The following is a 141,355-nucleotide window of genomic DNA, read 5'->3' as shown; positions in this document are numbered from 1 at the left end:
TGAAGTAATGCATTTTGAAAGAAATAAAATGAAGAAAACAAATGATTTTTTTTTCAGGCGTGCAGTGTAATCACACCCATGGGAAGTTCAACGGGGACACTCAGAGGACACTGACATCACTGCGATTCTCAATGACATCACCTCGAAGCAGCTGACACAGCAAACTTCTCATTCATAAATCAACTTTTACTTGCTGCGCGTGGGAAGAAAAAAAAAAAAAATGTAAAATGCTTATAATGACAGAATAGCTGAGCTGGGGCTGTGTGACATCGCTCAGCGCAGAAGTGAGTCATTCATCAGCTGGAGCGCGGGCAGAGGTGTCACGGTGCTGGAGGACAACCGTATGAAGGAGAGGAGCGGCCAGCAGTCGCAGGCCATTAGCATCTCCGGCTTACGGGTTTTGGGAGAAACATGAAGCCCCAAATGACTCTCAGTGTCCCTATATATGATTAAGGGTGAAGAACGCTGTCGACATAATGGAGGAATACAGAGACTGAACAAGATGGAGGGCTCCTCTGATTTCCCCTTGATTAGCAGGGCCCCCGCTGGGAGGACGGCGACCGGAGGCGTGCAGGGCCTCCTCCCCAAGCCGAGGAAGGAGCAAATTACTCTCAACTTTCGTATCGCCGGCCTTTGCCTGGACTCCTTTGATCTTCATCAACGTCCATTCATTGCCTGTCAGGGCTCTGAATGAGAACACGTGTGACTTAAGCGTAAATCTGCTTTAGCGTCTTGCTAACATCAGGGGTCGGAGGGGGAGGTCACCCCATCTGCGGCCGTAAACCTGGTATGAATCAGGCAACACGAAAGTGCCAATGGCTGACAGACCCTCACTCTTAAAATGGACCTTAATGACTGCCCCCTATAATCTGTAAATGCTGGACAGCTGACACCCCGTCAAGCGTGGGGGGCCTTGGCTGGGCGGCGGGAACGAGCACGGCACTCACTTTTCGGGGTTGTACCCCTCCAGCTCCTCCAGAAAGATGTTGCTGGTGCCCGCTGCATTGTCCCGGCTGGGGACAACCAGGAATTTGAGGACGGTGCCTTTGTTAGAGCCCAGGAAGAGGACGGTGCGGTTCCGGTGAGGCCCCGCCTCTGTGTCCACCGCCATCTTGGTCAGCTGGTACCTGACAGCGGGATGCAGCATGAGGAGAGTCTGGCCAAGGCCGACATTCACAGGCAGCCTGCAGTTTGTCAGCAACATTCATTCAGGTCTGATTATCCCGCTGATCCCTCAGCGAAAAAAGCTTCACATCGTCAAGGTTACTGGGGGGCTAAATGAAAGCAAAAAATACCATGCTGTCCCTGAGAAAAACTAAAAAAGAAATAATTTTACATAGATAGATAGATAGATGGTGCATGGATGCATGATTGATTGATTGATTAATTGATGGACACAGACAGACTGACTGACTGATTGATGGATGGATGGATGGATGGATGGATGGAGCTGAGGCCTGGCTTACCTGACCATGGTCCTCACGATCCAGGGCCTCTGGCCCAGTGAAGGAACAGCTTCATCCATCAGAGGATGAGTCTTGACAAAATTCAGCATCTCGTCAGGGAAGGAGTTGGAGGAGTTGAACCTGGAGCCCTGCATGGCGCAGCCGCCCGGCCTGCGGAGGACAGGAACCCCAGTCAGCCACAGTGTCTCGCCAGCTGCCAAGAGCGTCAGGGATAATGTGAACGGCCGAGGCGTCTCTACCTGGGTCTGGGGACGAGCTCATCCGGAACCGGAGTCCAGATGGACTCGGGGGACTTCTGCTCCTTGAATCTCCCCTCGAACACTCTTGCCATCTGCTGCATGTCGAAGGCGCAGACTGCCGAACCGGGGATACTGTGAAGAGCCGTGCAAGTTAGAGACCAAAAACTCATCTGCTAACAGTTATTTAATGTAAAGCATAAATAGCCATATGTAACCTCAGCAGTGAGATTGAGCGCAAAATGATGTCATAAATATTAGGGCGACGCTGCTTTCCAAGTCCAAGGAACAATGCAGGGGATTTAAATAGCTATTTGCGAGCATTATGGTAATTAGTTGATTTTCTGAATTGCCTGCACGTGATTGGTTGTGGGTCATATGCTAAAAGAAGCCATAAATGCCAAATCCCATCAGTCATTTCTGCTGATGCTACGCGCAGCGCGAATGCCGAGGTCAGGCGAGATTGCTGCTTCGATCCGCCCCCCCCCGACAGCCTCCCCTTCTCAGGTGTCCCCCACATGCCATCAACAGCACGCAGAGAAAATGACTAGCAATCTCAAAGGGGTCGACCGCAGCTCGACCGCACCCATGGCATGCACCGCCGAGTGTTCTGGAACAGGGCCCATGGTAAACGTGGTATCTGAACGCATATTAGCGCATATTATGTACAGGGAGGATCCAGACTGATTCAAAGCTACCAGCATCATGCTTTATGTCCCCAAGTGTCCAGGTTTCAGCAAGTCTCGGGGACCGCGTTCCTGTCCCTGCTCACGTCCCTACGCGGCCCGCATGAACCGACAGCCTTAACCTTGGAAAAGTCAGAACTTCTACATCTAGGGCTTCGAAGGTCTGTGCCGCCATTATGCTGTAGCCTTTACCTTCAGCCGGAAAGTTCCAGAATGCCCTCAGCAAAAGAGTTACATAAGAGAAGGAGCGGACAGACCAATCCCCAGAAAAATATAACAAATGCCTTGAGGAAAGTAGGTTACAACTCTAACAGTGGCAGATTTTTAAAGTACGTGTGCCTGTACGTTGAACCTCCCAAAATCATTTAAAGTTTCTTACTTTGACAGACAACCAAAGACTTTAATTTGGGCTGATATACTCCCATCCATCTTCCAGCCGCTTATCCAGTACAGGGTACAGGGTAAATATGGAGAATAAACCAGCCAGCACATAGCACAAGGATGGGGAACAAGCGGGACGGAATAGCAGCCAATCACAGGGCGCTTATGTGCACAACACCGTTTAAATTTATAGAAGCCAATTTGCCAGACGGCAAGTGTTTGGACTTGGGGAGTAAACTAGAGAAACCAAAGATTACAGGGAGAGCATGCAAACACACACACACACACACACACACACACTTCCAACCCCAGAGGTGTGAAGCGCCAATTCTACCCACTGAACCAGTGCGCTGCCCATTACTGATGCATATTAACAAAATTTAGAGTGGCACTCAAATTCAGAATCCCTCATATCTAAAGCTTTTTGGCTTCCATTCTGAGGTTGTAAAGCAAAATTCAGATTTATTACAGAAATAAAAAAAAAACTGCTCTCTAGTTGCCTGGCATGAGTTCCGTTTTAACTATGATACCATCACTGTTTCTCTCTAAGGCTATTTTAGGCTCATTGATACTTCGTTCGAAAGATCAAAGCTGAGGTATGACTGAGCATTTGTGCTGTACACAAAATGTGGATTAACCATTGTGTGCTGAAGCTGCAGTTTTAATTACTGATACTTAGCAGATTAATATAGTAATGCGGTCTTAGATATCTACCTTCCGCTGGCCGTTTTCATCTGCACGCCAGTCAACATCAAAGCGCCCTTCATCACCGTCTTTTCCTCACTCCCAACCTCCATGGTTTCCCCCCGTTATTAGAAGCCAGACACATTCTTGAAGTAGGGAGAGGTCTCTCTTTAATCTCAATGCTGCAGCGGAGCAGGCCGCCACACGCTCCAGAAATCTGAGCCCCGACCAGTGCCTCTGCAGTGGAGCAGTGGGCAGATTTTAAAAACCACCCGAGAGTGTCTGAGTTGCAGATTTACAGCGTCGCCGATGAAGTTCCAACTCTATGTGAATAATGCAGGGAAATTAGCTTCGTTGACATTGTTTCGGATTGATGGCCATTCAGAGTTTAATTTACCCTGATAACAAATTTACGTCCATCAGTCTTACTAAGAGCCTTTTTACAGTGCTTGATTAGCAGTGCTTCTGACAATATGGTTTTTTGGTTTAGTTCCTTTACAGCTTCTGTTTTTGATATATTGGATTGTATTACTCTGTTCTTGGATATTGTTACTAAAGGCTTACGGGGGGGGGGGGGGGGGGGGGAATGTAGGCTTCCAGGTTTGTTTCAAATCTGTATTTTTTTTTCCCGGACAAAAATAGATACATTTATCGATTGGTTTGAAATGTAAAAAGAACTGCATGTGGTGTTGTGATAGCATCAGTGTAGCCGCTGGGGAGGACTGCTGTGAGCTCACAGGCCGGGAGGACTGCTGTGAGCTCACAGGCCACTAGGCGTGGCGTTAAATGGAGCTGAGTGCATCACAGCCCTCTGCTTTCTGTCATTTTCTGCTTGCCTTCCATTCATTGGCAGGTGTGTAAGTTACCTGTCTCACCTTTCACCTCCGTGCCCCCAGTCCCCTACCCCCCCCCCCCCCCCCCGCCACCCCGCCACAGTCAACACTAGCCCCTCAAAGACCCAGACCAATCAGGAATTTATGCTGTGCTATCAGACTCCCCCCTCCCACCTTACAGAAACCCACTGGTATGTGGGCCAAGCAGAGCGCTGATTTAAATCAAAGACACCCACCCCCCCCGCCCCCCCCACAGCTCCAGAGCCACATAGCACCTGGAGCAATTTATGGCCAATAATACGGAAGCACTGGGTTACCAGCTACTGGCATCCAGGGGAACCGCATTTATTCGCTTAAGAAACATATTCAAAAGATGGGAATGCAGAACAGAAGATCCATTCCCCGGCCCGGCCGCACACCCCAGAGGAGTGTGATTCCCCGGGCTCTTCGGGGAGCGATTCGTCTGGCAGGCACTTAGAGCCCAAAGCGGCAGACCGCGCTGCACTCCCGCGTTTATGGCCTGCGATAGTCTCCAGCCGCTTATTAAAGCCCAGCAGCGTGCAGATGGCATTGCGCCTGGCCGCGTTTCCGTACCCCAGTCACGCTGCTTTCAGGCAGCCGCTCCTGCCTCTGTAAAGCATCCATCTTGCCGCAGACCCACTGGCCTCAGGCCCTCAGGCCCCCAGGGCGTGTCGATAAGAACGCTGATTCTTTGTGGAGGGCGAACTTGGTCTTCACGAATCCCTCGGCCTTGATTTGCTGCTAGTGTTGGCAGAAATGCCACTGTTTTGCTGGTCAGATTGCACCCCAACTCTGCCTTTAGGATCCTTTCTGTGCCACGCTCTCTCCCATCCAGGCCACACCCTCTCCCATCCAAGCCACACCCTCTCCCATCCATGCCACACCCTCTCCCATCCAGGCCACACCCTCTCCCATCCAGGCCACACCCTCTCCCATCCATGCCACACCCTCTCCCATCCAGGCCACACCCTCTCCCATCCAAGACACACCCTCTCCCATCCATGCCACACCCTCTCCCATCCAGGCCACACCCTCTCCCATCCAAGACACACCCTCTCCCATCCAGGCCACACCCTCTCCCATCCAGGCCACACCCTCTCCTATCCATGACACCTGTCGATGCCACGTCCTCACCCCTCCATGAAACACTGTTTCACATCCGTACCATGATCTCCCCTATCTGTGCCACGCCCTCACTTGTTTGCTGAACAGAGCCCCGGGTCCTCTCTCCTTTCTCCTACCTTTCTCTCTCCCTCACCTCTAGCTGTCAGCTGTCAAAGGCTTTGTTAGGCTTCACCGGTCTCATTTTTTCCCATGACCTCCTCTTGTGTGATCTTTCTCTTACTCCATCAGTTCCTCATCGCTTCTCTGCCTCCTCTCTAACTTTTCCCCATCATCTTGAGAGAACTCCCCACCCTTTAGATACCAAATCACATATATTTCACGCCTAACCCCCTCCTCCCCTCCCTGTCTCCGCCCCGTACCTGTTGGCCGGAGTGGAGAAGACGGCCAGGATGACGTCCCGTCCCTGCATGCGCAGCACGGGGCTGGTGGACTGCAGCAGGTTGAAGTAGAAGTGCGAGTCCCCTGGGATGGAGCAGTTGAGGCGAGTCTTTAGGAAGGAGGTCCACTGCTTCTCCAGGACCCGCTGGGAACCGCCCAGGTCCCCCTTGCAAACCCGGGCCACTCGAGACACCATGACCTGGGGATCCGGAACCGGGACACAGTCAGGCACGAGCCATAAACACGCCAGCAGCAGTTCCATCACAAAAATGCAAAACCTCCTTATTCTTCAAAGAATTCGGAGAATTTCGCCGATACCCTGGGGGACGGCAGGGATGCAAATGCTGCCACTGAGGCTAGTTTCATAACTCATTATTTCAGAGCAGTAAATTGTTATTGTTAATTCATGAAAATGTCAGCGCATCTCAAAGCTGGGGCCGCTGAGCGATGTGACCTTCGGTGTAGGGATGCCAGAATAAACGTCTGCTTACTCTGAGTCACAGAGACACCGGCAGTAATATGCATGCGGCCGTATATCCTGGATATATGAAATGTGCTTTAGGGGGATGGAAAGAGATCGTGTCATACTGTCGTATTTTTGCATCTCCTGATGCATTCCGCTCTTGCAATGACTCACTTCATTTGAACGTCGTTAAAAACGTCTTCCGTGTTTAATTTAACCGCAGGATATCTTCTTGGTAATTAGAGATGCACCAACCGGCACCCACACGGGGCGAAAATACCCAGTCAAAGGAGGATCAGAACGCCGTGTGGGTGTTGAAGTTCTTCATGACACAGGAGGCAGACAGGCAGTTGGTGGCTCCCTACCTTCTCCAGGTAGTTGTATTCCATGGCCATTTCTCTGAAGAAGAAGTAGATGTGTGACCCCCAGTCTACTGCGCTGACGAAGTAGGGCTCTGGAAGATGAAGAGGAGCCGTCATTGGTGGAAGCATCTCGGAGGAACCCCGGACTTCAGGCTCAGGACCCATATTATTCCTTGGCCATTAAGTACCATCCAAATTTTTTTAACTGTTGGTGGAAATATTTGCTGATGGGGGAGGGTGAAAAATTTGCACAACCCACCTATTGAGAGTTCTTTAAGTATAAGATCTAAGGACTGTGTGCTAGTGACCGGAAGGTTGATGTGAAAGTGATGTCATCACCCTTGAGATGCTTCTGGGGCATAAGGCCGCCAGCTGACATAGCTCTCTGACCCCCAAATCGCTCTCACCTGTATATATATCTCTGTGCCTCAGGGGAGAATAAGATGGGATATGTGAGAACTGCTCAATGTCCCTCACTGGGCTGAAAGAAGTATCACTATTCTGCTCTGTATTTGAGGTCATTCTAGCCGGTCCTCTGTACGTACCCCGGAACCACTTGGAGTCGTGTTTGACTGTGCGCAGGGCTGGGCTTTCCCCGAGGCTGCGGTATATCACCGCGTCGATGGCCAGGAAGTCCGTCACCGTGGCTGTAAACAGGCTTCCATCTACAGGGACACGGAAGAGTTGGATGGAGACGGGGATAACGAAGGCTAAGGAACTGGCGAGATTTCCGGTTTACTGAGGATTCCAAGTAGTACACCTACAGGAATCTCGCTAAACTATTTTCGTATAGTGGTGGCAATGAATTCATGTTTATGCAACAATGAATGTCTAAAAGCTCTTTTTTTTCTGTGGTGCAATCACAAATTTTGTACAGTAAGCAGGAGCACTGGTTTTAGAAAGCAAGGTACTTCATGCCTCATGGAGCACAGATACACGTGGGTGTCACTTACCGGCAAAAAGAGCCACGTTGGCGTGCTTTGGGTCGTAGGGACATCGTGCCATCCCGCTGATCGTCTCCCCCACCATCTCCAAGGTGTCCCCCTGTCACACAAGCATGCCACACAGTCACACAAAACGTAAACACGTACACACGCTTGTAATGACGATTCCCTTACAGAGGCTACTACGAGATGAACTAAGGGTTAGCCGCAATGTGTTAGACGTACTGTACATGTAAAGGAATCCACTCAGCTCCTGTGTCTCTGGGGACTCGCAATGCACACAAGGATCCTGTCAGAGCTCCGCTTTCATCAATAACAAGCTAAGCATTCAGACGCGCCTCTCAGATGTTCGAGAAATTGATTGCATCCCGCCAACGTAATCGAAAAATATTTTCACTGGCATATTCTAACAGGAACTCGGTTGGTGCGCTGAGAAATCGTTCAGGCCAGGAATTTACATTTATGCAGCCATTTCCTAATTCTCGAAGGCTTCGGGTTACTTGGCTGATTTACGGCGCTGGTCACTTACGATTCAGAATCAGCCGAAGACAAAACTGAGTCGAATCAGACACAAATCGAGGCCTCCCAGGCTGGGGAGAAGAACGCTCTTGCAGCAGAGACGACCGCAGCTTGGGGTCGCCACGCCATCTCAGTCTCTCTGCCCAGAGGCTATAAACGAGCTAACCAGCTAAATCAGCCGTAGCCTCACGTAGCCATTAGCATGCTGCGGCTCCCCACTCGTTCTGAGCTCCTCTTCCTTGTTATGACAGTCCCTGTTCGTAAACATGACCTCCTTGCGATGGGGTCAGTGCTCCCTACTGGTGAGAACGGCCGTGGGACCGTTGCAGACAACTGTGGCATGGAGAGCCAATGAAGGCGCTGCATTTCCATAGAATAAAGACATTCAACCACCTACACCCACCTCATTGGTATTCCGGATGGCACCGTGCACTAAAACATTGTATCCTGATCGCTGGGACTGTCGTAGGAGAATGGAGAGTGCTGAGAATTTCTGTGGCTCTCTGGAAACACCATTCTGTGCCTGTGTATGTGTGTGTGTATATATTATATCCCTACGATGCGATAAAAACCTATTATTTTGACATCGTGGGGACCATTTATTCGGTCCCCACAAGGGGAAACTAAATTTTATTTAAAAAAAAAAAATCTGCGACTAATGGAAAAACTAAAAATGCCTAAAGTCTTGTATTTTGTTTGGTTATTTATGGTTAAAGTTAGCGCTGGGTAGGGATTAAGGTCATCATGTTTAGATTACAGTTTTCCCCATGGAAAAGAATGAAGAGTCCCCACAACAATATAGATACTTAATCTCTGTGTGTGTGTGGGTGTGTGTGTATCTGTGTGGGTACTCACGACTGTGGAAAAGATACTCACGGTGTAATTGGCGCACAGGGGGTTGAAGGCGTTCGTCCCACAGACGAAGAGGCCACCATGCCGGCTCAACAGCACCTTCACGAAGTTGCGGCACTCATCCTGAGAATCACAGGGCCAGAAAGTGGGGATTATGGCGACGGAAGAGGGGGGAACGAATGGAGAGAACAGGAAGGCTGTGCCCTGGTACGTCATCATCGTCGTCGGTGCTGGTATCCTTATCTTCGTGCCATTTGCACGGCTGCTCGGAACCGGACTGCTATCAACCCAGTAAGATGAATCCATTAAAGTCAGTCCTAATTGGAAATGTATGCTGCAGAGATAGGACCATATCCATCCAGATATGACAGGCGCTCACCGGCCCGCTTTGTTAATATCCCTCATCCTGATTGCCCCCAACTCTGAAAACAGCTCTATTTCATTGCCCCCCCCCCCCCCCACCACCTTTTGGCGCCAGTTCTTAAAGCTGGAGGTATGTGACACATACAGTTGGCATGCTGATGTCATCGCAGGGCAGGGGTGCTGCCGAGGGCCCCCTCCCTTCCCAGCCGTCCCAGGAGGGGTGTAGGTTTTCTCTGGGTGAGCGGGGGCACGGGGCAAGGGGGGAGGGGGGCTGGAGCTCATGTAAAAGCAAAGCAGGGGGGTGATTCTGCACGGCAGGGGAAACTGAGATAAAGGGGGAGAGCAATAGCGAGAGGCGGAGGGGGGGTGGGGCGTGGAGGGGGCTCCTGCACAGTCTGCGTGCTCAAGGGCGTGAGCTGCTGCGTTTTTTCCGCGCGTAAGCATAACACCCTGCTCTGTTTTCCATAGCAGCAGCGCTGCATGTGACTGGAGACCATTTTGCCAGAAGGGAAGTCAAAGCTGCAGAGAACGGCGGCACCGGGAGCCTCTGCGAAGGCTCCGAGCGTCATGTTCACACCAAATCTGGAGCGACTTCAGTTTGGCTACTAGTTCAGCAGCCCAGAAGCAGTGGTGTCGTCTCCCAGCAGGCCCTGAATCCGCGCCGCATGTTCCTTTACGGGCTTGTTTTGGGCCAGCGTCACCACGTCCGGGTTTCACTGCTGATCCCCCTTCCCTCTCGAATCACGAAGACATTTTATAGACCATATATCATGCGGCTCATAATTTTATCTACCGTGCAATTTTCATAGACCGTTTTTCTCCCCAGGATGCAATCCAGCACGTACCGCAGGCTCCACACCCCCGACGCCCCGCCTCCCCTCACGGGGCCCCGCTGGGGCCTCCCTGTGTTGGCCGAAGGCGGCCCCCCAGGGTCTGGGGCGATCCGTACCACCTCTCCCTGTTTACATGCTGCTCCATGGAGGTATTAATCTGGGGGGGACACATGAGCTACTGCAAGCAAGCTGTTCAAAGGAAAACATGTTTATCTTCACAAATGACCCAAAATAAGTGGAGCGGTGAAGATGGAGGGGGCAGGGTGGGGGGGCACAGAGTACGTGTTCGCAGCCGGGCCTCTCAGCCAGATGTTCCTCAGACTGAGTGCGACCTCAACGAGTGCACACCTAATCCAGCTGGCTGCCACCCGTCACCTACTCCAACCTGCCGGGGGCTGGGGGGGGTCAATTCCTTCAGCTAACCCCCCCCCCCCCCCGAATCCACTCCCCGATTCTCCGGATGCTCTTTGGAGAGCCTACTACCGTGGCTCGGGAATTCCCAGCTGGCGGGGCTGGGATCTGCGGCAAACGGCAGCCCTGCAGCATGAAACGCGAAGTGGGCTGAGACAGGGGGGTAGGCGTGGGGGGGGGGGGCGGATGAAAGCCTCAGCCTCCCAGACAGCTTGGCCGAGCTCATCCCGCAAGCCAAACCCCCCCCCATCCCCCCCCCTCCCCAGCTCGTGGGTCATCGCTCCCTTTGATGCGGTTTGTCCCTGGGGCTGCAGGCGGGATCTCGGATCAGCACATGCCCGTCTCCTCCAATGGCTTCTGCACATGGCGCCCCCCCCCCCTCCCATTCCATCGGTCAGAGCCCCCTTTGCACTTCGCGTTGTACCTGTGCACTGGAGACCAGGCGCGACTCCAGGATCTTGCTACTCGCAATCTGGAGAAATACAGGAGCCTCCCACCCGGAGAAATTGCTAAATTGATTTAGAAAAATATTTTTTCAGAGGGACACAAAAATTGGGTGGCTGAGCGCCCCCCCCCCACCCCCAAATAGGATATAGAATCACTTATGCACTTATCACTCGACTGGACTCAAAAGACTGAATAACCCATCCATCCCTCCATCCATCCATCCCTCCATCCATCCATCCTCCGACCATGCCTGAAGCTCGTTAAAGAACCCTCTTCTCCACTTTTGTCATTAATTAAATTTAAAGACCACAGAGGATCAAAACCAATACAGACGCCTCCGAGTTGCATCTCATTCCCCACATTTAAGAAGGAAGTGAGCGGCGAACACTGAACCAGCTGGACAGATGATCTGAAATCCAGGCAGCTGAAGAAATGGAGAATATAAGGGACTGAAATACCAAAACAGCACCTGGCCAACACAAACGAGAGATGGGCAGGGCTAGTGCATATCATCTGGGATTGCCTCTCTAGTACGGGGTAATGAGGGCATTTTCAATTAGCGGCATAACAAGCTGCCACATTCGCAGCCCATGGCGAGGAATAGAGGAAGGGAATGGAAGTCGGGTATTACTATTCCTGCCGGATCACGCAAATATGTCCGAGTGATCAACCAGCTGGAAACATTTCATTACAAAACCAATTACCCTGGTGGCTAATATATCACACCTGACGAAAAGGTATTGAAACGGACTTTCAGGGCGAAAAAGGAGGCTGCAGGAAGAAGGGCAACCGTGTAAGAGCTGGGATCCGGGGGCCGCCCGTGTGCCAGCCAGTCCTCAGATCCACACACCCACTCTCCACGCCTTCGACCACCAAACCTCCCCACACCCTGCCGATCCAGGGCCTACCCCCCTCCCTTTGTGTCTTTGTCACTAACTGTCTCACAAGGATTGAATGTCAGGTGTTATTTTCACTGATAAATAAGTCAGTTTTTTTTGCTGGGGGGTGGATTAACCGACTGGTCTTTGCGTCGCTTCACAGACAGCTTTCAATAACCCGTCCTTCTGTCAACCTCAGAGAAGGTGTTTGAGGGCACATGAGTCAGGTGGACGATCTGGGCTGCCGGCAGGAGCAGGTTAGCGGGTGGGTGGGGGGTAATGACTGAGCTGTCACTCCGTGGGTGGCTGGAGAGACGTCAAAGCACTTCGCGGCTCAGCACGCCGGACGCGCCGGCGCCCGCGGATCGCCAGATTCGGTCACAAAGCTCGCTGGAAACTGTTTCCGGGCCTTAGGCCGTCGTGCGACTTGGGCGGTCAAACAGAACTTCATTAAAATGCCACCAGACCACGTTCCTCCTTGTGTAGCTTCACAGACAGACCATCAAGCTAGCAGTGAAGCGAGGCCGGGTTCGAGCCCCCGTGTGTCCGCCTGGCGCCTCACCTCATGCTTCCCCTTCATCCTGCAGATTCTGATGTCATTCTTGTTGGACTCCCAAGTCCTCTTCTGCGGACAGAAATGCAAGGACATGGTGACGTAGCTGAAATTCCAACCCACCGTTGCATACATTCACACACTCCATGTCACCTCCACAAGCAGAGTAAGGTGTCTTTAGAAGGCCTCACCTTGCTGTAGAACATCTCATCTCCAGCCACATTGTCCAGTTCCACTCGATAAAGATCATCTCTGACGGAGCAAGAAAGAGACACCAAAATCTGTCAACAGTCTATCATCCATCCAGGGACCTATTTTCCATACCCGCTTGTCCTATGTAGGATCACAGGGGCCTGGAGCTCATCCAAGAAGCTACAGTTGCAAGGCAGGGAATAACCCAGGACTGGGCACCAACCCATCACAAGGCACACATACCATTCACACACATTCTCACCTACGGACGGCTTGGCAATCCCAGTTCACCTTAGCATGTTTTTCAAATGTGTGGGGGGCGGGGGGTGGGAGGAGGGAACCAGAGAACACAGAGGACACCCCATGATGGGAGGGCGAGAACATGCAAACTCCACACAAGTAGAGCTGGGGTAGAGACTCGAACCCTGGTCCCAGAGGTGCGAATGCTATATCATATAGAAGCCAATTTTAAATCAGATTGCAGGTTTTTTGCACCTCAAAGTTACAGTCGACTCTGATGCACAGAGTGGAGCCAGGACTCAGCAGAGGAGAGAGCATTTGTTGGTGAGCAGGCCTGCTGGATTGCGTATAGCCTGGAGGATGTAGGCCTTTCACCTTTGCAGAGCTATTCGCGTTCCATTAGCCTAATTTCCCTGTTACTTAACTAAAGTTATAACTGAGACAGGAGCTCACAGCCTCAGCCAGGATTTCAGACGCAAGTGAGACATAAGCAAGGGCTGCCCCTAGGTGCCCTGTATCCAGCCTTCTTAACTCGTGGCCCAGTAAAGATAGTGAGAAAGAGGACTTTAGTAACTGAGTGACCTTGATACTTATGGACACTGGCATCACAGTGAATTCCAGAATGCCTCATAGTTATTACGGATAAAATAAAAATCGGCAGGGCAGCACTTTAGTTCACACCTCCAGAGCTGGGGTCAGAATCTCACCCCCTCTCTGGGTCAGTGTGTGCAGTTTGCACGCTGGGGTCAGAATCTCACCCCCTCTCTGGGTCAGTGTGTGCAGTTTGCACGCTGGGGTCAGAATCCCACCCCCTCTCTGGGTCAGTGTGTGCAGTTTGCACGCTCTCCACATGTTGTGCGTATTTCTTCCTACTAAGTGGATAACTGGCATCCTTTAATTGCTGGTTAAGAGTGTGTGTGCATGTGCCCCGAGATGGACTGGCATCCCAATCAGGGTGCACCCACGCCTTGTGCCCTATGCTGCCTGGGATTGGCTCCGCCCCCCCCTACCCTGACTAGAATAAGCAGTTGGGAGATGGATAAAAATTTGCATCAAGCTGTACTCTAACTGGATGAGGAGCAGATGGTAATGTATTGATTAAGGACTGGAGCTCTGCGAACAGGCAGGGCTGGTTCTGGCCCGATGGAGGCCTTTTCAGACAAGGGGCCTTGAATGTTGTAATCTGTAAATCTGCCGTAGCCGTGCTATTGCGGCAGTATCGATCTTATCTCTGAGATTCAGCTCCATTCCCCATCTGTGGCACTTCTTTATGGGCCCAGGGCTCATCAACAGAAGGGAGGCTGTGTCTAGCACAAGGCGAGGCCTAACCGCAGATTCAATAAATTATTCACTCCCTACATTTCTTGGTTTGTTAAGAGGATAAACCCCAACGCAGGACAGTGCTTAAGTGGTGTGGCTACAACTGAGATGCCCCCTCGCTCTCGCTTTGGCGTCGGTGAGGTCGCCTTCTCAGAACAGACACAAATAATCAAGCAGAAATTGGATGTAGGGTAATCTCATCCTGGCTACTTTTCGCTGACCTGTGCTGACACAAGAAATATTAAAAGGCTTTCATGTCGGTATGGATGACAGCCAGGTCCCCAACCCTGAGTTATATCATCGCCACTGTAACTTGATTTCTGAAGACCACTAAGATTAAAAGATAGCGATAATGTAGCTGGACATCTGCGGATGCACCGGTTAGAGCTTCAGGAAGCCCTTACCTGTCTCGGGACTGCATCCCTGTGCCGCTGTTGACTGGTTAATGTTCCCTAAGTGACTCACCACTTTGCACGGCTGGTAGTCTCTTACTGACCATCCTACATCCTGTTCCCTCGGGCTGCCAGCTGAGGAACGTGTGCCGTCTTGACTTGTGCCTGACTATAATTCACGTCCGACTAACTGACGTAGGCTTTACTCCAACTGTATTTGCAAGATCGCCATGGGCTGCTGGGCCGCACTGCCTCTCTTTGACAGAACTACGTCTGTCACGACGCTCTGCAAACAGCCAGCAGTTCTTCACCAGTTCGCCATTGTGCAAACAAACTCTTCTAGCTTTGCTCCTTTGTCTGGATTACGCCCCACGTTTGGCTCTATTAACGAATGCTTCTTCATGCGCTCTGTGCCATTTTACCCAACACCTGCTCCGAACAGGCTGTCTCAGGACGCCGTCTGCCGTGGGCCCCGCGCCCCCCGGAATGTAATGCACCTACATGGGTTTTTGCACCACAGCATTAATAGATATTGCTCCATGAGCGGCGATGCTAATGCTAGCAGGATTTTTACACTTGCCAGTCCTCTTATCAGCCAGAGCACTTGGATACAGATTTGAGCAATCGACTCAGCCTCCCCCAAGGTACTTGGTGGCTTTTACATTTATGTTTCTCACCGCTGAATTTCAGCTCATCCATATAGCACCCAGCCCACCCACCCCCCAGCAAACGAGCTGTTCCTGGGGTGGGGGCAAGAGCTGCCTTTGCAATTAGATTCTCCTTGCAAGATAATGCCGTGAAATGTACTACTATATTTCTGTTCTGTGTGGCAGGGCAACCAAAGGTCGAAACCAAACTTTGACCTTGATTCCAGACCTCGATTGTTTCTGCTGTTCCGGCTTGTTTTCAAGCTCTGCACTCTAGCTACCATGTGACCATATTTGTGCTCATTCTAAAGTTCTATTTTGATCTACTTTGATGTATTTTGTTTCTAACTTTCAGGTTACAGCTGGGTCATTGTTAATGGCAGCCCTTCCATTCACTGGGATATATATAAAGACCTTGGACTGATTGCTGAGACTCACTGACTCACTGCACCACACTGGCACACGGATGAGTGACACTGCAGTCAGGCTTTACCTCGCTCCGACGTACAGGGTCCGGTTGACTTTGAGGACTCTGTGTATGTGCAGTGACTCCTGTCTCTGTGATGAACGATGCGCTCTGCCCAGAAACACAGGGTAAGGCCTGACCACTGTAAGAAGGAGACAGCAAGACTTATCACCTTGTTATATTCCAGAGACGGGGGTACAGAAGGCTACTGGGGATGGATATATCCCGAGAGCAAATCCCTGAATAGATTTCCAACTAATACCAAATCCCAGAGGGATTCAGAGACCGCTGTTTACATTTTGAAACCCTCAGACACCAGTGAAAGGGGGGCTGTAGTCATTTGGGAGACATTAATCAATATTACCCACTGCTGTTGCTTATCAGTCAGCCTCTGCTCTGCATGGCTGACTAACCTCATATGGAGGGTGGGGGCTTTGGTAGCAGCCTGCCAGGGCAAACCCCTACCCTCTCCATGACCTGACACCCCAGTGTTCAAAAAAAGAAAAAGACCTACCCTCTGTGGGAATAGAGTGCAGAGGTCCTGGTTCCTCAGGAAAAGTGCCGCTGGCCAATCGGATGAGTACAAAGAGCAACATGAAGGGAGGGGCCATGGTTGTCATGGCAGCAGGACACTGGCACTGTAGAGACATGAAATGAAGGAAGGTCATATATAGTAGGACTGAAGTACAGAGAATAATGGTTTTGTACACTGTAGGGCTGTTGTTATCAAATTAACTCAGGGCAAAGTAAGGAGATACACACCATCTATGTCACATATCTAAGCACACGTCACACAGATTGTGTAAAATAACACGAGAGCATAGCAGCCAAACACAGCAGGTTCTGGCTGTGCAGTTTAAACACACATCATTAATTAAACGCTCCAGTTTCTACAGGAGGACATCCCTGTCCCTGCAGCGGCCAGCCATTGGTCAGCACTGCAGAAAAACACGACACCTAAAATAATCCGGCCCCCTGATAACAAACGACAGAAACTGCAGACAGCTGGCGTATCTGCGGGGCCGGGGGCCACCACAGCCTCAGAGCCCTTATCGTTTATCAGGGTGAAGGAGCTGTACTTACAGAAGGAGAGAAAATGAAAACGACAGCGGGGGGGGGGGGGGGGGGGCGAAAAGACAGAAACCCAGACTGGCGTCTGTCCCTCAAACGAAACCCTCACTCAAATCATGTATTTGGTAGCTGAACAAACTCAAGGCAGATCCTATGCTGCTGCAGCACCATGACACAGACAGGAGAAGAGAACAGGATGGATGGAATGGAAATGCTGCCACCGTATGAATGAAGTTAACGTCCCTCGATTCATCCGCAGAATGACCTGGGGCCTTTTGCAGGACCGCGGCCTGGGGCGTTCCTACGGGCTGCTACTACACACATCACCTTTAAACTGAATATTACCAGCCTCAAGTTAATGTGTAAATATCAACACTTCCATTGGTACATTTGCAAAAGCTACATCCAACTTGGGGTAAGATCATTTCTTCGCCTATTTCTTCCAGCAACAAATGTTACAATGTTACAAGTTACAGTTGTATCATATAATAAGGTATAAAAGCTATCGATGGTTGAAAGTGAGTAACGTGTTAATGATGCAATTTTAATGATCGTGATTAAACTCTACAGAAAGCTGCTTTCGCATAATAATGGCAGAAGCTGGGAACGTCGGTTGTTATAAAGGTTGGGCACCAGCGCAAAAACGATCAAGAACGCCGATATATGAATGTCACCTTCATACACAATGTATGCAAATGGTTACTGAGTCTCCTCAGATGGCAATGGCTTCATTCAGCTGTGACCAAACATTTCAGATTCCACAGTGGTTAGAAACCAGCAAGCGATGTGATGCAAATGAAGGTGCAGTCTACCTCCACACGCCTTCACACACACACACGGGTTTGTAATTATATCTTCGTGGGGACTCTCCATTCATTTTTATGGAGAAAACTCTAATTCCAACATGACGACCTTAACCCCTACTCGGCCCTAACCTTAACCATAAGTAACCAAACTAAATACGAGACATTTGGCATTCTTAGTTTTTTGATTGCATTCGCAGATCTTTGTGGGGACCTGAAAAATGGTCCCCACAAGTTATAGTGGTTTTTATCACATTGTGGGGGATATTTGTCACCCCAATGTATATACATGAGACGCACACACACACACACACACACATTCATTCACTCCAGAAAGGCATTTCAAAAAATGAAAGCACTTGCAGCATCTTATCAGGATTTATTATCTTTGCTCAGGCATTTCTGAAATCCCCCACAGCCGGCGGCAGGACAAAGGGGGGCCCTGTCACGGCATCGGCCAAACACCCACACCGCAGAATTGGTGGGGCATGAGAGGGCCGGAGCGTAGGGCAAAGGAACAGAGCAAGAAGTGACGATGCGGGGGGGGGGGTTATGGAGGAGGAGGAGGGAGGGTGTCACCAGGCCGCCTCTCACGAGGAACTCCGCTGTGAGTGTTGTTAATAATTTATAACTTAATGTCAGGCCTCACGCATGCGATTAGCATAATTAGGGACTTCTGCGCGTGAGATTTCACAGTGCGGCCAGGTTAGGAAATGGCTGCCACAGCGCCGGCGCCCAATCACAGCGGTTACGCTGCTCTTCTCAGCGCGGTCGAGGAGCCCCGCGCGCTAATGAGGTCACATGACTCCTGGCCCGTGAACTTCACCCAGTGCACCCCCCCCCACACACACACATCCATCCACACACCCCGAGCCCCCACCAGGATTTATGCTCCTGCGTTCGTCTGTTCCGATAGACCTGAATCAATGCAATTACAGGCAGTTAAGCGGTTAATTTGCTAATTAAGGCGATTAAGCGATCGCTGTAGGAGGGGGCTGGCTGTCCAGGCGAGGTGTTACTAATGACTAAGTTAAAATGATTCAACTGTATCCCAAGACAATGCGGAATCACCTATTCGATTAGAGCGACGTCACTAACGGGGCTAACAAACTGCTGGTAAACATGCAAATTCAGCCCAGAAGAATGACTGAGATCACAGGAAGAGACAGAGCTGAAGACCCTGGGCCTTATTTCTGAGAGTCTCCCATTTATACACTCCTGTAATAACATCAAAACATCATACTTTTATGGTCACAGCAAAGAAAAGTTTAGGAGTGTAACAAGTGAGTGATTATTATTCAGCTGATGTTACCCTGGTCCAATGACGGCGGGACATAGAAGTTCCATCAAAAATAACGTGACTTCATGTCAGTATAGTAGGAAAATGAAGGCGACAGGAAAGCAAGAAGACTGGAAGGAAGCTGGTGTTAACAGGGGAACAAAGAGGCTGTTTGGGAGTGAGTGCAGGAAGTCAGACGTTGGGTATATGGGAGACGGAGCCGGAAAGAGTGCAGAACGTCCTCACGGGAAGAGGCAGGAAGAGGCGGAAGGACGGAGAAATGGAGCAGACAGCTCGCTTTTCCGAGCGAGGCCCAAGGACAGACGTCCCAGTGGCTGTTAAACCCCCCAATAACAGGGCGGCCAAAAATGTACAGCATACGCGGACACTCTCCCAAAAGGCTGCCAAATCAAATTAAGAAGAAATAGATTTGAGCTAAAAAAAAAAATATGCAGATTTAGCTTTGGGGTTATGGGGAGCCGGGAGCCTGTCCCAGGAACCGCAGGGTACAAGAGGGCACAAGGCAGGGTACGCCCTGGATGGGAGGCCAGCCCATCAGAGGGCACAAGGCAGGGTACGCCCTGGATGGGAGGCCAGCCCATCAGAGGGCACAAGGCAGGGTACGCCCTGGATGGGACGCCAACCCATCAGAGGGCACAAGGCAGGGTACACCCTGGATGGGACGCCAGCCTATCAGAGGGCACAAGGCAGGGTACGCCCTGGATGGGAGGTCAGCCCATCAGAGGGCACAAGGCAGGGTACACCCTGGATGGGACGCCAGCCTATCAGAGGGCACAAGGCAGGGTACGCCCTGGATGGGAGGCCAGCCCATCAGAGGGCACAAGGCAGGGTACGCCCTGGATGGGACGCCAGCCCATCAGAGGGCACAAGGCAGGGTACGCCCTGGATGGGACGCCAGCCCATCAGAGGGCACAAGGCAGGGTACGCCCTGGATGGGAGGCCAGCCCATCAGAGGGCACAAGGCAGGGTACGCCCTGAATGGGAGGCCAGCCTATCAGAGGGCACAAGGCAGGGTACGGCCCAGATGGGAGGCCAGCCCATCAGAGGGCACAAGGCAGGGTACGCCCTGGATGGGAGGCCAGCCTATCAGAGGGCACAAGGCAGGGTACGGCCCGGATGTGACACAGTGCATGTATTTATTATAGAGGAATTAGCAAAACAAAGCAGCAAAGCATGATGGGAGCCATGTGCGTGTGAAGCTGAGGTCTGGCTGCTCGAGTGACTCACTTCCCACCAACAGCAGGATGTGCTGTTTCCCATAGTACTTAAGAGCTTTAAAGCTGCCCCCCCCTCCCCAAAAAAAAAAAGAAGGCTTCTATCGGTGTCTCTGACGCCATCTTCTGAATGTGCCATTGTCTTACAAATTCTGGGGTTTGACCCGTGATGAAGAGGCTTTACGTGACTAGAGAGACAAGGCAGGAAGGCCCGTATCGCAGCGGGTGGGATTATCCCCAGCTAATCTGGGCTCTCGGCCTTCTGCTCAGTTTATCGGCATAATTATCAGTGCCGGGATCAAGAATACACACCTCAAATGGTATATAAGTCAGCAACTGTAAGCTGATTTATTTTTCAAGAAACAAACCCAAGGCGACTGTAAGCGCCCGTAGTCTGTACCATCTCATACGTCTAATAAAAACGACCACAAGAAAACGCGCGGGCGATAATCACAGCCAAGTTATAAATAACAGAAAACCCACCTAATGGCTCTTAAGGTTTACGACATCTCTGAACCCCTTAATGTAATTATTTCCCCCCAAAAAAAGACAATTCCCGCAGGCCCTGTATTATCTTACATAAACAGAAAAGGTAAATTGATATCTAAACTTGGTCTCGTCCCCCAGCCGCCTGCCCTTTTAGCCGTGAATCGGGGGGGAGATGGATTTATCATAATGGAAACAATGGTCTGGTGTTTTTTGCCTGCGAGCGTGGATTTTGGAGGAGGGGTCTCTGGGTTGTGAAGGTGAGCGATTCATTTTTTAATAGCTAAGCTGGGAGAAGCGGAAAGGGGGGGGGGCAAAAGTATGGCCGCTATTGGGGGGGCGGGGGGCGGCGAGGAGGGATTGGCACTGCACTGGGCAGGAAACTATGCAAGAAACATTTCCTATTTTCACTGTGCTATATTAGTGATATGAAATTAGATCAATTTCCCCTCCTCGCTCTGTCTGCACCCCCCACCCCCGGTCCTTCTCCCCCAGACTGGATTTGCTGAGGCACGGCCTTCCCTGACAAATTAGCGTCAGCAGAACAATTCGCAGGAATGCAGCCCACCCCCCCCACCAAACAAAAATAAACGTGAAACGGGCACGTCATGCGTGCCGCCCCCCCGCCCCCCCCCCTTTCCGCTCCATCAGGTTCACAATGGAAGATTTTATGAGCATCATGACACCGGCACGGCATTAACAATCAGCCATGTTTGGATTGACGATGGGAAACAAACAATGGACATCATGTTTGCAAACAAACTGCCTCGTAAACTGCCACTATTTTTTAATATAACTCCCATCTGGGGTGGAGTATCCAGAAAAGTCCTGCTTTCCAGTCAATCCTTGATATACAGGCTCCCCTGACAGAGATACCAAACCATACATATACATATATATACAGTACAGATCCACACACATAGCCCTGCTCCCCACCCCAGTGTGACTCTCCCTCTCCCTCTGTCTCCTTCACTCTCTCCTCCTGATCTCCACCCCAGTGTGTGACTCCTTCTCTCCCTCTGTCTCCTTCACTCTCTCCTCCTGATCTCCACCCCAGTGTGTGACTCCTTCTCTCCCTCTGTCTCCTTCACTCTCTCCTCCTGATCTCCACCCCAGTGTGTGATCCTCCCTCTGCCTCCTTCTCTTTCTTCTCCTGATCTCCACCCCAGTGTGTGACTCCCTCTCTCCCTCTGCCTCCTTCACTCTCTCCTCCTGATCTCCACCCCAGTGTGTGACTCCCTCTCTCCCTCTGCCTCCTTCACTCTCTCCTCCTGATCTCCACCCCAGTGTGTGACCCTCCCTCTGCCTCCTTCACTCTCTCCTCCTGATCTCCACCCCAGTGTGTGACTCCTTCTCTCTCAGGTCGCTAAAACCTGCACGTGCCCGGGGTGTGGGGGCAGGAATACAGGTGGTGATCTGCTCACGCTCCATCCCACACATGCGCCCCCCCCCCCCAACACGCCGGCACTGACTGTGGAGCCGCTTTCATTCCCTGCATCGTGGCTGAGAGGCATGTTAATCAGGGCAGGGGGGCTGCCAGCTCGGACCGACACATCCCCCCCCCCCCCACTCCCTCCCATTGCCGTGCTCATCTCACCATTCCGGGTGGCAGAGACCATAATGAAAGACCCACCGCATCCAGCCATTTATTTTCCAGCACTTGTTATTTCTGCAGAAATTTGCTCATTGCTCCACCCTAGACCCCCCCCGGCAAACAAAGCATCGTTTTGGTGCTTACAGCAGCTTCGGTACACATGGCGTTACCGGGAGAAAGTCGGCGGTGGGTGGAAGTGTGTTGTTGTGGCATTGGCAGAGGAGGGCCTGGGGGGGTCCCTGGGTGGGGGTGGGGTCTCAGGGTACACCGTGTCAGTTTGTCTTTGGTGGTATTTGCGTGTATGTGGCTGGGGGAAAATACCTGAAAAGGTGGCAGGAATCGGGTTTGGTGTTTATACAGCCCCGTTGCTAAGGAGATGGGAAGTGGGGGAAAGATTCAGTCATAACTGCAACCTAGACTGATAAAGCAGCAGTCATTCTGAGAGTGTTAATCATGCACATGTATGGGGATGGGAAGTGTGGTGATGATGAAGGAGGGCCAGGCAGACCGGGCTCGGGAAAGAAGGGACACGACCGCAGAAAGACCCAGACAGGGAACCCAGATCAGCTGGAGGTTAAATCAGAGAATGACGTTACTGTGTCATTAGGATCCCATCGAAGGGAAATTTATATGACACGCCCACAGAGAGGACCCCTCATTTGTCAAACAATTAAAGTGTCAGAGTGGCCGAGGAGGAGACGGTGGGGTGTGAGTCAGCCTGGGACTGAAGGGATGGGGCCCACACACGTAGGGGCGGCCCATTGAGCAGGGCGCCGTGCGCGGTCAGCAGGAATGCCGGCACGTTTGTGCCATAGTGACGACTCGCTGTCCGCTCGCACCCAGGCGCTGGGGCCCCCCCCTCCACCTCCCCCACAGAGAAACCTTTTGTGCTTGTTGAGCTCCCAAAGATTTACGTGCACAAGGGCGCGCTTGTTCTCCAAATCGCGGAGTTAAGTGGCAAACAATTGATCGGCGTTTCCCCCGAGTCTCCGTCCAGCGGGGATTATTTAGCCGTAGCGCCCGCACGTCGAGGCCGGGGCTCGGCGCGGTGGGCCTTTGAAGATGGGCCTCCGCTGTGCCGTCCACCTGGAAGCGGGGCTTGCCGAGAGCAAACGGCAGGCTCGGCACGTCCGGCAAACCGACGGCAAAGACACAGAACATCTGTTACGTCTCACATGCCGCAGTTTTGTTTAAGTCGTTAACGCGTCTCTGCCAGGTCCCCCCAGGTGAGAATTAAAATGAGATCTGATATCTCCAGTAAACACGCTCACGGGGCTACAGTCCACACAAAAACAACATGTGTGGCCCATTAAGTCAACGGGACTGGTTAAACATCACCGCAGTGCCGATTAGCCACTGATGCGACGCTTAACTTGACATTTAACTTGCACTACATGACTTGAACTATTTGGTCTAGACAGACCCCTCCATAAAGCACAAATCAAACTGTTTTTACTTAGTTGTTTAGCTATCTATTACGCAACGGGCACACATCATTCTGAGGGGGAAAAAACTGTAGGGAAAAAAAAACAGGAAAAGGTGATGTGTTTGCATTTTATTTACATGCAACCTAATCTGTTTTCTTATAATAAGAGTTCACTATGCAAAATGAGCTACACTATGCAGAGAATTCCTGCTGTGTTAAAACAGATGCATTTCAGTTGGCCAGTAAGGAAACTCTGCTTGGGTACTGATCACATTCAGAGGTCGATAAAAACCAGACTCAAGACACAAACAATGCAGACAGCAGGGAAGACAAGGTGCTGCCGTCCGGTCTCGAGGACGTCGGAGAACGTATTTGCATTTCCTTCAGATTTCACAAAGTGGGCAAAATCAGTGCAAAAATCGCTCTCCCCTTTGAGAGGCAAATATCAGGGTTTGTTTAGTTAGAGGGAAAAAAATGTGTAAATAAAGAGCGACCTCATTAGGGCTGGCTCTCGGACAGAGTGAGATTTAATGATCTCTGCTGTGGAAATGATAGGGAGGCCCTGTTTGTTGGCCGGTGTTTTGGTGGCCGGGGTCGTTAATGATAGAGGGTGGCCCCCTTTGGCAACCGCCGGTCTCGGGAGCAGACGGACATCGTAAGCTTCGAACCGGCGGCACGCAGAGACTAGAGCAACGAGAATCATTTCTGGCCAGAAATATACCGGAGGAAATATACCTCCTGGAACAGGAGGCCTAGGAATGGGTGAGGACTCTGCTCGTAGACCCTGCTATTAATGGTTCCAGTTTACAAATTAAACACGGAGCGGCGGCACACGGAACGGAGCGCGGTGTGAGCCTCTCGCCTCCTCTCCTTCAGGCAGGCCCCCAGTGTCCGCACTGCCGCTGGGCGCTATGGCAACCAGGCATCCCTGCTATACACTCCTGGCTGCGCGAGTCTGTCGGTGTGTCTATGTGTGTGCGCGCATTTCTTCCATTACATCATCGCAGGGAAGACGATAAGGGATTAACAATAAAAGCTGCGATTGAGCAGAACGGGAAGGACACTTCTGCACCAGGCTGCCCTGCCGCTGTAGTCGGGGGTCTCTGGGAAAGCCATGACATCGCTATTATCCACCTGCAGACAGGGAAGGCAAAAGATGTTCTCTCAAGGCCTTTGAGTGCTCTGGGGCGGGGGGCGGGGGGTAGGGCAGTTGATAACGGGAGAGGAAAGCTACCTGAGAAATCCAGGGGTGTGTGGCCTCCCACAGTTGCTGAGATGTCAGCTAAAATCCCAGCATCTCTTTGGAACCTGGAAGCCTGACCTCCTTTTGATTCCGTCTGCTGAGCACATGGGCTTTATTGACGCCTTATGGTTTCATTGATAAGACTTAGAGCTATTAATAAAAACAGGCATTACACTCAGCACTGAAGGTGATGTAGGCATGACTGTTCAATACGGCCTGCTGTGTAGCGCAGAGCAATGAATCTACATGGAGTCACAGGCCCTGATGCACTGGGAGAGGATCCCTGTTTAACATGGACTCCACAAGGCTCAACACGGGCATCAGTGTTGGTGGGTGGAAGGGAAATTAAGGGATCGCTACGAAATGGAGGACAGAGTCAGGGACCAAACACAGGAGAATACAGCCTGCATTCAAGGTCCGACCAGTCAAGCCAGTCCGACGGGATCTATGGAGCCATACGCCACATGTCACCCGTCCCACAACCTGTCCATTCTAGTTTTAATGGATCCCCATTGATCATCTGATTTTCTCTTTATCTTTAATCAAAAGCTCTAGAAACTCTGATGTTTAATTAATGAGACACTCAGAAGGGCCCTACTCGCTGGCTCCGAGAGGCAGCCGCGATTCATTATTAATGAACGCCTGGTAATTATCCGAGCCAAGCTCCGCGTCCAAGGTGGGAGCTGGAATTCAGGGAAGATGGACCAGGTACCTGGACCCCCGGAGCCAGAAGGCAGGCATCACGCCTCACACAGAGCCTCCTCACAGGCTGCAAACAGGCGGCAGGAGTGTGTAACCACAACCAGCAGCACAAAACACCAGCTCACACTCCATGAATGTTGTTTTTATTTCCCCATGATGAAATGTACAGGGCTGTAAAAATCTCCCACCTTTGGTTCATCGAATTTTAATATTCTTATCAAGTGTGTAGCCCTGTTTGTAGTCCTCTATCTCTATCTCCGTCTCTCTCCCACTCTCTCTCTCTCTCCCTCTCTCATCCCCCCCTCTTTGACCAGCGCAGCAAAGTCACATCCCAGCGGCTGATTAAATTTCCCCCCCTGTCCCCCGACGTCAGATAAACCTCTTACACGTGGAAGTGTGGTGACCACCGTAAGGCGCCGGGGGTCACGACCCCGATGGAACGTGTGCCGTCGTTGCCGTGGTGATTCCCGCCGCCCAGAGCTCGGCTCAGGATGCCGGGACTCGGGTCGGCAGAGGAGGGGGGGCACGTCTGCCGAGTCGGCCCATCTGTACGTACACCGGCCCGCCTGCCAGGGACTAATGCCTATTGATTAATGTACACTGAGTACGGGGAGAAAGTAGGGCAGCGCATCCCGCTCTCTGCGAGCTGACAGGCCATTAACTGGTGCCGAGGCGATCTCTATAACAAGGCTAACAGTCTCCATGCTGCTGCGGGCGGCCCGGCAGCCTTGGATCCCTCCAAATGGGAGCCAGGAGCAAAATCCCACTGGAGAGGCCCAGTGTCTGCACACTGTATCACTGTATCACGTACACGGCAAGGCAGAAAAAAAATGCATCCCCACGGACCGCCGGGCCTGTTTCTGCTGTGCATCTGCTCCACACACTGTTTTTATTATTTTTCCACATTCCACTTTTCTCAAAAATTGTGTAAATTGTATGGCATTTGAGACATGTTGTTTTTTTTTTTATTGCATTATTGTGAAATACCTATTTTCCATCCAGAAAGTGACTTTAATTAATGGCGCGAGTGACGAGCGTCAGCAGAATCGCACACACCCTGCGGCCCTGCGAGGGATCGCTAGGCCGCCCCCGTTCAGAACAGCGCTGGCTCTCCGCGGGGCTGCAGATCTTCCTGTTTCCCTCTCTGCCCACACAGTGACCACCTATCTGTACACGTGACCGATGTTCCACTCACTGAGATAGGAAGGATCCACAGCAAATTGCCCTCTGTTTTAGGTCTTCACTGCACAATTACCCTGCTAAGAACCCCCTGTTCAATCCATCATCCAGCCTTCAGCTAATGACCCCTCTAAAGCACTCTCCTACATCCCACTTCGCAGCCATTTCTGCTCCGTGACGTTCCTCTGCCTCCCTCTTGACCCGCTCAGCCTGGCTTGTTGGACTCCCCGGCTCTCATGGTGCTACTCCTCCCTGCATGCTCCTCTTCACCTCCCTCTCACACAGCCAGAGATATATACAGGGGCGGGGCCACAGGGCCATTGGCCCAGCTGAAAGCTTATTGGGCCCCTCACCTGTCACTCACCCATTCAAATCATATCATTGGCTAATGACACAAAAGGCCCCTCTGTGTGAATTACGGCCCCTCTTTTGCCCCCCACGTAACACCATCCTTCACCATCCTCCCTGAAATGTGCTCCTGATTAGAATGAACCTTTGGCCTCCTCCTGACTTCAGATTCTTGGGCTAATAGGGGATTAATCAAACGGGCGTGGCTGCATCTCTCTGGCAGTTGAATATGCTGAGAGAAGGACGGGCTCTGAAATTTACACGTTAATAAAAGGTGAAGATGTTAATTCAGTCACAGCCAGTATCTCAAATCCTCCTGATTACAGCCACACATGGCAAATGTAGATGAAATCCTGTGCAACGTGGCTACTGCAGAAATCCATTTGGAAAGAGGACCTGCGTGGATTATTAGGGACAGGATTGTTATAATGCGGCAAATTTGTATAAACAAACACATTTTCAAAGTGTTTAAAAGTATTTAACGAAGGATAACGCAGTGACTAACTCCCCGTGACTAATGTTTGATGAATGGTGTCCTTCATGGAAAATGGACTCCGGATCCAAATTAGTATTATGCAGCAATAAATTGAACATGCAGGCTAAAGCACCTCCCAAAAAGGCCAGTTTAAACAGCCCCCTCCACCCCTGAAACCCAAACTGCCTTTTTCTTCTTCTAAAGCACCTGAAATTGAAATACCCCCCCTTTTATCCCGCCAATGTGCTGGAGTAATCAGGAGCCCCTGGCCAGAGCGGTCAGGGAGGGGCCTGGATTGGCAGGGCGACCGCAGGGACCTTGGGGCCCGAGCGACAGGGTATCTGTTCCGCTCCATCAGGGCCGCCTGCGGTTGGTGTCGTGAAACTCACCCCCACCCCCAGCGGCAGCTAGAGCAGCCAGCTGCAGCCCGAATCACCACGCCGGCGTGTGGCCTGAGTGACCCCCTCTCCCGCCCCCATGCCAGCGGCTCGCGAGAAAGAAAAGGGGGCTTTTAAAGAGGGGCAGAGAGGAAAAGGCATGCTAGCCGATCGCTCAGAGTGTGGCCGTGGTTAACATGGCACTCTGCCCATGCTGCTCACTCTGCTCACCATTCTCACTCTGCTCACCCTCTTCACTCTGCTCACCATTCTCACTCTGTTTACTGTGCTCACCCTGTCCATCCTGCTCAATGTGCAGATGCAACATCAACTGCTATGTCACACTCCTAATATGATCCACACACAGGCTCTCTCTCTCTCAGACAGACTCTCATTTTCTCTTACATTCTCTCTTTTTCTCTATTACACTCCCTCCTTTTCCTCCCTTACATGCACACTCCTCTTTTTCCTCTCTCTTTCTCTCCATTACTCCCCCTCCTCTTTCTCTTACACACACAGGCACAGTTAAACCCGCGTAACAAATTCCCAGCTGAGAAACAATGGTGGCGGCTCTTAATCCCGTCCTTAAGGGAGAAGTAACACTGAGCACCGGTGCCACCCCCCCCCCAGCCACACTCTAAATATAGCCCTGGGCTTGGACCATCCAATGGGCTCCTCCATTATCTGCCTGGGGGCTCCAGTATTCTTCCATGATGACTGCTCTGCACCTGTCTCCCAGCTTGCCCCCCTGTGCACACGGGCACTCAGGTCAGCCTAAATATAGCCCCTTACCCCAGTGCCCCTCGCGCTCCTCTCAGAGGCAGGTGCGGAGCTGGGTTAGAGTTACGCTATCTCTTTACCCTCTACCTTTTATAGAGGCTGCATGACATTATGCACTCCAAAAATAACAAACACTTATGCTGTTGGCACCAGGAAGTTACTGACAAACTGTTCTTTGTAGTTGTTTCATCTCGTTACAGTCTTGCGGGGGCCATAGCTGGCTAATCTCCGCGCGTACTCCCCGTCCTGTTACAGCCTGCCGATGCGTTACTGCTCAAAGAACCAGCTGGAAGGCCATAACCCCATAACCTTATTCCAAAGGCCTCACCCATGCAACCTGTCTTCTGAAAGTACTCAGTAATATTACCAGCAAGCTGCTTCTGTGTCGTTTCCCTCTGATTGGACCTTTGTGTGCTGCTGAGGGGCCCAATTCGCTGAATGATGGAATATCTAATTCCAGCCAGCAAACTCATCATCCACAGGGCCTGGGGAAAATTCCGGCGAGCTTCCGAAATAATAAAATGCAAGATTAAATGGTTAATAGAAACATCTCTGCGAGGCATTTATTGTCTTATTAGCTGAAAAAGCCCATTAACATTGCGTTTTTATAATGCATTATCGATGTTACCTGTAATTCAAAAATAATTAAAAGATTAATCCATTCTAACATAACAGCTGCACCCCAATTCCTTACTGAATAGGCAATAATGACAATTGCATTTTTGTGAAAAATCTCCATCGCATGTTGTGGCTTTTTTGGGGGGGTTGATATTGTGTCCCTGACACGCCGGACCTTGAGGTATTAATAAGGAGTTAGGAGCAGGAATGGCGCAAAAGCCGGCAATAAAAAATGCCCCCACCCCCGCGTTCACGGCCAATCCCTCCCCGTCTCTGTTACCGTGGAAACTGTTAGCAGTGTTGGACAGGGCAATTCTATTCTATTATGGGGAGGGCGGGAGATAGGCAGCAGGTTGCCGGAGTGAGCAGATAGAAGCATGGGGCCTGGCCAAATCGAGGAAGCAGAGGTGGAAGAGAGGGAGAACGGAGGGGAGGGGGCAGGAGTCGTCTCTATAAGAGGGGGCGCACCTCCAGGGATGAAGAGAAGGCCACTTGGAGGAGTGCAAGCACGAGGTGGAGAGGGAAGATGGAGGGCTTCCCTGACAGCGAGAGAGACAAATGCATCTCGTCTCACTGATAAAATGTTTGGCAATTATTGGCCTAACCTAATTGCAGAGTGTGCGGCCGGGATGATGCATTATTTACTGCTCGCCTGCCAATTCCTGCCCATTCGTCGTGTTGTCATTGATCCACACCTACGGGGGCTCCCTGAAGAGTTAACCCTTACACCTCTCTCATGTTAAGGGCTGCGGTGATGGGGGGACCGCGACCCGCCGACAGGAGGGGAGGGGTGACGGGCAGCAGGGTGAGGCGACTAAACCAGCTGGTGGCAGAGATCATGCATCAATCAGTGCCACAGACACGCCCACCATATTCCGCGAGGTATGTGCCGCCAACGGCACCCCCTGCTGGGCTTACAGAGGCGTGCGCCGTTTTTTTCCTTCTTTGTTTTATTCGCTTACCTTGGTCAGAGCCTGTGGAGGCATTGGCACAGGAATGTTTAGGGGGTGGGAGTAGGACAGCAGGCGGCTGACAAAGAACGGCAGAGAGGAAGGGGGCACCCCCCCATGGGAGGGAAGGGGGGTAACGCCACAGTGCCGAGGTCTAAGGATGTTCCCCATGTGACGTTTTACTAGACATGGAGGGTGGATTTGTGTGCCAGCGTTTTTGCATTTGCATATGTCTGCTATGCATATGGACAATCGTGAGTGTCTGTGCGAGCGAGTGTGCCTGTGTACACGTGTGTCCCTGTGTGTGCGTGTGAGTGTGTCTGCGCGTGGGTGCACGTCTCAGTGTGTGTGCCTGTGCGTATGCGAGTGTGTGTGTGTGTGTGTGTGTGTGTGTGCCTGCGCATGTGGGCCAGTGCTGCCCTTTCATCCCCTCTGCCAGAGGAGTCTCCTTGATCCCCAGACATGAGAGGCTTCCTGTGTGTCACAGGTTCTTCAGCCCAATACCAAGGAGCCCAGGAGATGCCATGAGCGTCACTCCACCACAGCCACACATTCTGGACTAAATCCGGCCGGATAAAGCAGCTCCCACCTTCTGTGTTTGTTCCTTGTTCCCACTCTAGCTTCAGTAGGTGGGGGGGGGGGGGGGGGAATGAGATAGACTGTCCCCGACGCCCCAGAGGAGACGAAGCACCTGACCGCCGTGTGATGCTCCAGCAACAAAGGGCCTTACAGAGGATCTCCGTCCACAAGGAGGCTGAAGAGAAGGAGCTTTTGCCTTTATGCTTCTGGACACGATTGTTTTCAGCTCCTCGTGTAACACGATGCAGTGTGAAGGCACAGTTATGAGCCTGAGACTGTACACTTGACCTTCCCTCTGTGCGATACAGTTCACCTTCCTTTCTCTGGCTGAATGGCACCAGTGTAGAGTGACTAATTCAGATGCAAACGCACTTTCCAGGCGAAGAGTTTCACACTGGACACTAATTCTGCTGCTTTTCCGCTTGCGTGCCCGTCACCACGTGGCTGATTCCTCAAGGATTCTGGAATTTATTCCGTCCTTTTGACGTTGAAGGTTATTCTAATCCGTATTACCAAATTGCTTGCTGTTATTGTTTACTGCGTGAGACCATCTTTGCTGAACACAAATTGCCCTGAACACCTCTTTTGACTGCAGTGGGGCAATTTATTATTTGGTGACAAGGTCCTAGAGGCTGAATAGATGGTGGGGGGTGGGGGGGGGCAATATAACTGAAATAATCATTTCAGTAATTAAAAACAGACTAAATACCTGCATGGAACCATTCATATGAATTCCATTGTATTCCATCCATCATTTTTCTAAAGAAACTGACATACATTCTAATTGCAAAATATCTTTTTAAAGGGCAGTTTTGCCTCTTCTTAAGTCAACAAAAAGCGTGCATCACTATTTACAACCGGGCTTCTCAAGCTGACCTTCTCCTAGAATGAACTTTTCATAAAATCATGAACACGAACATCGTAAAATAATATGGAAAAGAGCAGAGAAAAAGGAAACATTTATAAGGAGCAGCGCAGGACACAAGGCGGAAAGGCTGAGAGGAAGCATGTTCCTTTTAAAGCAAAAGCTATCACTGTTAAACCCGTTGAAAAATGAGGAACATGTGTAGTTTAGATATTTAAGAAAGGTCAGGCTGTCTTTTTGATTTGTACTGCTTTATAATGGTTTCTAGATTTCAGCAAGAGGTCCCAGAGATTCCAAGAAAAACTTTCCGTTCCCGTCTGAGGAATCCATCTCCATTTTTCCAGCCATTCTCTGAGATGTCCTCAAGGACGGCGTGGACACGCCGTTCCTGCCAGCATCAGTGTTCGTTTTCCCTGTAGTGACACCCCCCCCCCCATATCGACCATGTGACCTGCGACACCTTAGACTGAGCCTGTGAAGGGATCTGCCCCCCATAGATTCCTCCAGGTAAGGTTAGTCCATATTTATGAGGGTCCTGATCGCAGGATGGAGACACGGCTGCGGTTTTTGTTCTCTCTAGTTACAAGGCGTGTGTGTGTGTGTGTGTGTTGGCATGCATGAGTGTGTACGTGCATGTACCTGCATGCGTACCTTGTGTGTGCGTGAGGGAATGTATGTGTGTGTGTGTGTGTGTGTGTGCATAAGTGTGTGCAAGAGTTTTTGTCATAGAAATGAATGGAGAGTCCCCACAAAGATGTGTGTGCAAATATGTGTGAGTGTATGTGTGTATGTGCTTCCCCCGCTATTAATCATTGTAATGTGACATCCAGGTACATTCCTGAGGACAGATATTCACCTGTACCGCAAGGACAACAAAGGCAGTTATATATAGTTATATAGAGGGTAAGTCTGGTACCACAGGGAAGATCAAATTCCAGCCCACTGGGAGCCCAGGGGCCGGGGCAGGCTGTCGGTTAAGGTGGGACAGGTGTGATCCAGCTCATCTCACCTTCCTCACACACCAATGCAAACAGGAAGCCGACTTCAGAGTCTCAATACACCAAGAAACCCCAAATGCAAAAGGATCGCCGTGGTCAGGATGCTGCAACGGACGTCGTCGTCTATGGAAAAACACCACTGGCGTTGTACGCAGTGTCTGGCAGCCGCCTGAGCCCAGAGTCTCCTGGACAGATGAATGAATCGGCATCCAGCATCTGCAGTGTCGACTGCGCAGCAGCTTAATGCTGCTGATACCACAGAACCGACCTCTAGGTGGATCGGGAACCCCCTGCAGGGGGAACCTCTCACATGAGAGACGCCCAGTGGCTCCCAGTTATCAGAGGCGTCCCCAACACTTCAGCCAACGTGATGTAAAGTTCTTTGCGGAGCTGGCAGAGAATGTTCTGTAACATAGAAGGTTCTGTCTATGTTACTGGAACACTATATTAATGTAATGAATGTGAAAAATATTGTGAAAAATATTGCTTTATATAAAATATAAATTTTATTAAATATTATTAAATATAAAAATATTATTTTGTAAGTAAATACCATATAATATAATTTATAAAAGTATGTGTATACTAACAACACACCATCAGCCTTGAACCCATGACCTTATACATGTAAAGCAACAGCGTTACCCTCTGCTCTATCATTCCCTTTATTTTTAAATATATACCGTGGCACCTCAGAACTCGAACTTAATCCGTTCAGAACTCCGGATCGAATCCTAAAAAGTTCGAGTTCTGATCGAATTTTCCCCATAAGAAATAATGGAAAACCAATTAATTGGTTCCTGGCCCCAGAAAATTACACCGAAATATGTTTTTTTTTTAAGCATTTAAACACAAAATGAACCGGATAAAACAAGAAGAGCATATACTGTACTAAACACATCTAAGCACATTTATCAAAACAGTAATTTGTAAAGTAAGAAAATAAATGTATTCAAACAATGTGTCCTGCCCCGATCGTCCGCTCCTTCCGTGTGCCACGCCCCCTCATTAACTCCTCATTAACTAGCTGTTTCTGGTTGTTGTCATTAGTCCTCTGTATTTCATGGGTTAGGGTTAGGACCAAATTCGAGTTATAATGAGTTTGAGAACTGAGGTACCACTGTATTATTATTATTTAGTTTTAGCAGTGGAAAAAAATTCTGGGAAAATCAGAAAAACTGGACGGTTTGACCAATTCCAAACCTTAATCGTAAAGTTCGGTAAATGTTCATAGAAGTGGGATGTCAGAAGATCCATACTGTGGCCCCGGTGGGGGGGGGGGGGGGGGGTAATGTAGAGGCTGGGGGGGAGGGGCAGGCGGATCTCAGGCCACCACCAAGACGCACCGAGCGGCAGCGGAGTCGATCAGAGCGCCTGATCAAGGGGAGGCATAATGGGTAATAGTCTCTCTTCTGAAGAGTCATTCTCTTAAGAATAGGTCCAAAATCAAGGTAAAGGGGATGCGGTGTTTTTTATTAAATATCTTCATGCACATTTCAATTTTCAGGCAATTTATATGCTAATGCACACATTAGCACCTCTCCTTTAGATTTCCTGGCAGACTCTGGGGTTATCGAAAAACAGAGTGAGGAATCATGTCCGCTTTTGGCCAGCATGCATCCCCAGTAATTATACGGGGCTTTTCCCCGACTGCCATCCCCGCTGACGGCCGCCGGCCCCAGTCCGTCCCTTGGGACGACGTGGGAGGACTAGCCAATCCAGACACATTTAACACCATTTGTACCCCCGTAATACTTTAATCGGACAGCCGGAGAGTGAGACCGGCCCGTCCTCAGCTGGCAGAGAGAGCGAGGGGTTGCGGTCATGCCACGTCAGTGAAATAGAAACCAGCACCTCCGCAGCACTCTTGGTGAAGTCGTTAAATGATCTAACGGCGGACAGAAGACACACGGCGGGATTCTGCGGGTTCAGCTACCAGGAAGCAGCTGCTCCGAAACGGACAGTGAGCCTCCAGCAAGGTTTTAAAGTGCTGTTTTCCACGCTCGCAGGAATAGCTGGGCCTAGTTTACCCTGCCCCCCTGCCCGCAAAATACTCCGCAGAATGTATTTTTCCGGGTCGGTGTCAGTTCAGGCCCGCGATAAGGACCGCGGGACGGGCGAGCAAAGACAGAAATGCACCAGACGTCTTGGGAGAATTGCAGTTCGCGCTCTGCCAAGAATAACACTTGCGAGAGTTATTTCACAGCAGCACCCCCGCCCCCCCCCCCCAAACCCCGAAGGCTGCAGGCTTCGCCGTTCGGCCTACACGTGTCTCTGCATTGGCACCCTGGGTGCAGCAGTCAGGTCGGCATATTTATATTCCTGCGTCAAACCCAGACAGCAAGCGAGAGCGCGGAGAGGGAGCAGGCCGGGGCAGAGTAAACATGCTGGCAAACCAGGGGGGGGCGGGGGGGGGGGGGTGCAGAGGCCCACAAACCGAGCACTGCACGGCTCCTGCCTCATTCCGCCCCCCTGCCATGCGCCTGTTGAATCTGCGTTGTGTCGTAATTGTCGCAGAACAAATGTATCAGGTTGCGGAAAATCGAGAGTGGAGAGGTTTTTGTGGGGGGGGGGGGGGCGGTGGCTCAAGAAGCTGTCAGATGGTGAGATTGCAGTCGACGGGGGGGGGGTACCGAGCTCCCCGTCCGTCCCCCACACCTTGGGAGAACTTCTCTGGAAACAGCACCGCTTGGCTAACAGCTTTGCTATCCGCCTGAAGTCGCCCCGTGGCCCCCATTGCACGTCCCCCCCCCCCCACACACCACGCCAGCTGAGGTGCCGAGGCCCATCATTAAAAGGCTACCACCGCTTTCACCAGCTGATTTATTCCATATTTTCCCTCCCCTTCCACATCGCGCTGTGATTTCAGATCAGCCTGCGCCATGAACAGACCCCCAGCCTGCCTGTTTGTCAGTAGCACCACTGGAATGGAAAGCCGACCCCCTCCCACCCAATTCAATGGTCATCAATAAATGAATCCCAGGCTGCCTGCTGATCGATCCTGCCGACCAGAATGCCAGACCCCCTCTGACAGGGCGACATACAGCCGTCTTCTAAGCACAGAACCAATGACACAGTTATGAGAGAGTACTGGGCATATGCAGTACTGGGCATATGCAGTACTGGGCATATGCAGTACTGGGCATATGCTAACAGCATGGATCCGTCGTCAGACCTGAGCTCGCTCCCACTAGCGCTATGAGGTTCACACGTAAGACCTTAAACCAGGAAGAGCTTCCTCAGAAGCAAAATTCTGTGGGGAATGTTAGGGAATATGGGAACATATCAGCACTTGTATAAGGCTGGATCAATGGAACGCTAACACAGTCAAAAAAGAAAACAATTTCAGCTGATCGATTTAATCAGTCAAGGGACATTTTTAAGTACAAAAGGAAACCACTTATCACTGAAGACTTTGTTTGGAGAGCAAATCTCCATTTCAGTGCTCTTTGGAGAAATGGCTCCTAGCAGGAGGTATGAGGAGAAATAAACCATCCTAAGGGTAGGGAGAGGGCCAGAGGGTTCGCTGTGACGAGGAGGGTGACACAGGCCTGAAGCCCCACCCCTCAAAGATACTGCCCCACCTACCCAGAAGCCCCGCCCCTCACAGATACTGCCCCACCTACCCAGAAGCCCCGCCCCTCACAGATACTGCCCCACCTACCTAAAAGCCCCGCCCCTCACAGATACTGCCCCACCTACCCAGAAGCCCCGCCCCTCACAGATACTGCCCCACCTACCCAGAAGCCTCGCCCCTCACAGATACTGCCCCACCTACCCAGAAGCCACGCCCCTCACAGATGCTGCCCCACCTACCCAGAAGCCCCGCCCCTCACAGATACTGCCCCACCTACCCAGAAGCCCCGCCCCTCACAGATACTGCCCCACCTACCCAGAAGCCCTGCCCCCCTCACAGGTACTACCCCGCTTACCCAGAAGCCCTGCCCACCTCACAGGTACTGCCCCGCTTACACAGAAGCCCCGCCCCCCTCACAGGTACTGCCCCACCTACCCAGAAGCCCCGCCCCCCTCACAGGTACTACCCCGCTTACACAGACAAGCAGCTATTGCGAATAAAAAAAAAAGTAGGTTCCATCATTTTCTGTAGACCAGGGGAAGAGAGCCTCGCATCTTTGTTTTGATATATACCTGCTTTTACCGAGAAAGAGAAGCTGATATAATCAGTGGTGTCATTTTGTTTGCAAGGGAACATTTGTATCCGTCTTGTTCATCTCCAGAATATTAACTGGCCTAAAAGTCCAAGTTGGCTTAAGCTGGGGGTCATAAAGACCCCACCTCCCGTCATGGCAGCGACAGCCAGCCACACCCGCAAGATGGCAGAATAACCCCCTTCAGTAGTAATATACAGGCAAACGTGCCTCACAGGGAGAGGGCTGGCCAGGGGCGGGTGACAGCAGCGGTGGGGGGGCTGTTTTGTGTGAGCCGGCCTGCCTTTCACTTCTTTAACCAATCACAGTCTTCATCGTATGACATCACCACATTGGTCTGTTTTCTTTCTTATTTTTAAACTCAAGGCTTCCAGCTGTCCAGTCCACGACCCTGGGGTAGTGCTATGCTTGTGATCACAAGGGTGCTGGTTCAAGACTTGTTTTTATCAATTTTGTTGCTGTTATATATCATCATCATCATGAAATAGAGACGCACCCTTAAATTGCTCTGTCCAGCCTTTGCAGGTAAGCATACCCCTATGTTAATGACATGTCCCTTAACTAAAGGCAGACACGATAAAACAGGTCGTTTAAGAACTGGTGGACCTTGTTGCTTAACATTTATCACTGGTTTTAATTAATGTGGTGATGTCATACCATGCAGGCTGTGATTGGACAAAGTGAAATGCAACCCCGTCCCTGGTTGGCCCAGGGGCACGTCGAACTCGCTAAAATCAGGGTGTGCCCTGGGCCTGGGTGCAAGGAGGTGGGTGGCATTACGTGGGCAGCGGTGTGGGGATCATATTATCAGAAGAATCAGCCTCTGAATGTGTTCCCTTCATGGGAACTGAGACGCGACTCGAGCAGCACACATTCCCCGGCAGGAAAGAGTCCTGATTACGTCCACCGGTGCTGAATACGATCTCCGCCCGGGACCCACGCCGGGTTTATTTATCCTGACGAGTCGATTTTCCAGCTTTATTTTAAGGCAGCTGTTCCAGGTTTATCCCGAGCTCAGTCTCCGACTGCAAAGCTACGTCATTTACATGAGTAATGTCCCGACTCCCGCACACTTTTCTGTAATCCAGCCGATATGGGCCATGTATAGTTCAAGACCAGCCATTCAAAGGAAATTTCACTATTACAAACGGACAGGAGCAATAAATCACGGTATTGATGAGTTATTACGGCCTGTATTTGGTGTAACGGCGCGCCGGACCCCCTCCCCCCCCCCCAGTTCAGCTAGGATCTGCATGTCAGCTGAGAAAATGACGGCCTTCTTATCTCTGCTTAGAGATTCGTTTGCCTCCGTCCTGTTTATCACACCAGTGAATTGATGTAATTTTTTGGTTAATTAACAAACGCGTGTCTCATGGGCCAGTCTGCGCCGCGCCGGCTGCCAGCCCCCATCACGACGCCCAGGAGAGCCGCAGGCCGCCGTCGGCACGCCAACACATTTGTCACACAGCCGGGGCACCGGCCCGCCTCATCCGGAGACGCATGGGCGCGATGCACCACTGACAGGGGCCCGCCGTCTCGCCACCCCCCCCCAACCCCACCCGTGTTCCTCAAACGAGATGAACGTGAGCCAGTCGCATCGTGGCTTGCCGTGATTCAGAGCCCGGCGATTGGCACGTCATTCCAGACTGGGAAACCATTTCCCTCCATCCCAGGCTTCCACGCCACAGCCGCTTGCAGGACGGTTGGTTATCATCTCCCTCCCTCCACTCTGTCCGAATCACACCCTGGTCCACAGAGGAATGAGCGACTGAACCACATACAGTCATCAGACTCCCTCTCCATCCTCAACACCCGTCTGTTCCATGAATTCCTCTACTAGCCCGATGCCTCTTTCCACCCCCTAAATGTTCTTATGTTGCGTTTCTGGTCCTTGAATAGTTTTATTAGCTTCCTGCTTTGTTAGAAGGTGTTGTGTAGCTCCTGGTCTGATACTGCTCACACTGTTGGGTTTCTGAACAAGTTGTAGGTTTTGACTATATACATTTTGAGAGGACTAGTTTGGTGCCTGCAAACCAAAATTGCCCCTTGGGGGACAATAACGCCAATCTAAATCTAAATCCATTCTTGTACCTAGACAGTCACTGGAAGCTCAGTCTAGCTGCACTTGCCTAGTTGATTCCTTCACAGCGTGTATGTTTTCAATGCCCCATTTGCTTCGCTTGATCGTCATTTCAGACGCAAGCTAAGTAGGTAAATGTACAGTGTGCTGTAAATGTACAGTGTGCTGTAAATGTACAGTGTACTGTAAATGTACAGTGTGCTCCTCTACTAGCTGACAAAGAACAACCAACATGGACCAGGGATGATGAGGGGCTTTTCTGAGGAAAGACCACATCAGCGCGAGGATCCGAAGGTGAGAAACCAAAGAAAAATCGGGTACGACTTTCCAACAAGCTACTCGGCACCGTGAGACTCCCCCCGCGGGACCGAGGCACTCGCCTGTCCCAGCCCCCCCATTTCTGTACTCAACGGAGACAGGAAAAACGCAGAAGGGACTCAGGATCTTCATTAAGTGAAACTGACCTTGGCTCTTTACGATATTACCCACCGCACTGTGTGGCTGACTTTGTTGACAGAACATGTATAATTGGCTCTAATCATTCCACTGCTCTTGTGGGAGTCCTGTGGATGTCTATTCTGGACTATCTAGGTCTTGCCATTGGCATTCTCCTTTCAGATGAGTGGGTCACAGACACTATTAAAAGACAGCAAAGTTGCGATTCAGACTCCGAGACCTACGTGTCGCGTAAGTGCGTCCTTGGCGTCTGTTAATCGGGGCCTCTGTCTTTTGCGTTAAGTGGCCCGATCTGTACTGAAACTACCTCCCGGCAAGTCATTTAATAAATGGATCCAGGCAAGTTAGTGTGAACATGTCTTGGCCAAACAGCATGGCCAAGCAAAACATAGCTGGGCAAAAACGAAAAAAAAAAAAACAGTAAAAAACTCGTTATCTTGCAATTCTTTCAGTGTAATAGTTTATTTACCTTCATGATGCCTGTCTGCTTTATAAACTAGAACGTTTAGCCGCACGCTAGTCGCCCTAAATCCCTAAGCGCTGAGAGTATGAGTCCGCATACTGCAGTCTGCGCTGTTGCACCACTTGAACACTGCATCTGTCCGGAATCGGCTCCATTTCTCCTTTCACTTAGGCTTCAGCGGGTGACCCGGCTCCCAAATGGGTCATTTGTGCACGTTAATGTTAACCGCAGAAGCCCATGGCCCCCGATTAGTGGCAGTTACTGGTAATAAAACGTCGGATGCTTTGTGGAAAAGTGCCCCGTCCCCGCTGTAGGGGTCAGAGTGCGCACCCATATACCTGCCTTCATATTTATCAGCTTTACGATGAGCATGTGAAGCAGAATCCGGTTGTTCGTTTGCATTTTCATCAGGCAGCAAAATATTCAGGAATGCAGGGGACTTGTCAATTCTGATGGCGTTATAAATATATCCTCATTTACTGCCACTCTCGTTTTTCTGACCACTTAGACTGCAGCGAATCCTCTTTACGGGGAGAAATCTTTACAAGGATGCTCTCGTGCAAAGAGTTTGGAGGATGAGCTCTGGATTTTGCAGGCCAAACTGCTGGAAAAGGGATTTGAACCCAGGTTGGAGCTGTCTGACAGAAATTAGCAAGGGTTTCGTCCTGCGGGATTGGAAAACAACAAATCTTGCTCACCAACACTGAGCGTGCAGAAAGCTTTTAATGTGTGTGATGCCATATAAATTTAATTACAGCTTTAAAGAGACTTAGGGGGGTTCGAATGTCTGCTTTTAGAAACCACAATATTTCTAGCAGGCGTGTCCACAGATATGTAATTTTTAGAGCATTCCTGTGAGATTTCATGCCATGGTGGGGGCAAGACCCTAACCGGGCAAAGGTCTTTCTCCAAAGGGGCTTAAGTTTACACATATTTGTTATACACATTTTTCCACATAACAGAACCACAAGATCCGCGCTATTGGGCTAAAGTAGTGCTGCATGTGTGAAAAGCGTTCCATTTTGGTGTAGGTGCAGTTCTAGCGTAAACATGCCATCCGCCTGCTCTGCACGCCTTCCTGCCGCCACAGGAAGTGGGTCACAAAATCCCACGGGAAGGTAATAAGTGACGTAGTGCTGCTAAATACCTCAAATGTTACCACTGGTGGCGCTAGAGAGCAGTCACCCATGCAGGTGCTGCAGAACAGACGGGGAAACAAATTGGCAGGCTCGATCTAATTAATCAGGAGAAGTGTGATGGTGGCATCCAGACGTGGCCGATCCAGACTCCTGGGACCATCATCCCTCTGGAACTGCCCCAACAGAGGGCAGCAGGGAGAGATTAATCCAGGTGATGTCACTTCCTGGCTGGCGTCAAGGTGAAAGCCTCCGGACGTGGAGGGCCCCCTCCCCATATGAGTAACAGAAGCCTCGGAAGATTCCTCCAGCCCCAGTGCCGGGGGGAGAGCTCCGGGAGGAAGCAAGAGCAATTACCCCTTATCGGCCGCGGCGAACACGCATCACAATGCGCGGAACGCCGGGCCGGTGGGGAGGAAGGCAGCGAAAGATTTCTGCCACAATAATCAGCTTTTCTACTTCCCTATTGCCAGCGTTACAAAAGCTCAATGACACGTATATAAATAAATAAAAGGCAAAGATAGGCCAGGCTGCCATTAAAAAGCGCGGAGAGCGGCCCAGGCTGAGCGCGGCACGGCTGTCCGGGATAATGGAGCAGTCTTATTATATTAACGAAGGGCTCAGCACACCTGCAGGGGCCGGCTTTTGCATGTCCTTTTCGCTTCTGTGCCGATTCAAATCCATCAGGCAAATCTCGCCGGCAGAAGGTCCCACCGATGGTGACACGTGGCAGGGGGGGGGGTTACCCCGACGGCGATCACCGGCCAGGCCGAAGGAATGCTTTTACGGATTTCGTTACTTTCATAACATTTCAAGCACGGTTAGCCGTTACTCGGAACTCTGGCAGGGCGATAAATCAGTCTGCACATTTTTAAAAATATTTATCAAACCATTCGTTCTTCTGTGAGCAAATGTATACATATTTAATTGTCCGTTGTCTACCAGTTCTAATTTAATACCTTCCCATCCATCCAGCTATGTACACTGTAGAAAACTACAGTTAAACCGACTTCAATCATAAGGTTTAGTCTTCCAGAGACATATGCTAATAGCTGTTGGGTAGATTTAATCTTAGTCTTACTTACAGCAGATGATGGAAGTTTATTTACATTAGGATCAAGTCTCTAGAAGATAATGGAAATCTGTCTTTTGTTTATCAGTAATGTGCTTTGGTTAAATAAAGGAAAATTCCGACTATTTATTCTCAATATTTTCATTCATATGAGGTAACTGTACTAATTACAGATTCTATTCCGGAACGCAGACTTTCTGAATGGTGTACAAGCCTCTCCACACGCATTTCAAAGGAGCCGTCTGCCAAGACCAAAAGCCACAACACTGGCCAGCAACCGTGTCTGTCTGTATCATTAAAGGGAGCAGACAAAACAAGCCGGAGAGAGAGAGAGAGAGAGACTTCCTTAGCACAAGCCGACTTGCTAGAAATAAATCAGCTAAATAATAAAATAGGAAACACAGAGCAAACTATGCAGCATGGAATAAATGGGGAAAGAAGTGACAGGAAGAATCCCTAAGGCTGCATTGATGATGAGTCCAGGCCGCCTCCCTATTGGCCTACAGAGTCGTTAGGGTGATGTGGTCATTAGTGGCTTGTGTGACATCGGCGTGGATCAGCAGGTTGGCCTCCAAGCGGCTGTCAGGAAACGCTGCCATCAGAGGAAGCGCAAACCTCCGCTGAAAGAACCGCATGAGCCCGTTCCTGTACAAATGCAACTAAATGCACTCGCATTTAGGCGCAATTAAATGTACTCAGGACCATTACAGGAAACCGTTTGGGCGTGTTGTCGTTTGATCAAATGCATGCTCATATCAGCCCTAATTAATGGAAATGGAGGGAACATGACTGTGCAGCGATTCCGTGTGTTAAACCACATTTACATAAAGGTACAAAACTAAATACATACATTACAGTGGATTCATCTAAACATAAACCATAAAAAAGTAGAATATTTTTCACGTAATACTGCCTGATTGGGTAGAATAACAGCATGAAATAATCATTATATATTAATATAATGATTTTACAACATACAAAATCTCAGATTTTGCTAAGAATGTTTCCATAAACTGAAAATATTCATTACCTTCATTAAAAGTATCTTATACAAAGTCACTATACTCCTGAATGCTATGAATTTAATAAAATAGTACAAAAGATTATGTGAAGATTCTTCTACTTCTCTAGATTACTATGGTTAAGATGACGGGATTCAGATTGTTTGGCTGCAGCGATGACCGTGGAGAGAGTGAGTCACAGCTGAAATAAAGCAGGATGGTCAAGCGATGCTGTTTATATGGACCTGGAGCTTGACTGTTTAAAGGCTGAGTGACGGGCAAGAGGTAAACAGGCTGGACGGAGATTTGTTACGGCTCCCCACAGGGAACGGGTGAAATGCAGCAGGAGGCGCTTCTGGGGGCCTGGGCCTGGAGTGGGGGGGAGGGGGGTTAGGGCGGAAACTCAACACGGCCACCCAGACTCGCATGAAGTCACGTGACATACATGAGTACTATCATGCAGAATGACAGCGTAGCCATGTTTACCTGGAAGACCGTCTGCGACGGCGGGGAGTGGCGGTTCATGGGTCAGATTGTCGCAGTTGAGGATGAGATGGGGGGGGGTAGGTGTTTCAAGCAAGGCCCCATGTCCCTAACATTTCAGTGAAACGTCCAGTGGAGGGGGGGGTGGTATGGGCTCTAATGGTTTTAACCACCAGCTCATTAATAGGAGAGGACAGGCATGAATATTCATGAGCAGGAGCGCTGCTGAAAGCCGGCGCCGCGGGGGCCGTGGGGGGGGGCATCCACAGCGACCGAATGTCAGAGCCACTCCGGTGCGCCGCTCTCTAAGCGATGCTGACAGGGAGCCATTCTGATTCCCCCGCCGACAGAGCAAGGGTGAAGAACATTTACATGCAAAATAAATGGCCCGCTAACGGAGGACGGTGCCCCCCCACCCGCATGCGGGAGAATCAGGCTAGCAGACGAGCAAGGCCCCTCCCTACACCGCACCCTCGAAAGACTCATTCTACGCCAGTTAAGTTCCAGCTGTGTGAAAAACAACATGACTGCATGTATTAATCATCAGTTCACAACTGGCAGTCTGTCTGTCCCACATGCCACGTAACAGACACCATGTGAATCAGCCGCTTAAGCCATGCAGCTCGACGCATGACCATGTAAACAAGCCTTTGGGGCGCATTTCTCAAATAAATGATGATTTGTCTGCTCAGGGTCTCCCGCGCCACATCTGCATCGTTTGACATTGTTATTTTTCATCCCGCGTCGGTTATTTTCAACCAAACATCCACTTTATTAAACCAGGTTGTGGTGTGAAAAGTGTCACGTTTCCACCCGCACGGTAATCTCAGCCCCCAGCCGTTCTTTTAACGAGATCCCAATAAATTTGCTCTTTTGTTTTTTCTCCGTTTCCCAGCGACGGTAGAATGTGGCCCTCGGTAGTCGTTGGTTTTGCTTTGCACGGGTTCAAATCCTCACCCAGGAACAGTGAGCATCACCTCCAGAAAACTTTGACACCATTACACCTCCCCCCCCCCACCTGCCTGCCCTTTGACCTCTGACCTCTGACCGGCTCGAATGTCCCGTCGATGCTCCTCCTGGGAGAGCGTCTCCTCCATGCTGACATACAGATATATGCCTTTACAGCCAGATCCCTGGGGGCTCCTCCAGTGACCTTGCCATCCCTATAGAGAGCCTCCCATCCCTCCTTCCTGTCCTCCCAGTTCACGCACCCCTAGCGGCCCTCGTTTTTTTCCATGCCAGATTCCGGCTCCCAGCGTCTCCCTCACGCATGGCCACCCCCGCCGCGGTCACGGAATGCAGCGAGTCCTTTTAATCGCCCCGGAGTTTAAAGCGAGCGCGACGTAAACGAGCCCGAGCGCAGACACAGTGACCAATCCCTTATTGCTGATGGGAGGACTGGCGGGAAATAGAGTGATGGAGAGAACGGTGATGGACGAGGTGGCCATGATGGTGCCGTTAAACAGGCCCCCAGCCCCGTGTGGGAATTCTCCACAATACCCCCGCCCCTCCAGAAAGCCAGTGACCTCAAGGCTACTGCTCTTCAATGGCCGCCTAGAGATAGGTAACACAAGACAACAGCGCCAGTTAGGTCAGGGGCTCCGGTCGCCGTGCCGACCGACAGGGCCGGCTCGGCTCCTCGCAGAGGGGCCCTCATTAGCCCCCCCGCTCGTTAACACACAGCGACGACGGCAGTCACCACGAGACGCCTCTCCGCTCTCCTCGGCTGCAATAAGCACCAGCTCTCGCCCTGTCTCTTCATTCACATCTTGGATGCAGGTGTTGCGCCGCATCTCTCGGCGTCTGGCGCCTTTTATCGCCTTTTGTTTTTCCACAACATGACAGAGTTTCCGGCGACAAGCAGCTATATTAGTTGGGGGGGGGGGGGGGGGGGGGTACTTCTGCAAAAGGATGAATTCTCTAATCTTAACAAGGCGGAGTAACGCGATGATTTTATACAAGGCCGCTCAGTTGGTGGCTGTTCTTCCGCGACTTCGCATATTGTGAACAAAGGATCAGAAAGCGACTGTAATCGCGCCATGAAAACTTACGGCGGACTCAAAGGCGGCGAGGCGATAAAGGAGCCGGCGAAGCGAGGGCAGCCCCGTCACGGCCGTGCTGGCCGGCTGCGCGGCTGCCGTCTTTGACGGGTTCGCGTTTAGCGTCTGTGATCTAGTCCTGTGGTAGGTGCCACTGCCCAGAGAGAGAGTGTAAAAATTGGTGAGAAGTCAAGGGTACAAGTGGAGAGAACCATTAAACAGCCCCACGAATCCCTGGGGGGAGAACCTGACTTGTTACATGTTGGGGAAACAGGAATGGGGGGGGGGGGGACACTCAGCCAGCTGCGGGGCAGCGACAATAACTGGCCATAACCCCCGCACCCCAGAGCAGATCCCGGCCCGCACTGGGTTAATCTATGTGCCTGTTTCCATGTATGACCCCCCCATGAGAACACCACCATGGACAATTTAGTCCTTTCAGAGTCCCAGCAGCCATCAGAGTCTCCACACAAGCTGGGAGGGGTGCAGGGTCAGCAATTCTGGAGCACGGGTGAGCAGTTTGGGAGTACCGGCTCGACCCCCCAGGCTAGGCAGAGAGTACCGGCTCGACTCCACAGGCTAGGCAGAGAGTACCGACTCGACCCCCCAGGCTAGGCAGAACACCTGCCGCTCTGGTTTGAAGCTGCCGCTTTGCCCTGTGTGAGCCACTTGTGGCGACATAAAACGCTGGAGAGGGATTAAGCACAACCCCCCCCCCTGCCATCGGGACACCTGTTCCTTAAGTACAGTGGATTCAACATTTGTCGAACTGGTGCCACACGGCTGTTGCACTGTCACATCAAGGCTTCTGTTCAGGTCAGAGCTCAGACTAACTCCAGTTTGCCGTCTTGCCCTGCTCACACTCACACACACATACAGACACTCACACACACACACACACACACACACACACACACACACACACACATCCCCTCCCTTATGTTCCAGAATTCCAGATACCACAATAAAACCAGCAGGGATTCACTGGCCTAACACGTTAAGGGAAGTTTCAGAACCCACGTCCCCCCCCCCAAATTAAGTAACTTTATAATAAATCACTGCGCTTGGCTTTCTGCGGATTAGCGGGGCTCCAGTGAGCAGTTTGTTAAGCGGTTTTGTAAAGAATAAGGAACTATAGCAAAGCTGAGAAAAATCACGGGACAAATACAGCAGGACCTCGTAAAAAGGGGCTGGCGGCCAGTTCGGTTCCACATCCCTGTAAAAATACTCCCCAGCTCTGGAGAAATTAACTGGAGGGAGGGAGGGAGAGGGAGAGAGAGAGAGAGAGCGCTTACTGTGTCGCTCTGGCAAGAAGGTATTTCCTTAGGTTTCTCACCTAATTTGTTCCTTATGATATCGCTTGTATAATCGCTCGAGGAGTTTACTAGAGGAAGTTGGGCACATTAGGAGCGAAAATGCTGCAGGACAGGAACTCCCCAGTGCCCCGCGAAAGAAACACAGGCTATGAATCACCAGCTGCATGTGCCGCTCTGTTCTACAGGCCAGCGTATCGTAACAGAACCGGGAAAAGCATCAAACATAGAACGCAGTTTGTAGCAGAGGGAAGGAAGACCGTGTGTTACAATTAAAGAGCTAGATCCTAGCTGGACTGACACAAATAGTGAAGGGTGGGGCTGCTGTGTCCCCTAGGCTGCACCTCAGCACAGGAGCGTCTCGCGCGCCTTGCCCCCTTTTCTCTGGGACAGCCCCCCCCCCGCGCCCCATCGTCCCGCCCTGGCCCTCGGGGACTTCGCTTACTTCCCTGCCTTTCCAGTGCACAAACCTCACGCACAGACAAAAGGCAGCTCGATGGCTATTTGAATTTGAAACGGAGCCACAACAAAAGGCACTGCTCCAAAAAAAAAATACAGGGGGGGGATTTTGGATTCAAAAGCCAGCGATTCAACACGTACCCCCATAAGAAAAGTAAATTTAATTCCAAGACTATCCCGCCAGCACACTTGACGTACTGGAAAGGAGCTGCAGGAGGGCAGATCCTGGCCGTGAAGGGGGGGCCTTGCAATGCTCATACACCAGTGAGACCGCGCCACGGCTGGCTGGGCAGAGCGGGCAAGGCAGCCCCGATACGGGCTACACCCCAACCCCCCCGCGATGACGCATCACAGAGATAGCACCTGAGATTGCGAGGTAAAGTGTAGCGGTCGGGCTGATTTGACTGGCGCACAGCGCTTCGATCCAGCTGCCCTTGAATCGTCGAAAGAGTCTCCGAGGCGCACAGGCGTTATGCAACGCTGTCAGGCCCCCCGAAAGGGTTAAGGGCGCCCGCCTCTCTTGTGCTCTTTCTCTCCTCCGAAATGCAGAATGTACAGTTTCACACTGTTTGCCTGTCGACGCGGCTGTGGGTTTTACTGAAGCAACACGACCATCGTCAAAGGCAGCGGAGCGGCGCCTACCCAGGGACCCCAGACGGAAGGCTTTTGGTCCTCAGTCTAACTCATTTGCCCCTGCAATGGCCACCTCGCTAATCACATTTTAATGTTTTAGCAGATTAACATAAAACACACGGGAAAACACGAACAGCAGTAAAAAACAATGATAATGATGATGATAATGCCGATAATATAATGACGTTGATAATTGTAACAAGAGTAACAATAATTTTAAAAACAATATTTTTACAAATTCCAAAATTCCATATAAGTTTAAACTTTTTTTATATTCGTTTTACTAACCACCTTGTGAAAACATTTAAAATAAGTATATGCACTGCCAATCAAATCACTACTATTTCTCATCTATTATCCTCAACGTGTATTTAAAAAATGTCCAATCCACAGTAGGCGTTTTAGGATTACGCAGAATAACAATTATATCAGTATTCATTTAATTATTTAAAACGTGGAAGGGCTGGTGGGCAATTCAGTGAACGCCTGCCAACAATTATACGGCATCAGACAGAGCTGCTACAAGTAAATAATTCAGAAAACTGCGCACGTTACAGCCTCAAGTGAACAAAAGATTTATAGAAACAATATGCCGCTAATAGGACATAATATATGAGGACAGGGATTGACATTAGACAATAGAGAAACACAAAGCTGGCACATAAAAAACACACGTTAAGCCAGCCAGACCTTAGCAGCCTGCGTCTTAATAAACGACCCTTAATAAATGACAGCAGCACCGACCCCAGCAGCTCTGCGCCAGGCGCTAATTTCACCCTCTCGCAGGATCTACCGCGTTTCGTACCTTTTCGGCGGACGGCTTCTCTTACTCACCGTTGACTGCCTCGGAAAAGGTGCGCCCGGCTTCTCCTTGCGTCCCCTATGCTAGAATCCAGCACGCCGATTCAAAGACGGGGTTTTTTCTCGGGTCCTCGTCAATCCCAATTCCACAGCCGCCTCGACCACTCGTGCCTTTTGTAAACTACTCCTTGTCACTATCGCACCTGTCTCTTTCCCGAACAGATCCTCGTATGCCGGGGTGACATCCTTAAGACAACTGTCTCTGGGGTTGTATGTCCTTAGCCCTCTCTCCCCCCGCCGGCGCGCACAGCACCACCTGTCCCCGGTGGAAAACGCACCACAATGCGCCTCTATGCCGCTTCCCGACACATGGCATTCCCGGGTTGCGCCGCAGCGATATTCCTTCCCACAGCCGTGCAGGATTCCGAAGTGTTTAAAAAGAACTAGTGACAGTGGTTAAAGTGAAACGAGTCACAAGCGACAGCGATCCTAACAGCACCCCAGCGGAGCCGGACCAGCTGCACCGTATGGGGAAAAAAAAATCGCATCTGTTTCTTTTGAATGTATTCCGTGGTAACAGTTGTAATATTGACCATTTACCCCCACAATAGTTATTTTGTGCTTTCTGTGGGTGCATACGACTGCTGCTCTTTCCAGGAGGGTGTCACTGCTGCGTCTTAACACTTCTGCTCTCATTGAAAGAAAGCGCTGTTCATTTGTTCTGCATGCGCTCCTTCACCAGTTTATCGCCCAGCTTTGGAAATCAGATAGGGGGCAACTCCCATTCATTCCAGGGGCAAATTATATTTATTTTTTCCCCTGCCATGCGTTCACTGGTTCCTTTGTCAAAGTAGGAGGATCAGAAGCTCGGTGTTTTTCGTTAGCGGTGAAATACAGCATCTCCGATGCTGCTGGCGGTGTCACCCGCCGAGACTCCGAAAACCGAGGCAATGGCAAAACCTGAGGCAGAGTTGTACAGCGACTGGAACGGAATTAATGCATACTAATTACTCTTTTAATGCACTCAAACTTGAATTTCTCCAGTAGGGTGAGAGACCCATTAATTTATTATTCGCTAATTGTTATAAAAGGTGCGCCTTTGAAACCGGAATTACGAAAAATTAACAGGGGGATCAATCATGTGTCCCGATTTTAATTATTATTTATAACCGTCGAATTACGCAATAGTAATGGCGCAAATATGATGATAAAGAGATAGGCGTGGCAATTTCTGGCATACTGTATTTATCATTTTCTGTAGAATCAATTTATTTCTCAATTATCTATGCAGAACGCTACTCGTTATTTTAAATATAACATGAGTTAAAAGGTGAGGCAACGCAGAAAAGAGCGTAGCGAAACGTAGATATTCATGTGGCATAGAAACAGGATCTTTCAAAAAAAAAAGACACGAACCTCTAAAAGGCTTTCTCAGTATGAAGGAGGAGATTTCAGTGGTATGTCCAATTAACACACCGCGACAGAGCATTAATTTGCCATACAGCTATTAATCGGTGTCAACGACCTACGTATTTGACCGAATAATTTTTCCCCCCTGCGGTATATGCAATGTGTAACAAATGCGCTGATATTCAAAGATTATTTCTTCTGTTAGGGCTATGCATAAAAAACGTGAATAAATTTCAAAGGTTAAAAGGAAAGTGAAATACTAAATATTAGGATGGGCGTGCCACAAACTGGAAGGGGGTATCTGTGTCAATAAACTTAATCTGAAACGATAGGCCTTTTGGGGGTTCGCGCCAGTCTCCTTATCATGTTTAAACAATTAACGGAGACTTTCCAGGAGGTTGCGTCCATCTTCTGTGGTAGATTTTGTGACCCAAAAGCTGTGTATAATACCATGACCCCCACCATAGCGGGCTGGAAATCCTGAGCTATCTTAAGGATCCTGGCTTAAGGACGTTGTTCAGCCAGGTGTGAGAAAACACCATCAGTGCACCTGTACAGGCCCGTTCCTCACAAAGCTGCAGGCAGGGGCCTGAATGGTGATGAACCTTCTCTTCCCATCATGGCCGGCAGGAGCCCTGGACAGAGACCCAGTCCTCTGGGAACACCAAGTAGCAGGGCGCTGGCAAGGTCACCTACTCTATCGGTGTTGTACCATATCACTTGGGGAGTGGGGGGCAGTAAAACAGGCAATTTCACCTCCGTGAAGGTATATGTTCTCACGGGGCTCAGGAACCGTTTGAAGCAGAAGCAGATGGAACATTTGGTAGCAATTAATCCTGAGCTGGAAGAGACACGTGTCTAAAGAAGACAGTGATTCAGCATGAGGAATGTTACTGTTATACTAACTTTTTATGGAGTGTAAAATCATATTTCTGTTTCAAAAATCCAGAGTGACTAAAAACACGAAACTATCATGTTTGGGAGTTGAGTACGAACGGGGAATAGTAAGTACAGGTACGTCGTGTCACGCAAGAGCCTCATTCCGAAAAAGAATTGAATGTTGCCTGGCGGCTCAGCGGGTGATTTGATCTCGTCTCATCTATCACGGCCCATATGCCCCCCCCCCCCCCCCCCCCCGGGCTGATGTGTGTGTCCCCTGGGTGTTCTGTTACCAGAATCACTCAGGTGAAACGGCACTGCTGGTACATACCGGTAATTTTTTGCTCTGCACACAGATTGAAACCACAAAATGAATGAAGTTTAATTCTTAAAAACACCTTCAGGTTAGGGTACAGACAGCGCCAGTCAGCCCGTCAGGTGACATAGGCGGCTGCCTAGGGCGCTGACCTGAGCTTCCACTGGCACCAGCTAATAAAGCTTATTTACTGAATGATTAACTGCTATATTTAAGTCAGGAACTACTAAATACGATGCTTCAATATTTATCAAGCATATATAAATAGATATAGAAAGAATACAAAGAATTATGCTGCACTTAATGATAATTGGTAGTAACAGGATATATTCACACTATAATAAGTAAAAGCAGACTATTAACGGAACACTGCCGTCTTCATTTTAAAATATGGAATTAACTTTATAACTGATTGTGTCTTGTGGTATTACCACTAATGAGAAATATAATCTTTTTGGTAAAGTGTGCATTGCTGTAAAAATGCTGTTTAAAATTTATTTAGAATCTGAATGGCATTAGAAATATGATGAGTGTAAATAAATAAATGCATACTCGTTTTACAGATCTCTGATTGAAATTCAATAACGTTAATAGGTATAAGAAATGCAATGGCGCTGATTACTGTTCAAAGGCCCTAATAAGCAGTATTAGCTGTTATTGCACATAATAACTGTGTTACTGATACAACTGGAGCTTTACTGTGCGAAAGCAGCCGTTACTCCACTGTAATGGCTGTTACTCTGCACTAGCTGCGTTGCGTTATCATCCTTTCTGTCACACTCTTTTAACTGCAAACGCCACCTACTTTAAAATGAGCGGTGAACTTTAAAGAGAGCCCTGTTTTTCCATTTCTACGACTTCATCTTAGTTCAAACGCCGGATGAGAAGATTTGGATAAGAAACTGACTATAAATAAATAAACAAAACCACAATTCTATTCCGCTCTTTTTTCATCCCACTCGGTGTCTCCGAGCTGCTGGATCACTGCAGACTTGGACGGGATATTAAAGAGCTTCACATAAAATTGCAGCTTTGATGCAGGACTCCGCAGCTTTCAGTGTTTTGGATAAAAGTGCAGGAGAGGGTGGGGCACTGCAGTGGGGCCCTTAGGAGCAGAACAGCGACAGCGAGGCCACTGCGCCAGTGGGCTTTGATTATTACATTAAAGTGTTGTGCTCATCAGCATCATGGAGCCACGGCGGTGGGTAACAGTGCTGTGGGCACCTGGGGTGAAGGCGCCAGGGCATCAGAGGCACACGATTCTCAGGAAAATAGGCTGGGACGAGCCCTGGAGGAAGGAAACACGGAAATATCCGTGTGATTGGATCCAATTGAATTACGTACCGTCACCATCCACACAGTAAGTCTCCATTTCGCTGCAATTAGATGCACTCTTCGATAAGCGGTATCAAACCTGCTGGGAGTTAGTAGGTTCACCGCACTCCAAGGTGCCTTAGAAACAGGGCATCGCAGCTCACATCCCCAGTTTGACTTCTACAATTTACATTTCCTCTCCTGAATTTAATACTCAAAGGGAACATGGACCAGCAGCAGCGCGAACCGAAATGTCAGAGCAGCTTCTTGGGCTGTCAGAAATGCGCCTGGGCACCTCGCCCCAGCTTTTTTTATTATTATTTTTTTTCGTGCGTTGCAGAAATGTGCCTGCCGTAGACATCCACCCTCCCCGTCAATGTGTTCTTCTTCCACCTGACATTATATCCCCCCAAAGTAAATAACAGAATGAAAAAAATAAGATTATGAAATGAGGGAAACAGTGCAGGAAAAAAAAGCAAAAGAATTAAAGTACAGATATAGATACATAAGACATACTAGACTGCACACTGCTTAAGCCCACATAAACCTTCCTTGATCATGTGGCATTAGGACAAGGAATCTTTCAAATTAAATTAGCACGTACCCCGCTGTCTTTCAGAGTAAAAGCAATGCTGACACTGCATTGGCCATGATGTCAAAAATGCTAATGTGTTTACTCATTAGTTTTACTGGGTCGACAACCTGTTTTGCCTGTGCTGGAGATGACTGCGCTGTTACTTTGAAAAGAGTTGTCATGGCAGGCATTAATCAGACTGGCAAAGAACGCAGGGGGAGTGAGATAATGCGGTGGCAGCTTGGGAACAGGGTGCACATTACATCACCTCTTCCTTTGGCGAAAAAAGACACAGTAGGATCTGTCTAACACATAGGTATCTCACAATAAAAATAGCTGACTTCCATCACTACCACGATAAACATCATCTCATTACCGTGATGCAGCAAATCTTTCACGAGCAGCCTGTATCGTGCCATGTAGAATCTATAGCATTGCTACAGCACAATGGCAGCACTGCGTATTCAAAAGGACAGTGACGGCACTGAAGAGCACTGAAGGATGCCAGTTACGCCACACGGAAGCTACCAAGTGATACACTTTAGCGATTAATCGCTCAATTAATTAATCAAGAAAATGTAGCGATAGTTTGATGGCCAGCACATATTTGATAGATCAAAAGGTGATTAACTTTTGTTTTACTTTCTAGATAACAAAATCAATTTAGGTGGTTTTTGGATATTTTCCATGGTCGTGTACTGAACAGCAGTTAAGTGCTAGGAAATCGCACAGTCTCACGCCACAATTTGGAGTCACAAATTCATTTGCACCAACATCAGTGTGTGACGAAAGGTGCGTGATCCAGTTCCAGTCTCCATATGCACTGTGCCCTTGCTAGTACCATAGACAGTTATCTACCAGTTAAAATGACACTACAATCAGCAGTGTAGCTATTTTGATATGCGCAGACTTTAAGCAGCCACTGGAACGCACAAAGCACCCTTCACACTGGACCAGTCCAGGTGGCTCAGGCCGTCCTGGGAGTCGGTGTAATTCTAGCCCTTTCTGTTCAGTCCCTCCCTGAAGCCCGAGGAATCAAGAATTTCATTCTGCTCCAGGGGAGGTGAGCTTCTCAAAGACCGTTCATTCCGATGCAAGGAAGCAGGCAGATCAGGGGAAAAAAGATTGCAGAAGCAATTCTTCAGCTGCAGGTGGGTGACCTGGTGATAATCTATTCATCCTGACTTACATATCCTCAGGCCAGCAGCATGTAACTTTGTATCATGGGACCCTGAAGACTTTCATGCCATATTGTAATCATAGACGAACATATATTCTAGACAACCGGAGAATGAAAGTGTAAAGATGGGTTTGCGTTTAACAGAAACCAGATGGCACCCTGTCCCCCCCAGGGCCCGAGGTTCCCACATCAGCAGATGGATGTTAGAGCAGGTGGATCCTGAGAAAACATGAAAGGAAGAATTACCTCAAAGAGTATACAGCCCCATACCTGACCTACAAGTGCAAGAGGGCAGGACTGTGTAACAGTAAAAGAACGTCCTAAATTACACATTCGAATATCCAACGGAACACTTAGGTCAGCGGTGGCCAATCTTAACTGCAAAGAGCCGGTGTGTTTGCGGGTTTTCCCTGCAGCTCCCTAATTATATTACTAATTAGAGGACTGATTGGCTGAAGAATCCTCACACCTGGGTTTGAACAGCTGACCTAAAGGTTATCCCCAAAAACCTGCACACACACACCGGCCCTTTGCGGATAAGATTGGCCACCGCTGACTTAGGTTAAATGTTGAGGATTGAGATCCGCTTCATTTTGTTTCGTTTTATGCAAGCTATCATTCATGAACTGGAGCGTGAATTAATTTTCCGAAGGAATTTAATACCAGAATTAAGTATCCCCAGTTTTTTCAATATTTTATGACAATCTGTTCCCCTCTAGGAATTTTCCCCTAATGACCGTAACAAAGCCGTATACAAAAAAAAATAATCTATTAAGTCAAGCTAGATTTTAATAAAAATCTCCTCTGAAGTCAGACATTATAATAAAAATCCTCTCCTGAAGTGTTTAGATAGCAGTCAACCTGTGACTCAAGAACCTTCCTGCTCTCTTTTTTAAAATTTCATAAATATCTATGCAGAACTTAGACATGAGAATAATAGATACAGACCTTCATTTAGATGTATGTTACCAGGACAGTTTACGTTAAGTGAAACATTAGGGTTCAACAGCAGAGACCTTTGTGGCATTTACCCATATTGCAGTTCAATGGCTTTAAACACAGTTATACATGATTTCCACTTATTCTTAGAAGTTCATCTTTTATAGATGTTTTTTTATTTAATAGTAGAGGGGAAAAATAAAACAATAATCATAATATAACCGGGACGCATGGGTTTGTAACTCATGACTACCGTGATTATGTACATATACCAGATGAGGGCGCCTTTGAGCAGTTACTGTTATTTGCCCCCACGAAAGCTCGAATGCAGAGCAGGACTGCCCCGCTGCGGTGGAACCGGGAAATACATCAGCCATTTAGCCATTGACATCCACATTAACTTGTGGTTATGTGGAGATGGACACCACTGTTCTTTTCAGAGAATCGATTCTTTCGAGTTCCATCAACTGAAAACAACAAATCGTTCAGAATTGTCCAGTCATTCGTTCACTTCCGACACAAACCCCTACGACTTGTTTTCCCTCCCGAAGAGGGCCCTTGGATATTTTTCCCCGGAGGTGGGGGCGGGGGGGGTCCCTTTCATGTTTAATAATGTACTATTAAAGCTACTTTAAATGTATTTATTAAATTTTGTAACTTAAATGAACATAATATCCTTCAAACTTTGTTACACATATCTAATCATATAGGCCTATATATAACGGTAACGTTGACATTGACGATAACAACAACTGATCGGGATACGATAATGGATGGATGGATGGATTTCGTTCATTTTTAATATTTATTCAAAAAGAGTGAGGCTGAGATTTCGAGTTTAGATTCTCAGACAACGTGCCACAATAACAATGTTTGCTCTTCATTGTAGCTGTATTTATAAGTTGGCCTACAGCTAATGTTTATGTATTTTCTCAATACAATTTTATTTGTATACCGCATCTTCATATTACATTGTCTCAAAACACTTTACAATATCCCTGCCCAGTGCCCACAGAGACCAAGCCAGCGGCGACAGTGGCAAGGAAAAAATCCCTGCAGTAGATTTCAAACGAACCTTCCAGTGATAAATTTCACCATATTTTTCCTGGTACAAGAGTAGCGTAGCTGCATAATTGTATCTTAATACTACATATACATTTAAGTTAGATTTATGTGTCTTACCATGGAACATATTTGTCAACATATTTGCTGAATACAACCTGCAGTTACACTTATTAAGCGCTGCTCATGCCGAGCGTTTTGCCCACTCCGATGTAAATCTCCTGAAGTCAGATAACGCCTATCTGTAAACTTTTAGTTCCCTCTCAGTTAGTTGTTGACGTACACTCCGCAAAGTGATTAAGAATCGTTACGATGAGTCAGACTTTTTATTATTCGTCCAGCCATCCTTGCATCTGGGCTCTTATTCACCACCTGCCTCTTTAATAACTGGCGCAATCGCGTACTCCCAGAGTAAGGTCTACAACTTGTAACTTCCGTAACTTTCCGTTTCTCCGAAGGACTCGGCGCGGTGGTAGCGGGGACCCGGTAAGCATGCATATCGGCTTTCCAGAGCAAGAAAGTGAAACTTGGGCTCCTTTTGGTGATAAATGCGTACAATTTGATGTGTGCGACTTTCCGGCCACGCTGTAGCATTACTGTTAAACAAACCCTAATAGTGCCTCATTACGGAGCCCTTTTAAAACTTTCTTTCCGTTTCTGAATAACTTATCAAGGCCTGTAGCACTGATGATCTGTAACGTTACACAGTAGCGCCGAGATTATTATTCTTATTGACAAACACGAGGCTGTTAAGAATAACAATGTCAAAAGGACAGCTGCGAGTGTTATGCAGCCTATGAAGTTGATCACTCCTATGTGTCATTGTTACCCTAGTTAGTTTCCGGGCACAGCGGCTGTTGTAACATTGTTTCTGTGGCATTTCTCACGCTTCACAGTCGTACTTTGACATCTGCACTTTAATTTGTATGAATAGCCGTAATATGAAAGAGCAGGTGTCCGTGGATGTACTATGGACTCGAAACGCTGCGGCCGTAAAGATAATAACTTGTGTCTCCTTTTAACAAAACATAGGTGGGTATCCCCCCGGCCATTTAAATTTGATTTTTAGTCCCTGGTTTGTTAACTTATTTGGTATATTGGTAATCGTTAAAAGGTTTTGATCTCTCCGTGACCTTTACCCTGGAAAGAAGTTCATGGCTGAGACATACCCCGAAACTACAATGTGAAACAAGGGCGTAGATTTGGGTATGAATAGTGGGACATGTCTTTACCCATCTGGGAGTACCATGTGGGTTTAGGGACGCAGCGGGTTTGGGGCTGATTTGTTCCTTATAAGTGTCGAACCCATCGCTATGCATTTGATGTGAATAGTTTTATGTTAGTTTAATTTTAGTTGTGAGGCGTGGCATATGGTGAAAGAGGTGACAAAGTTCTTTTTTGGCGTTAAGCAATATTAATTGTGCCTGCTGTGCTACTCGGTTTGAGAAAACATTTCTGCAAAAATAAGCAAACTGTGAATAAATTGTATTTGCGGTTTAGGGAGAGGGCTGGTATACCGTTGTGTTAAGAGCAGAATTATAAATCTCCCTTGTGACTAATGCATTGTAAATCTGTTGAACCTTTTCTTTGTTTAAAAGTTGCTAAGCTAGTAACACTATCCAAAAATCGATCCAGCCAAAGCTCTTAACCAAATGGCTTACTTTAACAATTCTGTGCTTATGTACTTTAGTTGTTTGTAGGCATTTTGTACTTTTGAACCCTTGATCTTCAGGTTACAGATGCTCTTAACCACTCTGTTATCTGCATTCCAATAACAGGTAACTTAAGGTTACTTGTTAGGTAACTTAATCTGAGCATTTTTAATGGGTCAGCATGTGATTTATCTTTACTGGTCAGATTATTGACTTTGCTATTGTCGCATCTCAAAAGCAAGCAAATCTTCCTAAATCCTTAATGCAGTAATTTTTTAGTAACACAGTATTGAATCAAAATAAAATAATTTTATATGGATTCATAATAAAAGATAATGAAGGTGCTTGTTTGTTAATTTGCTTCTTTTTTTGGGAAGGAAGGGGGGGTCTGCCAATCTTGGACTTGGTTTGTCCCCGCCCATACACAGTTAAACCCCTGGCCGTAACACAACCGCTACATTGTTATTTTGCCAGAAAGCTGTCCTCATGCAGTGAAATGTTCCGCATTGGGTTTGCCATGTCTCCGGTGCCATGGAAGGCCACGAGATCACCTCCGACTCATGCCTGCCAAATCAGTGTTCATGCCAACAAGCTTAGATCTTGAAATGTTCACCCGGCAGCAATCAAGGGCCTCGTAGGTTAGTGTCAATGCACAACACATGAAGAAATGCTTTTTTCTTGGGGAATTGAAGGCCAATGTAGAAGGATGGTTCCGTAGGATCAGCTTTATTAATAGTTGTGTATTTTAGCATGACATCAGGTTAGCAAGTATTCCTCATTACTGTTGTATTATAAAGTATGACTCAGTGAAAATGTGTTAGTTGTGATGGTCCATGCTGTAATTCAGGATCTTGTTCCTGTTCGTCTCTCTTCTGCCTAGTGTGCCCCCTTCAGGACTGGAGGACCACAGGGTGATTACTATTAAACAAATGTAATTTTAATAGTGTGGTTTAGACCCCATATTTGTGCTGGTTTATTGCCAGTACATCTGATGATTAATCTGTTTCCTGCCTCCTTTATTCGACACAGTCACTGGAAATGGGTGGATGAATTAAGTCACTGGCACTTGTAAAAAATGAGTGGACCCCCTTTAGGTGCTGCATTTTGAGGGAAAATAAGTATAAGTCATACTGTTAATTATTTACTGATTATTTATAGAGACGTGACCTTTCAGAAGCTGAGTTTAACGCCTCTGCTCGAGCGAAAAGTCATGGTGTTTTGCGCAATAGACTCCTGAGTAATGGCGACGGGCTGCATAAAACTGTTTTTACTCAGCAGAGAGTTTGTCTGACAAGGCTGTCTGCCTGTCCCCTGTCACGCTGCCCTCCCCAGGCATGGCTGACTTTGCGAGCAGCGGCGATGAGGTCATCGCCACCACAGGGAAGCCGAGTGCCGTGGAGCAGCAGGTAAGCCGTGCCAACTCAGCCGTGCCACTCGCCCGCAGAACATCCCGCGTGTTTCTGGTTCGGCTCCAGACCCTGGCTCTAGTCATCCCACACACAACTCTTATACGGTCATTCCAGTGATATAAGAAGTTTTGGGTGACCTTGGAGCCTCAGAAATTCATTTTCTTACCTGTATTCTCCTCTCCTTTATTGTCTAGCTTCTTGTGACTCAGGTTATGACTCAGGTCAGGTGCATTACTCAGAGTTATAGTAAGAAAGCAGTCTTAGAGTTGCCTGCCCAGCCCTCTGAGCAGGGGCGTGTCTTTTGGTGGGTAAGGGGCGTGGCTTCGTGTGGGTAGGGGGCGTGGCTGTTGGTGAGCAGGGTGTGAGCAGTGCCCTCTCAAACGGATTGCCTGTCACCCAACAAAGGCAGACCAAATTTAGATAGTCATTAGTAATTTAAAAGAATCTCCCTGGGACCCCTCCCTCTCGCATATGAGAGAAAATATGATTCAGTGCTACCACTCCCCCCTTGGAAAACCTTTACCATTGCCATCCACCAGGGGGTGCCCTCAGATACATAACATAATTCGAGCTCTTGTGTCCAGCCAGCATACCCCTGTGCCCTCCCTGGGTTTGTATCCTGGTATCGCCACCGCCTCCGAGTCTCTGAAACCTGTGACGAGTCCAGGTTCCCTTTGCCTCTGTGCCCCTGCAGAGCGTGGTGTCCCGTGCGGGCAGCCTGCCCCTGGTAAGCTCCGCCTGTGAGGCAGTGCTGGGTGCCTACAGCACCACCAAGGACAGCGTTCCCCTGCTGCGCGGGGTCGTGAACGTGGCGGAGAGTGGGGTCCGTACCCTTGGTGCGGCTGTCGCCACCGGCTCCAAACCCCTCCTGGACATGCTGGAGCCTGAGAGTAAGTGCTGGGCATAGCTGGGGAAGGGGGCGGGGCATAGCTGGGGAAGGGGGCGGGGCATAGCTGGGGAAGGGGGCGGGGCATAGCTGGGGAAGGGGGCGGGGCATAGCTGGGGAAGGGGGCGGGGCAACGAGATGTGACTGCAAAAGAGGAACAAGGCCCTGCACTGTGCCATCTGCATTCTACAGGTCATTTTCTTACATCAGTATAGGAATAACATGGATGTATTACTTGCATCACTTTGAAAAAAAATATCTGCAAAACAAATATTATTATATTAAATCCAGTTTATTTCCCTGCGATGGGTTCGCACCACATCAGGGTTTGTTCCCTCCCTTGCTTCCCTATCCTCCAGGACAGGCTCCACACCCCACAACCCTGAATAGGACAAGCGAGTACAGAAAATAGATGGATAGATACACTTTATTTTTATTTAATGCCTTTCACAAAACAGTTGCCCTAAGGCCCTGGATAGAAGTGTGTGGCAATCGATTATTCCAGTCCATTAAACATAGATGTCACACATTCAACTGGTTTCTAAAATGCTTTATTTAGCACAGATTGGCAGCGCTTTCTCTGGCTGAAGAATGCCTGGTTATGCTCTGTTTTGGTGGTTTTGTAAAAGATTAAATGTGCGTGACCTGCGAATGCCCAGCTCCATTCCCCTCTCTCTCTGTCTCACCTGGCCTGGTCCAGTCGCCGTGGTAAACAGTTACGCCATGAAGGGGCTAGACAAGGTGGAGCAAAGCTTTCCCATCCTGCAGCAGCCCGCCGACAAGGTAACGACCCGGCGACTCCTGTAGACTGTCCCGACCAAGGGCAGGGCTGACACTATCTGTATGGCATGTGTTTGTCTGATGGGTGACATCATCGACAACAACAGGGAATCCCGCAGGTGTTTCCTGTGACTGTATATAGCAGGCGATTGTGGAGATGTGTTTTCTTTTGTACATCCATCTGTTTGTCCAGTTCATCCAAAGGGTGCGAGGCAGGGGAGCGCATGCACACACGCACACACACACACGCACACACACACGCACGCACACACGCACACGCCACCTCACCATCCTTTGTCTGCTACATTATTTTTAATTTTTTAAACATTGATATTGACTTTTTATGCTGTTTGTCTCCTGCTATGTGTCCTATGATCCTTGAAATGGGCTCCATGCTCACTTCAGTTCAGTCCCAGCTAAGTGGTTATGAAGAAGGATGGTTGCATGTCCACACATTACTGACATTTGCGAGTTTAGTTGTCGCTAATTGAATGCACAGAGCCCTTTGTGCAGAGTTAAGTATAAAAGAGTGACGTGGATCTTTCTGGGTTCATGTTTGGGTTATTGTGACTAACTCTGACCTACTGGGACTGATTGGGTTTCCGCAGCTGGTGTCGGACACGGTGGGGATGGTGTGCCAGTCCGTGTCTGGGGCAAAGGAGGCGATGACAGGGGCGGTGAAGGCCGCGGTGACGGGCGGCATGGATCTGACCCGAGCCGCCGTCAGTGGGGGCATCAGCACGGTGCTGGGGTCCCGCGTGGGCCAGATGGTGAGCAGCGGGGTGGGACTGGCCATCAGCCGCTCAGAGGACTGGGTGGAACAGAACCTGCCCATAAGCGAGAAGGAGTTGGGTGAGTGAACTGGGCGTCGCTGGGTCTGGAGGTGGGAGGGGCCAAGGCAGGGTCATGTGATGCGACACTGCCGGGTGATTGGCAGCTTACTGATATTAACAAAATACTTACTATTTCATTTAAAACATATTTCACAATTTAAGATTGATTAAGCAATGGCACATGTGGTTTTATTGCTTTTATTGCAGCCAGTCCTTATTTTTTTTTTATCACCTGAAACAAAACTAGTCTAAGAATGATGATAATCATCATCATTCACTACCACACTTTTTGTTGACCTGGTTAAATAACACATCATTCATTTTTTATTTAGGCCAACATATTGAGAATTCAAGTTACTAATATACACGTACGTACTGCTTCATGGACTGGCTAATTATGGATCTCAGAAGATATGATCATAGAAGTGTTGTGGAGGTATGGCAGAGCTGTGAATGATCGCTGAGATCATTTCAGTTCAATTCAGTTTGATTTTATGTAGCACCTTACACGACAGAGTCACCACAAGGCACTTTACACGGGTGTCTCGTGATACATTCCTGCATCATTTCCTGCTTTATAAACTCAGTGGCCACTTTATTAGGTAGCGAACAGCCTGCCCTTACAAACAGCAAATCCTGCATTAGCAACTCAGTATGTGCAGCACACAGACAGGGTCTAGACCAGCGTTTCCCAATCCGGTCCTCCGGGACCCCTAGCCGGTCCACGTTTTTGCTCCCTCCCAGCTCCCAATAGGAGCAAAAATGTAAGTTGTCTGGCGGTCTCCAAGGACCGGGTTGGAAAAATTAGCCGATCAGTTGATGTTCATCTAAGCATTAGAATGAGGCATGATGGAAGATGCATAACCTAAGCCGCTTCCAATGAGGTGTGATTGCTGGAGCCAGATGTGGTGATTATAGCATCTCCAACAGCCACTGTACTGGGATTTTCACTCCTGCAGTGGCTCGAATTTACAGAGGATGGTGTGATGAGCAACACGTATCCAATTAGCAGTTCTGTGGGTGAAAACGGCTTTGGGTGATGCTTTACATTAACTGCACCTTCATAATGCCTTCATAATGCATTCGTAGAACATTCATAAGCAGTATGTAAGTATACCTTAACATGCTTAACATACATTAGCAGCTTTAAAATGCATTAATTACAAACATATGATTATAATGTTTGTCATGAATGTAAATTAAAGCTGTTAAGGTACGTTAGGACGTTAAAGTATACTTACATGCTCCTTATGAATTTTCTACGAATGCATTATGAAGGCATTATGAAGGTGCAGTTAATTTAAAGCATTAGCCGCCATTGCTAATGATCAGAGGAGAATGGCCAGGAAGACCATGAGTGTCTAGGTAGCAGTTCAGTGTAACAGTGGGGGGGGGGGCAGAAATGGTTCTCTGCACTCACAGCTTGTCTATGTTTAAAGCAAAAGACCAAACTGAGTCCTACCCAGTTTCAGCTCTGTGTGCCCAGTCGAGTGCAGCTTCCTCAACTGCAGCTGGTGCCAGCTGGCAGTACCCTCACATCCAGGGAGGTTCCGGCAGTGCGGGGCTTTCTGGGTGTGTCTGTGTCCTCTGAAGTTTTTCAAGGGGATTGTTGAAGTAGGGGGGGCCTGATTCCTGTCTTACGCACACAGCTGCTCTGGCGGAGCCCCCCCCAGCAGAGGAGGCTCAGGCCTTGGAGAGCTTCTCCTCCTCCCCCTCCTCCAGCCCCAGCTACTTTGTACGCTTGGGCATGCTGTCATCCAAGGTGCAAGACCGGGCGCTGGAGCAGTCGGTGGGCAAGGCCCGGCGAGCCCGCGACGCCACGCACACCGCCCTCAGCCAGATAGCCAGCACCCTGGACCTGCTGGAAGGCTCGCGGTCCGCCCTGGCCTCTGCCGGCAGCCAGCTGGTGGGGGCACGGGAGCAGCTGCTGCAGCGCTGGGCAGAGTGGCAGGAGGGGCAGGGGGTGACGGAGAGCGCCAAGGAGCAGGGGGAGGTAGGAGAGCTCGCAGGAGCCGCCCTCTAATCGGCTTAGCGTCACCCACATCAGCATAATCATTCTGTAAATATGGCCAGAAGGGTTTAGGTGTGCCTGAAATGGAAGCAGGGCAAGTAGAACATTGCTCAAAAAACCCCAAGGTTGTAGGTTCGAATCCCTGGGTGCACATACAAATTGTAACCCTCCCTTGGACTGTAAGTACTAAGCTGTGGATAAAAGCAACAGATAGATAAATGAAATAGATTAATAGCCTGATGCTAAGTCCCCCGCCCCACCACACACACAAGGGTTATAGGTTCAAATCCCAGGGAGCACATGTAAATTGTAACCCTCCCTCCTACGGCAAGTACTAAGCTTTGGATAAAAGCATCATGTAGATAAATGAAACAGATGAACAGCCTGATGCTAAGCCCCCCCCCTCCCCCGCGTACCCCACGGTTTTGGAGTGATATGGGACTCGAGTGCATCACCGAGTGCGTCACTGAGCATGTCCCTCGTGTGCATGCCCCGCAGCTGGAGTCACGCGCCCTCTCCATGGTGCGCGGTCTGAGTGTGCAGGTGCGCACGGCATGTGCTGGTGTGGTGTCCAGTGCGCAGGGCCTCCCCAGCGCCGTGCAGGAGCAGCTGTCCAGCGCGAGGCGAGCGGCCGACGAGCTGCACTCCTCCCTCCGTGACACCAGCGTCCTCTCCCCCCCCCTCCTGGAGCAGAGCCGCCAGCAGCTGACGCAGGTATTAATGGGCTGAGTCATTCCCGCTATCTGCTCAAATGTAACTAGGCAACATTTTTTATTATTATTGTGTTTTTTTATGTTAATGCAGCCTAAGGGATGTGTCCTTTCTCGGGTAGTTTTCCAGCAAACTCTAAAAACCGGAGAGTGATTTTGTTCTGGAAACTGATGTGTTTTTCCTCCGGGCCCTGAAGTGAATTCTTACTGCTATTTTGTTTAAAAACGGCCATTATGTTACATTACTGAACATTGGCCAGACCATCCCCATCTACCATCATGAGCTGTTTGTGCCGTTAGGATGCAGTTAGTTAAATGCGTGTATAACAGTCTGCTCTGCTTCCTAGAGAAGTACAGTGTCACAGATGTATGTAGAGCTTAGTTTCTCTACTCCTCTGCATTGTCCTGTGGCTAAAATGCATGCATCTTCAAACCAATATTAATAATGGTGGCAAATAAAGGAGCTTCCATTATTGTTAGATAATACTGGGTGGCACCCTGGAGTTTTGGGGCTTCATTGCTCTTATTCAGGTCCTAGTCAGTCATCACCTTGATACTAGGTGTGACGCCTTCATTTTTGTAAAACGTGACTCAGGGATGCCATACGTTGAATCATTGTTACATCTATGGCAGCAATATCCAGCTGAATGAACAAGTAAAGGCATTGACCTGTAAGTGGGTTCGGGTGCCAGATCAATCAGGTTGTTGTGTCGTGTTAATCTGTGCTGCATTTTCTTTCTTTTTTTTACAGATTCGGCAGTCTCTAGATGGCGTTGTGGAGTATTTTCTTCACAATACGCCTCTCAATTGGTTAGTCGGGCCCTTTGCTCCTCTCATCACGGAGAAGGCTGAGGAGGTGCAGCAGGGGGAGGACTGAAACACCCACCCATTCCGGACTTCTGTGTTTCCACTTTTGGAGGGGGGGAAATGTGGACGAGTCTCCCCTTGGCAGATAAATGCAGTGGGGGTCACTTTCAATATCGAGGGCGTCAGCTGGTTTTGTAGGCCAAGATAGCCAATGGTGAAATAATTTATGCTGAGGCAAACGGTAAAAAATATGCACAGGAGGATATTCAGGAGGATATTCGGCAAAGCTCTGGATCATTTTTAAGCCAGGTTTCACACTGCGGTGGCTGGGGATAGCTTTTCTGCAGACGTATACGGCTGTTTGTCTTTCTATGTGGTATATTTCCGCAAAGATTTATGAACAAACCCTACAATAAAAAGGCACTTAAAACTATTCACCTGGAATTTAAACATGTTTGTTCGGCCCTTAAGACCTTTAATTATATAATATGTATTACATATGTCGTGCTTCTCAGCTGGTTTGGTCTCAGGACTCGCATTATTCCTTGGTCAGTAAATCACTACTCAGATTCACGGTAAAAGCTGTCGAATGTCGCGACCCACTGAAATACCCCGACATACAGGATACTTATATATTTTAAAGGGAATCATATAATAAAAAAAGTTGATTAAGAAGTACTCCCCCCGCCCCCTGTGCGGGGGGGGGGGGGGCTTACACAGTGACAAAGACGGCATTGTGTGAATCGTGTGTTTGTCCACGACAAATGTAGCTTCGCAAAATGCACTCGCTCGATTTGCAGGCTGCGTCTTACTGAACGCAACTCGGTCCTCTGAACGTGCAAAGAGAAAATAAGCAAAGGCAGTGAAAGCCATTTTCTCAGTAGCAGATTTCACACAACATTCATTATGTGATTCTCTTTGGCTTCATACAAAGACTCATATACAAGAGAGAATTTTATTTTTTAAAAAAAAAGGGGGGGGGGGGGGGTGTGAGGGTCCTTACTGGCAGGAATGAGTTTTTTCATCCATTTCTCATTTTCAATCAGGTACTATTCTTTGGTTGTTATGCTTTTATTATATTTACAGATACGTTTTTGATGGAGAGTATAGCTTAGTGTTTATCTTACTGTGTGTGCTGCCTAACCTGGCAATGTAGCTAATATCAATGCTGCAGGGCTGGTGCTCTTGTGTCAGTCTGTATTACACTGATATCACAAAGCCAAAATCTCATCTGTCCTTTGTTGACTACAAACCTACAATCAATCCAATTGATTTTTTTTTAATCATATACATTTAAAGTAGCCTGTCTCTTTATTAACAGTATTTGTCTTTAGATAATGAAAATTTTAATCTCAGGGCCTTTTTTAATTTTTATTTTAGATATTTTTGCTTGTCAATTTTGTATGGTATAGTTATGAGATTATGGCTGTCTAATACCAGTGATGATGTTAATGATTTGTAGATCAATTTGTGTGGGACCATTTTGCATGTAAAATGTCATAACCAAGCCCTGTATCATCCTTGAATGTCTTGTCTGCTTCCTAAATTCTGGGTTCTGAAAGGATCATCGATGCAAAACGTGGCACTAAAACTGCAATAAATTATGTATTATAAGCTACAAAACCACTACTTGCATTTCCCAGAGCCTTACTTAATTTTTAACTTATCTAGTCAGCAGATAGGGCCTATATGGTGTTTCCTAATTCGTGTAGGCTGTAAAATTCTTGGTTATAATTCCACTGGAATTGAAATTTCAGCATTTCACTCTACCGTATGCGACATGTATCATATCCGATTTGGTTGCAACCATTCCTTAGAATAAAACATCACACAAAATTCAAAGCATTGCTATTATTGCAGCTGTACCAAATATTTCTTAATTTACATTAAATATTCATTGGTAAGCATGGGTCCATAGTACTTCTAACAATAGCTAGAGAGGGGCAACCGCTTAATGTTCTACAGATATTCATTCAAAGTGGAAGAAGAACTGAATATGATAATGGACATTTATTGATAGGATGTTTAAAAGTGATTGTTGTAAGCAGGTCGAACGATGGTCCTGTGAGGTCCCTGGGCACCTGCCTTTTGGAGGACCCCCGCCCCCCCAGTCACAGGAGAGGAGGGGGAGTTGAGAGCATAAACCATGTACAGGGTTTGGATTCTGCTCCTCTACCAAGGCCTTATGTATTAGCTAGCCTGCTATGTTGTGGCTTGTCAGGTATAGCACCAGCTAAATTTATCTGACAAGTTGCTGAGCTAGCGTTATTAGGCCATTTTTTCTGAAATGGAGAGGTAATTTTACTAAAAGCATGTTTTGGATTGACAACGAAACTACGGCAACACAGCATGAAGTATCTTTTGTTTAGCACTAATACCCAGAGATGGATAGTTCAGGACCAAAAAGTAAAAATCCAGACCAAGATTTTGCTTAGTACTCTGTGACAGTGACTCTTTATGCTCAACTGGTTGGTTAAAACAAAATCTTGGTCTGGATTTTACTTTCGGAACCTGGACAATCCACCTTTGCTGATACCCATCTAGCTGGAATGATGCCCACATCCACATAGCTAGCTAGCTAACAGCACATTGACATAATGTAACTTTTAACCAATACACAATGTATGTAAAGGGCCAAATGTTACAGCTGTGATATAAGCATCGGCCAACAAGGCCACTGCAATTCCAAATTCACACACTGGTGAAAGTATACTGTAAAATGCCATCCAGTATGTCGACCAAGCCAGTGACCCTTTTGTTAATCTTAATTGCACAGTTCTGCATGCAGAGGAGCCAGGGACCTTGATGCTGAGCTCATAACTTAATTTCTGAAGGGTCCTTGTTCTAAGCTTGCACTGTATGCACCAAGGGGCATAGCATGTACCAGGAACCCGGGTGGTCAGCTCACAGCATTTATGCTGGGGAGAGGTACCTCATCTGCCTGAAATGGGGTCAGAAACAAATCCATAACTTAATTCCAAAATATATTGTGTTTACCAAAACAACACATGACAGTGAAACTGTCAAATGACTGCTGTCCTAGTTCCTGCCCACACGTTGCCATTTTCTTCAACTTGCGGTGCACTGCTTCATCCCTGTATAGCAGCCAACTACACGATTGTATTGCAGGTACTTTTCCAAAAGAAGCACAAACTTGCCTCCCTCGTTAGGTAACATATAGTATATTATAAGAACGAACAATTTATAAAGAAACAACGCCCCATACATATTAAAATAACGTCTCTCACCCGTAAAATAGACGCTTAATAGTTAAAATATGTCACGCTAAAAAAAATCATCTAAGAATATAGCGATGGATATAATTTTTAGTGGTTTGATGAACGCAAGGAGGCAGGTTACAGAACGGACCGGGCCCCTGATCTAGAGACATCCTGGCTAATTGGGGATCCCGAGATCCGGGACTGGACACCTCCGCTACCGCCAGCCCCGGTTGATTCGGTCCAGACTGAGCGGACTGATATAAAAAAAAAAAGGGCCGTCAGTCTGGTGCTTGTCGTCACTTCCGCTCGTTACATCATCGCCAAGGTCCCCGGCTATCGGCCGTAGCCGACGAGCTAAGCAGCCGCGAAGGACGGCAGCGCCGCCACAGCCGCTTTTAAAAATCAGCAGCGCCCGAAATCAACCGTTTTCCCCGCGTGAGAAGCCGCTTGTGTCGCCGGTACCTACGTTTGTTTCCTGAGAGGAGGACGGCTCTCAAATACCAAAGCGAATTGCGGACAAAACCTGGTATGTATGAGCTAGCCTAGCGCGCTAGGTGTAACGGTTTCACTCTTTTACAGTTGTTAATATTTTAGCTGCTTGGCATAGCCCGTTTAAATGATTGCGTAGTATATTACCTTTTTCCTGTCCATTTTAAACCCACACTCGTGTTAAGGGGATTTGAAGTTTAAGGTTTCAACTTGTTAGCTCGCTACGGAGCCGCACGAATTCCGATGTACCCGACGGTGCGGGGCGGCCGGCCGCCCGGGTAATTACACGTAGGCTTTGTTCGTGCCTCACGCCAGTATTGTGACTAAATTAGCACTGGCTAGCTATTAAGTGGAATCAGTATGTTTTATGTCGTGTTGACGTCGACGTGATTGTCTTTTATCAGCCCCCCCTCCCTCCCTGTAATGTCCCCCACTGTTTCTGCACTGAAATTGTAAACGGGGCAGTCGGAACTGGCTCCAATTAACAGCCCAGCGAGGGCTAACAAAGCCTTTCCCGTATCTGGGTACGACAGCCTTTCGATACATTTTGTCTTTGGGAACAACGGTCGTGCCTTTTATGGGTGACTCCGGTAACTGGGTAGGTGGCGATGGCTAGATGTGGAGTGGCTCAGCTGGTTTGTTCAGAGGAAATGTGTGTCTAGCGGCGCAGGCCCCGAACAGCCCCGGACTACAGTAATGGCCTGATGTTAGTCGTTTTTTCCGTAACTGCACGAAGACCACCCCCACCTACCCAGTCAATAGGGTAGATTAAGGTGTAACCGTGTTTACAATGCACGATGTGTTGGTTACGTGCCAGCGCAAGAATGTAACACTATAGGGGATTTGACTTTAAGTAGGATTTTTTTCCCCCTCTTATCGTTCTTTAACATAGAAATGTATCATGGAGCGTTGTTTTGAGGAACTGATGAAAATTCCAGTTTTATTATTTACTAATAAAGGTCGGGTAGACATGAAGCTTTTGAAACTGGGTGTATCGGTGATGTAGAATGAAACTTCTGCTTCTGGGTCTTAAACCTGTGGCTTAGAAAGTTCGAAAATCTTGTTTGACCACGACGATACATGCTGCTTACCTGCTGCCTAGAGGCTGAGGACGTTCAGTTATCTGTGTTTAACTTTTTAATAGCTGAGTAATGCAGTTGGAGAGATCTGATGTTTAGATTAGATGAACTTTTTTTTCCCCCTCGGGAAATTCTTGTGCGTACGTCGAGCACAAACGAACACGCATGTAGTACGAGGCAGAGCAGGTGCAAAGACACTACACATAGTGCAAACACGTATGAAAAAGTGCATAATACACAAATAATGTCCTGAGCGATTATTATGAAGTATTAATGAAGTGAGAACAAAATGAGTCACGTGGTTTTTTTTTCTTGGTGTATGCAGATTTTTTTATATATACACTGAGACATCCTTAAGCTTTTAGATGAACAGCAGGGATTTCCATAACACCATCCTTCAGTTACTGTAATTTTATGGAATTGTAAATAAATGCAATCACCTATTTCTGCAGTATACTGTACAACTGAGAAGAAAAGATTGTTTGGCAATGAGATGTAACCTTGTGTCAAGGGTTAAGCAATTAAACTTGTATGTTGAGAATTATAAAATGTTTTGAAACTAAAATTATGGCATCTCTGAAGATAAATGTTCAATTTCTCCCCACCAAGAATTTTTCATTGCGACAATCATTTGTCAGTTTCAGCTTGTATTAATTAAATGTCACCTGCTGTTTCCAGAGCTGCACCCCCATTCCCCTACCCCCCCCATCAGTCAGAGAACATGGCTCAGGAGACCAATCAGACACAGGTGCCAATGCTGTGCACTACAGGATGTGGCTTCTATGGTAGCCCTCGCACCAGCGGCATGTGTTCAGTCTGCTACAAGGAGCACCTTCAGAGGCAGCAGGGAGGCGGCCGCACAAGCCCTCCTGGAGAGAAAGGTGACACTGCCACTGCCCCCACTGGCAGAAACTGTACCACCATGACTCTTTAGTGATTGCTATACCTTCTGCTTTACCTTTTATTACCATCCTTGATTACTGTTATTAATGTTTTGTTGGTCTTTTTGTGCTTCGTATTATAATTATTTATTATTCTTTTAAATGGTGATTTTTGTATGTGTATGTCACTGAACGTCTAAGTTTCCCACTGGGTCAATAAATGATCTATCAATCTAAAATCCTTTCTTTGTATATAAGTCGTGTTGGTGTCATATCTTATGTCTTATGACAATGCTGTTTTTTTTTTTGTTTTTTTTAAACTTCACGCACAGCTGCTACGCCACCTGCAGGACCTAATGATGGCATTGGCTTTTCTGTTGAAAGTGTCCCAGAGCCCAGTACCGATGAGGCTGCCCAGTCTGAAGAAAGGACATCAAGGTTTGTGGAGAAAGACCTTCTTTTGTGTTGTTTCTAGAGCAGATTTGAAGACACTGTCAGGTGCACCTTTTAAAATGTGTAGGTTGTGGAGTAATGTCACATAGCAAACATCAAACAAATTTTGTGTGTTTGTCCTCAAACTGCTGGTCTGTCCTGGTATCAGCTCCCCCAGTCCAGTTACGCAGCAGATGACCGCTATGAGCATCAGCCAGGAGAGTGCAGCTGCTGACTCTGATCGGGCTGAGGAAGAGGAGGAGGAAGGGTCATCCACTCCCAAGGGTACTGGTTACATTTTACATTGAAGTTATTGCAGCGTCTTCGTTTCTCTGTGGTCATCTTTGCATGTCTATTGAAAGAAAATAATCAGCAAAATCATGTAATTCAGCAGTACCTTCCATATTTTAGATTCCTCATATTCTATGTTAACCTAACCCGGAAGCCTAAAAAGTTTAGTGCACCCTTGAAACATACATGATCCTCATAACATTAACCACTGGTGTGTACATTCTTCCATTTTCTAATCATAAGCTTTTTATGAATTCTCAGTGATTTACATTAAGGATTGTTACATTTGCACATTTGGGGGTACTTCAATTGGAAACACATTTTTAATGTTGCACACGTAGTTTCTTGGACGCTGCAATTAATTTTTTTTATATCGCGCCTTTCACAACAGTCACCCCCCAAGGCACTTTACATGGGTGTGTTGTGGTACATTACAACATCAAGACAGATTTGCAGCATTAAGTACTAAAACAGACACTGGTTTTTATATTTAGACAGCCTTATAACAGCTGGTTCAGTTCACCTTTTTGCAGCTTCGGTTGTAACTCTGTTTATTTGAATAATGACCATAGTTTTTAGAAGTTAGCTGTGAATTCCATTTATCCTTTTCTCGTTATGTTCACTATAGTAAGTATCTTCCGATTTTCCACCTTGAGCATACTTGAGTTGCGAGTAATGTGTTTAACCTTTTGTATAAATCTTACTGTGCATAGTGGTTTCCAAAGGTAGCTTTATTTTTATCTCTGTCATGGTGTCTGTAATATAATTTCCCTTTGGGAAAGTGGGACACTTATCTTGATTTATTTTTGCATGATACTCCTAAATACACCATGCAAACACTCATATTGTTTCTGCATGATACTGTCATGTTTTCAAAATGGTTCATGCAATTGGGAAATCGAGTCGTCATGAGAGACCCAGAGATGATGTCTTTGTTTGCCCTTTCTATCAACTTGTTCTGCAAGATTGTGAAATTGAGTTGAGGGTGACGAAGCATGAAGTGTCATTTTGTAATTGCTGCTGTTACTAAGGTTTGGTCTAGAAATGTTGTCATGGTTACAGTTTTGAATGTCGTGAAGCATCGTCATAACTGTCATGAGATATTTGCAAATGAGCTCAATGTCTTCAGATCATGTAAAGCTTATTGTTGTCATTGGTGCTTTATCAGAGATTTACTGTGGATGTTATCAGGTCCGGCCCTGGAAGCGGCACAGGCTTCTTCTGATGGAGACCAGACCCCTGACAAAAGTAAGAAGAAGAATCGCTGCTTCACCTGTCGGAAGAAAGTGGGCCTCACAGGTAAGACTCGGCAAATGTATTGTAGTAGACCCCAAAAATGAAATTATGAACAGTGGAAATGAGCGTAATAGGGCCCCTTTAAGGAAACCACATTAAACTTTGGATTCAATGGCCATGTGTTAAAAGAAAGTAATACAGAATTATCATTGTATTCTGCAAATGCTGAAGTTGAGGGAGGTATGCAAATTTTAAATTCAAGCACTTTTATTGTCATTGTGTAACACAAAGAAATTACTTTTATGACAACCCCAAGGTGCATTAAGAAATGCAAAATAAAGCTCAATGAAATAATAAAAAAAAACATAAATATGTCAAAGTATTTACCAAGATGCCATATACAATATTAAATCTTCAATCAGATTTCTAACCATAGCAGAATAACCACAACACACACTATCACACTAGTGTACAGTAACATAAATTATTCACATATTGCACTTTATTAATAAATGGTAAACAGTGTATTGCACATCCAGCATGACTTATTGTATGTATTCAGTGTGAGATTCTCACTCGGGGTTCACAGTTCAGCAGGTTTATGGTTGTTGGGGGGGGGGGGGGGGGCGCTATTTTTAGTCTGTTTGTATATGCACAAATTGATCTGAAGCGCCTTCCTGATAGGGGGCGCTCGAACAAAGTATATCCAGGATGAGTGATGTCATTAATGGTGTTTTTAGCCGTTCTCACACAGCGAGTCTTGTAATGGTGTTCAGATCAGTGTACACAGTGGCCTGTGTTGTTCTTACAACTTGACGTAAGGCTTTTTTACCTGCTTTGCTGCAGCTGCTGTACCATGCTGTCATGCAGCTCTCTGTAAAACTCTGTTCATTAAATGTACACTTTGACACTGTCTGTCCCGCTTTAGGCTTCGACTGCCGTTGTGGGAACCAGTTCTGCGCCATCCATCGTTACTCTGACAAACACGACTGCCCCTATGACTATCGAGGAGCTGCTGCAGCCCGTATTCGCAAGGAGAACCCTGTAGTGGTGGCCGAGAAGATCCAGAAGTTGTGAGAAGGAAGACGGAGAGTCCCTAGAAACGCAGGCTCGGAACAAATGATGCGCAGTGCCGGACGAAATGACTTTCTTCACTTGTACTCTGTAGGGCAAGGAGGGTGGGGCTTGTATTAGATTCCACCGAGTGCTTGCATATTCGCCATCTTCCTTATTACAAGTGATGGTGCGTGTGGCCCAGTGGCTGGTTTGGATGTTTGTGTTCTCCTTTGAGAGAGAGCAAAATGGTGATGTTGCGTTTGGAAGGTATCTGATACTGCTTTGTGGGGGGTGGGGCATTTTTAGTTTTAACCCTTTTTCTGAACTTTTTGAAGTGTGTGTGTGGTTTTGTATTTCCCCCCCCAGATGTTAGGTAAATGTGCTTGAAGGTCACCTAAGATACAGGAGCAGCTTTAGCAAACAGCAAAATAGTGATCTGTGGGAATGACACACGAGGCACAGTTAGCAGTAAATGCAGTATTGCGGTAACCTAAGGATGGTATTTTCCCCAAGTGAATGGACTCTGCACTATTAGCGCTCTGACGATGTATGAGGATCCTCCCCCTTTAAAATACATGATCTTAACCTTTATCATACTGAAATAACCTTTTAAGAGGTGGAGGCTGTGACATTGTGAAAAGAGTGATTGAGATTTTTTATTTTTTTTTCGTGCGTATGATACCATAAGATCTATATTAATATATTGTAGCTAGCTTGATTTTTGTGTGATTGCATTCTATTTATTTTCTTTTTGATTGGTTTTTATTGAAAGATTGCCAGCATTGCGGGTGAATCATGAGGTTTGTGCTTCTTTTAACCTTTTGGATTATGCATTTTTGATTATATATCCAACAAGAGAAAATACAATTTATTATGTAATGGAGTAGAGTCCTGTTAATACAATATCCGGTTTATGGACAAGGGTAGTTCATTAGCTAGAAGTTTTTAATTGATCTGCTATGTACTTTGGGTGAGGAGAATTCCTGCATAGGCCAGATACTTTCAGAATTACTTTTTACATTTCTAGTGATGGTACATTAAACTGAAGTGTGAGATGTAAAGCTATACACACTTGTCCATTGCTGCAAGACGTAGTTCATAATTTGAGCAACGCTAATACAGTAGCTGAGAAAAGATTCTGCTGTCAGCGAGCTGATAAAGAACTGGTCTATAATGATCCCAAGAAGAAACATCTCATCTTAAAGTTTTATCTTTTGGTGAAGAAAATCCATTTTGTTTGTGAAATTGTACTGGACTGATTTGACATAAAGCAGTAATGAAGTCAATATCTACATACCCTGTACGTTTGAAGAGAAAGTGTCATTACTTGGATACAAACTTTTTCCAGAAATTAACATTCACTGATAAAGAAGGCTGCCTGAATGCACATGCAACATTAACACAATGTATTGACTGGTAACGTATTATTGAACCCTGAATTAATGGGACTCTATTTCAGATGTAAATACCATATGGTTACTATTAGTATAATCTCGTATGTAGAATTTTCAGATGAGTGTGAAAGAAGGGTTACATATTTATTTGGTGTGTACACAGTGTTTCATTGCTCGATTGCAGCTGGTTTTTACTCGTGAGAGAATGCACTGGCACTGCTGGGATTTAGCGCCCCCCACTGGCAGGCCGTGCCTCTGTCCTTGAGTTGTGGTGGCCTCAGTCAAAGGGCTGAGGCTTAACTTATATGATGGCATTGAAATTCCCCCTGACACCCTGTGCTTTGCTTCTTCAGTGCTGCTCAGCAAACGCAGACAGATGCACATCGGTTTGTTAGACAGGCATTTCAGTATGGCTTCTGTTTGCTAAGTGTCTTCAGGTTCTGCTTGTTATACTGTTGAACTGACCTCCAGGTTGAATATGCTTCAAGTCTCTGTAGCAGATGGTGAGCAACTTTGCCCATTTTAATTTTATTATTATTAATTTTTTCTTTTACACCATGCAATTTCTTAACCAGACCTCACATTGAAACACATTGAATCCCAGTTAATGCAGATGATGCTGAATGTGTGCTATATATATAAATAAATTTTAAAATGCCTCAAAATGTCATACCTTACTATATATATATATAGATAGTAAGGTATGGCATTTTAAAATGGAGAATTTACACATCCCCCCCGCCCCTCTGAATGATTTTCCCTTCCTGTGTCAAATACCCAGTCATTTTTTTTCCTTTCTGGACTTACGCCAGCTTCCTCACGTCCACCTTTTATAAACAAAATTAAGGCCTTGTTTTTATGGACCTAAACCTCTTGCAGAATGGCCAGGTGAAAAACTATTTGGAAGTACTGGCATTTGTCTTCACAAGGTGATATTGACGACTTCCTAATCTGAGCCAGCTGTCATTCAGATTAATTATGAAAGAGTTCTTGCTGTTTTACTTCAGGCAGTAAGTGGTACAATTTTTTTTTCTGGTTTGCAGTTTGTTTTTTTTGCACAAGAGGGTTGAATGTCTTGTGTAGCCTGCAAATGAGTACAAATGCAATGAGCTTCTGAAACGAGCCCTGACATTACTTGGACGACGTATGTTTGTGAGCTACTCTCCTGTTTTAAGGGGATACATACTACATGTGATTAACCTTCCACAAAGCCTTATTTACTTTGGACTCAAATAATGAGGCTGGTTGCTCCAAATGGTGTCTGGGTGTCGGCATGATTGTGAGGTCAGTTGTACATGGTGACAATCTTTCATACATAATGAAGCGTGACCTGGCGCTGGCCCTCTGGATTGGACCAGTGTTTTCTCCAGAGGCTGAAGCTGCACCCCATTACATTGTGCTGTTTCTTTTATGAAATACCAGCAGCCATGTTTTGGTAACTTAAATACTCTACTGTGGTAGTTCGCACTGGCTACAGGAGCCAGGAAATTGTACTTGGCAATACACAGTCAAATATGATTTTGGTCCCTGCTTTCTGCTAAGGAAACTGGTTGCCCGCCTGGTTCAGTCATTGTCCTCAGCTGGGCGAAGTTACGGTGAATGAATGGAGGTCTTTGTTCAGGAATGAGCATAACTGGAGTTGGCTTGGATGTCTTTCTATAGCCCGGTAATGGCTAGTAGGAAGTGTGCAGTAGTAAATGGGATTGGTGAATTATGACCCCAGCATGATCGGTGAAGGAAGAAGTCGCTGGATTCGTTTCAGGGCAAGGAAGCTGCATGGCAGGACGTCCCAGCAGTCAGAGCACCTTGGTTATTTGAAATACCAGTCAGCCATGTTAGAGATTCTACCAGGTAACACTTTTTCTGTTTTTATAACCTTTAGGATTGTATGGTGTGTCCAACTATGTTTAAAACAATAAAACAAAGTTTATTTTAAATGTATATATTGTCAGTTTAATAAGCCTTAAAGACCCCACTATTTCCTTACGGGTGGGTTCCTCTTCTGAATTTCTGTAAATTACCTGGATCTTACATAATCACACCTGCTAAAGTTGCTCATAATTCCATGCTGTCTACATACAAAAAAAAAAATACATTTTATCATTGGCCTAGAGCTATGCTAAGATTATGCCAGAAGTTCATATTCCTGCTGGGTTGAAACCTAATTGGCTGGGAGCAGCGTGTAGCTCGGTGCGTTAAGCCCTGGGCCTGTGATCAGGAGGTTACTGGTTCAAACCTGGCCTTGGCAGAGTAGTTATGGCTGTGGGCCCTTGAGCAAGGCCCTTAACCCCCAGCTCTGTGGGTGCTGCTGGAGAGGGCCGCCGTTTGCTGCCAAGCTTGTTCTCACCTATGAGTGTCATGGACAGGGTAGGCAAAAAGTGATTTTCCCCACAGGGATCAATATACTGTTATTTCTGTAGGCTGCACATTTTCCAAAGTGCATTACTGAAATCAAAGAGGGCTGAATAAACTCAGAATAAAGTTGGTATTCAATCAGGTGACCTGAACATCAAATACAAGGCCAGGATTAGACATGCATGCCCTATACCACTTCAGAAATGTTCTACAGCTTCCTTAGTGTCTCCCAGGAAATCTATAATCAGTCATCTGTTGAGCAGGGAGCTTGATAATTAGTTGTTTCCAAAAACATTCCTCCTGTTAAGAAGGGAGCTTGAACTACATATCAGTGCACACTGTTCTGACATTCTAGTGAATTTGGTGAATTCTTTCTAGAAAATACATTACACTATTACTGAACTGCAAACTGCTTTGTTCAGAGTTTACACCCCTGTTAATCCCTGCACATATCTTCACACTGCAATGAAACATGTTCCAGTACCAGCTGTTTGTACTTGTTCTTATTTTACCTTTGGTTTCGCTCCTTTATCAATAATTGCAATGGACGTAAAGTCTCACATAAATGTCATCTCAAATCCTAGTAATCTTTGATCGCTCTTCCTTTTTACTGCTTTCAGTAATGAACACGAATAAGTTTTAACCTCGTTGCCGATCTCTTATTTCTGACCAAATAACATATATAACATTTGACCAAAAGTGATATTTCCTCAAGCTGTCGTCAAAAGTCCACACCACACTAAGATGACGATTAGTGTTTCCAGCGAATGTGGTTAATTGACGCCGTGTAGAAATAAGTGAAGCGTTACACCTTTTAGATAATTCGAGCACACCAAACACGGTACATATTTTGTTACAAAAATATATTGTGTTTCAGTCTATTTAGAACGTAACTATACTAAGAAAAACATTAAATATGTAATTATACCTGACATCAAAATGTATATATGTGATATTTGAGCTGCGACTGCTTTGATTATCTCTATATTTAAATGTATGGAATGTGGTTACAGCAGCACAGCGAGGAGACAAACACAGACACACACACACAGTACGTCAAACTCACAAAAAAACACGGGCGCTTCCAGTCGCAGGAGCGCGCTGCCAGCCTGCCAGTGCGCGTGTCGTCTACGCGTAACTTCCTGTTTCGTCACTTCCCGGTTCGCCGGGACAGCTTTGGGAAAAAATCCGTAAAATTAGACGGACAGAAAAATGAATTAATTGTCGCGTTAATGATAGAGGCTTTTATTTAGATCCATTAATGCTTACGACGAATATTTGGGACGCCGGGCTTTTGTCGGGTTTCAGGCAAGGCATTTAACGCTGTCGTCTCCATACCTGCAGACTGGTTTCATTTAACTTGAATCGGTGTTTTCGCTAGAGACGGTGGTGGTTGCGGTGTGACAGTCCGCTCCGGTTAGTTAAAACAATACGTGTCCGTTTCTCACGCTGACATCGGTGCGGTCGTGATGCAATTAACACCGAGAGGCGGTTCGGTCTATTATAAGTGTGTAACAGGCTGCCGATCGGCCACGAAGAGCAGGGCGATCATAACCAGCATTTAGCTGTCTCCACGCTGCTTGACCAATCGGTCCCTGGGGATGTTTTGAGCTAGCTTGTTAGATAGCCGCATTGCACGTCCACCAGCGACCGACCCGGGAGATCAGACAGCAAACTACCCGGCTTGCCGGTTTAATCAAGGAATACCCCGGCACCTGTGCTCGATGCATCGTGTTAGCCCTTCATATTAATTTAGAAACATGGATTGTGTGGTTAAAATGGATGAGAGAAATCATTTTGTTGATCGTGCGTTAATTATAGCTTTCGGATAGTTAGCTATGTAATTCTGTGTCCCTTTTCGTTTTTTCTTGCTCTGTAAGAAACGTCATACTTCATTAGCCCTGATTTTCAGTGCCCGACTGTTCCGAGTTTCCTAGCAGCAGTTAATAATGTAACGATTAATGTTTTTTGCAACTATACACGTTTTAGTTTATATTTAGGAACTGTGATGGATGTGTTTAACTGGGCAGAATTCGCTGGTTAGTTTTGGGGTATCGTAGCTACTTCGGCAGTTTTGTGCGTGTAATTCTTTATCAAAGGATCTGCGTGGAAGTCAAGATTATTTATCAGGTATTTTTCTTTAAATCATAACCAGCCTCATTCACTACAGCTGATTGCTAGATATGTATTTACAACCTCCACTGTCCAACCGCTTGAGGTCGCCTGATTTACGATTAAATTTGTTTTGTTTTTTTTTTTTGGTCAGTAACGGAGTTAAGCACAACTTTTGCTGTGAAACTTTGTTAATGTTGTACTTCAGTGGTGCTTAGTAAATCTTTAGGATGTTTTGCTTGGTAGCGCCTTGCATGATACTGAAGTACGTTTCTCTAGGTAGGCGTACTTAGAAATAGCAGATGTGTTGCTGTGTGTATCTTGTTCTCTAGGGTGACACATTTCGGCCATGGTCATCCCCCTTCTCTCCCTCTGCAGTGGAAGATGAACGGCCTGTCTGTGAGTGAGCTGTGCTGCTTGTTCTGTTGCCCCCCGTGTCCCGGCCGCATTGCCGCCAAGCTGGCCTTCCTACCCCCAGAGCCCACTTACGCCCTCCTGCCGGATCTGGAGACTGGTTCAGCCGTTAGTGGAGCAGCGGGAGGCTCCAGCCTCCGGTCTCGGGGCTCCGGTGGCGGCGGCGGCGGCGGCAGCAGCAGCAGCAGTAGTGGTAGCACCGTCCCTGCAGGTGGAGCGGCCAGCGGGAGTGGCAGTGCCGGCGGAGAAGGCAGATGGAAGCTCCACCTGACGGAGCGTGCGGAGTTCCAGTATTCCCAGCGGGAGCTCGATGCCACCGAAGTCTTCTTGACTCGCTCCAGCCGTGGAAATAAAATCGGCTGCATGTACATCCGCTGTGCGCCGACGGCCAGGTTAGTGGGGAGGTGGATGAACCTGTCAAAGCAGTAAAAATAATAACACAAGAAAATGTGTTGGGAGTATGATGGAGGGAAAGGATGAGGAGGCTAACACCTCCTTACTGTGGAGCTCTCCTCCTCTCCCTCCTCCCTGTAAATGTCTTGTTTGTTTCCCCCAAACTCTCGTGTATTCTTCCTGCTATTGGCACACTCTGAAGCAACTAACCCAGACTGTTAATCTATGAATATGTATATAATTTGATAATCATACAATTCTGTGCCCCCCTTTTTGAACATGGTGTCTACTCTTCTCACCTACTGAAGTTATTAGCTTTACTTTGCTTGTGTTGCTGCATCCTAATGTGTTTAGTAAATTGAAAATAAGTATGTGGGTGTCGTGTTTACATCTGACTTTCATAAGGCGATGCTAGTATAGTACTTTAATTTTCCAAGCGATGTTTTGCCTGTGTTTGTTTTAGAATAATAATAGTCATTTATAAATGATGGTGTATTTTAAATGTTTAAATCAGCCACTCCGTAAGAATAAACTTTCATGGTGGAAGGGAATAAGCTCATTTAAATTAATAGTTATAAGTTTGGGAGAAGCATAGTGAGACTAAGTGTTATGATGGATCAGAGGAGCTGTACCCTGTACAGTGTCTGGTTCAGTGGTGTCTGATGTGTGCAGTTTCCTCCGCGATGCTCTCTGTGCCCTGTTCTCCTGCGTTTCTCATAAAGGTCGTTCAGTCCGCTCTCTGCATCTCTCCCCAGGTTCACTGTCCTCTTCTCTCACGGTAACGCAGTCGATCTCGGCCAGATGAGCAGTTTCTACATCGGCCTGGGCACACGCATCAACTGCAACATCTTCTCCTACGACTACTCGGGCTACGGCGTCAGCACGGGCAAGCCCTCCGAGAAGAACCTGTACGCCGACATCGACGCTGCCTGGCAGGCGCTGCGCACGCGGTACGAGGGACGCTCAGCCCGCCACTGTGACACTCCGGGTAGCTGACAAGCGGGGGCCTGCTAGGGGTCTAAGGGGAAGGCGCTCGTGAGGTTTTCTCATAGATCTGTCTCCTGGGAAACCAAAGCTTCTGTCTTAAAGTGTTGATTACTCAATCTGTCCATCTGTCCATCCATCCATCTGTCCATCCATCCATCCTTCAACCCCATACGCAGTGCAGGGTCTCAAGGGACCCGGAGACTATCCTTAGGTACGGCACTAGGATAGGACTGCCCTGGATGGAATGCCAGACTGTCAAAGGATGGACACACACACACACACACACACACACACACACAAAGATGCACCTAAGCTGCACGTCCATGGGCTGTGGGAGGAAATCTGTACACAGAAAATGGCAGACAGGGAATCTCCACCCCGGAAAGGCCCTGCCTAGTAATTAACTCTAGAAAAATAACAAAAATTAAATGGTTGTCCAGCTAAATATGCTGTAGGGTTCTAACATTGTTTTCATCGTTTGATCTAGTGATGTAAAATTTCCTGACTTAGAATCCCTGCTCCTGATCCACAGTGGGTCATACGGTGAACTGCAAACGCAGACACGCCTTTAGAGGTAAGATGGCGTATATTTGAGGTGACGGTTTCCCGCCGGTCTCTCGGGTGCAGATACGGCATCAGTCCGGAGAACATCATCCTGTACGGACAGAGCATCGGTACCGTGCCCACGGTGGATTTGGCGTCGCGGTACGAGTGCGCCGCTGTGGTGCTGCACTCTCCCCTGACCTCGGGCATGCGGGTCGCCTTCCCAGACACCAAAAAGACCTACTGCTTCGACGCCTTTCCCAAGTGAGTATGGCCTCGCTTCCGCCGCATCCCCCTCTTCTCGGGTTCTCGGCGACGTGCCGGCAGGTTCCGTCTGGTGGGCAGGTTCCCCCCTGATGCCATGACCTCTTCTGTTCTGTCCCACGGACGTTCTCCTGTAACTGGAGCCCACGAGTGCCATGTCACCTTGAGTCACTGGCTAAATAGTATCTGGTGTGATTCACCTGACGCCAGTAGATGGTAATATGCCGCAGCGTCCATCTGAATGGGGATTAACTAGCAGACCCGCAGTCAGATATACAAACTCTCATTTGTTTCTGTTCGGAATCTGATTTTTTTTTTTTATAGTCTGTAAACTGTAGATATTCTCTCTCCCTCCATATTAAGTACTCTATGAGTAATATGGGGTCATTTTAATTTAATGGTGAGATCTTCCACACTGCTTGATGTCAGACGGCACCACACATATGTGTGAAAGTGACCGAGCACTTTACTGCGGTTCTGCGCTGTGCCGCGCCGAGCGGCGTCTCTGTGCTCTGTAGAGTGTCGTCCTGGTGGGGGCAGAGGGGGGGGGGGGTTAGCCATCATTCTCCCAGTGTGATTCAGAGCTCGGCGTGGTGCTGCCTGTGTAGGATGGGTGACAAGCAGCTGACCAGCCTGGCAGATTCCATATGACAGCATTTATTGTGCCCCCCCCCCCCCCCCCACAGTTCAGCTCCCCAGCTATACGACGGGTGGCATTGACTGTAGTACCCAGTACAGGAAAAGCACATTGATCTGAGTCTTTTCCATCTATCCAAGACCTTCACCGTCATTTGATTTGACCATGATAAATGAGTGTCGTTGGTTACCGTGGAGACTAAAGGGTGATAATTCACATGGCGGTGATGGAGGAGTGCACGGGAAATCCCTGTGAATCGGAGTGATTCCTCAGTGCTTCTGCGCTGGGGTATCATGGCCCGGTGTCCCGTCCTGCTCTCATCGGGGTTTTGGCCTCGGTGACCTTGCTCTCTGTACGCGTCGGCTGGCCTGAGTTCATGATACTAATGTAAACAATGATCACGGTGGGTTGTATTGTGTGGTAAGATGTAAATTTCATTATGTGCTTTGAATCTAAACTGGAGCCCCCCGCCCCCCTTCTGATCTGACCGGCTGTTGGCCAGAGCTCCCTTTATCACCGGATAAAACATTCTGTGCATTTCCCCGTCCGGATACCTGTCAGCCAGCTGTACCTGAGTCCATATATATGTGTGTGTGTGTGTCTCCGTGTGTGGCAGCATCGAGAAGGTATCCAAGATCACATCGCCGGTGTTGATCATCCATGGCACGGAGGACGAGGTGATCGACTTCTCGCACGGGCTGGCCCTCTTCGAGCGCTGCCCCAAAGCTGTGGAGCCGCTGTGGGTGGAAGGCGCCGGGCACAATGACATCGAACTGTACAGCCAGTACCTGGAGCGACTGCGGCGTTTCATCGGCCAGGAGCTGGCGGTGCAGCACGCCTGAACGCCCCCCCCCACGCGCGTGTCTCTGTGTGCAGGGCAGCGTGCTTTACGGAGCCCCCCTTCCTCTGAGCTCACAGCACACACGCACCAGCCGCTCCTCAGGTGAACTGCTCACCCAAGGCTATGTTCCCCCCCCTCCCCCTCCATTTTTTTCCCCAGTTTCCTTATTTTGCTTCTGAACCTTCTGCTTGTTACAATATGAGATGTTGTTCATCTTTTTACATCACATGACTCAGCTGGGTTTTTGACCCGATTTAATGCCCATTAGAAATACATGTAGCAGAGAAATGTAGAAAAATGCCCCCCTCCCTTTCATTTTGTATTATTTTACACTATTCACTCTTGTCAGTCGGGTCTGTCAGGTGTGCGTTGCAGGTTTTTAAAGACCAACGTCTTCTCTGTATCTCCTCATATCCCATTCCTGTGTTTTGATCCCAAGACAGTTTTCCTTGCTAACTCTGACCCGGGGTCGGCTCGTCCTACCGCCACCTCGGCTGCGACCGCCTCTCGAACCCGGGAGGAGACACGCTCATACTGTGAAGGCACCATGTGTCAGTGAACAGCCGGCCAGTCAGTTGCATTCTGGGAGATTCTCCAGTATCGGGCCAAGGCTGCTCCGTTTGACCACTACATTACCAACACGTACACGTGGTCCTTTTTAAACCTGTACAGTCTCATGCCACTACGTGATGTTAAAAGTGGGCGGCGTATTTATAATGCGAGAACCACTCATCATTGAAATATTTTTAATGCAGAAGCGAGACCGATTTGGGGGCAGGTATATAGCATGTGCGTATTTATGGAAAGTGTAAGTACTAGATATGTTTGTGTCATGGCACATAGCTCTCGCTGATTGAGATGAAGTGTTTTACTTAACGACATTGTTCAATAAATAGCCTGAACTTTGTTTTTAAAGCGGAGTCATTTAGTGGGAATGTGTGGAATTTGACATCCATGACGCACCTGCTTAATTTCTACCTGCGTGTCACTGTCCCACCCTCCTGTGCATCTGGCGGTGATGTAGACACTCGGATAAGTGGCGTGAATCTTTCCCAGTCGCCTCTTTAGGTACATAGGCATTGCAAGTGCTCAGGGTTCCTGTTAGGCTACCGTAAGCAGAACTGTGAGTGTTAGCAAAGCCCCAGGCACTGGGAATTAGGAGCCTGTAACTCATAAGGTCCCGCATGACTGGTGCTGAAGTCTTTTTAGTTAGCCTGACGCCAGCCATCTTGAAAATTGAACTACTGTTCCCTGTAAGGCCTGGCAGACTGGGAGACCGTCCACCTTGAGTTAATGTACAAGTATGAATATTCGTGTTGTATAGTGGAGGAATATTAAGGTTGAAGCAAATCGATCATAGTTTCACAATTTGCGTAAAAGGTGGGGGCACCTGGTATTTCCTCTGGTATTTTTTTTTTATTGGATTCCATCTGGATTTTATTTTTAATGATTTCTGTGTTGATTGTTGGGCGAGGTCTAGGTCACTGTCATGACTCAAATAGTGGCCCTTGGTCTATGGCCTGCAGGACTGCCGGTCGGTATTTGAAGGGAATTGCACTGTATTATACTGCAGTGCATGTTAACACACGACCCATAAGCATTTGATAGATATTTCATAAAAGGGATGCTGGACACTACCTGCTTGCTCTGACCAGACCAAACCCATCGCATTCACTAATACTGTGACGTTTTGGCAGAAACAGTCAAACCTCTGAATGCTCCTTGGATTACATACTTGTGTGTCTTAATGTTTGTTTTAAGAGTGGTTTTATCACTTTACACAGTGAAAGCACTTTTGTACGTGAATTTTGTTTTGTATAACTTCATACTGGGCAAACTGACAGAACAGGTTTTGTGAAATACCAGACTTGTGAAAAATATGACTTATGCATATAGTAACTAGTCAGGCTGTTTTTACACTGACCAATTCGGCTGGATGTAAAGTGTTCGCTGAACTTGCTGCTGTTGGGGAAAATCCCCCCACCCCAAATGCAATAAAAGGAGTGACCCTTTAGCACCCTCAGTATATTCATTAGTAAATCTTAGTCAAAAAAAAAAAGTGAAAGTCAGGCAGGATTTTCCAAGTCATGTTTTTATATAGATGCATCTTGTTGCTCCCCAGTAGCAGTGAAAGGTTGTCAGTGGTCTGCGTTGATTGTGTGATATTTGGGGCGGGAGGCGGGGGGGACAACCCTGTTGTTTTGCATGTGTGATGAATTGTTCAGGGTTAGCCTCCATCTCTGTTATGTTTTCTTTACATTTGGGAGTTGAACACTCCAGTATCGAGTTGGTTCCGCCGGCCAGTAATTTTTATTTTAAATCCATTTAAAACACCGACAAGTTAGTCAGGTCTCCCCTTAGGTGAAACTTGTGTGGGTACAGAGACAAGAAATACTTGAATATAAACTTGTCTGAATGGAATCCTGATTTGCTCGTGACTTGCGTTTTATCACGCACACTTTCAGTCCTTCCAGAAGTTTTTGGTACAAAGTCCACTCCTGAAGTAGCACAGGGCAGGGGATCAAACGAGGGCTTCTAACTTAGCAGGAGGTCCTGAAAGAATTTTGAAATAGTTTTGAGACAACATTGTGTGCTACAGCAGGCAGCCCCATGGATGGAAAAAGCTTTTTACTTTCCCAAATAGATTAAATACTGTAAAAGTTGTGTCTGGGTGTTGAATCAATACTTAATGCATTCATATAAAGCAAACTGTAATTGATGGGGCAGAGGTCATGCCGTCGCATGGCTGGTGTTTTCTTTGATGGAACCAAAGACAGCAGGTATCCTAACGCAAGTTAATAACTGGCGGACTCAAGTTGTTCAACGGCAGAAGGAATGAGCATCAGTGTGCCAGGAAACAGGCTTTCAGCATTAATGTTCGGTCCTGGGCCACAGCCAGGGCACTGCCCGCCTGGGGGGGGGGGGGAGTGGGGGGCTGGCCAGAGAACACGCTCACTTCAAAGGGGGACACGGAGGCAGAGTGTGAGTCTGCGCACATCTTTGTGGGGGGTAGAAGAGATGGATTGTTTATTTGGGTGAAGAGGGCAGGCTTCTGGCACGATTCCAAGGTGTGTGCAAAATACTTTTATGGTTTTTTAAAAATCTCTACATATGGACTGTGTTGCATTGTTTTTGGGTTACAGGACAGGTTGGGTTAGGATGTGCTGTACTATATCTGTTTGCTTAATTTATTTTAGTCTGTTTTTCTTTTTCCAGAGATGATAAAAGTTTAAAAAGTATACATTTTATGGTATTACTGAGCTCACACTGGTATGAATTACTGATGAATCAGCACTGCACTGAATTTAAGAAAACTGAGACTGGCAGGCGAAAGCACACCATTGTGTGTCCTGAGCTAATCGGTGAATTCACTGTTTCACATGATTTCCTGTAACCTTATTTCTGTCCGGCAACATGGTTTGGTCCTGCAATTCTAAATTAGTCTATGGAAAATGGCAGCATACCCACTTTGTGTTTCATCTTCCATACGAACAACGTCACTGCAGTCTGACACAGTGATGTGAACGGTTTCTGATGCTACAGTCCAGGTCTGATCTGTAAAGGGGTTTACATTGGGACGGGTTAATGAATTTAACTGTTAAGGCTGATTCAAATACAGTGGTGATCTGAGCAATAAAATATTTTATCCACCTGGAAATATTGTGGCTTTTTAAAATCACACACAAAATGTAAGTCATCTTCTTCGCTTTATTCTTTTTCTCAAGCGAGCGTTTTAATGCAAAGCGGGGTTTAATCTTGCTTTATATACTGTGAATGACAGAAATCTGCGTACTAGTATATGGAAAGTTAGCTTCAGGCTAAACACTTGTGACAAATATAATAAGCATATTGCGCTCGACCAGGACATAACTTCTGAGATTTCCTAATGCGCTGCTGTTTGACCGTCACTCTTAATTCATCCAGTTCCTGCGGCTTCGGCCAGTAAACAAAGCAGAGAATTAATCTGGGAGCGTGGGGGGCCTCCTTAAATAGCGACTGCTTGCATTTTTATGATACAGGGACAAAGGCAGCTCTGGGAGCCCAGCAGATGGGCTAGGCTGTTATACCTAAACCAAATAGCTCCAATTATGTCTGATTTCATTATTATAGCATAAACCACGTGTCTCCCCTCGTTTCTGCTCCACAGTCGGTGATGGAAAGAAAGGGCTGTAGTTTTGCCAGATGGGCTCTAAGCTTCCACAACCTCGCCCTTCTCGGTACAGACTTGTATTTACACAACGAGAAATAATGGAAATAGTACTCCCGTTTATGCAAATTCGTGTACCTGCACGTAGCCCGTAGAGTAACGCTACAAAGACGGGGAGGGTATTTCTGCAAGCCCACGAACTGCAGGCTGTTCGCTGTGTTTCTGCGCAACTTCTGTCACTGAAATCCTGGGCAAAAAAAGAAATGGGTATGAAAAATCCAACACATACAATGAAAACAAAATATACTTATTTGGTTTTAAACGAAGGTGGGATATTACAGTGTAATGAAGCATATCATTGAGTGTTTTTCAATTTACAAGCAGTTGGGAATTAAACCCCACGAAAGCACATGGCACACCCCTGGAATCCCTTCCCTCTTTCCCCTGTAAAATCCTTCCTTTTCCCCGCCTGTAGTTCACGTCAGTCGGCGTCACTCTCGCTACGTGATAGCCTCCGTTCCCTGGGGGTGTGAACCGAACCGGCTCGGCTTTCCGCAGACAATGAAGCGGGGGCCGCCTTCTGCACGCACGCTGCTCTGGAAGTGCGCAGGTAAACGGCTCCGGAGCGTCGGCGACCGGGCTGCCTAACTTCGCTCCGTTGTTTTTTTTCTTCTCTTCAGTCTTTCGAACCAGATTTTGTCACATGACCTTTAGTTCAATTGAAGTATTTACGAATTCGGGGGGAAAAAAGAAACTTAATTATAAATTCACAGCGGAGGATCTTTTATTCTTTGCGTCACTCGCAAAGCAGAAATTAGAAAATGTCAGCGTTTGGGTCCTCAGATTACTTAGCCGCTGAGTTGCTGGTGCTGATGTCGAATGGACCCGTCCTGCACCCTTCTACCCCTGCAGGCCTGGGTCCCCTCCAGGGCCTTACGCGGGCCGATCCGGGTCAGGGGTCGAGCGAGGATAGGGAGGTCTATGATACATTAAAGAAGGGACGCGACATTATAACCGTAGCCGCGAGTTTCGCGGAGCTTCGTGGCCAGTTTCGCCCGATGTCGACCTACTCGGAGAGCAGCAACTCCTCCGCGGGAGACCCTGACAGCCTTTCGTGCGGCGAGAGCGGCTACACCACGTTGTCTGAGTCCACCACTCCGACCCCCACGATGACTCCTTCCGCCACCCCGACGCCTGGGCAGCACGACCTCCCAGCGCAGCCCCGTGGCGTGGGGGCGCCGCGGTACCCCTGGAAGCGACACCCGTGTACCTTTGATGGATGTGACAGAGTCTACGGGAAATCGTCCCACCTGAAGGCGCACATCCGGACCCACACAGGTGCAGTCAATGCTGGGGAGGGATTGTCCAGCTTATACTCGTTATGTTTTATATTTTGGTCCGTCTATCAAACTGTTGCATTGCAATCGGTGGCGCACAATTGTCATTTTGATCAACAGGTCAGACTTAAAACTTTCCGACAATTCCTACAGACCTTAAGCCAGACAGTGGTGCGGGTCGCTGACGTTTATGAGCAATGACTTAAGGAAAATGGCCTAATTTGTCTAGTTTGTCAGTCCGCTTTGCACTCCCACATAGTATTTTATGGCCTGGGCGAGGAGGGCGTATGATTTTTTTGACCACGTTGAAGTTAGTCATTACTGTGCTGCCCAAAGTCTCCGGGATCCGTCCGCCCGTGCGGAGTAACCAGGAGTATTTACACGTTTTGCCCTCCGCGCAGCACCGAACGCCAGTTTTCATAAGTTTATCTGAGTCTGAAAGAGTTGAAAACGCGGCTTTGTGGCTTCTGCTGTACAAAGTAACAAAGACAAATCTCTTAGTACGGAGAACAAAGAAGTAAACGAACAAAGGAACGAGTGGCGAAAGTAATGCAGTGTTTGCTTAGGAAGGAGTACAGCGCGGAAATTCGTTTCAGTAACAGATTTTCCGTAAAAGATTTTTATTGCATTGTTCCGGCGCCCCGATCCCCTACTACCGCGACGCCCTTTCTGCCTACAGCCGATGGCTTCGTGGTGATGGGGGCACGTCGCTGCCCTGTCGCCGGGTTCAGACGATAATCGTTAACGCCGGGAGACATGGGTGTCGATGGAAACGGGCGTTTTTGGGAACGTCACTGTGATAAGATGGTGGTGTCTATATGACTACTTTTTAATGAAACTGGAGCCACGATGCACACAGGTACCTCTTAGTATTATGTTGCGGTTTATGAAATAAGATACCGCCGGTAGGTTTTCAATGCCGTGTTCGTACATTAAAACTATGACGTTGATGACGTGATAGCTGGCTTCCTTTTGCAAAGCGGTTCACAAACCCGTTGCGTGGTGTTTTGTGTAACGTTACTGCAAATAAACACTTGATTTTGTTTCCCCCCCCTTAATTTAAGCTTCCTGAGCGCTTACACCTCCGCTGCTTCAGTGCAGCACGTGACGTGCTTGTACGTTTCCACGTGGAGGAGACATGATGAACCCATTAACCCAAAATAACCAGTAAAATCTCGTCGGAAGGTCACAAAACGACATTCTTCCCCATATTTGTAATTATTTCTTAATTTTTCGAATTATTCAGGCTTCAAGTAATTTATATATGTTTGTTTTCTATGACCAAAAAGAGTAAAATGTGTTTTTCCCCCCTTATGTTTGGGAGCCTTGAATAACGTTTAAACTCAAAACGTTTATGTTTTTATTCTCAAAAGTATATTAGGCACGTACGCGTTTGGTAACGTGTATATTGTTGCTTCTTTACTGCAAGTGACGTTTTTATTTTATTTACTTTTATTTACGGCAGCTTTGAGGGAACAAAAACGTGACCTGTCTGTGGGTCCCTGAGGGCTGGATTGGGAAGCATTTCTCTACAGTATCGGCTGTGCTTTTGCGTACTATTTGCATATGCCGATTTATAAAACCTGCAGTGGGGATGCCACTTGTTCCTGTGGGAATAGCCATTGGTCAGAGAACAGCATCAATCCCCTACAACCATAGCAGCTCTTAATTTCCCAGTCAGCTCCTTAACGAGGCTGTTATCACAACACGCGTTTAACTGGCCCTCCATACGCTGCGCTTTTAAAACGCAATTTTCCCGCGCATTCCGAGGGAGATCGGTATTTTACAGTACGCCAAGTAGTATGTGTGAAACTGTTTAATTTCGCAGTTGTTTTCGTATGTACTGCTCAGAGTGTCATGCATTTCTGTGAGGCCCCCAGGTTTGGAGACCCCTGTTGGCCACAAGCAGGCATTACACTTGAGAGAGGGGCCTGGCTTTTGGAGTGGGGCCCCCAGAAACGACCAATCCATGCTCGTGCGAATGCAGAACAGTTCTCAACGAAATGACACTGGCGCAAATATCTCACAGAGATCTACGTGAACGGCACTGATATGCTTCTTGCTAACAAAGTTGGCAAACCAGTGATGCAGCGTAAGGTGAGGGTGCTGAAGCCTCAACAAGCCGGGTGTTCATACCACCAAGGGGTTTAGGTTTGTGACGTAAACGACTCTGTTATGAACTCGGTTTACATCAAATCCAAACACATGCTGCACATACTGTGTGTTTGACAGCGTAACCAGCCCCTCTATGCACCGTGTGTCGTTTACCATGTGACAGTCCGATGTTAACTGTTTTTAGTTCAAGATATAGTTACTAAATTTAGATCCATTGAGACTGATTATTTACAAAGGGGTGAGACGCACAGGCAGCACTGAGATGTGAAACCAGTCAGTTTCAGCACAACATTGGTCTGTTTTTGTTGTAGTTCAGAGGCTCCAACAGTGAATACAGGCGTTGTGCGTTCAGCGTTTTGCTGGTTTGACCTGTCATTATAATAATTGTGTTCAGAAGTGCTGTTACAATTCTTCTGATAACTCTGGTTGCAGTTGTATCCACGAGACTGAAACTCTTATCGTAATATCGCCCTCCACTAACTGCAGTTGTACATTGCAGTCAACATTGATTAAAATTGATATGGTTTCATTTCTGTTTGCTAGGAGGAGCTTCTGCGTCGCGTGGAAACAGCAGAATGAGCCTGCAGAATTCAGCACTCGGTTCATTTCACCTCAGTTATTATTTTGTCTATTATGGGAAAAGCACAGCAGTCTACTATAAACACAACAAATATCTTTCATCGTTCCCTCCCCAGCTCTACCTTTGCCGCATAGCTATTCGCCAGCGTGAGTCACGTCCTGATAAATGGATACTGTTTTATTTCTGGTTGGAATTTCTCTTTCAGTGTTTTAGAAAAACCCTCCACTTGAATACAGTAGTAAAATAACAGTATAGCAGATGTGTCTTGAACAAAGCAATTAAAAGGAGCTTAGCAGCTCTGCCACCTTCTTCTGCATGATGGACCCGCACAGATGGTCCCCTCCGTCTCTCTCTGTCCTTTGGCGAAGGCGTGTTTAATTGTAGGCACCTTAAAACCATTGCTGCTTTGTGATGGGGTATTTTTAAGCTGTGACGCCACGTAACGTGGGAGCAAACGGTGAAGTGTGGCGGTGATGCAGCACTGTTTACTGCGAGGGATGCGTGCTAGACCGTGGGATGGGCCACTAATGTGTGTGACACGGGGCTGGGAGGAGAGTGTGGCTCCTCCCACAACTGTCTCTGCCTGGGACTCTTATTCAAATTCAATTCAAATTCAAAATAACTTTTACTTATGTAAGACACTCACTGCTTGGATTTGCCCTTCAGGCGCCAGTGTAGGACAGATGTGCAGTTTGATTGATCTGGTGGCTGTTGTGTGGCTTGCGCTGTGTCTGAGTGAGAGAGCGTGACTTTCAGTGACCAGGCATGTGGGTAGGGGGGTGGTCACAATGGGAAATGAGAGGTGTAGATGAATACAGCCATGAGAGGATGGTAAATGACTCCTGCAGTATGAATAAAATGACAGTTTGATCCAGCACAACTCAAGAAAGCCTGATCGGCCCATTTATAATGCAGGGCTTTGGCAATCAATCTGTTGGGACTGAATGCTTCATGCTCAGGTAGACGCACCCTTCAGTGTGGTGAGGCGTCCGCGACCCGAGCCGGACACGCGCCTCCTGCTGAAGATTGCCAGTCTTATGAGCTGCCTTAGGAGCAGTACTGCAGTGTGACGTTGCTGTTTGCTGTATTGCCATTTGGTTTCTAGTGTGCCCCCGTGACCCCCAGCTCAGACCTAAAACTAACCCCCCCGTGTCTCCTGCAGGCGAGCGGCCCTTCCCTTGCACCTGGTCCGGCTGCGAGAAGAAGTTTGCCCGCTCGGACGAGCTGGCACGCCACACGCGCACCCACACGGGCGAGAAGCGCTTCCAGTGCCCGCTCTGTGAGAAGCGCTTCATGCGCAGTGACCACCTGGTGAAGCACGCCCGCCGCCACCCCTCCTTCAGCCCCTCCATGATCAGCCGCCGGGGGCCCCCTCCGGCTCCCACTCAGGGGCTATAGCTTGCCCCCCCTTGCTGGAGTGATCAGTGATGCCGGTCTACAGCCCCTTAGACTGGATCGGCCTGCCTGCTTGGTCTCCATGGCGATCGGGGGCGGGGTCACTTCCCATGCAAACCCCACTGCTGTGGAATACAGATATAAAGCACAGCTGGACTGCTCTCCCAAATCTGCAGAATGACAACCTGCGTAGCATATGTTTAAAAATCTGGTGGTTTATTAGGGTTTTTTGGGGGAGGGGCCAGTGCAGCCATTGCTGCTAGAGTACGCCTCTGCTGTAACGGCAGCTGGAGTTCAGAAGGGTGCCCAGTGCGGAAGTAGCAGCCATCGTCTCCCATTACTGCTTCTGGCTGTGATCACGGCGAAAGGCGCCTGACACTGTCCTGTGACTTTTGCCTTCCTGCGGCAGGTCGTCTGCCCCCCCCCCCCTTTCCTGTCCCGCCCCCGAACGACAACATGCCCCCACTCTGGATCCACAGACCTTTCTGCTCATCCGGACACTCCTCCATGTTTCCATTCCGGTTCCTCAGTGCCAGGCCGGGCACCAGTATAATTTTATCGGTGGTTATTATGATTATTATTAATATTATTGCTGTTTGTAACTATAGTTGCATAACCTTTTTCGTTTTACTATTGCTTTATTAGGCCTGAGGAGCAGGGATGCCTTAAAACTGGTGTGTGTGTGTGTGTGTGTGTGTGTGTGTGTGTGTGTGTGTGTGTATATATTCTCACAGCACCCATGAAATGTGACCATTGTCACATGGTAGCATTGCACCTGATTGCGGTGCAGTTCCTGTAAGCTTAAAGCATTTGCCGTAGAAATAATATACATGCTATTTGTAGTGATGCTTGTGATTCGTATAGTCCTTATATTAGGGGTGATATCGATATATGCCGGCTTCAGCTAGATAAACGTTGCTGTATGTATTTTTTTTAATTAGAAACTGAGGTGCAGTGTCCTGACGAATCCTTCGACGATTTAGAATTTCGAACGTTCACAAACAGCCTTACCATTTCTCATCTATGTTTGAACCATGCTGTTTTTTCTACAGGCGTGCACCCCGGTGCACGAAAAATCCGTTTTTATGTATATGCAATACAAGCACTTTCCTTGCAGGTACTGCCTTTTTTCCCCGCCGAGTCTGCGGGTGTTTTCCCCACCGTACGGCGCTCCCGTCCTCTCTGACCAGTACTGTGAACGCCGAGCACATGGTAGTCTGACTGGCGAATGCCACTCCCACAAACCTACTGCGCCCCGCATTTACGTTTGTCTTGTATAAGTCCAAGTGCTTGAAGAAGTGCAATAAAGGACGTAATATACTGAAGTTCATTGCCTTTAGAGGGCACGTCAGTTGCTTTTGATCCCAGATCTGAGTGCCTACGCGTTTTACTGTACTGCATGTGAAGTTGCGTTACACCACCTCATACGTAAAACTTTGTCATGCAGTTTGCTTGTTGTGTCACTAGATGGCGCAGCTTCCGCTCCTCTACTGCGCACCTCGTCTTCGTGAGGAAATCGGCTTCAGGGAATGATTATTTTATTAATAGAATCTTTTACTTTCTTGGCGTGAAAAAATTAATTATAAATCGATTTGTTATAAGTAGAGGAGGTACTTTGTTCGGGTACTCATGGATGAATAATTTTTTTTTCTTTGCTAATGATATTGGGTGGATGAATGAAAGGTAGTTACAGCACAGGACTAAGTCTGTAAGGGATTATACACATATCTGGTATAACACCATTTTCCCAAGATTCTAGAAGTTTCAGCCAGTATAGACTTTTTCCCCTTCGAAAAGCTGTTAATTCAGTTAATTCAATGTTACCAGTGTGGGAGTGTCCATGGGCGTAAATTATTGAAGATAACCCCACCAATAATCAAAACGCCCTTAAATGGGTGGAAACCCCAACCCCCCAGTACTCAACCCAAAGTTATGCCCGTGGGGCATCTATACATCCTTGGGCTGCTTGCCCTGAATTGCCCGGATTCAGGCCTGTCTTGGGGCGCAGAAGAGTGCCACACAGATACTCCCATGCTAGATTTCGTCTTCGATACGGTGAGGAGGAGGGGAGGTCCCCGCATGTCCTTCCTTGCCGGTGCTCTTTACTCGTTTCTCAGCTTGTGTTTACAGGTTGCTGTGACGGCTTTGCTTCCCCCTCCTTCAGTGTCTCGGTCTGGTTTGACTGCTGTCTGTCTCCAATTTTAACAATTATCGGCACAGTGTTTCCCAACCCGGTCCTGAGGGACCCACAGACAGTCCATGTTTTGGTCCCTCCCAGCTCCATGCCAGACAGTCCTCATACTGGGAGCTGGGAGAGAACGAAAATGTGCACTGTCTGCAGATCCCCGCGGACTGAACTGGGAAACATTTGACTGGTCTTTAACCCCTTGCCATTCTCTCCTAATAAGCATGCAAATTTTGTACTCTCTCTGGAAAACTTGACTTTTCTTATGCCACACGAAACAATTTTGCAACCTTGATGGTTCTGGAAATTTTTGGTTTCAGTAGAGGTGGAACGTTCAGGTCCAGAAAGTACAAATCCAGACCAAGTTGTTTCAACCAACCAGTAAAGTATAAAGAGTCACAGTCACAGAGCACTCAGCTGGTTGGTTGAAACAAAATTTGTACTTTCTGGACCTGAACTTTCCACCCCTGGGTTTCCCTCATCACAGAAAACCTCTGCTGTTCATGATCCTGTGCAGTTGAATAGATAAATCAGCACCTCTCATTTCACTCATCTGATTTTATGTTGTATTTTCTTTTTGATTTATTTAATAGTGTGTTTAGTACTTGTCTCTGAACTGCAAAATAAAAGCCCAAACTAGTTATGGAAGCCTGGGTATTTACCAGAGGCAGATTTATAAATAAGTAATTATGGTGATGGAGTAATTGGTTATAATGTCTTTGCAGTATTTCTCTTCATATACAGAACACTGATACTTCACCAAACAGACACAGTGTTAGTAACTAAACGCAGTACACACCTCCATAGTGTAAACACACACTTTGTGATGTCCGTGGTTACAAATCCATGCAAAGGTCTTTGAGCGTTATGGTCAAATGAACAGTAATGAACCGTAGCCTTAGTTCAAGATTTCAGTATTGTGTTCTCATTTTATTTTTGGGAGGGGTTTGAAACCTATGCCATAGTGGATGTAGAAAATTACTTCACTCAGGTGTGTTTTTTGCTTTTATATGGAGCAAGTTTTTTTTATTTCCTAATTTATTGTTTCCATGTTATCTGTATTAAGTATCTTTTTATAGATGGTTTTAAGTTTGGGACAATTCGTTTGCTAAAAGTTACAATTTTTTAAATATTAAATAAAATCCAAATAGGGACAGAGTACTGTGTGTTTACTCACCATGTTGCCACATCTCCAAGAAAAATGAGTTTCTCTGGTTTCATTCTAGCACTTGACTTTGTCCTGGAGCATTTTCCAAACTGACGTTGAATCAAGGAAATGCATAAAATAATTTTGAGTGAATATTTATGGCAGTATGATATTCAGACGCTTGTCACATTGACCGTCCCAGGGTTAGCTGTTGCTGTCCAATGAGGAACATTTCAGGAGTGTGAATAATGCATTTTTTCAGAAAATACTTCACAAAATAAACCTAAAACAACGTAATGAGACACCCTTAGCACCACAAATAAATACCATAGAGCCATAGAGACCCAACAGCAACATCTCTTACCAGAAATCATGAGCCGGTTATTGAACATAATCCAGTCTTTGTAGGGAACAGTTTAATGTATGAACTATTTTCTTCTACCAAACTTCACGCACCCAATCGTATCAAATGCAGAAGACAAGAGCACAAGGTCCCCGGCGATATGTTCTGCACAGTGATATGATTAAAGCTTGATGATCAGGAAAAAAAATACCTGCAAATCAAGGGGCACAGAAGGGGAGCGGGTATCTCCACAGAGAAGGGGAGCTGGTATCTCCACTGTCACTCAGAGTTCTGTACGAGGTGGATACTTCTGCTAGGTACCTCCTCAGGTCAGTAGATGGGACTGGCCCCGGTATTCCTCCTGCCAACTGACATCCTTGCAGATGGACAGCAGGTGGAAGAGACTGCAGGGTGGTGTTCACATAGCAGCCCTGCCCCAGGTTTGGTACCCTGACAGACAAGGAAACCTCATCCACCCAGGTCTTTGATGCTGGTTGTAACTTTAAAGTGCGGAATGGGAACGCCACTGAATTTTGAGATCACACTGGTACTATCTCTGATCTGTGTATCACTGAGTTGACAATGATATTTAATACATTAAAGTGAGAAGTGGAAGTCTCACTTAATAAAAATGTAGAAACATTAAGATAGGGTGACCAGATAATCTATGCCAGGGAGGACATTTTGAGCCAGGACAGGATTTGTAAAGTAACATTTCAAAAATAAAAGGACCTGGATTTCACTTTAGCACTGAGTTCTCGCTGTATGCTAGTAAAAATCAAGTTGCAATGACTGTCATACTATTAACATGCAGTTTGTGTGCCTTATGCTGGCCGCTGTTGAACTCGTCAGTGGGGGTGGGGGTGGGGGTAGGGGTGGGATCGCATGGGATGATCCCTGCTTACTGAGCACGGCTGTAACGGTACATTTACTGACACGGGCAGAATGTAAATTCCCAAGTAGATGGTCAATGCGGAAACATGTTAAAAGTGACCGATTTGGGGATATTTTGGTTTCTCAATGAATTACATCAACAGTGGAAAGCAGTTAGTAAAACTAGACCGTCAGCTTTATTATACCGAACTCGGATATGTTGCAGGAAACACGTCCAACACGTCAACCCAAACCGAGGTTTGTACCGTGAATTGTGTGATCCGTTAAAAGTGTACTGTCCGCCACCAGGGGGCGCTGACATGTTCACTAACGAGTTCACGGCGGCAGTCGGGGGAGTGTGTGGCACAAACCAGGGTAACTAGTGACATTAGAAAGACGTCCATGAAGTTAGTGATAAATTATTTATTTACTTTTGTTGGTACAGAATTCTTTGGTGAGGAAGGGGGAATTCCATAAGTGCAGTGTGATACGAGATTGATAGATACATCATTAGTCTGGGCTGACCGCACCTGTGCCCACCGTTTCACACAAGCACATCATCGTATCCAGAAGCAGAGGAGTGCACGTCATTAATGTAATGTGTGCACACTTGTAAACTCCTTATTGTGGCTGTTCACCCATCCCACAGCGATAGCACGCGGCAGGCAAGCGTGTAGAGGGCGGATTGGAAAGGTGAACGAAATGCAAGTGTCAGAGGAACAAGCAGCACGTGCAGCAGGTCAGTGGGGGGGGGGGGGGGCGATTCGTAGATGCTGGTGGCGTTTCAGCTGCAGAGCGATATGGGTGCACAGCATGACTCGTCTTACACACTTTTCCACAGGCACTTAAGTGACAAAGGCGGCGGCCATTGCTGACGTGAAGCAGGGGACGGTCACGCGGGTGAGCGACGGTGCAGCAACAGCACGTGGGCCTGATAGGAGCGAGATGGATCTATCAGGCAGGGGGCAGCCAGGGGGGAGGGACAGGTGACAGTGTGGATGAAACTGGGCTGAAGGGGTGGCCACAGACAGACAGCCCCGCCCCTGGTGCCATCAAACTGGCACAGTGGGGACCATCTTCTACATCAAAGTGAATCTGGGATACACACCACAGTATCCATGACAACAGCAGCCAACGTGGTGACACCCTCTTTTCCTGTGACTTTCTAGGCCTGTACGTCTGTGTTTAACTTTTAAACAATTTAATAAATCAAACAGGTGGGAATACAAAACTATTCACAGATCCTCCCGTACCTCCCACAGTAAATACTTTCTTATAAAGCCCCCCTCCCTCCCCCCACATACAAAAGACAGACATATTTAACCTTGTGCTGAATAGAGGTTATACAGGTAAATGATCACTACATTGTGGTGCCCCCCTACTCCACAGTGAGCCCCTCCCTCACAGTCATTGACAACAGCCACCCGTCAGCAAGCGCAGCTTCCGGTCTCTGGCTGAGCCTCCAGGGGACACGGGGCCCCGGGCCCTAAAACACCACTGATGCCTCTCGAGGGCCTGGAGATGCACCCCCTAGCCGGAGCCAATCAGAATGCAGTAGTAGTACTGCATTCGTCACACAGCTCGCAGTATGAGAGATGCATGCCCTGACAGAAGACCGGGGGGCGGAATACAATGGTTTCTGTCATCACCAATGGCGACGGCGTCCCGAAGGTCCTCTCCCTATAGCAGGGTTCCCCAGTTCCAGTCCTGGGAGCCAGAATCCAGCAGAGTTCCCTGCTTAAACACATCTTAGCTCACCAGTTACTTGCCAGATTTAGTAGGTGTGTCCGAACAGGGGAATCTGCAAACTGCCCCCCCAGGACCGGAACCGGGGAACCCGGTACTGGCCGGGACTCGGTCTTCGACGCAGATGAGGGGAGAGCTGCGGCCGAACAGCGAAGAACTGCAGTGGGACAGAGACTCTCCTGCATACGTGGGACTGGTAGCAACAATCTGTATGCCCATACATGGTGAGGGGGTGGGGCATGGGGGACACGGGCCAATGGAGAGCAGCCGACAAGTCCGGGGGGGGGGGGGGGGGGGGGGGTGACTGAGGCCAGTCTCCCTTCCTCCTCATGTCCAGTGTGTCCCTATGATCTGCTTCCCAAGCTTCCCCCCACCCCAATCCCCCCATAGGGGTGTCACAATGTGACCTTGCTGAGTCTCAGCGACAGGCTGGTCCTCTGCTGCGCACGCGGGAGGGTGGAGCTGCAGCGGCTGCGCAGCTGGACGGGGCGCCCGGCAGAGCCACGCATGCGCAGCAGGAAGTCGAAGTTGGCCGACGTGTTCATGGCGTAAAAGACATTGGCGTTGTCCGGGATCACAAGCTCTGGGGGGGGGGGGGCAGAGGGGAGGGAGGAGGAGGAATGCATTAATGGGGGCCTCATTTAGTACCGGACCATATGCCCGTACAGAGCTTAACACATGGCAGCCACGCATACTGCATGTTCTTTATGTCCACAGATGTGGTCTGCTTTGTTTTTTTGGAACTTATTTTTAGAGCAAAACAAGCTCATTAGTGTTTAATGAGAACGTCGGTGAAAGAGACCACAACAGCGTGCCGGTCCTGGGTCACAGCGGAGGGGGACAGTGAAAACACGAAGAAGGTTTGATGTAGGAAAGAGAGAAGGCTGGAGCTCCAGGTATTCTGTGGTACCTCTTTCCTCAGAGATGACCTGCACCAGTTCGTAGGTGTCCACCGGCTCCCCCTCCAGGTGGTGCTTGGTCATGGCGCGTGAGATAACTGCAGGGGTTTTGTCCTGGCTGGTCAGCTGATGACAGATGAGGTTTGTCAGCAAACAGACCTAACAGCCTGAGAGCATCCACACTCATATCTGCATCCTCCCTCTGGTCAGCTGACGTGATAAATAATGATGTCATAGCTCCTGGGCAGCTCCTAGTTATTGCTTAGCTTAATGTCAGATATTCACTATCAACTCAGCGCCGGAGAACGACACACTTGTCGTCTCGGTGATGTCGCTCCTCTTTCCGGTGAACTGGTTTCCAGTACAAGTCTCAGCAAGCAAAACACCAAACCGCACTAGTAAAAAAAATCCAGTTGTGTAAACCAGTTTAAAAAGGGAACATAAAGCCCTTCTGCATGAAATATCCTCTCAGCAGTTAAATCTACTGTAGCAGTACAAAAAAAAAAAAAAACACTTTTCACAGAATCTCATTATTGGCGACACCCAAACATATAGATTTTGTACTCATATCTTTGTGGGGACCATCCATCCATCCATCCATCCATCTCTAATCCCAACAATGACGACCTTAACTCCTACCCAGTCCTAACCTTAACCATGAGTAACCAAAGAAAATACACGATTTTATAGGTTTTTTGATTGCATTCACAGAGTTTTTATAAAACTGAGTTTTCCCTTGTGGGGACTGAAAAAATGGTCCCCACAACGTCAAAACAACAGGTTTTTGTCTCACACACACACTTAGAGACACAAATGAGCTCAACCACATGGTTTTAGGCTGTGAGAGGAAACAGGAGTTAATAGAGGAAATCAATGTAAACACGGGAAGAACATGCAAACTCCACACACACACACACACACACACACACACACACACACACACACACACACACACACACACACACACACACACACACACACACACACACACACACACACACACACACACACACACACACACACACACGGTGTGTCCAGAAGCAGCCACTCACCATGATGCTCTTGTACATGTTTCCGTTGCCCTGCTCCAGGCTGACGCGGATGATGCAGGCGTCCTGTGCCTGCGTGTTGTAGGCGGGGGGCAGGCTGGGGGACGAGGGGGAGGCAGGAGTCAGGGAGGGGGTGCGGCGGTGGGAGCAGGAGCAGCCTGACGGCGTCGGGGAGGCCGGGATCAGGGGGATGCTGGCTGATGACGACGACATCGTGTCCATGGAGTGCAGAGAGGAGCAGGAGGAGGATTCTGACAACTGGGGAGGGCAGAGAGAAAGGAAAAAAATCAGCATAGAAATCACACAGAAAGTAGCTGCACCAGCATCATGATGGATATCGCGCTGTACCTTCTGTGCCATGTTAGGCATGTGTGTGGGCGTCAAGCCCTCGCTGTCCGACGGGCTGCTGGAGTCATTGGAGGACACGCTGACCGAGTCCATGCTTTCCCCAGAGCTGCCAGCAGGTGGCGACCTAGGGTTCTCCCTCACAGGAGAGCTTGCCATGCCAGTTTCGGCTCCCAGAAACAGCCTTGAAACGGAAAGGGGGGGGGAAAGGGGGGGCGGGCATGTAAACATCTCATACACTGCTGTGCCAGCATGCGTCTCAGAGGAAGCACATCTGTGACAGTGTCTTGGGAAAAGCAGCTCATTTCCCATCAAGCGCTACAAAACCACGATTAAACCAAGTGCTATTCTTAACGACTTCTACAGTTATCCCCCCCTTTGGAGGAACAGACAGTGCCCCTGCCAGCTCTCCATCCCCCAGTACGCTGTGGGTGGACAGGTCACCCTGTTTCCCAGGACAGAGGCTGCCTCTCACATCATAGCTGTGCTGGAAAAACTCTCACGCCGGTCGGTCCGGCCTCAAGTTCATACGTTATTCAGAATCATAAAACTTGTTATCCGGGAGGAAACTGTTCATGATTAACGATTGCTCAGTATGCAAAAAGACAACAGCAGACGATACACAGTACCAGAATACAGCTATTTCTGTATAGAAATCAGTTATACTTACAGATATAGATAGCTGGAAATGACAATAATTACAGCAAATATTGCACTAAGAAAACAGATATTGATAAAACCAGGAACCGATTGATTTACAGTATGATAGTCGTGAGCAGGAACAATTTGTTATGTTATTACAAACACGGCTGTCTGCTAGAGTATCTAGACGCAAGAGCTACATTTCGTTCCCGGTCTTTGGGTCGGGGGTTGCGGTCACACCACACCTGGCAAACAGCGCAGGCCTCAGAGCGGATAACATGTCAAGCCAAAGCACCCGCGGTCTAGCGAGGGCACCCCCCCCGCGGTCCTCCGTGCACTGCGTGACCTCACAGACGCGCGGCGGGTGTACGGTCAGGGACTCACAGACTCAGCCTCTTCACCATGCTCTTCCTCGCCTTTGGGGAGGTAGGGCTGCAGTCTCCCACTCCCTCGATCTCACAGGACAGGGTGTAGCTGGAGGGGGGAACAGAGTGAGGGACCATGGCATACCCAGGAGGACATGCATAGGTGAGGAGAGTGTGGGGGAGGGGGGGTACCTCTCCTCTTCAGTGAGCTGGGGCTGGCAGTGGAACCAGCGCAGGAAGCGACGGTCAGGGTGCAGCGAGTAGCTGTTACAGGCCGACTGCAGCAGCTTGATCTGCGCAATGACTTCAAATTCCTGCAGACACAGGGCAGGTGGTCAAGAGTGACACCTCAATACCGCAGCCCACCGCCGCTGCTAATCTATACCCAGCGGCACTTCTAAACCAGAGCATGCTGCTGCTAATCTATACCACAGCACACTGCTAATCTATACCACAGCACACTGCCACTGCTCATCTATACCCAGTGGCTCCCTCGTTCACTTTAATATGATATGAATTAAAATGTTACATTAAGGGAATCCTTCAGTCAACAGGTAATTCAATCAAGTAAAGGAAAACACACACACACAGGTTTGTAATTATGTGGGGACATTTCTATCTTTTTTTTTTCTCTAATCACAACATGACGACCTTAACCGCTACCCAGCCATAACCTTAACCATAAGTAACCAAATAAAATACAAGAGTTTTGGCATTTTTACTTTTTTTGACCATAGATCTTCGTCGGAACCTGAAAACCACACACACACACACACACACACACACACACACACACACACACACACACACACACACACACACACACACACACACACACACACACACACACACACACACACACACACACACACACACACACACACACAGCAGTCCGGCAGCCACCAAACTCACCCTGCGCCTCTTCTCAAAGTTGATCAGACCCCCCTGTGAAACAAAGAGGGGTGAGAAGGTCAGCACTGCGACACCCCCCCCCCCCACCCCAGACGAGGCTGCGGCCAGGAGCAGCCACTGCAGTCTGTGGGACTCACCTCAACCAGGTCAGGCAGGGCCGTGTCCAGCATGGTCAGGTCTGTCAGGAAGGTCCCCAGGTAGGGGATTGTCCCCTGCATGGCACCCTGAGGAGAGACCACAGAGGCGTCACATCCAGAGTGGATCCCGGCATCTGCTACACACTCCCACGTCCCCCTGCTGCCCACCCAGCACTGTAATGCCAGCCCCCCCTCACCATTTCTTTCTGAAGCTGCAGCCTCTTGTGAGATCGTTTCTGGTGCTCCTTAGCACAGCTCTCCAGACTGGCAAACTTTGAGGTGCCCTCCTGGGATGGAGAGTGGAAAAGAACATGGAGACATCTTCACACCGGCATCCATAAGCACCTCATGCTAAAGGCCCATTAGCCATCTTCACACCGGCATCCATAAGCATCTCATGCTAAAGGCCCATTAGCCATCTTCACACCGGCATCCATAAGCACCTCATGCTAAAGGCCCATTAGCCATCTTCACACCGGCATCCATAAGCATCTCATGCTAAAGGCCCATTAGCCATCTTCACACCGGCATCCATAAGCATCTCATGCTAAAGGCCCATTAGCCATCTTCACACCGGCATCCATAAGCACGTCATGCTAAAGGCCCATTAGCCATCTTCACACCGGCATCCATAAGCATCTCATGCTAAAGGCCCATTAGCCATCTTCACACCGGCATCCATAAGCACCTCATGCTAAAGGCCCATTAGCCATCTTCACACCGGCATCCATAAGCATCTCATGCTAAAGGCCCATTAGCCATCTTCACACCGGCATCCATAAGCATCTCATGCTAAAGGCCCATTAGCCATCTTCACACCGGCATCCATAAGCACGTCATGCTAAAGGCCCATTAGCCATCTTCACACCGGCATCCATAAGCAGGTCATGCTAAAGGCCCATTAGCAATCTTCACACCGGCATCCATAAGCAGCTCATGCTAAAGGCCCATCAGCCAAAGCTGTTAGATGCTACATTTGCCACCACTGACAAAGGAATCATTACTGAGACATTACTATCAGTCCAGGGGGATGTTCCAAAAAGTAGATTTCTCAGTTAGCTGTGTTAACTTAAGATAGAAGCCTTGATTGTCTAATAGGAATGCTCCTTACCTAAACTCTTATTGGATGATCCTGACTTCCAGCTTAAAGTAACCCAGCTAACTGAGAAATCCTGCTTCCAGGTCTCTTAGAGTTTGCACAGCTCACCCGCATCAGCAGCTCCCGGCTGGTCAGGTAGTTGTTGTGATCGGAGAAGATATCCGAAAGTTCCTCAAACACCTGCATGCTGTCCCTGGGAAGCCATGAGGCAGGAGGACAGAGAGAAGCTTTTTAAAACGGAATTTCATGCTTTCCAGGTTTAAGTGTCGCACAATAATAAGGGATGACTGACAGAGGCAGAAACACTGGCTGTGACGCGGGTGGAACATTGAGAAGAGATTTACGGGAGAACAGGGGAGTACAGGCCAGTAGCATGGACGGACACTCACTTGTGCACGCAGGACCACGCCCTCTTCAGGCGGTACAAGGGATTGGACTGCAGTGCCGAGATAATGGCTCGCAGGGAGGAGAAATTCTTGCGAATTCTGCACTCCTGTCAGTGTCACATACATGCAGTGAGGACCCTCAGCATGTACACACACACACACACACACAGTAAATGACAGGGGGTGGCGGGCCAGCTTACTTGGGCAATGTCGATCCAGTGCTGGATGACTCGAGCTCGCAGGTGGGGGCGAATGTGTCGCTGACGGAGCACGGTGCTGACCACACTGGCCGCCACGGCGTTGAACTGCGTGATGGTGGCTCGGATGGTGGGGGCACTCTGCTTGTTCTGCTTCTTGTCGCGTCGGGACCACACGGAGCCCAGGCAGTGATGGGGAACCACCTTCTTGAACAGAAGCTGCAGGGCCGATGCGAAGATAGAGACAAGTTAGGCGGGGGAAGGGGTGGGGGGGGGGGTTGGGGCGAGGCCAGCAGCAAGCTTGTGACCTCGCTCATCGGTCAACATCCTTACCGCATCCATGTAAGTCAACTGCTCTGCCACCAAATCGGTACCAAAGGACAGGAAGTCCTGCGCCTCCTCTTCCTCTTCCTCTTCCTCCCCGAGGCAGAAGGGGCTGTTACCCTGTAAACCGCCTGCACCGAACACAGAGCCAGTATTAGCAGGATGATAATCAGCAGCACGAGCAGGGAGTTCAGGAGCGTTGACCCACCGTCAGTCTCAGACTCCAGGATGGCCTGGCTCTGCAGCACCTCCAGCAGACTCTGCGCTCTACGTAGCGCTTCTGAGCCAGGCAGTGCCCTCTGCAGGAACTCCATGACCCTGCGCAGGCTCGGGTACGAGGGCGGCTCCTGGAAGTCCTCGGGACACTGGTCCAGCCAGGCTCGCAGGATGGAGGCCAGGACGCTGACACAGAAACAGGAAGGACGCTGATATAAAAAGAAAAGGCCGCTCCGTACCAGAACAGTGTGTACATAACAAAGGGGGCAGCTTCTCAATTCAGGGGTAGGCGAACTTATCCAGGAAGGGCCGTCGTATGTAAAACCTGCATGCACACTGGCCCTTTGCGGAGAAGATTGGCCACCCCCCCCGTCTTAATTCATCAACATTCAGCACCCAGACCTCTGCTCCCCTGCCCCATGCAGAGCATGAAAACTCAAAACACAGACCGATATACTGTAGCCCTCCAGTGGCCTGGACTACGAAGCGGGGTTACTGGCTTATCGGGGTAACTTGTCAGATTTAAGGTAGTCTGGGCAAAATGTAAGTGAGCGAATATGAAGTCCATTTAAACTGTGGTACCTTAAATCTGACAAGTTACCCCGATAAGCCAGTAACCCTGCTTCGTAGTACAGGCCACTGGACACTCATTATGCTCAGAGTCAAATATTCAACGCAACCAGGAAAAGCAGCCAAGGTGGAAACACTGGACGGAGGTGGACGGGTATCCATCGGCAAGGACTCTTACTTCTGGATTTCCGCCCTCGTGTCAGGCCGTTGCTGGTCTCCATCTCCCTCGTCCTCCACGCTGCCGTATCTGCGAGAGAGGAAGGCCGGTTGAGCCGTGCAGAAAGCGGCGATAGTAACAAAACCGTGGCCTTCGACCCATCAGCCCTAGACCCCCCGGCTCACCCGTACTTATCAAGCAGCAGCTGCAGCACCCCCTCAGTACAGGCGAAGGCGCGGTAAGTGGACAGGAAGATGCTGGTGTAGGTGAGGTCATTGTCGCCGAAGGCCGTAAGCAGCGTCTCCACCAGCCGCTCCAGCGTGCCGGCACGGATGCTGCGGATCTTACACGTCTCCAGCTGGCTGACCGTGTGGCCCGGGGGGAGCCGGTCCCCATCCACCTGGGGGCACCGGCGAGGTCAACAAGCAGAAAGACGGAGGGAGACCCCACCACAAGCTTAGCTAAAAGACGGAAGAGAGGCCCGTGTGCAGTTTGCACTCTGTAACACGCCCCACTCTGCTTTCAATCGCACGGCACGGCCCCCCCTCAAAGAAGAGCAAAGCGGCTCACTGGGGCCGCCTGCTAATTGGCCCCACCTGCTCGTTAGAGCCGCGAGAATCAAACACGGTACCGTGTCGAACCTCTCGCCAAAGCAGAGGCAGAGCTGCCGTTCCTCAGACACCACAAGCAAACACACGGCCTTGTGACCGACCCATGAACTGTCTGCAGACTTTCCTGCCCCCTGTACCACTGACAAAACAATGTAAATAAAGTCTAAATTATTCAGGGAGACAGACCAAGGTCTACCAGATCTGTGACCGGGTCACTGAGATCGAGCAAAGTAGCGTCTATCTAGCTGGTCAAGGGGATTGTGGGGGAGATGAACCAGACACTCACCTGGGTTTAGCTACCCCCCCCCCCCATACGAGTCACAGTTGGCTTTAAACTTGCTGGGGCAACCCGGCTTAAACCCAGCTGTGCTGTCATCAGAAGGAATAACAAGGGACACTAACACTTACACTAACGGCCATTTTACTGCCAACTGTGTGCAGATTACAAGGCATAAATACGCAAATGGGCATCCGTGTTGAGGAGCGGTAAGAGCAGTGGGGGTGTTGTTTGTGTGGTGTATGGACGGGGGGGGGGGGGTCCTCTCACCCCCAGCCATCGTGCTCCCTTGTTGGCCGCCTGATGGATCTGGACCCTCTTCAGAGTTACATTGTATATGGCCCCCTCCTCCACCTCCTCCCCCCAGTCCTGCACGGAGCTCTGCGTAAAAAAAAAACAAACAGACACAACATTGGGTTTACAAGGCTGCCAAAAAAAAAAAGTGAAGGCCGACAGAAGACCCGTTTTGTTTAATCAAGGAAAAAGGATTAGATAGAGCAGTAGAAGGAGCAGAGGCAGAGCCCATATGGTGCAGTCTGAGTAACAGCACTGGAACGCCAGGACCCCCGCCCCCCCCGCTCGCTATACGCCCCCGCATGAATTATGTGCTCAGGGCTGAGATCCGAGGAAATCTGGATATACTTCGTGAGGGGCGTTGGGATGATTGGGGTGCATAACGTAGCGCTGTAACGTGGAGGCTTAAGCATCCTCAATGCGGCCCGTTTTGTCTGCCTTTGGGGCCACTAAGACGGTACAAGGCAGCATAACAGACCATCGCAACACACACGAGAAGCGACGCCACAGAGCCGCGCTTCACAAGCGGACAGGGGAGCGACAGTAACGGCATCCCTTCGCCCGCGCGCCCACCCTGCTAATTACAGGAAAACAATGAGGGAAAGATAGGAAAAAATTACTCCAGTAAAATCAGACACGCCCCATCGCTCACCATTAACTGAAAAAAATACTGACAGTTTTCCAGGACATAGCGGTTTTATAAACTGCCAATATTTTCTAATTATAAAAGTTGCATTGCACATCAAAAATGCATTCAGGCCGGGTCGAGGCAATACAGCACTTTGTGTTATTCAATTTTTTTTACGAGGTCATGGAGTGTAGACACTGTAATAGACTGATTCTCCTGTCCTTAGACAGATAGACGTTTCCCAGGAAAACTTTTGACAGGGACCCATATACACCAACATTGCCAAATTCATAATGGCGCTGTTTTCTGACACTGACATACTGCACAAAGACAAACCAGTGAAATGAGAGCGGCGCGCTGGGAGCCGGCGGAGCCCCGCAGATCACTGTACGCGCCCCAGCGCTTCCTGTACAGTGCTGCGTGATAAATGCCTCTCACTGACTCACCCAGTCCGCACTCAAAAACAATAGCGGGAGATCCAGTAATTCACCCAGTAACCCTGCTGATTCCGCAGTTTGCGCAGTCTCTTTGTGCTAACTATAACATTTTTGAATAGATTTAAAAGGGCGCATGTCCCGGGGGGCTGAACGATGTGTAAATATTTCCTGCATAAATTCATTACCAATCTACCGCTGTCACACACTAACAACTTTTAAAGGCAATGCAGAGAAATCAGCCAAGTTTGTCTAATGGTGCATAATAAGAGATAACAATAATATTTTTGCATTAACTAGTAAATATACAACGTGTAGGCTACCAACTATAACATCGTTAACGTTTAAAGCATCTTCCTTACGACTCAAACGCATTTGTGTAAATAAATCAGGCGTAAGGCAGGCCGGTAACAATGAGACTTGTTGAAACTTTAAAAGAGGGACGCGCGCTGGTCGCCGATTCACTGCAAACGTTTCCCGTTACCATGCGCTTCCCAGGCAAAACAAGGCGGGCGGCAAAGACGCGGAGCGGCCGATCAGCGGCGGCGCCGGGACCCCGATCGCGCTATTGTGCTCATGCCATCGGCGCAGCTGCGGCTCGGTCCGCTCCCACTCCGCAATTGTCCCATATTCGCTTCAGCTGCGCAGCAACTTTTGCGTGCCACGTTGAACAACGGAAAGTCTGCGGCTTTGAACGTCTCGTGATTTACACACATCGATCTCCAATTACTTTAATGTTTTCTTTCTTTCTTTCTTTTAAAGTTCCCCATCCGTATAAGCCAGTTTAAAGAGAATTGGCTGGCGGCACTCCTCCCTCCCATTCCTCTCCATCCGCTACTTTCCCAAACTTCATGGACCTCCTCTCGTTCTCACAGTGCTCAGACTCTGACAAGGCGAATCGGAGCCGTGCAGTCTAGTAAACAGCTTTAGGATAATATTACCATTTTAGCTCTCCAGGCGAATTTCATGGTCAAGGTTTCTCGCATGGTCCGGGAGATGCATTAGAATCCCTCTTCAGTTCACAAACGCAAGAAGAGAGAGTTTTAATTTCCTCCATATGATAACATCCACAGCGACGTCGCCCTCCTCTTTAAACCTTTTCTCCTCCACCACACACACATGCAATCCGTCACAGCTCTCTTCGGCTGCCCCCGATCCTTCTTTCTTTCAAGATCCGTTCTCCCCCTCAAACCTTCCCGTCACTGAATGACCGAGTTCCGCTCCGCCCCGTTGCCCTGAAACCCCCCCCGTCCCCCTTTCCTCCCTTTCTGCCTTTTCAAATCCACCAGCGAGGGGGGGAAAACGGTTCTGTGGGAAGCCGTATGTCCTTTTGTTTGAGGAGTTTAAGTAGGTGAAATTTTTGGCCATGTGACCATTTAAATTAATGACATCAGGACGGTTTTGTTTACTGAAGGACGGGATTATGTGAGAAGTGGTTAGTGATATGTTGGACTGCCCGATATGAAATTTATAAAAATGGAAGAGAAACATGCATTTATAAATTTATTTATAAAAAAAGGGGAAACTGTCAAAATGTTCAGTTGAAAACTGAAACTTGGCCAAATATATTAGTGCTGAGTGACAAACGATATGTCCCATATCAATGCCAAATGTATCTGTATTTATAAGTGCAATTATATTGGCGGACTCTGACAAATTATTCCCCATGGACCCTATGCATGTACTGGAAGGCTTTGGGTTGTAATCAGAACCAAAGGCCGTGTCATGCAGAAATACATCACTGGACAAACCAAGAACCGCCAGATGACCTTGTGTGTGGTTGTGTGAGAACAGCGTGGACCCATCAGTCAGCTCTGAACCGGCGATGTCGCGTCAAACTGAACGTAGTAGCCAAAACGCGGGAGGGCTTGACGCAGGAGAGATCACCGAGCGTGCAGGGAAGCCCTCTCCATGCTGGCTGGGGCCCAGTTCCCAGCCTGGTGGCTTCAGCTGAGATTCCCCATCTCTGGGGGGTCTGGGAAGCATTAGCGTGCTCTGGAGGGGTCACGACCCTTGAGCTGCCACATGGGACAGCTGCCTCCCTGGGGACGAGTGACGTCACCCTTCCGTGAAGCTATGCTGCCGAATGTCACCGGCGGTGATGTCACCCGCCGCGTCACCGTAAGGCATGTTCACCCCTGGTCCTCCCTGGGTGCCCTGGTCTGGACCCCGTGTGACGCAAAGCGGCCGGCCGCTCAGTAAAAGCTTCAAAGCAGAGCTTAGGGAATCGGCTGGCTCGCGCCGGACAGGCTGCGGTGCGTGTAAATGCTGATCTGCATTAAACACATTCGATTAATCTCGTTCTGCAGAGTTGGGACAGGGGCAGGCTACACACAACTCAGGAAAACGAGAGTTTGGTTTTGTTTACTTTGGGGGTTAAGTGGGGACATGCTGGCTCTTTTAAAACACCCTTCAGAAATCTGGAATAGTCTCTGTGTGCAAAATTCTGGGTCCTTCCCTTGATTTGCCCCCCTCCTTACCGTTTATATATTTTCCCTCTGTTAGGAGCACAACTCGACTCGGGTTTGGGGGGGGGGGGTGCAGTCAGTCTGGCATCTGCTGACCCCTCCATGGGCCTATGTACAAAAAAAGGAAAAAAAAAACTGCCCAGGACAAAAACAGGAGGAGCAAACGCAGTGTTATTACACACTGCTGTGGGGAAACACATTCCAGGAAATATCCCACATCCTGACAGGAGCCTCTCGACTCGCTGGCTGCTCTGGAACCTGACTGTGCAGCTCATTCGACTTTCTCAGTCCGGCCCGTGGAGACCCGCTGTAAACGCCGTCTTTTTCATCCCCGTTAACGGAGCTCAGCTTGACTGCCGTTTGAATTTCTGCCTGAGATTCATCTCCAGATTTCACAATAATTCGTCTGGGATTTTCTAGGCTGTATGTTTATAATAATACACAGAAGTAATTTTTTTTATGCATGACTGTTAGATAAATCATATCTATCTAATACATGCATCCGATACATATTTTTCTCATTGTTAACGTTGTAAGTCACTGAATAATTAATGATCAAATATTGTTTTTAGTGTTATTTTTACATAGAATACATATTGATTTGTAATGTCTTTTTTTTTTTTTGTCGTACAGACATTAACCAGAACAGGCTTTTATTGATATGACATGTGGTTCAATATCTGGCAAAAAGCTGAACCAAGTTTAAAAGGGAAGCCATAAAAAACATCGATTCCACCCCCAAGAGAAACTCTGAGTGAATGCTGGAAGAGCACACTAGCTGTAGATCTGGGACACCAGTCCTACAGAGGCCAGGGTATCAGTGAGACAATCAGCAACATATATAATAACATCATTGTAACATTGAGGCAGACTGATTTACTGACAGCCAGGGAACAAGGTGGCTCTGCAGACGTATATATCAGGCGAGCAGACAGAAGCCCCCAGTTGGACTATATGACTCATGTATGAGACCAGCTGTTTAGTGACTGTTAAACTGACCATGGATGAATGATAAAGACTGGATAGACCACCAAAGTGGCAGTAGGGGATAGCAGGCACACGGAGGAACCGAGGACAGGCTAGCGTGCGACTGGAGGAGATATGAGAGCTCATCAAGGCGCATGGTAGGCGATCGTCACACACAGCCAGTCAGCAGGACCTCGTTTCATGGAGAACCCAGCTACAGTGTGGACAGGAGCTACTCTATGAACTGCACTCCACCACGAGGTCCAGTTTCACCCAGCCTAAAAACTGCCAAAAGAGTGATTTCTGCACAGAATCCTCAGACGGCTTGAGCTCTGACATTAGCTGACAGCAATTTATAACCCAAACATTAATTTGCAAAGGCTGTGACTGAATAAAGACCCTTCTAAGGAAACTCCCTGATTGCGAAAGTACAGTAAAGACGGTCTCATCAGCATGTTCTGACGAAAGCAAAACACACATTGAGGATTAATTTCTCAGAAACGAAGTTCACATGTCTACTGCTGAAACTCAAAATTATGAATGTTTACGAAAAACGAATCTAAGGGTTCGTGATAAAATGTGTGCTCTGGCTGTTGTTTTTCCATGTAGGAGTGCATGCATGTGACCAGTATAGACTGGATATCATATGTAATCATAAATCTGAATATATGACTGGACTAAAGTATCAAACAACCAATGTGTGATTAGTTTACAAGAGTCCTGCACAAGATCTTCATAACATTTCCATAAGTTATGTTTTCATGTGATGTACAGAAACATTTAAAAAAGTTGATCTTAGCCATTGCAATTAAGAAAGTCTTTAAAGAGTCCTGAATACAAGCTTCCAGGCCCAGAGTGACCAATCAGGAGACTCGGGAGAATTCCCGGTAAGCCGATTAGCTGTTGTGCCAGTCAACAAAATAATTTGACAAGTTTAAAACCAAGCCGGTCGGAAACAAAATAATTTTCAGTTTTAAATTGTGCAATGACACTTCAGAATGGTAACCAGCTAATTTTATCACACACAATAGACACAATTGCGCTGCATGGAAAAACACGCAAATATGTAGCACACGTGTGCCCTGTCGCTGGAGCACAGTTGCGGAGGTACCCAAGCTAATCACTGCTTAAACAGTTCAATAGTTGTTGGGATAATAAGACTTGAATTGTAGCATCATTTATCAAAGTTCCCCCAGAAAAAAATGTGCTGGAATTGAACATAAAACTTCCAGGCTGAAAATTAGTGCCACTCCGTGCCTGAAAGCTTCCTAAGGCTTCAGACATACGAACGCAGAGAACTGTAAGTCCAAACTGTGTTCGTTGGGCTCCTGTTTCCTGTCCGTAGAATCTTTTTTTTTCTTTCTAAGCTTCAATTACGCCTAGTACGCGCAGCAGCGTAGTTCTTTGTACTTGCGGATACCCTTAAAATGATGTTGAATAACGACTTACGAACATTTCAAGTTATGAACGGCCGTTCGGAACGTAACTCGTTCTACATGCACATTCATAAGCTGAGTTCATTAAGGTTGTAATAAGGTCTTGTTTAGTGAAAACAGAGGTGATTTAATGTCTTGTCTTTGCCACTGATATCCTCCACTGATTGTCTCGCATCCCATAACCAGCCTGCCTCTCCCACTCCTGCCCAGGCCTTGGGTTCATTGTGGTCTCAGCAAGTATTTCTGTGGTTAAGCATCAAGGAAATGACATAAATTCTGCTTGTAACCCCTCTGGCTGTGGCCCGGAACACCTCCCCTGCGTCAGCACTGGTGGGGGGGGGGGCAATGGCCTGGACAGGCACTTATTGTTTGACATGCTAATAATTATAGTTTCAGCTGCTTGTTTGCTATTTGTGCTGCTAATGTTGAAACCTATACAAACGGATAATCCTCCACATTGTTCAGGGATTTAGGATTTAGGATGTAAGCATTTGCTTTTTGCTAACAACTGCCTACTATCACTTCCCTGGGCAAATTCTTAGTTGAAAGTTCCAGTAAATAAGCCTCCTTCCAAAAGCTGGAAGCCATTATCAGTGCTACAAAGAGAAAATGTGCATCTTTGGCAGTAATATGCTGCTTTCTCTGCCGAGACTCTCATTCAGCACAGACCAAGTGGGCTGTTATCTTTCCTAATGGGACTCAAATCAAACTCTTTTCTAATGATGAGAAGCACAAGTCTGTGGGTGATCATGCTTCCTTCGGGATCTCATGGAGCATGATGCACAAAGCTTGGGGTGCCGACTCTGCCAGGGCGTACATTTGCATCCTGGTGAAGGGATGGGTAATTGATGGATTGCTCTTCGCATGAAGAACATCCCACAAGATGCTAACAGATGAGTTTTAGCAAAAGCACATCTCTGTGTGATGTTATGAAGTTCGGTAAGGACTCGGAAACTTCACTTTTTCAACGTTGTTTTTGTTTTTACCCTTGCTTAACTCCAGGCACCTGTTTCCCATTGTAATCCTTTTGTTGGCATAAATCCTACTCTGATCGTCCTGCTGCTTGTCTAGTCCAGGGTTGCTGGGCAGCTGGACCCAATCCCCAGCGAGATGGAGGCAGGGGGACATCCTGAATGGGATGCTGATCCGTCACAGGGCACACACACAATCCTACACGATGTACTGCAGGAAGACTTTGCGAATTTGCGAAGAATTTGCGGAGAACATGCAAATGCTACGCACATGTTGAGTCTTCTGTGATTTTGCGCGAAGAGGTTTTAAATAAGCCTTCATGTGCATACACTGCAACCCTCACCGGGGATCGACATTGGAACACTGTGCATCATACCTCAGTCACCTCCCAGAATGCACTGCACACTGATTTGCCATCCTACTGCAGACATGAGCCCTCATCGGGGATCAACATTGGAACACTGTGCATCATACCTCCTCAGTCACCTCCCAGAATGCACTGCACACTGTTTCGCCATCCTACTGCAGACATAAGCCCTCACCAGGGATTGACACTGGAACACTGTGCATTATACCTCGGTCACCTCCCAGAATGCACTGCACTCTGATTCGCCATCCTACTGCAGACATGAGCCCTCATCGGGGATCAACATTGGAACACTGTGCATCATACCTCCTCAGTCACCTCCCAGAATGCACTGCACACTGATTCGCCATCCTACTGCAGACATGAGCCCTCATCGGGGATCAACATTGGAACACTGTGCATCATACCTCCTCAGTCACCTCCCAGAATGCACTGCACACTGATTCGCCATCCTACTGCAGACATAAGCCCTCACCGGGGATTGACACTGGAACACTGTGCATCATACCTCGGTCACCTCCCAGAATGCACTGCACTCTGATTCGCCATCCTACTGCAGACATGAGCCCTCATCGGGGATCAACATTGGAACACTGTGCATCATACCTCCTCAGTCACCTCCCAGAATGCACTGCACACTGATTCGCCATCCTACTGCAGACATAAGCTCTCACCGGGGATCGACACTGGAACACTGTGCATCATACCTCGGTCACCTCCCAGAATGCACTGCACACACAAAAGGTGGTGTTTTCCTATAATTCTGACAGGCTTACCATGTGGGAGGCCCTGCCACTCTACACTTGGGTAAAGCTTTTGATAGCAGTTGTCAGGGGATCTTGTTTTTTTTTTTGTTTACAATGGATTTTCCTGGCTAGATGTAGATTGCAGTGCTGTGGGGGAGGGCCAGGCCACCTACATGCAGACCCATCCCCCACCTGCAGAGGGTCGCTGTGGTGTCAACTCAGGGGTGTCATGCGCAGACAGTGCGAGCCTGACCTGTGCTTTTCCTGTCCAACGGAAGAACAGCCTGCCTGATTACTGCAATTGTAAATGCCATCGAAGCAACAGAGTCTGGCCTGTATTTACACTGCCTGCCCTTAAGCCCGCTACCTTAATCTATTCATATCTGTAAATTACTGTAAATGCAAAAAGCTAACAAGAACGAACCCATCATCATATAGATTTTCAGCTCCCTCACAAAGTGCTGGATTATCCCTGCGTTCTACTTTCCTGACAGGTTTCTATGGCTAAACAAGAAAATTGTGGGAGTCACGTGAATATGGGCTATACTCTGTTTATGAGAGTCTCTTCATGGTTTTATGTCTGTAAAACTGTCATGTCTTTAAAATGACATCAGTGAGATTGAGTTTTGATTGGCCCTGTCGCCCCTACGATGACCCCAATCCGTGTCACACCCCCGTGAGGGCCGTACCTTTTGCTGAGTGAGCGCGCTGTCAGTCTGGGTTCACTGACCCCAGTGTGCTATCTAACTAGTGTTTTGTTCTCTTCCAGCTGCTTGGACTCTCAGCCTTCGTGACCCCGGAGTCGTCTGACTGCTAACTGATCACAGCAACTCGTGCTTCACTCTGCAGGCCCGTGCAGGAAAACAACGTAATTAGAGCAAAATCAGCCCCGGTGTCTCATCACTGACTCCCCTCGTTTGGCGACTCGGAGCCACTTTCTGGATCTTAGAAGAACCGCCAGAGCAGAAGTGGCTGTGATTTGCAGGCCGGCAGCAATGGAGCCTCTTGGGACGACAGGTGAAAAACGGGAGATAGGTCAGATTGCAGGGTATGTGATAAAGTCAAGGGCAGACATGGACAAAAATAAAGTGAAAGATGAACAAACATGACAGGGAGGTAGATCTCAGAAGGAATGTGAGTGGATTGATGGGCAACTGCAGTCATTCACAGAGGTGGGAGACTGATCCCAACTAAGTTTGGTGGACTGAACCATCGGGCCCCACAGAGGGGGAAATGGCTTAGATTTCAGAGCATATCATCTGGGGAAACGCTTGCTGCCTTTGGGATTTCAGTAAGACAGGAAGGGGGCAGGAACTGTCATGCCCACAAATGTGATACACACTCACATGCTCACTGCTGCCTGGATTTAGAATTACACAACCCCCCTCCCCCCCCCACCCCCAAAACCGGAATCAATGAGCATCATAGTTCCTGTGCTGTGATGCAATAACATGACTGGCTGGCTTGTAGGAAGCCACGCTGCAGTTTCTGTGAATGGAGAAGATTTAGGCGGCTGACTGCTGGGCAGAAGCACAGCCACCCGCGTCACTGGCCTCCCCATGACTCAGTTCTCCAGAATTGCTAGCCAGCATTGGAATCAATAGCCCCCAGCTCTCAGCCGCCCTGCTGGCCCGCTGATCTCGTTGGCTGGGCCCCAGTCATTCTGGCTCCTGGAATCGCTTTGACCTGGGAGTCTGGCTGCCAGCCGCTCAACCTGATTGTGCCAAAAACACCGGTGGCACCAACCATCGGTTTGCAGCGTTCCAACCTGTGTTAGTCACTGAGCCGCTCGGGGGGGGGGGCACCGCTGTCAGCCCGTCAGGGTGTTAACAGGGACCTCTGAGGCCTGAGGGGTGTGGGGGTGCCGTGGCAAAATCAGGGCCCCTCCACTCTAACCCCCTGGTTTGGCGAATTCCACCATGATCCATATCACTTCAGCTTGAAAATGGCAACCGCAGGGGGTCCAAGGTAGCATTTTCTCAGGGGGGGGGCAGAATTTCTAGGTACGCCCCTGACCCCAGTTACCACATAATCTGAGGAAGTGCCTCAGATTGTTAGGCTGTGAGTGAGCCTAGAGAGGCAGAGAGGCGGAGAGGTAGAGAGGTAGAATAGAGGGCGGAGAGCTGGGGTGAAGTGTGACCTGATGCTGAATAAAGCGTAACAGGTTTCAATTTTACAGCCAGCCAGACAGGGAGAGCGGGGACAGACACACAAAGACGAACAAAATGGCGGAATGCGGAGGTCGTCACTGACCCCGTACACAGGGATGCCATCCAGGATGCAGAGCTGAGCCATGCTGTCCTCCTCCACCAGCTCACCTCCCTCCATCTTTGGAGATATGGGTTCGGGAGGCCAGGGCAGCAGTGGCACCAGAGGGCAGTGCAATATCATGGCAGCAGGATAACAGGCCAAGCTGGACATGTTGGTCTAGGGCACCGCAGAACCTTCCAGAACATTCCAGAACAAGCCAGGCTGTTTACTCCCTGGGGATGATGCTGGCTAAGGTCTCAATGCTCCCGATCCAGATGTAATTACAGGCTAGGGTTTCTCACTGGACTATTGCGGTCCCCTGGGCTGCGGCTGCGAATTCCCAATTTGCAAACGTGTCCCAGTGGCTGCGTGTAGCTTCAGCTTTCCTGCGTCTCCACCGCCGCCACTGCCGAGGGATTCCAGCTAACCACCCCCCCTCCCCGATTTCACCCTGTGTCACCTGGCTTAATACCTGTGGGTGGTGCCTCAGATGTGCCCGCCCACCCTGCAGGTTAAAGTCCTGCCATCTCGCAGCATGGGAAGGGACAGGAAGATGTCACCGCTGACTGACACAGGTGGGGGGAAGAAGCACAGACAAGCGAGCAGGAATTAAAGGGGACTGCAGCATTTGGTTCATAACTTAACATACAACAACTCAGGAGAGAGTTTGATATTGGGGAGAGGGGTGGGGGGGGGGTGGCACTCCTTAATAATTTTAATAATAATTTTACTGGGGGGATGAATGAAGCTACTGCACAGTCGCCACTGACCTGCTAACATATTTATTAATTGTATATATTCATTTGTTTATTTTAGTTACTTTTACCTCCTACTTGTTCTTCCCAGCCCTGTGAGTGCCCCAGCCCTGTGAGTGCCCCAGCCCTGTGAGCGCCCCAGACCATGAGTGGCAGATCATTACATCTGCCGGCCCCTGGAGGATGGGCTCCCCCTTTGGGTCTGGTTCCTCCCAAGGTTTCTTCCTCTTAGGGAGTTTTTCCTTGCCACCGTTGCCTTTGGCTTACTCACTGGGGGGTCCTTACGAGGCAGAAATGTAAAGCGCATTGAGACAATGTAATGTTGTGATAATGCGCTATATAAATAAAATTGAATTGAATTGAGTTAGGAGACAGAGCGTGAGAGACACAGGCAAATAGTTATAGATCTCATAGTATCAACTCAATAGGCAATATTCCTACAGGACATGTGTTTCACAAGGGAGGGCGTGAAAGCAGCCGGATGTATGTGAAGGAGACCGGTGCTGGAATGTGTGCACATGCGTGTGCGTGCAGCGCGGACAGGAGTCAGCCTCAAGTCAACCTTTATAAGGAGGGTTAATGAATACCAGCCCACGCGCTCACGCCGCTTGACAGGCGAGCAACACGGAGGCCTGCCCCGAACGGCTGAGGGGAGTCCGAGAGGGCAGACCAAACGTTAAGCCCCAGCAGACTCACAGACACTGACCCTCGCCCGATGTCGGGGGGGTCTAGGGGGGTGTGGATGAGGAGTTAGTTGGTTAGTTACGCCAAAACAAGCTTCCTGCCTTCAGTGAATCAGTAGCCAGTACAGAGCATATTAACGCAGTGACTGCGTTCAGAGCTGCGTAGGGGGCCCGCTATAGAGGATCCCGGCCACTGCATCCCCTGCGTTTTCGTGATGGGTACTTGGGATGACTAACCAACACGTTAGTAGATCACACCCCGCCCCCCCGCAGCCCCACCAGTGCAGCCCAGGCCAGGCTGTGCAAACGCAGGAGAGCTTCAAATGCTGAAGGTGACAGTGGCTTACTGGGGTCACTGCGCACTGCGCACTGCTGAAGTCCTAAGCAGCCGAAAAGGATCTACTCCGCTACCTCCACGCCACCCCCCTTCCATTTCCTCCATGTGTTGTTCATTCCTCTCTTTCTCTCTCCACCTCTAAAGCACATGATTACGCCCCCCCCCCCCCCGCTGCCACATGTGCTGACGCAGCCCCACCACAGTTTATACAGCTGGGACAGCCTAACGCGCTTCTACCCAGGGCATGCGGCGAGCACACGCGCAGAACGTGGCCAAAGTGAGCCAGGCCCAGATGTCTGCTCTGCACGGGCTCGGTGCCGCCTGATTACAGTGCATTCTCACACCGGTCAGTGTCTGCCCAGTGCCCGATCCCCTCGGGTGGTGCCCAACTTGCACTATGAGTTCACTGGGCACTGACCCTCGGCACAAGGAAAACTGAGGCTTCGTGCTCTCTTCTGCCGGAAAATAGGCCCTGTCCTCCTGGAACTGCCCGCGTACCTCCGATGACCTTTGACCCCGCTGTTTGAGTGCAGCTTGCATCCTGGTAATATAAAGCCCGACAGGTCGTAAACAACTCGTGCAAGCAACTCTCTGCCAGGCACTTCTGTGCTGATAGGTGCCAAAGGTCCGCTGGTCGCCCCCCCCCCACACCGGAGGTTTACAGCCATAAACAGGCAGGGTGGGGCGGCAGAGGGGGGCAGAGATCATAACAAAAATAGTCAGTGCTAGGCCAAGGCCCTCAAGACATCAGGATACCTTAATTAACCCTTTCCATTGCTTGTGCCCAAGTATCAGATGTAGCACAATTTCTCACTGTAGCAGAAGGTAGAGTGTTGAAGGACTGTAACATGCAGGTTATTGGTCCAGTGGCTGCTGTTCTGGGAACAGTCTTCTGGGACTCAAAGTAAAATTCTTCTACACAAATATGTAAAAATGCGAGATGTTTCGAACAAAACATGAGCTACAGAACTTAAAGTGTGATGTCATTTCCTGCTCAGGGTCTCCGGCGTGTTGTCGGCGCTGCTAACCAGACACAAGTATCAATATGTCAGTATTCCAGATTGGACCAAGAAGGTCCCCATTTAGCCTTTTAAAAATAATGTGAGGTTCTATGCTGCCCTCCACAGGCCATGGGAGGAACAGCAGCTTGAGTCACGTGTGAACTGATAGTGCACAACACGCGAGTTATGGTAGTGCCGCCAGTGCAGCTGGTGCAGATGTGGTATGTAGGAATGCCGTGAGAAATAGATGGACACTCTCGCCAGGAGAAAAAGCAGGAGGAGTGAAGAGGACAAATGACAGGCCCAAGAGGAGAAACAGACCGAGCGGAGCTGACACACCCCTCCAGGAGTGCCAAGCAGCTGCGGCCTCCCCCTGCTTTTACGCTACAGGCTTTATCTGCATTCTGCCTTGGCTTTTGGAAACAGTCTGTGCCGCAGATCTTTTGTTCACGCCTTGCAGAGCACAGACTCACAAAGAACGCTGAAAGCCAGCCTTGATGCTGTTCTTGGTTCCTGTGGTACAGCTATCTATAGGCAGGTCTGTGTGAGAGAGTGTGACTGAGCTTGCCTGAGAGCGGCCGGGCCCTGCTGCCATCTGCGGAGAGCGAACACGCTCCCCCCCCCCCATCAACGGTGCTCTGGGAGGGCTGAGTCACTCACTCAGACACTTATGTAACCGTGTTCCTGCTGTCCAAGCCACTGTGTTCCAAGTTCTCTCTCACTCTGGGTCACAATGAGCAACTTAGGGGGGGGGGTCTTTATTAAATTGGTCTTGTGTGAATTGGTCATTACAGTCTGTACTGGTTTACTGTCACTTATTGATTAATGTTAGTAATCTATCTGGTTAACAGTGCTTTAGGGTACCTTGTACTTTTAACCATCTACTCCCCCAACTCGCAACAATAACACATACGTAATCAATGAGTAATTCCAAATGTCTTCCTTTTCTTGAGGCGCCCCCTGCAGGTTGGGAGGGGATGTGCAGGCCTCTCTCCCATGAACCAGAGTATCAAACAGGAATGTTCTGCAATGTGTTTGACTTTCCCATAGACCTCACAGTCGTAAGAAGGCCAGGAGGGGAAACGGGGGGAGTCACAGCAGGCTGCCCTCACCTTGGCCCCCACCTCCAAACCTCTCTTTCAGCTCTGGGGGGTGGATGCGTTTGTGCATGGTGTGAGTTCGCTGGGCTCTTAACCTCCTGGAGTACTGGGCTCCAGTTTTCCCAGCTCCCTGTAAGGCATTTCCTTGCACATGCCTGCCTCACTCAGGTGGTTCTCTGCATAACGCCAGGCTCCGGGGAGAGGGCTCAAGAGAACGATCGGACACACTTCCTGTGACAACGGAAAGTGTCGGTTAGGGTGCATATGAGAGGGCCATGGAGCGCCCCCTAGAGGAGCATATATGAGCAGATGTGGATATGCCGTCTGCCCAGTTCTGCCATACAGTCATGACGGGCTAGAAACCCAGGTATCTGCCACTGCTTCTGGGACAGCCAACGAGGGTGCTGTGCATTATGGAATGGGAGGTGTCGAGTTCTAACCAATCACAGCAGAGAAGCTCCAAGAATGGGCATTCCCAGGACAAACAGTGACAACTACAGCAGCCTAGCCTTCTCTATATTTAAATGTACCGTCACATAAAAACTCTGAATTCTCTGTACTTATTTGTGTCAATCTCAGACTGGAAGGGTCACATCTCACCTCCCACCTGCAGCACTGCTGTTGATGACACACCAGTATGTCAGTGTGGGTGTGCATGCCCCCCCTCCACCGGAGATGAGCTGGGACCATGTACAGGTATGAGGTGGGGCATACTGGAGCAGCCTCCCCTGTGAGCCCCCCCAGACACCAATACGTATGCACACCCACTTGAAATGGAAAAATACAGCAAAACACAGAACAGACATTCATACATGCGCAAGAACATACTCCAAAGCTCACACATAAACACACAGACACACACACATTTGTATTCATATCTTTGTGGGGACCATCCATTGATCTACATGGGAAAAACCCTAATCCCAACATGGCAACCTTAACCCCTACCCAGCCCTAACCTTAACCATAAGTAACCAAACAAAATACAAGGCTGACACTTCTAGTTTTTTGATTGCAGTCACAGAATTGTCTGAAAACTGAGTTTCTGCATGTGGGGACCGAAAAAATGGTCCCCACAATGTCATAATAATAGGGTTTTATCACACATTGTGGGGATATATATATATATTTTTTTGGTGGGTACATTTGGATATATTGCATATATTAATACACATTTACAAATTTAGCCACTAAAACTTTTTATGCTTTTTAAAGTCTGCACAGTTTTGCAAATCTCCAGTAAGTGTCCCTGCAGTGTGCCCACACAGCCTCCAGTTACGGTGCTTCTGCAGTGTGCCCGCACAGCCTCCAGGTACAGTGCTCCTGCAGTGTACCCACACAGCCTCCAGTTATGGTGCTCCTAGTGTCCCTGCACAGTCTCCAGTTACTGTGTCCCTGCAGTGTACCCAAACTCTCCAGTTAGTGTCCATGCAGTGTACCTCAGCAGTTCCCAGTTACAATGCCCTTGCTGTGTACCCAGTCTTTAGTTACAGTGCCCCTGCAGTGTACCCACAACCTCCAGTTACAATACTCCTGCAGTGTACTCAGAATTTTCAGTTAGTGTCCCTGTAGTGTACTCACAGTCTCCAGTTACAGTTCTTCTACAGTGTACCCAGTCTCCAGTCACAGTGCTGCTGCAATGTACCCGCAGTCTCTAGTTAGTGCTCCTGCAGTGTACCCACACAGCCTCCAGTTACAGTGCTCCTGCAGTGTACCTGCACAGTCATCAGCACATCTGCTGCTTACCTGAGGGTGTTCGTCCATTGGACTGGCCGAAGAGCTGTTTCTTGATGATGGAGATAGGAATAAACTCCAGGCCCCCCCTCACCGCTTTCCCCTAAGTGCCGCCTCACAGCTACCCCCCCATCTCCCTCTGAGTTCTGCTTGCCCCTTCTCCGCAGCCCCCCGCACATGTCCAGAGAAGCCGTGGCACGGGGGGTGCCATCCCGCAGTGAGCTCCCGGCCTATGACTGGAGCGCAGGTGCTGGCTGTGAGTGTGTGAGCGTGCGTGCCTGTGCGCCTCCTCTCAGGCTCCCCCCCATATCGCTCCGGCTGCAGCGCCGTAGTCGTGACTCAATCATCTGACCGCCGCTTCGCTTTCCACATCCCCAGGCCCCCGCGCCCACCTCCGTCTCTCCCGGCACCACTGTGCTGATGGTGCCCTCCCCGCCCCCTCCTACTGTCCGGAGAGCGTGCTGCGTCTGTCTGCAGTGCCTGGGCACCACGCCCATCACCTGATCATTACTAAGCAGTTACTGGAGAAAACAAAAAAATATTCAATCTACTGGATCAAATTTCTGCAATACAGTTGTGTGCGTGTTTCCTTACCTTTTCATTTCTTTGCGCTTATTTATTCCAAAAACCTTTATCTTATATGTATACAGGTATTTATACAAATATGCAACTGTTGTACAGGAAGTGGGGGCAGCCCCCTTCCTATCCTGCTTGACTGTCGTCACCAAGTACTTAGTGGTTTCTATGCAATACTCAATTCGTCCAGCAGGTGGGGCTACAACTCAATTCTTCTCTCACATAAAATGACTTGGAGAGATACAAACAAATGGCTAATTGTCTGAAAGCCTTTAATGGGGGACTCACACAAGTTCATATTTCTTAGCAATGTTCAAAAGGCAAAGGAAGAACCCGAGGCTACCTGTCCCTGCAGGAAGGGGTCTGGCTTGCCAGTCTTGGGCCGGGTTCCCTTCCTCTGTGACCTGTATAATCTTCTGGAAGCTTCCTGTACTGTCTGCCCAGAGCCTCTGTGGCCACTGACTAATGCATATTCCAGGACCAGCGTCAAAACAGACAGACAGATAGAAACAAAGAGAAACACACACCTTCAAGGGGAAAATGGAACCTAAATCCGATTCAGTGACAACACATCACCTAACATTTCGGGTCAAAGGAAAGTCCGGTTCAGCGCAGGGTAAATCCAACTGCGACTTCACCCTAACCGGTGTCTGTTTACGAGTTAGCCCAGCTTAACCTCATTCATTCAAGCTGAACAGCAGAGTTGCCCAGTCATGTGTGAACAGGACCAGCCTGTGGCAACTGGGAGCAGGATTCTGCTAGCTGAGGATTAGCAGGCTGTGGGATCCAGTGGGGGTAGAATGATACAGCTGGCAGTGAGAAACGCTGCAGTCACGCACACACATGCACGCACACACACTCCGGGACAGACTCACGCACTGTGCTCTCAGACCACCGTGAGTCCCTTTTATTCCTCTGATTACCCATAAACCACTTTTGTCACTTTTAAATTACACTAATAACATTTCTTTAAATAAAACACGATTTTTTTGATAGAAATCTCCATTCTCCATCACACCTACGTCTCCCAGTCTTTGTGGTACTCAGCGTTCCCCAGACGTTGAGGAAACAGGAAGATCGCTGGCACACACAGAGAGAAAGTGGGGGGAGTGTGGGGGGGGGGGGCTGCAGCAGTTCTGTCCCTCACTGCTGAGACCCCCCCCCCCCCAAAAAAAAATCCCCCCCCCAGAAATGCACTTCAGCCTGCTGCTTTGCTGCAGATGGTCGTGTGTGAGCCATACATAGCCCCTTCGCCTCGGAGGGGGGGTCACAGATCATCGCGGGAGGCGTGGGCGGCGGGGGGGGGTGTCTCCCCCGTCACGCTGTTCTGCGCCGCCGGCTGGATGTGGCCCTGCTGCGCCGTCTTGCGGGTGTGCTCCCGGTCCCAGTCGGTGCTCACCGCCTCGTCGTCCCAGATGGTGGAGGTCTCCGTGTCGCTGACGTAGCCCGGCTCGCCCGTGTAGTGTGTTGGGTACAGCAGCAGCGGTTCCACGGAGAAGGCGCGCAGGTCCCGTTCTGCGAAGTGTGCCATGTACTCCACCCTGAGGGGCACAGGCAGCGGTTACCGCGGTGACCTGTCTCCCCAGCAACACACATTATGATGTCACTGGGGTGTAGTACCCATCTCTGATTGGTTGGCTGCCCAGACTGGCTTTGGCCCCCTGAATAGGATCCAGATTCACTGTTGCCCTGTCCGGGATGGATGGACAGGGCAACATTGGGCAACATATTGGTTTATCCAAATTGTGTCATATTACGTGAGTATCAGGTATATCCCAGGTTATGTGGTCCTGCAATTTTCTACTAATGTATCCCGCTGCTTCTGTAATGGACATCAGCACATTTACATATTTAGCAGACCCTTTTATCTGAACCGATAAACAATTGACGAAGCAGCGTCAGCCAGCATCCCCGGGGCCCTCTGGGGTTAGGGGCCTTTGCTCGGGGGCCCTGCACCAAAATCACTACCCCTACAATATCCAACCCTATAATTCCGGCCCTTTATGCACAATGAGCATGTTGACGGTGTGTCCGCCATGACTGTTCTCACACACACACACACACACACACACACACCTTTGTATTCGTATCTTTGTGGGGACTCTCCATTCATTTCTGTGGGAAAAACCCTAATCCCAACTAATCACAGATTTTTATAAAATTGAGTTTCCCCTTGTGGGAACTGAAAAAATGGTCCCCACAATGTGAAAATAACAGGTTTTTATCAGATTTACATATTTTTTATATATACTATATGTAATATATACATAACCCACACACACACACACACATACACGCATATGTCGGGTATACCTATCCTTATGGGGCCCGCTCTCACTTCTATGGGAAAAATGCTAATGCTAACTATGACAACCTTAACCCCCACCCAGCCCTGACCATAACCATAAGTAACCAAGCAAAATACAAGAGTTTTTGCATTTTTAGTTTTTTCATAGCAGTCACAGATTTTTATAGAATAGAGTTTTCCCTTATGGGGACCAGGAAACAGATATTTATCACGTTAATGGGACATTGTGTCCCCATAAGGATAGGTATACCCACTCGCACACACACACACACACACACACACACACACACACACACACACGCTTGAACCCTCTTCCCTGCATCAAGGCAATTCTGTCCCTGTCTTCCAAGAGACCGGAACAGCTTTTTCAGCACCGCATTCCTGCGAGGGGGGGGGGCAGGATACAGGGAGTGCGTGATAGGGGAAGAGTGGCATGGCGGGGGGGGGGGGGGCACACCGTGCAGGATCCCCCCAGGAGGGGCCAGATGAACAGGGAGCCATTGTGCGAGGGGAGGGGCCCCTTCGCCTTGATCCCCCCGAACAATGTGGGCCCTGTGCATGGTCAGGGGGGGGCGCCAGCAGGGTGTGTGGATGGGGCCCCGCGTGCCACGTGGCCCCCGCCGCCCTACTCACTCACTTCGGGTGCTTGTTGAACATGACGGGCAGGAACTCGTCCACGGGCAGCATCTTGCCGAAAGGCTGAGCCCGCAGAAGCTTCCGGGCTCCCTGGAGGGACAGCGCATAGCCCAGTGTCCAGTAGGAGTAGTCTGCCACCACCAGATTGTCCACGCCAGCCACCGACTGCTCCGGCTGCTTCACCTGCATCCGCTTCCTACCCACGTATCTGGGGGGGGGGGGCAGAGTAGAACGAGACATTCATTCCCACATCAAATACATAGTGGTATGTCTGCCGAAACTAACGGTCACGGCTCGCCGGCAACGACGAGAGTGCAGATGCCCTCACACGAGATCCCAGTCCAGCCCGGCCTGATCGATGTTCTCCATGATGGTCCTCAGCCGGCTCTTGAACCTGGGTTCGAACCGGATGTCGTCCTCCAGCACCAGCACCTGCCGCAATCCACGCTCCACCACCTGGGGGCGCAATGCCGCGTGACGCATTCACACCTGGTCCCTTTATTATACGGCATTTCTCCAGGCGTGAGGCTGTACTGAGTCTGTTCCTGTGTAAGAGCTACAGACTGAGGTGTGACTGTGGTGGGCTGGTGACCCAGGGGTCTCTGGTGTACCTGCGTCCAGGTTTGGTGGTGGCTCAGGAAGCAGCCGATCTCCCCGCGGGTCAGAACACGGCCCGAATACGGGTCGCTGTAGCCGGGAATCATCTCGATACCCAACGCCTGGATCTGGGACGTGTTCAGAGCCCTGAGGAAGGAGTGGGGGGTGGGGGGCAGGGGAAGACTCAGCATTGAGGGCTGTGGGGCTGCAGGAAACCCCCCCCCCCCCCCCCCCGAGGGCTTACCTGCCATCCACTGCATCCGTCAGCGTCACCACAATGCCCAGGGTCTCTAGTGTGCTCAGCATCCGCCTCCGCCTGTCCAAACGCCGCTTCAGGTTGATCAAGAAGATCTGAACGGGGGCACAGATGAAGGAGAGGGAGAGAGAGGGGGGAGAGTGTGAGAGGGAAGTGGAGATGGACAAAAAGAGAGAGGGAGAAAGAGGGGGGAGAGATCACAGGAAAGGGGAGAACGAGAGGGGGAAGAGTGTGAGAGAGAGAAGAAGAGAAGGACAGGGAGAGGGGGGAGAGATCACAGGAAAGGAGTAGGAGAGAGAGAGGGGGGAGAGTGTGAGAGGGAAGAGGAGAAGGTCAGAGAGAGAGAGGGGGAGATCACAGGAAAGGAGAGAAAGAGGAAAGAAGAGCGAGGTCACAGAAAAGGAGATACAGCAGAGGGCGGAGGAGCAAGGGGGGGGGTGGGGGAGGTAACAGCAGGGGGAGAGTTATTGGGTCTGACATCAGTGCAATAATTATGCAGAAGAGACCAGCACTGCATTACCTCGTCAAAGCCCATCCTATCCTGGGCTGTGGGCGGAACATACAGGTTCTCCGACGGTCCTATGTTATGGTCAACTGGGGGGAGAGCGAGGGGTCACTCACACTGGCATCCCGACAAAGGGCAGGTACCCCCCCGCCTGCAGGGGGCCCCCTACTCACGGAGCGCCTCGGCCACGGAATGGGCGAAGCTCTCGGCCTCGTCCTCCAGGCCCAGCTGGGGCTTGAGGGGCACAGGCAGGAAGCCGTAGTGCTCTCTGTTGCACACGTACATCTGCACGCCTGCGGAGAGACACACGCGTGGATGAAGCATGTGCTCGGGTGCCCGTATCCCAAACAAATGAATACATATGTGGTCTGCACGTCCGTTCCTTCAATTATGCGTGTATTAGACACACAATGCACGTAAACGTTAGGAAGCGTGTGTTCAGCGTGTTGATTTCTCGGCCCCCCCTCCCCCCCGCCTTCTCAGAGCTCATTACCGCCATCAGAGGCCACAGAGCAGCCTCTTGTTTTTATTTTCCAGTCCTGCCCACTTCCTGTGTCTACTTCCCTTTATCACTCCATCAGACGCGAAGCCGCCTGAGACCGAAACGACACTAAAACCCTCGAGCCTCCCCATTGGTTGGAGCGAGGGGCGGGGGCCTGCCCGGCTACACCCCCTCCACAGCTTACCCCGTGAGGCTGACGGTGTGCCAGCCCCCCGCGCCCGAAGCTCCGCCCCCCCCCCCCAAACCTGACCTGCTTGCCGCGCAGAGAAGGCAAAGACCATGATGTCGTCGAAGGTCCAGCTGTAGTCCGGGTGGGGGGGGTGGAAGGTCAGTGTGCGGCTGGCCACCCGCCGCAGGTCCAGCAGGAAGGTGGAGTGCACCATGGGCACGGTGAAGCAGCCCTGCCGCTTCCACTCGCGGATGGGCTGGTACTCGGGGGTGCGCCTGTAGTACCCCTATGGGGAAGGCGGGGGGGGGTCAGCAAACCCAACCAGCAAGACACTGACCTCTGACCTATGTTATTCGTTGCTGTCTTTAAGCAGAAAGGCCGCTGACTGTTTGCAGACGAAGGTACCTGGGGGGTGATGCCACACCAGAAGTTGGAGTAGAGGGAGCGCGACTCCAGCATGGGGGCCACGAGGGTTCGGTTCTCAGCCATCAGCAGCGTCAGCACACGGGGGTTCGTAAGTAGGTTGTCACTGTCTGCAAACTGGGAGGGGATGAGTCACAATCAGTCCACAAATCACAGTCAGTGTCACTGGTTACTGCGAGCACACCGACCTGCAGGGCCTACAGTCGCTGTACATTCAGCAGTGCTGTCACTTCATCTGTAACTGGACAGCAGGTGGCAACTGGACAGCAGGTGGCAAGACAGCTAAGGAGCAACACTTGAGCTCTAAAGACTGCAGTGGAATATTTTGAGTGGCGCACTGAGCTGCGGATGTGTGAAGCACATGAACAGAAATATACCGGGATGGTTTGAAGCATTTTGTTTTCCTACTTAATCTGTTTTTTTCTTTATATGGGAGGGGGGGAAGAGTAGGGCCACTGTCTTTTGAAGGGTGAGTCAGGTGATCACATGGTCCAATGTCTAAATTTTCCCCACCTGCTCTGTTTTTACTGCTTATTTATACGTTTGAGTTTCTTTTTCTGCCCTAGTAAGCCAGACCTCAAAGTTTATGACCATCGCATATGTCACTGCATCACCTCCATCTGCAGCCTCACTGCCTCCATGAGCCTGAAGCCTCACTGCCTCAACTGCATTAGCGGCCTCCCAGCCTCCGCCTACCAACAGCCTCACTCCCTCGCCTCCGCTGACCTGCAGCCTCGCCGCCTCAGGCACGCCGTCTTACCAGAACGTAGTCTGCCCAGTGTTCTCTTGCTGCTCTCAATGCCGCTTGTCTCAGCTTCATCACGTGACTGAAGCGGGAGATGGACCAGTGCTTTGGCCCCCACTCATCTGTGTAAGAGCTGTGGGTAGGATACATCCTGATCAGAGATTAGTGACAGGAGTGTTGTGGGTTAGAGCTGGGTTTGGCGTTAACGCTAGAGTGAAGGTTACAGTTAGTGTTTGCGTCAGGCTTCAGGTTTGGTTTGGGGTTAGGATTAGTCTTAGGGTGATTGGTTAGGGTTAGGATTCAGATATACAGTATGCACCTTACAATCAAATACTGATCTATAGTCAGATGGAAATGTATGATTCAGTCCTGGTGACCCCCTAGTCATCAACAAACCGAGCCCCCAGAATCTGTATCCCCTACAGGATGTTGGCATGTTGTCTGGTGTCTATGTGACTCTGACCCTGTGTGGATGACTGGTTTGTAAAGAACTGAGGCTTGGTGTTAGGCTTGGTGTTAAGCTTGAGCCTTGGGTTAGCGATGGGGAAAATGCTCACGGGGGCTCCGCCATCGGCCTCCACTCCACATAGTGATACTGGCCCTGCACCCGGCGCAGCCAGTCCCGCAGCATGGCGGTGGTGTTGTCCACGCTGTGGTCGGTGGCAGCCCTGAAACACAACACCGGCGTTTAGGGCTCAGCAAAGTGCGGCACAGGCCGTCATCGGCGTCAGAGCACGGCCCGTGGTGTCACACGGCAGCCCGTTGGCCAGAGCAAACATGAACACAGAGATTCCGTGACTCAGTGACTCTGAAGCTCGGCCAACCCACGCGGGCAACAGGCATAAACAAAAAGTACAGCAAGTACAGGGAGCAGTGAACAAGTGGGAATCTGGAGAGTGAGGTACATAGAGAGAGACACACACACAGGGTGCAGAGAGAGAGACAGACACACACAGGGTGCAGAGAGAGAGACACACACACAGGGTGCAGAGAGAGAGACAGACACACACAGGGTGCAGAGAGAGAGATACACACACAGGGTGCAGAGAGAGAGACAGACACACACAGGGTGCAGAGAGAGAGACACACACACAGGGTGCAGAGAGAGACAGACACGGGGTGCAGAGAGAGAGACACACACAGGGTGCAGAGAGAGAGACAGACACACACAGGGTGCAGAGAGAGAGACACACACAGGGTGCAGAGAGAGAGACACACACAGGGTGCAGAGAGAGAGACAGACACACACAGGGTGCAGAGAGAGAGACACACACAGGGTGCAGAGAGAGAGACACACACAGGGTGCAGAGAGAGACAGACACGGGGTGCAGAGAGAGAGACACACAGACAGGGTGCAGAGAGAGAGACACACACGGGGTGCAGAGAGAGAGACACACACGGGGTGCAGAGAGAGAGACAGACACAGGGTGCAGAGAGAGAGACACACACAGGGTGCAGAGAGAGACAGACACACACGGGGTGCAGAGAGAGAGACACACACACAGGGTGCAGAGAGAGACAGACACGGGGTGCAGAGAGAGAGACAGACACAGGGTGCAGAGAGAGAGACAGACACGGGGTGCAGAGAGAGAGACACACACACAGGGTGCAGAGAGAGAGACACACACGGGGTGCAGAGAGAGAGACACACACACAGGGTGCAGAGAGAGACAGACACGGGGTGCAGAGAGAGAGACACACACACAGGGTGCAGAGAGAGAGACACACACGGGGTGCAGAGAGAGAGACACACACACAGGGTGCAGAGAGAGACAGACACAGGGTGCAGAGAGAGAGACAGACACGGGGTGCAGAGAGAGAGACACACACACAGGGTGCAGAGAGAGAGACAGACACAGGGTGCAGAGAGAGAGACAGACACGGGGTGAGGTTACAGTGTCACATGGCCTTGCTGTAACCTATAGCTTTACAACTTTACACATGGCTGTTCTGTTCACATAAGTGCACACACCCAGACCTGTGAAGACAAATGCCTGTGACTCCAGTCTCAGGACCCAGACCCCTTTCCGAGTCTGCTGTGTCCTCAACGTCCCCCACACCCACGTTATATTTAGGGGCAGACGGGAAAGGTGGCAGGAGAAGAAGACCACGCTGTACCTCATCTTGTTTACTTCGCAGGAGAGGGGACGCCGTGTTCACACTCACATACTTAAGGTGGAGTTTTCCACCAGAGTCTGGAATATTTCTCTGGGCCACAGACTCAGCCCTCCATGGGGCATCACAGACAGACCAACAGGACGATGACACTGAAGCAGTCTGTCTGTCTGTCTGTCTCTCACTCTCTCTCTTACACACACATACACACATAAGAGCAACCCCGGTACAGGCACTTGCTTACAAAGAACACTGCTGGCACGCTATTGGATATAACTGGAGTCGTCAGCATTTTAATAACAGTAACCATCATTCACCATGATGTCATTCGAAATGACTGTGTGTGTGAATTCAGTGGCGATTTGCTGACACATCGCGATGCAGAACACCGGCTCTGCAGACGCGTACAAAACGGCTGACAGCGAGCCTCTGCCGTCGCACAAACACCTGCCCCGGAGGTAATGAGGTAATGAGAGAGGACAGCGTTATGTTACAGACCAACAACGTTAGTCTTCGAGGACACACGCCTTCAGCAGTCACTCTGTCTATGCACGTTACTTTTTTCATTACAGACCTTAACACTGTATGTCGTTGAACTGGGCACGTTCACGAGTTGTCCTTCCGTGTTGTTTCGCGCCATGCAGGCAGTGACGATAAATGCCGGCGTCTTTAGGCCTGGTGCTTTGTGTGTGTGCGTGTGTGTGTGAAGCAGCGCAGCAGATCCCGGCTCCAGGTCAGTGGAGTAAATCACTTCAGTACCTAATTAGCCAGCTGCACAAACCCTACAAAGTGTTAGCAGCCGCCAGCTAAACTAGCAAATCTAATGAATTACGCCGGCAGTCACATGCCTGTGTTTGCAGTGAAAATTGCTTGTCTGAGTTCCTGTAGACATGCGCATGCCTGCATAGTTACACGTTTCCCTGCAGTTACATGCATTTACAACTGATATGCCTGCAGTCCTGTATTTGTGTGCGCCTACAGTCGAGTGTGTGCGTCCGCAGTCATATGTGTATGTCTGCAGTCATGTGTGTGTGCATCTGCAGTCATATGTTTGTGTCTGCAGTCATATGTGTGTGTCTGCAGTCATATGTGTGTGCATCTGCAGTCATGTGTCTGTGCGTCCGCAGTCATGTGTCTGTGCGTCCGCAGTCATATGTGTGGGCCTGCAGTCATGTGTGTGTGTGTGCCTCCTCTGTGCTTTCAGTCTGTGCAAGGGCGCCCATGCACACATGCTGGACGTGACAGTGTGACCGTGATCGCATCTGTATCTATGCAGTGTCAACAACTTTGGTCAGCTGGATGGAGTGAGATTTTTCCATTCAAGTTTGCATATATATGTAACTGTTTTATTACCTTGTAAACAGTCTGTAGACTTTGCAAACTGCCCCAGCACTTTTGATCTAGCTCATTTTAGGCTTATAATGAAATAATATAGATTTGCGTGAATGTGAGGAAGAAAGCGTGAGTGTGATGGCAGATGTGTGAGAGTCACTGTCTATGTGGCAGTGTGTTTGAATGGCCGACTGTATTACTGTAGTGTGTAAGGCAGAGGGAGAAAGTGCTTGTGGTATGGAAGTGTAACGGAGCAGCAGCAGATGGGAGCTCTGCACTCCATCTCTCCTACTCCACTTCCCAGTCCTCCCTCCACTCACACAGTCTCCTCTTTGACGTCCTCAGCAACGTTCTGACTCCTTATTGTAGACCAGAGTGTGGAGAATCTTCTCGGTAACTCTTCTGTCTACAGCTAACATCTGGATACCACATGGTATGGGAACTCACCGGCGCTCACCTCCTGATATCCTGCCTCCCTCTCCTGTCTCCCCGCGGGCTAAGATTTTAAAATGCTAAAAAGGATGAAGGTGTTTACGGTGAGGGTCAGTACGACCATCACTTTTTCAGGAATTCAGCTACTGGGTCACATGTCAGAAAAGGGGGGGGGGGGGTGTTGGAGGTGGTGGTCATACCGGACGGTTCCCCCTGGGCATGGAGGAGGAGTCAGCGCTGTTACAGAACCTCTCCTTTGGCGCTGTTCGCCGGCCAGACACTGGGCTCACTGTTCACACGGCGACACAACGGAGTGTCTGTGAGTGTGTCTGTGGGTCCATGGGGGATGTCAGTGTGTTTGCTTTGCATTTGGCTATCCAAAGACCCCCCCGCCCCCCATGCCGGGGGCTGACGTGGCGAACATGGAGCAGCAACGGAGACCCCAGCCATGAGGGAAGGAAATGGGGAAGGAGAGGACTTCCACAAAGCACGATTCCTCATCGTGGGCGCAGTGCCCCACGCTGGCAAGGTAATGCACTGCGGGTGTCGGCAGCAGCTGGCAGCAAGCAGATACTGGAGATCCTCACTGTGGGCACAGTGGCCCACGCGGGAAGGGTAATGCACTGCAGGTGAGGGCAGCAGCTGGCAGTAGGTTGGTAGGGGAGATCCTCACTGTGGGTAAAGCGCTCCACACTAGCGGAGTAATGCACTGCAGGCATCGGCAGCAGTTGGCAGCAGGCAGGTAGGGAAATCCTCATTGCAGGCATAACGCCCCACGCTGGCAAGGAAAAGCACTGCGGGCATTGACAGCTGCTGGCGGGTACAGGAGATTCTCACTGCGGGCACAGTGCTCCATGTTGGCAGGGTAATGCACTGCAGGTATCGACAGCAGCTGGCAGCAGGCGGGTAGGGAAATCCTCACTGCAGGCACAGCGGGCCACGCTGGCAGGGTACAGCACTGCGGGCATTGACAGCAGCTGGCAGGTACGGGAGATCCTCACTGCGGGCACAGTGCTCCATGCTGGCAGGTTAATGCACTGCAGGTATCGACAGCAGCTAGCAGCAGGCGGGTATGGAAATCCTCACTGTGGGCACAGCACCCCGCGCTGGCAGGGTAATGCACTGCAGACATCAACAGCAGCTGGAAGCAGGCGGGTAAGGGAGATCCTCACTGCAAGCACAGCGCCCGACGCTGGCAGGGTAATGCACTGCAGACATCAACAGCAGCAGGCGGGTACGGGAGATCCTCACTGCGGGCACAGCACCCCACGCTGGCAGGGTAATGCACTGCAAGCATCGACAGCAGCTGGCAGCAGGCGGGTACGGGAGATCCTCACTGCGGGCACAGCACCCCACGCTGGCAGGGTAATGCACTGCGAGCATCGACAGCAGCTGGCAGCAGGCGGGTATGGGAGATCCTCACTGCGGGCACAGCACCCCACGCTGGCAGGGTAATGCACTGCGAGCATCGACAGCAGCTGGCAGCAGGCGGGTAAGGGAGATTCTCACTGCAAGCACAGCGCTCCACGCTGGCAGGGTAATGCACTGCAGACATCAACAGCAGCTGAAAGCAGGCGGGTAAGGGAGATCCTCACTGCAAGCACAGCGCCCGACGCTGGCAGGGTAATGCACTGCAGACATCAACAGCAGCAGGCAGGTACGGGAGATCCTCACTGCAAGCACAGCGCCCGACGCTGGCAGGGTAATGCACTGCAGACAGCAGCAGGCAGCAGGCGGGTACGGGAGATCCTCACTGTGGGCACAGCACCCCACGCTGGCAGGGTAATGCACTGCGAGCATCGACAGCAGCTGGCAGCAGGCGGGTACGGGAGATCCTCACTGTGGGCACAGCACCCCACGCTGGCAGGGTAATGCACTGCGAGCATCGACAGCAGTTGGCAGCAGGCGGGTAAGGGAGATTCTCACTGCAAGCACAGCGCCCCACGCTGGCAGGGTAATGCACTGCAGACATCAACAGCAGCTGGAAGCAGGCGGGTAAGGGAGATCCTCACTGCAAGCACAGCGCCCGACGCTGGCAGGGTAATGCACTGCAGACATCAACAGCAGCAGGCAGCAGGCGGGTACGGGAGATCCTCACTGCAAGCACAGCGCCCGACGCTGGCAGGGTAATGCACTGCAGACAGCAGCAGGCGGGTACAGGAGATCCTCACTGTGGGCACAGCACCCCACGCTGGCAGGGTAATGCACTGCGAGCATCGACAGCAGCTGGCAGCAGGCGGGTATGGGAGATCCTCACTGTGGGCACAGCACCCCACGCTGGCAGGGTAATGCACTGCGAGCATCGACAGCAGCTGGCAGCAGGCGGGTAAGGGAGATTCTCACTGCAAGCACAGCGCCCCACGCTGGCAGGGTAATGCACTGCAGACATCAACAGCAGCTGGAAGCAGGCGGGTAAGGGAGATTCTCACTGCAAGCACAGCGCCCGATGCTGGTAGGGTAATGCACTGCAGACATCAACAGCAGCAGGCAGCAGGCGGGTACGGGAGATCCTCACTGCAAGCACAGCGCCCGATGCTGGCAGGGTAATGCACTGCAGACAGCAGCAGGCGGGTACGGGAGATCCTCACTGTGGGCACAGCACCCCACGCTGGCAGGGTAATGCACTGCGAGCATCGACAGCAGCTGGCAGCAGGCGGGTACGGGAGATCCTCACTGTGGGCACAGCACCCCACGCTGGCAGGGTAATGCACTGCGAGCATCGACAGCAGCTGGCAGCAGGTGGGTACGGGAGATCCTCTCCTCGGCAGCTCCGTTTGTTTTGGTGGTAAACCTACACCAGGACAGACGCCCTGTGCTAAAATTACATTTCCGCTTCAAGGAGATGCTGCCGTGTGCTGAATATGTCATTGTCCACAGAACATTCTGGTAAACCTCCTTACCTGACCCTGGGACTCTCTCTCTCTTGCGCTCCTTCCTTGCTTCTCTTTCTCTGGGGCTGAATGAATAAACCATTGTGAGTGCGTGGTGGGACCGCCAGGGGCCCCCCCGCCAGCGAGCGCAAGCTCCGACGCGCCAACGTGGACCGTGAACGTTCACCATGAGCCCAACAGCGATCAGCCGCTTTATGATCCTGGAGGGGAACTGAACAGTCATCTGTAGGTGGCAGTAAGAGTGACTGGCATCATAACCAAAGCCGGTGGGGGGGGGAGGGGGGGAATGGGACAAAGCTCTGATAAGGATCCGAAAACACACCTGGACACAGAGTCCCCCAATAATGTGACACCGTGCATGAAGAACCACAAGCAGAACCCAGCAGCATGTGGTGCCAGCACCTTGATCACAGGCCCTTAGGAAGAAATGTCCTCCTCCGATATCAAAGGCACGAACCCTGGATAACCCAATCCGGCTTCTCCACGGGAGAAGGAGGAGCCTAACTTCCCTTTGAAATCCCGGGTGCTCATTGCTTAGAGGTGGAATGGAAATGTCTGCCTGATCTGGCAGGAAAACACTTGGAGGTGCAGCTCTTGGACGACACTTAAATTCCACTGCATGCTGTCATAAACAGGTAAGAGCAGCGCTATTTTTCAGGCGGAGCATGTGCTTCACCCTGGTGTCCAGTCAGTCGCCCCAGGTATCGCTGCTAATCAGCGTAAACCGGGCAGCTCACCATCCGAACGGCCACACATCTAGAGAGCAGGCGAAGTCTGGGGGGCTGCGGTAAAGGAGAGTGAGGTCACACTGGGGTCACAGCCGCACCGGGCCCTTTCCCCACTATCCGATTTGCTGTGGCCTCCTAACACAGATGGGCTGTTCTGCCTCTCCAGACCTTAGACGCAGCGTGAGGTATCGCAGACCAGATGCAACATGTGAGAGGACATCCCTCTCGACTAAAACGGTGATTCATAAAAACTCCTCAGGTCCCGTCTTCTGTATGATTGGAGATATGAATTAGATTAGCGCTCCTCCATCTGAATGGAAAGACAGCTGGGGTGACGCTAATGATGATACCTTTGGACAGACGTCCGTCGATTCCGCTCTAATTTCCTTTCCGTGGATGAAGCAGAGAGACTCCGGCTACCTGGGGCTGCACAGATGCCACGGTGGACACTGAAGGAATGCAGATTGTAAATCTGCCCCTGGGTACTTCTCTGCCATGACCACCCCCCACCCCACCCCCCACCCCACCCCGCCTTTTCCTAATTCCCTGCATTCTTTCACAGCACACTGAGAGCCTCTCTCACCTTTCTGTTCTCTCCCTTTCCTTCTGCTGCTTATCACCCTCCTCAGGACATCTGTAAGGTGACAAAGTGCTTCAGCCGTCAGCCTGACATGCGCACGTCTCTCCCCCCCCCCCACAGTTAGGGGCATAAATATTTTCACATTGCGAAACACGCACACACCTGCGCAAACGCACAGACACGCGGAAACGGCACCACCGACAATGTCATGCGACTCTGGAAACCGATTCACAGGGACGATTAACTTCTGGCAGATGGGTCCTTCAGCAAACAGCAGCCCAGGATCCTGGATCTCAGGCTTCCACAGTTTGTTGTTTCATTCTGTCTGCAAAGTGTAAAACTTCACAGAGAGCTACTGAAGGTAGGGGGGGGGGGGTGCCTTTGGAGAATTTCCCAAAGCAGCTGTTACCAAGGGGTGTCACAGGGGCATGGATACCCTGGCAGATTTGGGGAGCACAGCACTTTTTAAGCACTTTTTTAAAGCCCAGTTGGCAAAATGAGAAACCACCATATGGGGGCCAATTTGACATTTTTTTCAGGTGGGGCCATGATTTCTAACTACATCCCAGCTCTTACCCCTCATCAGAAAAAAAGGCCTCAGCATCCCTGATGCTGCCCTGTGTGTGACAATAAGTATGTCAATGGAAATACCATCAGGCACAATAAATTCGCCAGGCCCACATACACGGATCCATCAGCCCACCAGGAAAATGCCTGGAATGCCAGGTGGCCGACCGGCTCTTGTAGGGTGACAAAGGTCGACTAAGAAAAAAATAAGCACTTTCACACATAATAAAAGTTTCAAATACAGCTAAGTCACACATAAGGAAGAATCACTGCTTGATAACTAATAATCTTAAATAAAGTAACGGCTCCATTGTATTTTGCAGACAGCGTTTCTGCACTCCTGCTCTCAGATATCCCGGGACATTTACACGCAAAGCTTCACGAAATGCGGTCATTCCTATACCGAGCTGTCATCCTTACTCAGTGTTCCACCCGATAACGCATCGGTAACCGCATTAACGCATTACTTTTCAACCGAACTGTTTTCTGCATGCTTACCAACCCTCGATGATTTATTTCACTACGAACAAGACTATATAAATCAACTTAATTACAGAACAGTGGTCATGTCTGTGTGTTTTAAATCTCATCCTCTTAGACAAAAAGTTTTTCTGGATTCCCAGCTGCGGTCTTCGATAACTGTTTGCATAAAGGTTTTAAGGCGGCGTGAAATAAACGTAAATAAGTGCAAACTTTGGGAAAAGTCCCCGATGTGCTCGCTCACCAGATGGCGATACGGTCCTTGGGATAATCCAGCCTGTCAATGCAGCCCAGGTAGCGTGGGAGGCTGTGCGCGGCGTTACGAGCCAGGATGGCGATCATCACTTTCGGCTGCATAAGGGACGATTCGGGCCGAACCGGTTCCTGACTCGCCAGTTCTGGGGAGCAGCGGGACGCGAGGGCGGCCAGCAACAGGCTCACGGCCACGACTCCAAGCGTCGGCATGATTTCTTTGCAGCACAACACCGTTACTCCGAAGTGCGCCCTGCCGAGGCTGAATATGAGGGCGAGGGTGGGAGGGATCGCGGCGGGCCGGGAGGGGGCCGGGCAGGCAGGGAGGGAGGGAGGGAGGGAGGGGGCCGGGCGGGTCGGACCCGCTGCCTCCTTAAGCACCGCTCGCGCCTCCAGATACTGCGCGCGCTTAGGAAGTTTGGCCGCCCCGTAGACAGAAAAAAGGCTGAAAAATAGCTCGACACGTAATAGGTGACACGAGGTTTCCTCATTCAAACTTAATTTTTTTCCCTTGGTGAGTAGAACATATAGTTTTCATTATTACATCTGAACATAAATTTTATAAGCCTACATTATAGCATCTAACACCAAAATCGCGCCGCAAATGAGATGTTATTAAAATGGACAGGTGGGTGGATGGCTTCAATTATTATTATTATTATTATTATTATTATTATTATTATTATTATTACTACTACTACTACTACTACTACTACCAGCTTATTACTACAGTGATTATAATAAACGTGCAGCAATGTTTGCGGTCTTTCTTCACAGCACCTTCAGGCTGTCTCCGCCTCTAACATTTTCATTTGCCGTTATCCTCTGCATTTCTTTCGCTTTG

General features: G+C 49.1%; 7 protein-coding genes across 16 annotated transcripts in view; 4 read left to right on the top strand and 3 right to left on the bottom strand.

The window, feature by feature from the left end:
• sema6bb (sema domain, transmembrane domain (TM), and cytoplasmic domain, (semaphorin) 6Bb) overlaps positions 1–49,716 on the bottom strand; it is a 65,148-nt gene extending 15,432 nt beyond the window's left edge. The window contains exons 1-13 of the mRNA XM_023843530.2: positions 48,839–49,716; positions 16,207–16,330; positions 15,720–15,834; positions 12,627–12,687; positions 12,445–12,507; positions 8,975–9,073; positions 7,589–7,679; positions 7,181–7,300; positions 6,639–6,727; positions 5,792–6,009; positions 1,706–1,837; positions 1,467–1,616; positions 948–1,127 (exon numbers count right to left, since the gene is read on the bottom strand). Coding sequence (XP_023699298.2) covers positions 948–1,127; positions 1,467–1,616; positions 1,706–1,837; positions 5,792–6,009; positions 6,639–6,727; positions 7,181–7,300; positions 7,589–7,679; positions 8,975–9,073; positions 12,445–12,507; positions 12,627–12,687; positions 15,720–15,834; positions 16,207–16,312 — 1,424 coding nt within the window. The 5' untranslated portion in view covers positions 16,313–16,330; positions 48,839–49,716. The remainder of the gene's footprint in view (positions 1–947; positions 1,128–1,466; positions 1,617–1,705; positions 1,838–5,791; positions 6,010–6,638; positions 6,728–7,180; positions 7,301–7,588; positions 7,680–8,974; positions 9,074–12,444; positions 12,508–12,626; positions 12,688–15,719; positions 15,835–16,206; positions 16,331–48,838) is intronic.
• A 6,998-nt stretch (positions 49,717–56,714) lies between these two features.
• On the top strand, positions 56,715–66,000 carry plin3 (perilipin 3). Of its 2 annotated transcripts, none has more exons than XM_023844119.2 (8): positions 56,715–56,965; positions 59,464–59,537; positions 60,235–60,430; positions 61,127–61,209; positions 61,815–62,058; positions 63,689–64,032; positions 64,549–64,764; positions 65,512–66,000. In XM_023844119.2, the coding sequence occupies exons 2-8, from the start codon at positions 59,466–59,468 to the stop codon at positions 65,635–65,637; spliced, it is 1,281 nt and encodes a 426-aa protein (XP_023699887.2). In that variant the 5' UTR covers positions 56,715–56,965; positions 59,464–59,465; the 3' UTR covers positions 65,638–66,000. The 2 variants fall into 2 exon arrangements, with proteins under 2 accessions (XP_023699887.2, XP_023699888.2); XM_023844120.2 differs by lacking the exon at positions 56,715–56,965 and adding an exon at positions 57,620–57,685.
• Positions 66,001–69,093: 3,093 nt separating this feature from the next.
• On the top strand, positions 69,094–77,583 carry LOC111860316 (AN1-type zinc finger protein 5). Its single transcript, XM_023843904.2, has 6 exons — positions 69,094–69,314; positions 71,035–71,237; positions 71,570–71,675; positions 71,839–71,954; positions 73,152–73,259; positions 74,125–77,583. The coding sequence occupies exons 2-6, from the start codon at positions 71,078–71,080 to the stop codon at positions 74,271–74,273; spliced, it is 639 nt and encodes a 212-aa protein (XP_023699672.1). The 5' UTR covers positions 69,094–69,314; positions 71,035–71,077; the 3' UTR covers positions 74,274–77,583.
• A 1,447-nt stretch (positions 77,584–79,030) lies between these two features.
• On the top strand, positions 79,031–87,850 carry abhd17ab (abhydrolase domain containing 17A, depalmitoylase b). Of its 2 annotated transcripts, none has more exons than XM_023843934.2 (5): positions 79,031–80,131; positions 80,492–80,919; positions 81,676–81,870; positions 82,535–82,714; positions 83,968–87,850. In XM_023843934.2, exons 2-5 carry the CDS (start codon positions 80,498–80,500, stop codon positions 84,191–84,193), a joined length of 1,023 nt encoding a protein of 340 aa, XP_023699702.1. In that variant the 5' UTR covers positions 79,031–80,131; positions 80,492–80,497; the 3' UTR covers positions 84,194–87,850. The 2 variants fall into 2 exon arrangements, with proteins under 2 accessions (XP_023699702.1, XP_023699703.1); XM_023843935.2 differs by lacking the exon at positions 79,031–80,131 and adding an exon at positions 80,204–80,392.
• A 680-nt stretch (positions 87,851–88,530) lies between these two features.
• On the top strand, positions 88,531–97,109 carry LOC111860206 (Krueppel-like factor 9). Of its 2 annotated transcripts, XM_023843659.2 has the most exons (3): positions 88,531–88,606; positions 88,815–89,677; positions 93,534–97,109. In XM_023843659.2, the coding sequence occupies exons 2-3, from the start codon at positions 89,161–89,163 to the stop codon at positions 93,767–93,769; spliced, it is 753 nt and encodes a 250-aa protein (XP_023699427.1). In that variant the 5' UTR covers positions 88,531–88,606; positions 88,815–89,160; the 3' UTR covers positions 93,770–97,109. The 2 variants fall into 2 exon arrangements, with proteins under 2 accessions (XP_023699427.1, XP_023699428.1); XM_023843660.2 differs by lacking the exon at positions 88,531–88,606 and having other exon boundaries at positions 88,814–89,677.
• A 1,608-nt stretch (positions 97,110–98,717) lies between these two features.
• Positions 98,718–124,726, bottom strand: rgl1 (ral guanine nucleotide dissociation stimulator-like 1). 6 transcript variants are annotated; one of them, XM_023843980.2, is made up of 18 exons: positions 124,430–124,726; positions 108,517–108,627; positions 107,544–107,758; positions 107,380–107,448; positions 106,624–106,817; positions 106,425–106,546; positions 106,095–106,310; positions 105,898–106,001; positions 105,617–105,701; positions 104,607–104,696; positions 104,410–104,496; positions 104,273–104,305; positions 103,553–103,674; positions 103,380–103,469; positions 102,357–102,537; positions 102,012–102,266; positions 100,971–101,085; positions 98,718–100,643 (listed from the first exon to the last, which is right to left on the bottom strand). In XM_023843980.2, exons 1-18 carry the CDS (start codon positions 124,445–124,447, stop codon positions 100,456–100,458), a joined length of 2,295 nt encoding a protein of 764 aa, XP_023699748.1. In that variant the 5' UTR covers positions 124,448–124,726; the 3' UTR covers positions 98,718–100,455. The 6 variants fall into 6 exon arrangements, with proteins under 6 accessions (XP_023699748.1, XP_023699744.1, XP_023699745.1 ...); XM_023843976.2 differs by lacking the exon at positions 124,430–124,726 and adding an exon at positions 118,811–119,219; XM_023843977.2 differs by lacking the exon at positions 124,430–124,726 and adding an exon at positions 118,811–119,219 and having other exon boundaries at positions 107,550–107,758.
• A 522-nt stretch (positions 124,727–125,248) lies between these two features.
• colgalt2b (collagen beta(1-O)galactosyltransferase 2b) lies at positions 125,249–140,773 on the bottom strand. Of its 2 annotated transcripts, XM_023843658.2 has the most exons (13): positions 140,504–140,631; positions 139,216–139,266; positions 131,692–131,802; positions 131,150–131,267; positions 130,372–130,506; positions 130,048–130,252; positions 129,469–129,588; positions 129,311–129,384; positions 128,779–128,885; positions 128,549–128,681; positions 128,266–128,393; positions 127,939–128,145; positions 125,249–126,534 (listed from the first exon to the last, which is right to left on the bottom strand). In XM_023843658.2, exons 3-13 carry the CDS (start codon positions 131,763–131,765, stop codon positions 126,261–126,263), a joined length of 1,575 nt encoding a protein of 524 aa, XP_023699426.1. In that variant the 5' UTR covers positions 131,766–131,802; positions 139,216–139,266; positions 140,504–140,631; the 3' UTR covers positions 125,249–126,260. The 2 variants fall into 2 exon arrangements, with proteins under 2 accessions (XP_023699426.1, XP_023699425.1); XM_023843657.2 differs by lacking the exon at positions 139,216–139,266 and having other exon boundaries at positions 140,504–140,773.
• Positions 140,774–141,355: the final 582 nt, after the last annotated feature.

The sequence above is a fragment of the Paramormyrops kingsleyae genome, chromosome 15 (genome assembly GCF_048594095.1).
Source record: "Paramormyrops kingsleyae isolate MSU_618 chromosome 15, PKINGS_0.4, whole genome shotgun sequence".
Classification (NCBI taxonomy): domain Eukaryota; kingdom Metazoa; phylum Chordata; class Actinopteri; order Osteoglossiformes; family Mormyridae; genus Paramormyrops; species Paramormyrops kingsleyae.
Note: the sequence above shows the minus strand (reverse complement) of the source record. Positions and strands in the feature narration are given on the sequence as shown.

Bases quoted from the DNA above. Each gene is read 5' to 3' on its own strand.
- plin3 (XM_023844119.2), top strand. From the start codon at position 59,466: ATGGCTGACTTTGCGAGCAGCGGCGATGAGGTCATCGCCACCACAGGG. The intron at 59,538-60,234 runs GTAAGCCGTGCC...GTGCCCCTGCAG, and splicing joins CGAGTGCCGTGGAGCAGCAG to AGCGTGGTGTCCCGTGCGGG. The intron at 62,059-63,688 runs GTGAGTGAACTG...TTACGCACACAG, and splicing joins CATAAGCGAGAAGGAGTTGG to CTGCTCTGGCGGAGCCCCCC.
- LOC111860316 (XM_023843904.2), top strand. From the start codon at position 71,078: ATGGCTCAGGAGACCAATCAGACACAGGTGCCAATGCTGTGCACTACA. The intron at 71,676-71,838 runs GTTTGTGGAGAA...TCCTGGTATCAG, and splicing joins TCTGAAGAAAGGACATCAAG to CTCCCCCAGTCCAGTTACGC. The intron at 73,260-74,124 runs GTAAGACTCGGC...GTCCCGCTTTAG, and splicing joins GAAGAAAGTGGGCCTCACAG to GCTTCGACTGCCGTTGTGGG.
- abhd17ab (XM_023843934.2), top strand. From the start codon at position 80,498: ATGAACGGCCTGTCTGTGAGTGAGCTGTGCTGCTTGTTCTGTTGCCCC. The intron at 80,920-81,675 runs GTTAGTGGGGAG...ATCTCTCCCCAG, and splicing joins CGCTGTGCGCCGACGGCCAG to GTTCACTGTCCTCTTCTCTC. The intron at 81,871-82,534 runs GTACGAGGGACG...TCTCGGGTGCAG, and splicing joins TGGCAGGCGCTGCGCACGCG to ATACGGCATCAGTCCGGAGA.
- LOC111860206 (XM_023843659.2), top strand. From the start codon at position 89,161: ATGTCAGCGTTTGGGTCCTCAGATTACTTAGCCGCTGAGTTGCTGGTG. The intron at 89,678-93,533 runs GTGCAGTCAATG...TGTCTCCTGCAG, and splicing joins GCACATCCGGACCCACACAG to GCGAGCGGCCCTTCCCTTGC.
- rgl1 (XM_023843976.2), bottom strand. From the start codon at position 118,978: ATGTCCAGCTTGGCCTGTTATCCTGCTGCCATGATATTGCACTGCCCT. The intron at 108,628-118,810 runs GTCAGTGACGAC...TTTTTTACGCAG, and splicing joins ATGGCATCCCTGTGTACGGG to AGCTCCGTGCAGGACTGGGG. The intron at 106,818-107,379 runs GTAAGAGTCCTT...TTTCTGTGTCAG, and splicing joins ACGAGGGCGGAAATCCAGAA to CGTCCTGGCCTCCATCCTGC.
- colgalt2b (XM_023843657.2), bottom strand. From the start codon at position 140,724: ATGCCGACGCTTGGAGTCGTGGCCGTGAGCCTGTTGCTGGCCGCCCTC. The intron at 129,385-129,468 runs GTGAGTAGGGGG...CTCTCCCCCCAG, and splicing joins TTCCGTGGCCGAGGCGCTCC to TTGACCATAACATAGGACCG. The intron at 128,394-128,548 runs GTACACCAGAGA...TTGCGCCCCCAG, and splicing joins ACCACCAAACCTGGACGCAG to GTGGTGGAGCGTGGATTGCG.